The 133,117-nt window shown below is 34.1% G+C and overlaps 7 protein-coding genes across 11 annotated transcripts in view; 4 read left to right on the forward strand and 3 right to left on the reverse strand.

Moving 5' to 3' along the window:
• Nucleotides 1-18,417: 18,417 nt before the first annotated feature.
• On the reverse strand, nt 18,418-26,490 carry LOC128996604 (proteasome subunit alpha type-5-like). The gene is made up of 7 exons (XM_054422003.1): nt 26,401-26,490; nt 25,300-25,368; nt 24,469-24,622; nt 22,783-22,958; nt 21,126-21,287; nt 19,926-20,072; nt 18,418-18,567 (listed from the first exon to the last, which is right to left on the reverse strand). The coding sequence occupies exons 2-7, from the start codon at nt 25,366-25,368 to the stop codon at nt 18,490-18,492; spliced, it is 786 nt and encodes a 261-aa protein (XP_054277978.1). The 5' UTR covers nt 26,401-26,490; the 3' UTR covers nt 18,418-18,489.
• A 3,162-nt stretch (nt 26,491-29,652) lies between these two features.
• LOC128996482 (SHC-transforming protein 1-like) lies at nt 29,653-44,804 on the forward strand. The gene is made up of 11 exons (XM_054421844.1): nt 29,653-29,849; nt 30,985-31,109; nt 32,724-32,794; nt 33,479-33,539; nt 34,463-34,636; nt 36,231-36,394; nt 37,892-38,016; nt 38,934-39,059; nt 40,155-40,285; nt 41,161-41,271; nt 42,696-44,804. The coding sequence occupies exons 2-11, from the start codon at nt 30,990-30,992 to the stop codon at nt 42,825-42,827; spliced, it is 1,215 nt and encodes a 404-aa protein (XP_054277819.1). The 5' UTR covers nt 29,653-29,849; nt 30,985-30,989; the 3' UTR covers nt 42,828-44,804.
• A 1,993-nt stretch (nt 44,805-46,797) lies between these two features.
• Nucleotides 46,798-76,336, forward strand: LOC128996702 (putative phosphatidate phosphatase). Of its 2 annotated transcripts, XM_054422141.1 has the most exons (8): nt 46,798-47,000; nt 48,602-48,753; nt 56,412-56,509; nt 58,092-58,301; nt 59,082-59,139; nt 61,229-61,405; nt 69,617-69,715; nt 76,159-76,336. In XM_054422141.1, the coding sequence occupies exons 1-8, from the start codon at nt 46,937-46,939 to the stop codon at nt 76,201-76,203; spliced, it is 903 nt and encodes a 300-aa protein (XP_054278116.1). In that variant the 5' UTR covers nt 46,798-46,936; the 3' UTR covers nt 76,204-76,336. The 2 variants fall into 2 exon arrangements, with proteins under 2 accessions (XP_054278116.1, XP_054278118.1); XM_054422143.1 differs by lacking the exons at nt 69,617-69,715; nt 76,159-76,336 and adding an exon at nt 66,899-67,553.
• A 1,720-nt stretch (nt 76,337-78,056) lies between these two features.
• LOC128996989 (uncharacterized) lies at nt 78,057-80,776 on the forward strand. The gene is made up of 3 exons (XM_054422560.1): nt 78,057-78,121; nt 78,920-78,961; nt 79,984-80,776. The coding sequence occupies exons 2-3, from the start codon at nt 78,920-78,922 to the stop codon at nt 80,635-80,637; spliced, it is 696 nt and encodes a 231-aa protein (XP_054278535.1). The 5' UTR covers nt 78,057-78,121; the 3' UTR covers nt 80,638-80,776.
• A 6,449-nt stretch (nt 80,777-87,225) lies between these two features.
• Nucleotides 87,226-100,243, reverse strand: LOC128997167 (F-box/LRR-repeat protein 14-like). Of its 3 annotated transcripts, XM_054422756.1 has the most exons (7): nt 100,133-100,241; nt 99,766-99,844; nt 95,468-96,959; nt 93,903-94,012; nt 93,254-93,397; nt 90,938-91,072; nt 87,226-89,645 (listed from the first exon to the last, which is right to left on the reverse strand). In XM_054422756.1, the coding sequence occupies exons 2-7, from the start codon at nt 99,799-99,801 to the stop codon at nt 89,577-89,579; spliced, it is 1,986 nt and encodes a 661-aa protein (XP_054278731.1). In that variant the 5' UTR covers nt 99,802-99,844; nt 100,133-100,241; the 3' UTR covers nt 87,226-89,576. The 3 variants fall into 3 exon arrangements, with proteins under 3 accessions (XP_054278731.1, XP_054278730.1, XP_054278732.1); XM_054422755.1 differs by having other exon boundaries at nt 99,766-100,243; XM_054422757.1 differs by lacking the exon at nt 99,766-99,844 and having other exon boundaries at nt 100,133-100,233.
• A 2,149-nt stretch (nt 100,244-102,392) lies between these two features.
• LOC128996678 (arginine/serine-rich coiled-coil protein 2-like) lies at nt 102,393-120,677 on the forward strand. 2 transcript variants are annotated; one of them, XM_054422113.1, is made up of 6 exons: nt 102,393-102,678; nt 109,729-110,042; nt 115,719-115,884; nt 118,384-118,515; nt 119,361-119,553; nt 120,174-120,677. In XM_054422113.1, the coding sequence occupies exons 1-6, from the start codon at nt 102,615-102,617 to the stop codon at nt 120,412-120,414; spliced, it is 1,110 nt and encodes a 369-aa protein (XP_054278088.1). In that variant the 5' UTR covers nt 102,393-102,614; the 3' UTR covers nt 120,415-120,677. The 2 variants fall into 2 exon arrangements, with proteins under 2 accessions (XP_054278088.1, XP_054278087.1); XM_054422112.1 differs by lacking the exons at nt 109,729-110,042; nt 115,719-115,884; nt 118,384-118,515; nt 119,361-119,553; nt 120,174-120,677 and adding an exon at nt 107,074-109,549.
• Nucleotides 120,678-124,675: 3,998 nt separating this feature from the next.
• Nucleotides 124,676-133,117, reverse strand: part of LOC128996619 (protein Wnt-4-like) — a 24,746-nt gene continuing 16,304 nt past the window's right edge. The window contains exons 4-7 of the mRNA XM_054422024.1: nt 131,207-131,367; nt 130,447-130,554; nt 126,239-126,510; nt 124,676-125,407 (exon numbers count right to left, since the gene is read on the reverse strand). Of these exons, the coding sequence (XP_054277999.1) occupies nt 125,206-125,407; nt 126,239-126,510; nt 130,447-130,554; nt 131,207-131,367 (743 nt within the window). The 3' untranslated portion in view covers nt 124,676-125,205. The remainder of the gene's footprint in view (nt 125,408-126,238; nt 126,511-130,446; nt 130,555-131,206; nt 131,368-133,117) is intronic.

The raw sequence follows: 133,117 nt of genomic DNA on the forward strand, positions 1-133,117 counted from the left end.
ATGTTCAACCTGAGTACTACACTTGATTTGTTAATTCATTTAACTTTAAAAATTCTCAAACTACAAACATAATGTAAATATTTTCATTTGTAATAAATATAACCAGCTGTTCCCTAATAGTGCAGATTCAAAAGTATTCATGTGTTTCAAATGTAAACGAATCTTTTCTCCATGCGGGTAACATGGGAGATTTAAAAGCCACTGTTGGAATTTCTCAAAAACTCATCTTATTGCACACCTAGAGGTTGATTTATGCCAATTCTGAGTTTTTATGGCATGTAGTTTTTGGAGATATAGTGATCCGTGAGTGAGTGAGTGTTATTTGACTTTTATAAGTACAGAATAAATTTCACTCCCGTATGAATCAGCTGAAGAAAATTTTGATCGTTCGTGTAGAGGATGTGTTCTAAATAGTTGATTGCTATTTAATCAAATCTCTCTAATTATACACAATAGCTCGTCACTTTGGCATTATAACCAACAAGTTAAGCACAAATTTTCAACTTTATCCTTGATTCTATATAAACTGGTCCAGCGAAATGGTTGACATTATAGCGCTCGGTATGGTTATTTCCATCAAAATGCATAATTCATTTGCATCTCCTTCTAGTACAGATTTTAATAGTAGTTGTCATCTTCTTGAAAAGACCCGAAAATCCTAGTATATGTAATATACTAAATTTCATTAAAATTCATCAAACTTAGCCATCATTAAAAATTGTGTGTGTAGTAAAAACATTTTATTACATTAGATCTTTAGCATAATGTTTCCCAAAGAAGATGTTTCAAACTCCAAAAGGCCTTAGAAAAAAACATTACCGTATTTTATATTTTATACATCCATCAAAATCAAACTTAATTTGAATAAGGCATTCTAATCACATGAAATCCAAGGGTAAGATGAAGTAATACATAGATATTTTCATCAAATTGAATTCAAATATAAGTATAATTCCAAATAAATGGTATTACTTTCACAGCGTAAAGTTTGCCACTTTAATTTCTATGATAAAAACAGCAGTACAAATCATCAGCTTGATTAAGCAAAATATATGTCTCCAAACATTTCCTACAGCCCCACACATTTTAACCTTACGAGATTTCATTTGTCCAAGCGCTAATAATTCAACGTTGAAAGGTCATCTCGCTAATTCCTCCATGTTGGAGGGTTGCGGGGATAAATTTGCAAAGAATTTCAATAAAACGCTCAGTGTATACGCCGTATGTGAGGTTAAACCGGTCGTTTTCTACGTCAACTGGATTGCAGCCTGCGCTTCTTTAGAACGACTTGAAGTGTTTGTACAATTTGCATGTTTGTTGAACTATACATTACACTCGTATACAACATATATTAGTGAGGCTGGTTGTTTATGAAGGAGGTTGGTGTTTTACTTTCAGATTTTATTGTTTCAAAAACAAATGGCTTATAATATTTATTTGTTGGGCTGAGTCATGGGAAGATACGTGGAGGGGCTTCGTTCATGATTTCACTATGAGTCTTGCTCGTACTGATGTGAGAAACATGATCCAATGCTCTTGAACTGTAAAATATTTGGGTAGCTGAGTTAGAGTTGCCCCAGTAGTCGACAGCAGATTTAACCCTTAGGAAATTTGGAAGCACCAACACCGTTTGAAAGCGAGTCTACGCCTTCTGAATCATTGAGATTTGAAAAATTGATTCTTGCTAAATGAATGTCTCTGTCTTAGTCATCTCCAAAGAATAAAATTGTAACAATATCAATACTGATATATTAAACTGCATGTGCCTCTGATACCCTTTATCTAATTAACATGTATTCTGATAAAAAAATATTTTAGATTTTTGGATTCTCGAGATTTAAGGAAGACTTCTGATAAATGGGTAGCTGATTTTTGTTAAAGGTTTTCCTTGAAGCCTAAACATGCAATAGATAGAGAACTTTAAAAACTATAACAACTTTTTGAATTTTTGAATCCGTTACCTTCTGTCCATGATAATGGAGTTTTAAACGATAATAATCTCGACTAAGCTTAATTTATTCAGTAAATAATTCAAATTCTTTTCGGCTAAACTCATCCCATTTAATTTATGCAAGGATACACTATGCAACAATCTTAAACAAAGAGTTTTCGTAAATGTGGGGTTTTGTTGAAGACAACAAAATTACTGAACTTTAGCATATTTTTGGTACTCGGATACAATTTACTGTTACTGTACTGTTCAATGAAATGGCGACCATACAAAGTAGGCATTTTAAGCCAAGTATGAATGGAGATGAGTGTAGAATGAGTGGCGCGATCTTGTAGTCTTGGAATTGGTCTAATTATCAGTATAGTACTGCGGATAGTCGTAGTACTCACTCGTGCGGACGTTAATCCACACCAGGGAGTATCGCATCCACAGTGCATGACTATAAATATCCACAATTTGTGACCTCCTAGTAGCTGGATTACAGGACGACAACATTACAAACATCCGGAGCTACAAGGAGTAACTTTTCAAAATTATAAATATTCAAATGATGTACACAACTGAAAACCTTTGAACCAATAAAACACAATTCATAATCAAAATAAAGTAAAACCCGGTAAAATAATATAACGCTTGGTAAAAATAAAAGCATCGAAACAATTTCTCGCTATCGATTACAAACCTGCGCTTCCACACCATCTCTAGCCATTTGATACATCACTGCTGCTCCACATCACAGCCATTTAGGCCCATTCAATCACCCAGGGTGATTTCAGTTAATATCTCAAACACACAATTCATCCCGGGCTTCCTGTTACCACTTACCTTTGATGGATGACAGGTCCCAAATATCGATTACACTTAGGTCAGACAAGACGCTTGTTAATCCGTAATAAAGTCACTCTATAAAGCCCGCTCATAAAATATGTAAAGGCTTTATGCAAATCGGCGTGTAATTTTATTCGAAAACGCTAGGTTTCGAATCAATCACTCGATATGCACCGTCGCTGACGGCGACCCTATTGGCGGGAGGACTTTCAATTTGAGCGGGAAACCGGCTCCGACGTGATTACGAGGGAAGGTGGAATACACGCCATTACGTTCACACAGAGTACTAATTGGGCTGAGATCTGACCACAAAAACCAACCCTAATCAAGTGCGGGGTTTTGGTCTGATAAATAGATGTTTGATGCCTAATGACGTAGGCGATCGGTCACTAGATGATGTATGGGAGGGCGTTGGGGCTGCAGCTACCAGCTGATGTCTGTGTATTGATGGTCGGTAGCTCAGGGATATTTTTGTAGATCATGAAGTTATTTTTGAGTTTCAAAGCCTGTGAAAGCAGTAAGATGAAAATTTACGAACTATTTTAAGATTGACGTCTTAACCCTGAATTTATTAAATTGTTGAGAATGTTTTTGGCTATTTCAGCTAACTTATATGTAAATTCAATTAAGAATGTTTAAACACGTAGTGTGTGATACGCATGTATTATTCATGTATATCGGCTCCATAGAAATTCGGGTATTCTTACAGGTGTCATAGATTTGTTATCTCTTTTATCTGAATGTTACAGCTAATAGGTTATCCATTTTCCACTAACTAAAACTCTTATAAATTACATACATCACTAATTGATGGGGACTTTTCCATTACTACTAGTCTTTTGGTCTCCTGTCCATATACCACTGAAATTTTGGTCTCCTATCCATATACCAATGATATTTGGGTATTCTATCCATAATACCACTGATATTTGGGTCTTCTATACATATACCACTGATATTTGGGTATCCTATCCATAGACCACTTATATTTGGGTCTTCTATCCATATACCACTGATATTTGGGTATCCTATCCATATACCACTGATATTTGGTTCTCCTATCCGTATACCATTGATCTTTGGGCCTCCTATCCATAACCACTGATGTGTGGGTCCTCTACCCATTTATCACTGATCCAAATACACTATATATATATATATTCCTCTGTTCGATGAGTTAATCGAAACTCTAAGGCACCTAATGGCTGTATTTTAATAGGCTTAATCTTATCATTACATATATTAAATATGTTTTGCCTATTTAAAAAAATGTCACTCTTAAGATTAAATAGATGACAAATTCGTCAAAAGTAGTTCGTTTTAACGCATTGAAAGTTACAATAAACGGATTTTAACGGATTTTCTAATTGCTTATCATTAAGAAATCAGTAAAGACAGCTCATTTTACAAGCTAGCCACGGTTCAACTGAGTAATTATTTTCAATCTCACAAGTTTTTATCAGTTTAATCTGAACGAGGTGTTAGTTCCTAGATCGTTTTTCACTACGCTCTATTTATCAACAGCTTCGAATTGGAAAGGAGAAAGCTGATTTAGTTTATCAAAATAGAGACGATTATGTAACAAATTGTTACATGAACCTGTTAATACCTTGTCATAATTTGATGCTGCAATAGAACTGAATTGAATATGTTAAATATGATTCACAACGCCATTGTCGTTGATTTCATGATAGTGGCAGTCGTTTCGGTTGCGTCGCAGCAATCTACCTTCAGGAAAACTAAAATTCAGCTGAAGAAGTCGGTCAATATCTTCGCCAAAATTCTTAGTCGAGATTTTAGTTTGTTCAAAATATGGATTGTCACAGTCTTAAACGTCGTTCAGAGTTGTTAAATTAACGCTGTCTTCTCCCTTCCAAGATTCCAAGAATTCAAGAATTCAAGATTCCAACAATATAGATCTTGATTTGTCAGAATATTCTCCTAACCTCCCAACACCCCTCAACTCGTCACATCTCTTAACATCTAATCCGTCTCCCTGTTGGGTTGTTGACAGTCCAAGAAGCTGTTTACAAAGTGTGTCACTAGTCGCAACATAAGGTGTGTGAATGGGTCACAGCAGGGGATCGAACCCGGGACCTCCCCCGCTGCGTTTCCGACCGAAATTAGCGGTCTTGCCCGCAGCTGATTGCTCCGGCAGATGCTGCAGACGTCTTTGACATGCAAAACGGGTCGGGTTTCTATACATGTTTGGACATTTTATCCTAAGTGGCTGTTGAGTCTATAACTATAAGTTAAAGACGTGTTACTTATTTAACATAAAATGGTGGCCTCTTTTGAATCCTTTACCGGTTGTGCCACCGAATTACCTAAGCTTTGCAGTATTAATTTGTTTCTTTATAATCTATGCTTATAACTTAACCGGGCTATTAACTGAATTTATGAAGTACAATGTAAACATTTTCCTCACACATTGAACGAACTTTGAACTCTTTGCTGATTCAATGTGTGGCCGATCACCATTTTGAGAAAAAAAAACTTAATCGCGTAAAGTAATTTTTCAGAGTAAAGCTACAGAATACACAGATATAACCGTTGGATACCTGACTTACTAGCTATTATGTGATGAAAAGGAGAGAACTTATAAAATTGTGTGGCTAAAACATATTTATCGCTTCGCGTATATTTACTCTGAGTTCTGAGAGACTTTAACGCTGTTTTATGATCTTACTGAAGCTCATAATTTGCATAAAACACGATCCATTAACGATTTTGCATAAAAGTCGTTAATACTGGGAAACCTACAATATTAAAGCAATAATAATTTACACTTGAATCCATACTTATTTTATTATTTAATTGTCAATAATGAGGAGGCAGGATTTAAAGGACAAAGATACGGGTTTGTTTTTCAAACTCTTAACATTTACTGCTTATTCAATTAGGGACAAGATTATATTCTTTGATAATCATTTTGAGAAAAATCTTAAGAACTAAAATAAAACATAAACTTGATCATTTTTTACAAAAGTCCTACAAAGTAGTTATACTACTTTACTTATTTATAATACTTACTTTGTTATAATCATATTTTACTTATATGTTAAAACATGACTACCCTTCTTGGTGTACTATATCTAAAATATCAATTAATGTTGTCCGGTGTGTTTTCTTTATAGAAAGTCTAAGTCATACAGCAAATTTGTATCTAATAGTAGACGATTTAGCCATAGAGAGAGTTCTAATGCTTTAAAAATGTGAACTGCCTTATTTTATTTCCCTCCCAATTACCTTTGACAGTGTGATAAAATAAACTTGAAGTCTTCAAAAACTCGACCAAATTTGTACCTGAAAATCAATGTGTGTTGAGATAATGTAGTAAAAAAAGATATTTATTTTGTTTTTTCTCCTTTCATACAAGACACGAAAAATCTCCTAGTTAATTGATGGCGCCCATTAAACACTTTGAGCACGCAGAATCTGTAAGAGTAGCTCTTAAAGTGCTCCAGTTTATCTGGCTCATTAGAATGGAGTCCATTTGCACAGGTAAACAACAACATTAAGATAAGTATGTGCAAAGGCCGCCATGGTGGTCGCGGTGACTCCAATCTACATGTAAATACGACAATATATCGTACAGGTTACATGTAACTATGTCGGAGAACAGTAAGAAACTGCTCTACTGGACTAAAACTGTTTGTACAACTAACAGTGCAAACCTGGGTGGTTCTGGTGTAGCACTTGGTAAAATTGTGTTTTATGATTTCTGAAATAGTAGATTGAATTATGTCAAAAATGAAATCTATTTCCAGGAGATGTATTTTATGATGTACTGTAAAAGTCAACATATTGCTTGAAGAGTAGTTATAGAATTGAAAAGTATGTTACAATGTGCTTAACTCTTTAAAAATACAATTTTAGATGACAGGTCCAAATATAATGTCACCGATGTATCACAATAATAAAAGTCAATACAATACAAAAATGTTGATATCTGTACAACAATTTGACATGAGAAAACCAACAATTTGATAGTAAAAACTGCAAAATAAAGCTAAATAACATAAACAACTTTACAAAGATTATATAATTTCACAAAATAATTTTCCAATCATAATCAGCTTACGCAATGAAGAATCGTTTTAGTGAAAAAATAAGATTAATTTGAGAGTACACATAAATTTCGATTACTACGAAAAGTTGTAAGAATTTGAACAAATTTTCTCAGTTACTTGTTTATTTTTACTAATATTGCTCAAACATGGTATACTTATGTTTTACACCTTCTAAATTCTGTGCATTCTTTGAAGTGTTAGAGTTTCAACTTGATTTACCGAAGTGTTTAAGTAAAGCTGGAAATTGTCTACGTCTTCGCCTCTACGCAGCTCCACAGTTGCCCAGTCGTTAAGGTTAGTCCGAGAAGCAGACATGCCAATTATTCTGTCTTCGTTTCTACATTCCTTGTTAATTAGCGGATCTCCGCAATCAACTTGACATCTCAATATGCGGCGTTCCGCGGAAGACATTCACTCTGTGTCGATTTCTAAGACATTTGATCTCTTATAACTGTAGGATCGATGTTTCCTCCTGTGTCACTCAACAAGACATGAGACAAGTATTTTAGTATACGATAGTCAATGTTTTCAGTCAGCCAAGAATCATTTTGTATTCATTTTACCACAGACAATAGACCACCACAATTCCCTACGCTGTATCGTCACCATTTCGATGAAAAGTGTTCAAAGTATTTAAGTATTAAAGTATTCTATGTGATTTTACTCAACAACTAATGATTATATTCTACTAGCTGCTGTACCCTTTCTTTGCAACCACAAGAGGACTTGGAAGAGAATAATTTGTTCTTTACATATCCTTATATATAAGGCGATTTCTTCGAAACACTACTCCTCCGTTAATAATGGACGGACTTTTACAAACTATGTGTGAAAATTAAGTATTTTTTGTGTAGACACCCCCTTTCACCAATTCATGTAATAAAAGTCCTCGTGTTTTCCCCACATGCCATCAAAGCTCCAATGTATTTCTTAGGAAGAAAAGATTTTGTTTACTTAAACAGACGAATATTTTTTATTAATTACAGCTGTTACACAGTACAGCTGTTACATAGGAAACACGTGATACACACAAGAGCGTTCGTTTTCATAGTGAGTTCGTTTTCAGTTTCAAAGACTGTAGTAGAGTGATTGATTACACATTATGTTTGAGTTGACTCTTTTAAGTCATCGGAAATTATGATTGTTATTCGATTTTAAATAACGCCTGTAATACTCTGAAATTGCTCGAATTCGAGCTACAGGTGCACTAGTGTTATATAAAATAGTTACACACCCGATAACCGTTTTAAAAACTAAATTCAACCGTACCAGTTCATTTGCTAAAGGTTTGTCGCTTTTAATTCAGGTATGGAAATTGCCATTTAGGGTTTAATTTATTTTAAATATTTTATAGACTAATATGCGACAATCTTACCAAATATTCATACTTTTCAACCATTCACGGTTTCCAGGATTATATTTCAAAATCCTGAATAAATTAGTATTTTAATCAGATCAATAGTACAGTATTTCAAATAGTGAATACTCTTTGCCTATCTGGTGAACTCTATGAAATCCACAATCGTATTATTTAAGGAGGGTATCTTGTACATCTTGTACAATAGTATTTACTCGTTGCGTATCCGGTGAATAAAATAAAAACCAGTCGTATTTTTAAACTAGCTACTCATGAAATAGTGATTCATATACTCTTTGCCTATCTGGTTAAACACAAGGGTTTCCTGACAAATAATATTTACTCATAGTATATCCTGTGAACTTAATACTTTATAATCCGTCTAACACAGTGGCAAATAAGTTACGTACAAAGAGAGTCAAACGTCTGCCCGAACAAACATCTAAACCGAAACATCAATTACAACCCGTTAATTCATTAGACCCGGTTATATTTATGACCATTAACGGTCGTATCTTCCCAAGCTTAGCAATGTAAACTACGACCCACCATAGGCCAGTTTGGTTTATGACCGTTCACCACCGACTGTTGTCATTTGCATAAATGATCCTTCATAACTTAACCATGGAGAAAGTTTCCTTCGCACATCACTTAATGTGTTTATAACTGAGGCCTAAGGTAATACAATTGAAACTATATAGATAGAATTAAATTGCTTGTATCTTTTCTGTATACACCTGTTTACTTTTAATACATAGTATCTTTGACTATTAAATACAACTAGTGCACCTGTTGCTCAAATTCGAGCAATTGCAAAGTATTACGGGCGTTATTTCAAAACGAATAACAGTCATAATTTCCGTTGACTTAAATGAGTCAACTCAAAGATAATGTAATCAAAGACTCCACTCCAGTTATCGAAACTGAAAACGAACGCTCTTGTGAGTATCATGTGTTTACTCCAATAACAAATAGCTGTAAACAGCTGTAATTAATACAACAGCTGTAATTAATGCAACAGCTAATTAATAAAACAGCAGTAATTAATTAAACAGCTGTAATTAATACAAATTATTCGTACGGTTAAGTAAACTAAATCTTTTATCCATCAGAAATACATTGGGATTTTGATGGCCTGTGGGGCTATGCCCGAGGACTTTTATTACAGGAGTTGGTGAAAGGGGGCATCTAGACAAACAATACTTCATTTTGACACATCGTTTGTAAAAATCCGTCCATTATTAACAGAGGAGTAGTGTTTCGTAAAAATCGCCTTCACGTATTATATATAAGGATTAAATATAAAGTAGTATCCATATTATGCATTTCAATAGACTTGTTTTATTGTCACCGCTGCCTAGCACTACATCGTTGGCCTAGCAACGCGACTTTTCCTACAGTCACCTGACAAAGTGGCCTTCTTGATAACAGAATGTTACCAATTGCTGCATCTACTTACTTTTGCGATGCAGTTTTTTCCGCACACCAGCATTCCAACCAAACAACACAAAACAGCATGATTTTATTAGGTACGTAATCACGTAATACGTGTACGCTTGAAAATAAGTTGGCAAAACTTAAAGATATTAAACTACGATCAGCTGGTGCAGTGATTCCCATTTCGTTCAATGTTTGGATTTAACCTAAACCTAAGAAAACGTGGTTTACAGTGTTTAAAAGACTAATAATGTATATACTTTATATTAACTGAAGAAAAATATAATGTGTAGCACGAGGACAATCTGTCTTTGCTGCACTCGAGAAACTTTCCACACGAGCCGTTTTCTCAGGTGTGCAGCAAAGTGCCACTTCGTTTGACTCTAAATATTTATTTCTTCACATAACCTTAAAGATGTAGTTGTGTGCATTTATTGTTTAAATTTTCTCAATTTTGTATAGTGTGGTGAAAAATAGCGTTCGTATCACGGGCCAAAAAGGGTTTTCGGCCCTACGAAATATACTATTACTCCTTTCGGTAGAACTCAGCTAACTGGGACGGGTGGCGTCGTCCTGTTTAATCCAACTACTAGAATGCGAATTGTGGATATTTATAGGCATGCACTGTGGATGCGATACTCCCTGGCATGAATTAACATCCGCACGAGGGAGTACTACGACTATTCACAGTACTATCCTGAAAATTAGACCAATTCTTATATACCAAGGCAAAAATGTGGTTCTGATTCCACTATACACTGTAGGTCCCTTAGTTGCCATTAGGTATGGGCTATTAATTAACAGCTGGGTACTAAAGAATAAGTCGGCCTTAGTCACTAACAAGAAGATCGCGCCACTCATCCTACACTCATCTCCATTCATACTTGGCTTAAAATACCTACTTTGTCGCCATTTCATTGAAAAGTATTAAAGTACTAACCAAGGTCGACTTACCCTGGTAAACCTAAATAACCAATTCGCCAATAAGGACGCGGTGTAGTGATATCCAGATGACATAAACTGTACTGTCACCCCGCCCAAACAACCGCGGTCGTACAATTAATTACCAACAAGAAGCCAGCCCATTAACGCAGCCCGGCTCATATTTAAACACCGGTTCAGCTCAAAATCCCGAATCTTAAATGGGGTTGCCAAACAACTCTTGAAAATTGATATGCCCCCGAGTGTTTCTCCTTAAAACATCGGCGTTGAGCAGCCCGGGAGGTAAAGATTACATATAAGTAGTGCGGAAGCATGTAGTTAACGGTGATCAAATTAGTACTCGGTGCGTCCACTGCAGCGCTGTCCGTCATTATATTATTTTCCACCAAATCTTCATTAACCGAATTAGACTGGACCACCCGAGTTAGATGTGGGACTAGAAATTGATTGTGAAGAGGAAAATGTCGGGTATTATGTAAGTTATTTATGATTTGCTACGATAAAAATAACATAAAATCCCGTAGGGAGTCGCTAACTTATCTGCACCGGCCACTGGGCAAAATCAATTTTCGGTACTTAATTAAATAGTATTATCTCAATTATTGACCATTACTGTAATATCAATATAGTCAAAAGATGGAACTCATTTTTAAAATTAAAATGCGTACATTCCCATTGTTTTGCTTTCTCCACACATACATAGTATACGGAGAAAGTATTGTTTCCGTCAGATTTTTTTTAGTTTTGGGTTGATGTATCCGTTGTTTAAGTTGTTTTTCGAAGTGATTTCTGTGCGTGAGGTTGTGTATAGAACCACAAGCAACACAAAATGTGGTCCGATTGAGATGAAGTTTAGTATGTACAGTATGTACTAAATCTATAGCACCCCTAGGTTTCTTTAATGGTGTTTTACCATAAAACCCCATAAAATAGCGGGAAATCTAATTTTAAAAAGGCTCAATTTTGAATAAATTCTAGTATTTTACGTTTTTTAGTTATCGATTATCAATCATTGAGATGGTGACGCCACCTAGGTTCGTATTTTAACCCAAATTATGAGTGAAGTATCCGTGTAGAATGGTTTGAGATGATCTGTGTAGCCTTTTTACTGTCTATTAGTCAGGATCATTTATTTACAGCCCAAAGATCAGGATCAGCTGGGTCCAGTTTCGAACCATCAAAAAGCTACTGACTTTTCTCAGGTTCGAACCGGCGACCTTTTGATCAGTAGGCGAGCACTTTAACCACTGAGCTACCCAGCCAGTTACTTAACAAAATGTTAAAACCCCATTGATGTAAAAATTATGGTCCAAAAGCTATTGCAGCCTTGTAATTTTCTCCATAAAATGTTATAACTCCCCCTTCCCGCCTACCTTTGTTAAATAAGGTGGTTGTTGACAAGCTAATGAGAGGAAGAGTGGCAGATTGCTGATACAATTTATTATTTGTTCATTGGTTCACGCAGTACAAATTATATTGGCTACATACGAAAGAAGCCTTCTAATATTATTTAATTGTACAATTAAAGAACCATCTTTTTTTAAATACTCTACTCCTAATTATTTTGTGCAAGCGGCTTGGTCCCCCTCCCCAGGTTAAAACTCTATTGTCTAAGTCTAGACGAGACTTTAGGCCTTTAACTCACAACACTAAGATATTCTATTTCTTCCAACAACACTGCTTCCTATGGGTACAGTAAACTACATCCCACCTCCTGCAGTAGGCCTATGCTGACTGTAATTCCTCCACTCATCATCGAAGGAAAGGTTGTCATTTACATGAATAACAAACATAGTCTCTGAGCTATGTCTGGGTGAAATTCCTTCAGTCCTTTTACTTTCTTGGAGGTTTCTGAATATCCTTAAAGGTTGAATATGTTCTAAGTGTGTTGTTTTACTTTTCCAAGGTCCTCGTTCTCTTAAGGTTAATATTTCCCTCCAATTTCTCCAGTCTCTTTACTTTCTCGAGTTTCTGTTCTTTTTCTAATGCCATCTGACTTTCTTTTTATTTTATATTTCTATGGGGGTTCAGGCTCCGTCATTAATTTAAATGTCCTTAACTCTCAACATGGCCCTTTAACCTTAGAAGGTTCTTTTACTTTTCCACAAAGTTTTAACTTTCCAAATTCATTATTACTCTCTTTATGTAGCCTACCTTTTACATGTCTAAACTTTCTTGCCTTCTATTAGTAATTTTACTTTCCTGACGTGTTTCCCAGTTCTTATAATTTCTTTCCTTTTACTTAACTAAAATGATAAATTGTTCAATCAATGTATGTAACATATTGCAGGCATTGGTAAACTCAGATTGAGCATACTTCTACGTAAGTTTATTTTCTACGTGAATTTTCGTAAAATATAGCCTATAATAAATATCGTTTTTTTTATTGGGATTCAGGTTATGGTAAGTTTTATGCCAATTAAAACCCCCAGGTGTAATTAGTTTACTTGGAATGCCTCAGTACTTGTTCGGGGATTAAGTTTTGGTTAGATTCGGCTGAGTACAGCAGTAGTAAAAGCAGTAGTAGTGGTTCGACACTATTTTCCCCTATATCGAATCATCTTTAGTGTAATATATTTACTCAATAGTTACAACTGATATTTTTCTTCCTTTGAACTGCATTTTGTAATTTTCCAGTGTACTATGAATGGCTTGTTATAAACACATGTGACAAATTATTTTGTGTCCTTTTCCTTGTTATTTTGATCAGTTACTTGGCAAAAAAGGCCATGTTAAATCTTTAAATTTTCAAATTATTTGTGTAGAGAAATACGAATCCGCTGGATTTCGAGATATGTATTACAGACAGACAAACAGAAACAGACATACCGGTAGCTCGTATTAGAATATAGGATAAAATAATTTTAAAAAAATATGATACAAAAGGTGAAATACGAATCCGCTGGATTTCGAGATATGTATTACAGACAGACAAACAGAAACAGACATAGCTCGTATTAGAATATAGGATAGAATAATGTGATATGGCATATTATGTAAAAAATATGATACAAAAGGTGAACAAATTCCGCTTCTGAAGTGAAAGGGAGAGATGGGCCCATCTCTAACTTGATGAGCTTGGCTACACCAAGTCCAACATTCTCCGTGAGACAGAGACTGTTGGTAGTTTAGAGGGGTACTAAACTGACTTACCGGTAGGCCGGTAACATCAGGCCGATAGTATTGATACTACCGACTAGTAACACTTAGAAGCATCGGTCCACCCATATATATTACATAATTATCCACCCTTTATATGCTTTGTGGATTCAACATGTTTCTAGCGAGTATCAAGTTTTTTTTACCTGATCTATGAGATGACAACTATGTTAATTTTTAATAATCTTTAATCATAGTACTTTTTACACATGTTGTAGTTATAAACTGTAAACTTTTATTATTTAGTCACCAATTTTGTACCGTTTTTCTGGGAAAACCTACTTTGTAATCTACATTACCGACGTGAGTTAGTTCTACAAGGATCCGATAGGTAGCAGAGAAAGGAAGCTATACAAAAGCAGTACGTTGTGTGCGGAATCGGAATTCGAAATACTAGCTCTCGTTTGTGCAATATTATTTATCTATCATACCTCAGAGTAATAAAACAAAACTCTGAGATCATACTAATATTATAAATGTGAAAGTTTGCGTGTTTGTATGTTTGTTTGTTTGAAGTTCAATCACGTTTGGTTTTGGTATGACCATGACCTACTGGATGGATGACGGATACCGTAAATTTAGGAACCAAATTTTACCAAACCGTGTCGTTCTTCCCCATTGCAAACGCAAAGCATGGCTTGGCTTGAGTAACTGCAATAAGCGTTTTATACTTAATAATATAGTTATAATATAATATAATATAGTTTTTGTATTCATTGCTGCTACCACTGCTAGTTATTAATATTATAATATTTATTTATATCCATTATCACTGACTATAGTAGTCCTACCCAATATAGTCAGTACTTTTACTACTGTGGGTGTGGTTAATGGCACATAAACACAATCTCGCGAATTAAAATAACCTAATGTAATGTGTTGAATTACAGAAGACCTGTGTGTTGTTTTAAATCATAATTTAACTCATTTTACAACAAGCTACAAATCGTGATATTTCAGGTATACTTTTTATTTGACATTCCTGAAGTAGGTGTCGTTTAATAGGAAACTTCAAATCCTAAATAAAAGTGGTCTTAACATTTTTTTATACAATCAGCACTTTTAGTAGGTAATTTAACTCAAACTCATAAAATTAAATGCAATAGATAACATGACAGAGTTTCGTAAAATATATATATCTCCATTAATTGTTTGAATCTTAATTATTTTTGGCTACATAATAGTAAACGGGGGAAAAACTTTCTGGAATTAACAAATTAAAATTGTATTCATTGGTTGAATTTTAATCTTTTCTCCAATGAGATGTACACCAACACCAGTTCAAGGTCAAACAAGTAGAATACCTAGTCTTTATTAACATCCTTCGGAAAATAAATCAGAATCAATCAGATTCCGAATTCAAATGATTAAGCAATAAGTTTGATGAACAGTAGCTATTAGTTAAAGGAAGTTATAAACCAAAACCCACTACACTCTATCTACCAAATAAAATTACTGTTGGTAAATATGCATGAATTAGAAATTATCTGATTTGAATATTGATATTCCTTGTGTTTATAGCTATTACTATTCAGTCTAGTAAGTTGTGTGTCAACTGTCAATGTTAAATTATCATTAACTAACTATACAAACAGAAAATATTATTATGAACAGATATTAAGCTAATTGAAAATTGTATGATATTTTCCTGGAGTCTTCCATCTTTATACCCCCATCAGCATTAGTTAAAAAGGTTACCAAATACACATTACTGAACCTTTTTGTCTTTTGAGCATTGGTAGAAATAATTGTATCATTCTGTAAATTAAGATTTTTCAGTTTTTTTTTTTACTTCTCTCTCTGCCAATTTGCATAGTAAATGCACATAACTCTAAACCATACAGCCACATATAATTCCAGTGGCGAAACCTAGGGGGGGCCTAGAGGTTTGACCCCCTTACAAGATTTTTCTACAATTAATTTCATGCCTACAATTAAGAAATCTCTTTTATATATCTCTAAATAGCTAAAAACGCAAATTTACAGGTCTAATTTTTACCCCAAGACCCGAGGTAAGCCCCCCCCCCCCCTCCCACTTAGGGTCATCCTAGTTACGCCTATGCATTATACAACTAGTTTTTAAAGGCAGATTAACAGCAATAGTTCTTACTTGGTGAACACTATTAACGCTATTTATGAAATTGTTGAGACATGGATGTTTTGTTTATTGGTTAAGTTGGTGTGGATTAGTGTCTGCACTAGTGGGTACTACGACAATCTGCAGTACTATCCTGATAATTAGACCAATTCGTAAATTACAAGGCAAAAATGTGGTTCGGATTCCACTATAAACTGTAGTTTGAATTATGCTTGATTGTCTAGAGAATTGGAGCTAGATGCTAATATTGAACTGATTTAAGGGGAAGACGTTTAAAAAATAATATTTTTAGGAAATCATCTTGAACTAGAGTACCTGCAAGAGTAAATATTTCCTTAAGAAACTGAACCAATTTAGTTAGTCAATCAGTTTGTTGAATTGTCTGCTCTCTTGATTCTTTGAATTCAGAGATCATGTGATTACAAAGGTCTTCATAAGGTGTTTGACTAAGTGGTTTCTCTAAGAAAATAAGTCAGAAAGTAATTCGGCAACATCGGTAAAGGTTTCCATGAATGTGATTGTTTAATTTGTTCTTGAGTGATATTTTAAACAAAGAACTGTGTGTCAACTTGTCTTAACTTCAAAAGAAGATTTTAATTGCTCGATATATTGTGATCAGTGACATTTTCTTCAGTGTCTGACATTTTGTAGGGTTTTGTTTATCTAACTAACCTGGGTTTTGTTTTGACTGACATTGTTGAGGTTTGATGAAAGATGTTGACTTGTCTTGAAGAATTCGCTTCAATGTTACTTCAAGAATCTCGTTGGTAACCAGTGTGGTTATTGGTGTCATACAGTGATTAAAAAGAACAGTATATAATGTACATTTTAGAAGGTTTATTGCAGGGATAAAAATTACAACATCAGAAGAAAGAAAAGTTAAGAACAAAAGTAAATAACAACAAAACATATGTTTTAAAATAAAACACAAATAATTACAGGTGGTTAGTTACAACCACAAGTAGTAGGCTATGGTAAAAGTTTGTGCCTTGAGAATGGCTTTTGGAACCTTCCATCTTTGCGTTTTCAACCTTAAAAAATACAATCAAGCTTGTGTGTTGTCTTAATCAAAAATCCAAGCGGTAAAAGTACTCACACTTTAAAATAGAACCATAGGTTGATGGTTTGATCCTGAGCTGAATAAATTCTGGTTAAATATGGGATTTTTTTTATCAAATAATTATATTATATGGTAACAATACCAAGGACTTCCCTTATCGTTTACAAAAAATTAAAAAAATACAAATTTCAAATATAAGCAACAAAAAAGTTTTGCTCTAGGTGCAAAATATACCATCACAAGTATTCCCTTACTACCTACTGATGCTGAAAATAAAATAAACACCAAAACATTAATAAAATTAATTTTAATTTGAAAACACATTACAGAAAATTGTTCATCTCTTAAAAATGTACAGACAAAAACTGACAAACAGTTACAGTTGTCTTTTAGTTGTTATTGAGCGGAGCGAGCGAAGCGAGCGTAGCTCTTTGGGATCCACTTCAATGCAACAAATAAAGCAACATCACTCAATAACGGCAGAACACATTTCAGCTAAACTTAACAAGATTATTTAGACTAATAGTGAGATGGTTAATAAACAAACAAATTTCAATTAGATAATGCTAATGCAATTTAAAACGAACTCAAAATTTCCAAATTTTAACATTAGGCTTATGGGACTAAAGTAGCCATATGACAGTTTTTTGTTTACAAGAAAAATGTAAACAAGAGAACCATAAGGTATTTCTGAACTTTATAGACTTTTCTTTTAGACGTTTTTAAACCATTCCTATGATTTCAATAAACAAGAAAATGCCGTTAAAACATTTTTTTAAGGCACGGAATTCACTGAAAATCGAGAAAATATACGGAACTACTTTCTCAATGCAAGGAGCGGAGGGATACGGACCAGTGACTACTTTCTTGGGAACCTATTTGTGCTGCCAGCTGATTAGAAACAGCCAATGTTAGAAATCAGGATTTAATAAGCGATATTTTGAACCGAATCGAAATCGATATTTAATCCGATAATACATCACAGGTTATATTATGTTGAATTACATCGACGGTGCAGTAAGTTATTACACTTATCTAATTTAGGCATGTGGGGAAGGTAGGTCGGGGTTTATGAGTATTCGTGACTTCATAAATGTTTTGAAATAAGGTAAGATTAGGGAGGTAAAGTGTAGGTTATAGGTAGGTGATCGAGTTGTTTATTTGTGTTGCACCAAATAAACTGATAATATTTTCCTGGCCAAAACTACCATAATGCACTTTTGGAAGAGGTATCTGAATAACAAGATGTAGTAAAAACAAATCTGAATTATTATAATTTTAATCAATAAAACCAGCATCTATTGATTTTTTTTACATTTAGTTACTTTACAAATATCAAATCACGTTTGTTCCGCTCAACTGGCTTTCACCTCTCTGAAAGCAACCCTAGTATATAGTTTGCTTCATGATGTCTTCATTGAGAATAATAAAGCAAAACTCGGAGCACAAGGCAAGGCCATCTTAACGTCAATAAAAACTTGAGAAATTACAAGGTTATTAAAAGCACGTAGCTGTACGAATATTCATTTAATTTTTTAAGCCTTATAAATAGAAAAGATAGTAAACAAATCTTAAAACAGCACTTTAAAGTTTAGCCTGTGAAGTCACAACACCACTAGCGCCAGGTTCATCTTTGATGAGAGGTGCGACAGATTCTAGAGCCTGCAAACAAAATCAAATAACTTAAGAGGATATTTAAGCAATTATTTCTGTACATATAAAATTGAAAAAGACTAGCCCTATATGTCATGCAGTTACTAATTTTACTAAAGGGAAGTAAAAGGCTTGAAATTTAATCGGTGACTTATAAGACGGTGCAGTTAACAACGGAAACTCTAGAGTCCGTCCGAGAGATGATCGGCCTCCTCACACTTAACATCTTAGATGGTGTTGTATGAAGTACATATAGACTATCAAATATAATATATTTTTTATTTTGATTCTTTTGCAACGTTGAATAATCTTCAACGTGGTTTATCCACTAGTGGATTGTCAGAAATCTATTATAGTTATATGTTAAAATGTAAGCAAAGATAAATCTTGAGAACGCTCAAGTCACAAAGACTAGGGCTTTTAAGGGCTTTACTAGGCTTTTACTAGGCATCTGTAAGCTGTGAGAAAAACATTCTGATATTGGCTTAATTATTAGAATTGGTCTTATATTAGGGATTCTACTGTATTACGGAACTGGTTTATAATGTAGGCTAGTCCAGAACGGAGTTCTACTGTACAGTAGTACGGAACGGGGTTCAACTTAGGGATGGACAAGACTGAATTTTAAGTTCGAGACAAGATTCTATTTTCTCATCATAAGTCGAGACGAGATTATAGATCACATTACTATCGAGTATTATTTGTTTGCACAGTTTTAAAATGGTTAATAAACAACAATAATGTACTGTTAAAGCAACAGCTTAAGTGCAATAACTAATTAGGTCGATACAAAATGAGTGAACAAAATAACAAAGTGTTACAGGTACTTAAATAGTTATGAAAATATTAAATAAGAAAAAAATAAAATGGAAATAAGACATCTTTAATGTAAAAGAAAAAGTAGGTACCCTACAACACAACTAACTTTCTCAACTAAAACAGTCTATTTAAGAGATAAAAGAATTGTAGTACAGCATTAAAACCTCTTTTATCTGGTATTCATTTATCCGCAATTCTGGTTTATCCACATAGTTTGTGCTTCAACCTAAATAAAAACTATACTTTAAGCAAATATTTACATGCCCAAAGAATAAATTACATAAGAACGCCTTCGCAAAGGAAACCCAACAACGCTGTATTGCAGGTTAGAATAGACTTTCTGTAGCGTTTTTTTTTTTTTTTAATCTCGTTTCAAAAATCTTGGAGCAAAGTTAATCCCACTCAAACAAACGAGAGTTTTTTAACCTCGCAAGTTTCTCAAAAATTCTATACTTATCTCAAAAATTCTAGACCCGTCTATCCCTAGTTCTACTGTAGGGCTAAAGAAACAACCAGCAAGTAGTTTACAAGTTTACTACGATTCTGACCTGTTCAACTTCCTCCTTCGTAAACATGTGGAACAATTTGTCGGGCGTAACGGTCACAACTTCTACATTGGTTGAGTTGAGTTTCTCCTCCATCACTTGTTTGAGAATAGTCAGCACCGAGTTGATCGCCTCCTTCAGAGTCATGGACTGCAAAATGATAAACAAAACTTGTAATTTAAATTTAGACTATGCCTAAAAAAAGTATTTCCACAAGCAAAAACCAAGACTGGGACATACAAGATAAATCCCAATTGAAAATTATTCTTCATTTACCAAAAAAAGGATAGATAACACAAATTTCCACACAAAGGATCACATTTCTAGTTGTACCAATTTATAATGGTGATAGTTTGAAATTGTGTATGCCTATCTTAATATCAGTTATTTCAGTAAGAACCCTTAATAGTGTGTTCATTTTACTACTAATCTAACAATACTTGAATTATAAATATTGGTTCATAAACAGCTTTCAATTTTTATAAGATTGTGAATCCCCCAGTCTACCATACCTAGGTTATTTGGGTTAACACCTAGGTGACGTCCCCATCTCAATTATTGATATTTGATAGGCCTACCTCACCGCACAGCAATGAGAACAAATTAAAACATCCTTATTGACAGATTTCCCATAAACTATTGGACCATCAGGGATTTATGGAATAAAAATTGAGTTTTCCAACGAGTTTACTCTTAAGAGATTACGAGATTACCCTTAAAATCATAAAGTTTCACAGATCCAAACCATTTTATAGAGCTTTAAAAAAAAACCTTAAGATCAAGTTCATTGAAGCGATGTCATGCAATTCATGGTTAAAGAGAAAATTCCAAAAAACTGTAACTTTAAAATCCTTATAGCCTATTACTCTTATGCAAAATAAGCTACTAAACTGATGTTGTTTGCTTGTTTTTTGAACATATTTTGATCAATATTTAAAGTTCATTTCTTTCATTTAGACATTTCAAATTTCTGTTAAAAAACAATCTATTATCTTTATTACCTTGCAGTAGCAAACCTAAGAACTCGTTAATCTAATGTTTATCAATCAGGTAGTAAATCTGACATAAGGAGATATTTTAATAAAAATATAATCAGGCAAATGGAAATTCGCTTAGTCTGCAAGTTTGCTGCGTGGGGTATTTTCATTGACTTGAGGAACAAATAAACAAATGTTTCCGGGGATAATGACATTTTCGTGTTACCTTGTGGTAGACCTCTTGTAGACTCTGTTGGGCGCCCTCACTGCCTGAGCCGATGGCTTTGGCGTCAAACTGAACAAACGTACCGGAGGGATCCATGTGAAACAGCTGAGGTCCTTTCTCGTCTATACCAGCAAACAGCATAGCCACACCAAACGGCCGACTCTGAAATGACAGGTTTGATAATAGTGTACATAACACAGCAATAAGTTTGAAAGTCTTTCAATCCAAAAAAATCAAGAATTCATTAATATACAGGGTGGCTGGTCATCAGTGTTACAAAATTTTTTTGGCGTAAGTACAAAGTAAATGCAGTGTAATGATGCATATAAAAGGTTCCAAGACCAAAAATTAGCTTCCCAAAGAATTATTTTATGTTTTTCAAAAATAACTTTGTTTTCAAACTTAATACAGCTATTTCTCAATTACCGGTAAATGGATTTGAGTAGACAATGTCATTTTCGTGTTCTACATTAAATTTTGAATAAGAATAATATAAAATGACGGAGGATCAGTTGTAAAAACCCCATTGTAAATAGATTCAAAGATAAAAATTAAGATGTTTCATAAAATTTTAAAAAACATTGGTCTATTGTATTTGTTCACACCCTGTATACAAGAAAGTGGCCGATTATGTTAAAAACTGCGCCATTTTATAAGCTTTCTAACCATATGCTACACTATTGAGGTTTAGATATTCTGTTGTTTGTTTTAGTGGTTTGAATACCAGAAAACAGGAAACTTTTTTACTGTTTTTACTGTTCAAGCTCAAACAAAAATACAACTTTTGCTTAATACATGCCGGCTTTCTATGTTTTAAATGTTAAAGACACCCTGTTTTCTGGTATTCAAACCACTAAAACAAACAACAGAATATCTTAACCTCAATAGTGTAGCATATGGTTAGAAAGCTTATAAAATGGCGCAGTTTTTAACATAATCGGCCACTTTCTTGTATACAGGGTGTGAACAAATACAATAGACCAATGTTGTTTAAATTTTTATGAAACATCTTAATTTTTATCTTTGAATCTATTTACAATGGGGTTTTTACAACTGATCCTCCGTCATTTTATATTATTCTTATTCAAAATTTAATGTAGAACACGAAAATGACATTGTCTACTCAAATCCATTTACCGGTAATTGAGAAACAGCTGTATTAAGTTTGAAAACATAGTTATTTTTGAAAAACATAAAATAATTCTTTGGGAAGCTAATTTTTGGACTTGGGACCTTTTATATGCATCATTACACTGCATTTACCTTGTACTTACGCCAAAAAAATTTTGTAACACTGATGACCAGCCACCCTGTATATGTTTTCAACCCATTGATAACGACTCACAAGTGTAGCCTATCACCGCATTTCGCAACAAAACAGTCGCACTACTAACCCACGCTTTTGTTTTAGTTAAAAATAAACATACAAAAAATACATAGGCTATATGATAAGTCAAAAAAGGACATAACTTTAAAAATATATATATGGCACATAGTAGATATTAGAGATGACATAGTACGTCTAACAATACATAAATTTGACAGTATTGGTCTACTGTCCTTATCACCGATTTGAGACCTAGATATTACCATGAAGAATACAATAAGAGTTACTTTACCTACTTAGAAAAATTAGTTAAAAGAGACCATTGCTCACCATGGCAGCACCGTCTTCGTCTGAATCACCAAACTGTATGGCCAGGTTGGAAACGGCCTGTGCCACCGACTCCACACCCATCCTCTCATCGTAGACGAACCAGTGGTTCTGGCACTCGACTCTGGCTCTGTCCACAAGTGTCCTGGAGTCAGCGATAAGGCCACTAACTGCACAAGCTGGACACAAACATTTAGATAAGGGCAGGACACATAGATAGCATCAAGGTGCTACTAACTGGATAGTTAAGTCAGCAAATGATACCAATGAGCCCAGATTGTTGGTTTTCGAAATTGTCGGGACATTTGTTCCTTGGGCTCAGACAAACATAAAATGCCATAAGTATCTAGGTCTAAAATGCCTAGATTTCTATCTGTCGGTCTGTTTGTGATTACAAAAAAAATTTTAAAACTTGTTCATTTTTCAAGATAGAAATTTAAAAATTGGTACTAAAGGTGTAGTTTAGAAGTTAAATAGAGCCTACAAAATTTTGTTCCAATATCATATGGCGGCCATTAAAATCTTTTATGCCAAATTTTATGAAAACCGATTGAATATTCAATTGTTTTTATCATCAAAAAGACAAATATAAAGGTAGGCTAAATCCAAATCAAATGAGACCTTGTTTGTTTAAATCGGATGACAAATAAACAACGTCACATTTGATTTGGGTTTTAATTCTCTCTTTTTGATGATCAAAAAAGATTTCTTAATATTTACAGTTTTCATGAAATTTGGCATTAAAGATTTGAAATGGCCGCCAAATTGAAATGGCTTTAGATAGGCTATTGGAGCGAAACTAAAATCGCAAACAGACCGACAGACAGAAATCTAGACATTTTAGACCCATGCTAATAGCATATTATGTTTCTCTTAGTCCAAGGAACACTCACATTCACTCGCTCCCAAGGCGGGATTTGGCCGCACCAACAACTGCTCTCCATCTCTCTCTATCTTCTGCCTCTTCCTCTGCTACCCCCACTTCTCTGGTGTCCTTGGAGACACTATCCCACCATACATTCCTAATGGTGGTTTCCCTTCTGGCTTTCCTATGTTTGCTTCTTTTAATAAACTGTCCAAGGAACAGGTCCACAAAATGTGTCTAGGCAATTTGGAAACACCCTAGGTATATAAAAACAGGGTTTGACTATTTTTTCAGACGGTTTGGTAATACATTGAAAATCCAGATTCTTTTACAATCAACTACATTTTTAAGGAAGTTGGATGCTACAAATACTACAAATCTAGAGCATGTAAAAGTTAAAAGTAGAAAAGCTATTTTTTAAGAGAGTGAATCAAAGAATTATATGTGGCCGAGTAGGCTATGCAATCCAACCCTGGGGTAGTGTTAAGTCCTCTGATGTTTTTACTATACACTGTAGGTACACATGTTGCTAAATTAATTACAAAACAGTGCTTGAACCAAAAAAAGAACCAACATTTTGATTCTTTTTTCTCTTTTATACCTGTACCGGTATACAATTTGTCAATTTTAGTAAGTTTGTTTACTCAAATAGAGTGTGCTGGCCCTTTTTTAAGGTAATTTCAATAATCCAGACTATTTTATAAACCGGATGGGGTTAGGTCGCAATCAATCCGGATTATAGACGTTCTACTGTAGGCCTACTTATGGATTTCTATAGGCTAAAGGGATTCTCGCAAAATTACTAAAGAGAGATACGATCTTACCAATATGCTTGTCGACTTCAACAATTTTTTCTATCGTAGTTAGTTCTAAGAGTGGCGATGTTATTCTCTTCTCCACGGCTAGAACAACTCCTTCTGAAGTACAAATGCCAAGAGCTGTTGACCCCAATTTTATAGCTTCAATAGCATATTCAACCTAGGGATTAGAAAATTGGCTTTTAGAAGGATCTGCTGTGATTGAAGTTTTACCAGATTATTCATGCACAAAAAACATTACTTAAAACTTGCATTTGAATACATGTTTGATGTGATTATTTGCAGAGTTTTTTCATTAAGTTTTTTATTGAAATAAGTAGGCCTATCTGTTAAAGACAGTGTCTTCTGCAATGGAAATGGAAGGAACTGCCTGAATATAGGTCTAGGGCCTCGTGAGATTGAACTAAAAGGTTTAAGGTAACGTAAGGGAAAAGGGGCCATAGTCCAGCATAACAATAACAGTAGCATAAACTTAGATAGCTGAATGATTATAGTAGGTACTCGCCTAACAATCAAAAGGTAGCCGGATCGATCCTGAGAAAAAAAACCCCTGCCGGAGCAAACCTGCTGACTAATCAAATTTCCATTTGCCAGATTTGATTTTCAGTTAAATTTATTTGAATGATATTATTAGGTTTAAGGAGTACCTAGGTTTGCTGCTACAGGGAATGTCAAAAATGTGCTTTTAGCAAAATTAGTATAAAATATTGGCCTATGCAATAAAGGTCTGATAATTAAGAGGGGACTCAAAACAAACAGGTTCTTTTAAAAAGTTACATCCACCATCAAGGGGCCAACTTAAAAATATACCATTCATCATTACCGGTACTGCCTTACCTGAAATAACCTTCCTTCAGGCGAAAAAGTGTTGACTCCACGGTCGTACTCTGAGCGTGTCAGAAACATCTGAAAACAAAACACATGATTGAAGATTATAATTTTACACAGTAACTACCGGTACTAGAGCTTGATAGCATATTTCATTGGAAATGTAAATGAACCAGCCTGAGGTCTCTGGTTCAACTTCAAATTGATCCTGGATTCAGATGTTCATTACTGGGCGTCACTACAATGACACATAAAAAAAAATAAATAATAATAAGACAATTCCCAAGTCTCTACAACTAAGGTGAAGAGAACCAAAGTGAAAGGACTATCAAGGTAACTTAATACTATCCCTTCCAAAAAAATTATTAAAATGTCGTGAATAGGCCTAAATTTATTAGATAGCCTATAAAATAAAATTATAAAACCTAGGCCTGGCATTAGGCGTACCTTGACGTTTTACTTTCATGGGTGATTTTGATCAAATATGACTAAGTAGGCCTAGTTTATTCCATAGACCTACCTAAGGACCATATTCCATAACTGATGTTGATAAGGCCTACTTATTTACACCCGACCACATTTTTAAAGGGCATTAACTTAAGTAAGCTTAAGCCTAAGACAGTAGCATAAGCCATCTTAACCATTCTTTAAAGGCCAAGTGAAATCACGTCTGATTTTCTGAATCAGTTTTCATGGACCAACACAACGGTGTTAGCCTAGTTGTTCATTTTAATATTTTAAGTGCAATTTCAATTTTGAAAGCTAATTAGGCCTATGTTCATACCTTCTCTGCTTAAGATAGGCCCAAGTTTAAGTTAAACTTAAACCTTAATTTTCAATTGTGTAGATGGTCATGTTTATTTTGGTAAAATAAAAACAATAATAGTACCTCTAACTTGGATGGATAGAACAATAACAGTATAATATTTGGACAGAAAGAGGCTGGAATTATAAAATTCTTTACACTAAGGAAACTTCTAAACCTAACCTAAGTTATTGGTTTTGGCTAAATACTGCTATTAATCATTTAAAATAAAAGATGACAATACATAAACTTCAATAAATAATTTTAAAATGTTAGATACAATAAATATTTTACAAGATATTTACCTTTAGTTAATAAATAAAGTTGATTTACACAAAAATACTGAAAGTCATGCACACAGACCGCTATGCTTAAGATATCCAGAGACCTACAAACACAAAAACTATAATCAAAAAGGCTGATTCAGGCAACGGCTACCAAAATATAATCCAAGGGAGTATGTTTAATCCTAGGAGGTTTGACCTCTGTGTCGATCAGATGGGAATAATACAGTTTCGATCAAATTTCAATGGTATCCACCCATTTAATCCATGCTAAAAAATTATGCAGGAGAGGAGCCCCTCAAGCAGCAAGCATTACATTTTTAATCAACAGTTAGTTATCAATTCATGATCATGACACAAGAAATGTGCTGTGTAAAGTGAAAAGAGACCTCTTGTCGGAGATGCAAAATTTTCAGTACGGCCGATAATAAGTAATTAAGGTAGAAAATATAGAATTTCGGGGTTTTATCGATTGTTATACCTCATTAAACATAGAACATGACAGTATCGGATGGTATCGGTTAAAATATCGAATTGAAAATGCAAAGGCTAAATTTTGTTAGCCTCTGCACGGTCTGAGAAAAGGTCGCTCAATGTTATTTCACCATAACTTAAATGTGCAGCAGGACACGGCCACCTTTAACTACAGGCCGCGGCCTGGAGTTAGAGGTGGCCATGAGTCATGCAGACGTTTAAACTTTTTTCTTATCTGAAATATTTAATTGATATTGAGTGCAAATTTGCCTCCTTTTTGGACCCAAAAAGCACGTTATAGATAAAGCTGTCTTAAGCTCAGGGTTAACACCTGGGGCCACTCCCCCCAGACTCAGAAGATTCTGTTGCTACAGAAGAAGGCAGTCAGGGTAATCTGTAGGACTGAGTATCAAGCTCATTGTAAACCTTTGTTTTGTGAGTTGCAGATCATGACTGTTATCACCCAGACAGCACACTTTATCCCAGGGACATCCCATAGTAGTCCCATATGTCCTGAGAATGTCTCGGGATATGTGCGCTATCCTCAGGATATCCCGCAAAATCCCGGGACGAGTACGAAATCCACAGGATATCCTACAATATACCGTAATGTCCCGGGATTTGTAAGTTAACCTCAGGATATCCTGTAAAGCCCCGGGATATGTACGAATGCCATAGGACATCCCAGAATGTCCCATGACATCCTGGGACATGTAAAAAATCCACTGGATATCCTGTAATGTCCCGTAATGTCCCGGTAACAAACTGAAGAAAAAAATACTACCACTGATGAAATTTACAGTATATCTAAATTTAAATGTTCAAAAAGGCCAATATATAATAATTTGTTTTTTTCACTAGTGCTTTCAGAAACTTGGTTTCCATCTTCAGGCTGTGTTTACACTAGTACAGAAAGTAAATATTTACTTAATAAATTAATTTTAAACAAAGTTAAAACAGATGATTTAAAGGATATTGGAAAAATGAAAAATAATATTAGAAAAATTAATCTTTTGAATTTTGGATATGTTACAGTGTTGTTCTTGATGTAATTATTTTCAGTAATTCCGAATTTATAATTGGGCCGTCTTCATTATTTAACAAATAATTTTGGTCTGTTTTTTTTTTCTAAAAATAAGATTCCCACGCATTAAGGTGTTGAGGTTTTATAATTTATTTTAAAAGTTTAAGGTTTCCCAGATTGAAAATATGTCTTGTTAATACTATGGCTAGCAAGGGTTGACTTTACTTTACTGACATATTACTACCACTGAGTTCAGGAAAACTAGAGTTCTATCATAGTTGTGTGAAATGTGAATTTAATTCTAAATTTAAATTAATAAAACAACAAAAAACTAATTTTAATCATATAACAATCAATTATTACAGTGCTAATCTAATGGTGATTAAATAATCTATATTCAAATACCAGTATCCTCTCCAACTACCAGAAAAACAATTCAACTACTTGAGGCCTAAACAGATTAACAGAATCATATATAGCCTATACTGTAGTATCAAAAATATTTTAAGTATTGCGACCATTGCAGCTGTCGGCTACTCTTTAACCACTTGAAAACACCTATAGTCAACAAGCGCAGATAGCTCAGGAGGTAAGGTAAGAGGCTCACAAGGCGAAGGTACCAGGTTCGAAACCCGTCTGGGCCAAAAACTTTTTTCTCGTTTTTTTTCTTCAAAATTTGTGTTTATTAACTATTTATTCAATTTACTAAACTTATAATTAAGCTTTTCATACTAAATCTATATTATTTTGTGTTTTTTATGTTCAGGCCCAGACCACACTTTATCCCAGGGACATCCCATAGTAGTCCCATATGTCCTGAGAATGTCCTGAGGACTACCCTGGGATGACCTCGGATGTCCCACGGATATGCGTGTGAGCTTATCCGTAGGACATCCCCGGGCGGGGACATTACGCATTCCTGTGGATATCCTGTGATATCCCAAGTTGACCATAGGACCACTATGGGATATCTTGCATATCCTGTCGCAATATCCGTGGGATGTCCTGAGGAGAAAGTGTGCTGTCTGGGCAACGTTTATATTTTTCAGTGTCTCATGGCCATTAAAGAATCAGTAAACAAAACACACTTGCTCGAAATTCAGATGTACACCGGTATAACACTAGATCCTGTAACAATATCCACATAAGTTATAATAGACTAAGTAAAATGTTTTATCTATGGTAAAACCCAACAATGCTTCCCTGTTACAGGTATCAATCTCTTCAACTCTCTACCAGATCAAGTGAAATCACTTCCAAATTCCAAATTTAAAATTATTCTGAAGAAGTGGCTATTGGCAAACCCTTTGTATAAAATAGAAGAATTTTTTGTTGCAATGAAGTATGGCCCATTTATTGTACTTTAGAATAGGAATCTGAAAGGTGTAGGGTATACTATATTTATTTATTTTGTTTGCTTGTGCACCTGCATGGTTTTTGCTGGTTTTGTAGTCTTTAGTTTATTGCAGCTTTCTGTATTGTTTATTTTGGCTGTTTTTCGACAATGCCTATTGTATTATTGTATATACTGAATGGCTAAATAAATCATTTATCATTAACATTTTAAACTATTTTAGCACACTATTTTAGGGCTAGCAAACTCATTTATTCGATTTTTTATAATCAACAAAAAAGCATATAATGTAACATTGTATGTGTACCCACAGAAAAAGGTGTATAACTTTATGTGGCAGCATGGCACATAAAAATATCAAAATAGGGCTAGCTAGCAAGAGTGGTAGCAAGCCCAAGCAACTCTAAGCAGGTGACTGACTTTGAGGAAGTGCTATTGAATACATATAAGTGAAGTGTCAAATTTTGCTGTCAAAATTACATTGTTTTGTTATGATTCATACCTTATGGCATGTGGCTCAACCATCTTTTCCCTTGACTTAAAATTATTGAATTTATTATAGAAAAATAAGTTAGCAATTTTCTATAGAATTTTGTTGTGGCTTTCATTTCTAATCAAGTAAGTTATAAGTTAGCTTTTGTGTTAGGCCTAGGCTCTAGGAAACCCCTCAAATTGTTCTGGGCAAGTATTTATTTAACAAGTTATGTTTTGGATTACTAAATATATTTTTATTTATTTTTAAAAGTCAGTGGATGATGAAAAACGTAGATCAAAGCTACTAACTCCACTTCTTTCATTTATGTTACTAAACTTAAGTTAATCCTGGATGTTAATAGCTTGAAGTCCAAATAAGCCTAGGTAAAGTCTCTCCAACTACCAAAAAAGCCTATCCTAGGTCTATTTATAAATAATATGAATTTAGGCGTCATATAACTTAGGCCTATATAACCTACTTATCAACGCCTAATTATAAAACTTTACGTGTATATCAATTGTATATTGCAGTAACTTATAGGCCAAGGCCTACTAGGCTATTGAATTGTGTGTAGGCCTAGCTACTGTCTACAGAGCGTGCAGCTCAATTAAACTAACTTAGGCCTATAACTTTTTACTAATATATTCCCTAGCCTAAATCTAGTATTAAGTAAGTTTCTTATGAAGTGATTAATAAGTGTTAAGCTAGGCCTGGCTGAAAGTTTAAATAGGCCTAAATCAACTAATTTATACTCCGTTCACAAAATCATAGACAAATAAAATATAGACTGTCAAAGGAAGGTTCCGCGATGTGCCGCTAGGAGTGCTGTTTAGTTACGGCAGCCTTATGCTACCAGTAGATGCTGCAGCGGTGTGCACCTTAAGTACAAGGCACTCCTAGCGTTGGACACCGGAACATATGCTGACCGCAGCACTGCTGTCGATCTACCTATATTTATTCTATCTATGACAAAATAAAGCGATTGCATCCCATCCTCCTCACTTTAACTCTGAAACAACCGCTAAGTAATCAGCTAATATAAGCTAGGTATGGATTTGAAAAGCTAAAAAAGGTGTTAGAGGACCCCGTAAACCTTCCTCTAATCCACCTAAATTTTGTGAACGGACTATAATATTATTACCAATCACATGATTACTTAACTTAGTTTGCTTAACTGATCAAAGGCTAGATTTTGTCGAGAATAGCCGGAGTATTTGTTAATTATAAGTTATACTAACTTAAACTTATGCCTAGTTTTAATCTACATTTCATTTACAGGTAAAATGCCACGCCCATTGCCTGAAGCTTCGGGTAACATTGGAAATTTTATGAGCAAACCTGCTAGGGGATGGTTACATCTGGATCATACAATTACAAAGAAAGGCGTAACTTATGCTGTCCGGGTAAGTGTTTTTGTAAGTTTGATCTGTGCATGGTTTATTTTACATGACTATTCAATTCACTTAGCTATGGCTTAGCTGATTTTGGTAGGCTACATTGTCTGTATTAAATGGCTATGCCTAAATAAATTATTTGATTTGTGGGTTCAAATTTCATAAACTGAGATTGTACCAACTTTTATGTTGATTCTGTCTAAGAAAAGATTGATCTCGGTCTGAGATGGGAACAAAACCAGAGTTTCCTTACAACCCTTGTGATCCAGGGTTCCCTATACCATTCCTTTATCCTATAAACATAAAAATGCAAAAGGTGTAAAGGTACATGCACATAAAAACTTTAAAAACAACTTGATGTCAACAAATCAATTGACCAAAGGATTTTAATTTTTCCCTTGAAGAAGCCATTGATTTCTGTAGTCGAGGCATGATAAATCCTTGAGGTTTTAGAGCTATAGTACTCTATTTAATCTTAACATTTTAAAAGCTAAAAATAATGTTCCCTGATGGTATTCATTACCAAAAGCATCTTAAACACTGCTATTATTATGTGCTAATGAGACTTATTTTATAACTTACTGTATTTAAAATTAAAATCGTAAAATCACTAACTAAATCAACTATCCACTGAAGCATGTTTACAAATTTAATCTATATTCCTATAACTTCTTTTACGTCTCATTTGTACATGATGTTCTTGAAGTTTTTTTCATCCTTGTGTTTTTATTTATGAAAGATGTTGATATGAAAAGTTATGGGTAATTATGTCGACCTCTAGTCAACGCTCTAAAAAATAATTTTTTTTTATCTGTTCGTTTTATTAGCGCAGATTCCAAAAATGATAGTAATTTTTGTGGAAAAGCACCGTTTTTCCAGGAAAAGCGGAAAAACAAAAAACCCCTTTTTTTGCCCAAAAGTCATGTTGTGAGTATTCAAATTGTGCAGAATTTCATTATAAATTCAATGGACCATCACAAAATGTTCAACCTAACCACAAAATGTTAGGTTAGGTAAGGTTTGGTTAGGTTAGATTTGTTTGCGTTAACTTATTTTGGTTAACTAAAACCTAACCTAAACTAACCTAACCTAACATTTTGCCGGCTTGTGAGGTTATTGATTGTTGGATCGTAATGGAAAATACACCGTTGAATTCATCATGGAATTCTGCACAATTTTGGTACCTATAGCATGACTTTTTTTGCAAAAAGTGTTTTTCCGCTTTTCGGGGTTTGTAATCAACGCTAAATCCGAGCAGTTAAAAAAATTTTAGAGCGTTGACTGAAGGTCGACATAATTACCAAGTTATGAGGTATAAAAGGATAATGGATGTTCTTAAATACTGTTAGTCGCAGCGGAGTAAGGTGCTGAAGAAACATTCAATGGTACACTTAAATGTTGTGTATAGCACTAGTCGCTAGTGTCTATAACAAAGCCGTACACCGCCCCCCTCGCCCTCATGATCTACAACGCTCACGGTGGCACGTCCCGTGTATATTTCTGGCACAGCATACTTGAGCTGAAAGCGCATGGTTGTCCCATAAACAAGTTTCCCCTGTACCTTACTTCTCTGTGTGTACAGTACGACAGTAAATTAACAATAACACGGATCTTTTTTTTCAGTACATTGGCTGCCTTGAAGTTAAGACTTCAATGAAAAGTCTTGATTTCGACACACGGTTTCAAGTAGCCAAGTAAGTTTCCATTATGTAATTCAATTCAGTGTTGCAATGCAGTGTTATTTATCGTTATTGTTTTTTTTTTTTGTTGGCTTAACAATTTAAGATCAAACCTATTTGACTGTAAAAAGGAACACCTCTTTTCCTTAGGACCAATCAGTGGCGGTACCAGGATTTCATTTCGGGGGGGGGGGGGGGAACCACCGGGGGTCTTGGAATATCCCAAAAAAGGGTGGTCCAGGGGTCCCCCCTGGAAAAAATTTGTAATTTAAAGCCTGAAAACGTATTCTTATACGTATTTGAGCTCCAAAATATGCTCAAGCCAATAGTATTTATGTTAGCTAATAAAATATAAAATATTTTGGGGTATATTCCTCTTATCCCCCTCCCCCTGGGACCACCACTGGAACCAATTTCTCTGGTGACTTATTTTTATCAATCTACCATGCATTACTCAATCAAAATCAAAGCAGTTCAGTAAACATTATATTGTATTTCTATTGCAAGTTCTACAAGCAAAGTGCATGGTTCAGGGTTCAGGAGAACGCTCCTAAGAAAAAAAATCATACCGGTACGCTCAAATCTGGTGACCTTGGAGCCAAGGAGTTTCATGACAGATCAATCGCAGAAATTACCCATCTTATTCAGTGTATAAGAGTTATATGAAACGTTTTGTAACAAATTCAACGATTTTTTTAGGGAATGTATAAACAGAGTGTGTGAAGCAGCCGGACTGAAAACCGTTGATAAGAAGCGAAAGGTAGGAATTTCAACAGTGGTCATCTATTCTTAGGCTATTACAATTTGTACACTAGTACACTTTACTTTTAAGATTTATCTACCTATTGTTTTTGTTTCAGTGAATTTGCTAAACGTTCTCGTATTAGCAAGAACAAATTCCATAGCCAAGAATTTAATAATGTTATAATGTTGTCAAATTTGTTTAACACAATCCGTGTTCAGTTCTAATGGTAAATTTTGGGATACGTTGGGTAATCAATTTCGATTATAAAGTAGACAAATTTTGTTTTTAAGTCATAAATGGATACTTCTTGTTATACAAAGTACTTTATTATTAACCTCATTGTGGTGGTAATGGTATTGTTTCATTGGTTTACGAAGGGAATTTTACTATCATCTCTATAGGCTGATTTCACTTTTCTCACCATTAAAATATACATTCTGCATCATCTAATCTAACTTGTGTAAAGTCAGTTTGGTGATAAGTGTTGTTACGCTATGTAATTATTTTTAATTACTGAAATACCATTTTGCTAATAGCCTATTTCTATTCACTCTTTTATTTTGGTTTTGTACTTTGTATAGGTTTTATCAAGATGAGTTTGAGTTGGTTACCTATCCTAACCTGGCCCAACCTAACAATAATTGTTTATCATGAAACCACTTGTTCTAAATCCTGGCTGACATACTTCACTCTAAGACACTACCATTATCTACTTTTATAGTCGTTTACCCTAAGTTGTCTAAGTTTGGCTTGATTAAAAATTAGCGATAGAATTAGAAACTGAAACCAATAATTATCATTGGTGCACTTGATGGTAGGCCTACAAGTTAACTTCAATTTATTGTAAAACAGGTTAACAACTTATGCATGGGAGGTGTTATATCCAAATCCAAAGTCAAGAATATATATACCCTGTCTAAAATACCATGTTTGCTCAGGTGGACAAGCGCGTCGTCCGCAGTATAGGAGAACAGCCGCACATGGAGCATGCTGGAACCAACGTCAACCTCACCATATCCAGCACTAGTCTGTCCCTGCGTACACTTGACGGAGGACAGGTGGTGGCGTCCCACGAGATGCCCAGGATATCCTTCGCGTCCGGGGGTGACGTGGTTAGTACTGTGGACAATTCAATTCAATTATAGGCCTATACTTTTACCTAAGACCGTTTTTTTAAGTAGCCGTTTCAGTTAAGTTCTTAGAGTTTAAAAGTTTCAAATAATAGCATAGTTTTACTTAACAACACACGTACCTAATAGACCAATGAGGTTCAAGGATTGAGAGAGAAGTAAAATTGTAATGATTCAAACTTCAACTAATCAGCTGTTCAGGCCAATTTAACTGTTGAGTGGGTGCAATTAGTGTTTGGTACAATGTTTTGTTGCATCACTGTCAGTGGAAATGAGAGGTTATAAACAAAAACATAACCTCTCTTAGAAGCTATGAGTAGTGATAGTAATTAAAACACTGTTGTAGGTAAAGTAGTGTACGCAACTCGTGTAAATAGTGTTAAAGACACTCGTAGAAGTTCACTTTGCCAGTAATCATTAGATAAACACAGTCCTCACAGTTACTACAGTCAAAACAAACAAACAATATAATATTTATATTTCCTCAGACAAGTTGACTAATATTTAGCTAAAGTTACTGGACAGAGTTAGGCACTACACTTGTTAGATTTGAATGACTTGACATTTAAAATTCTCTTTAACATTGTAAAAATCATCCACAATCACTATTAATACAAATATAACTATTAATACAAAAGTGACTAGCCTAATCATTATTTGGAAAAAAAGTAGAGAGCCAAGAGCAGAAGCCTTTTGGTACCTCTGTTTTTACCTCTAAACACCCGGGATGGACACCTCCTGAATCAACAAATTGAGAGCGACCTTTTAAAATATGACTTTAAAACTGGAGAGGCCCTCTCTGACCCTCTCTTGAGGTCTAGATCGGTTAAAACTGCTAACCATGTAAACATGTAAAATACCGTAGGCATAAATACATAATACTGAATTAGCGGCATATAGCAAAATATTATTTGTAGCACTGTTTTTAAAATCTTTTCATGTATGAATTGGTATTTTATATCAGTTTCAATTTCTATTTATTTATTTCCTACGGTTTCCCCATTTCTTACTGGTACAAAAATGATTAATCAATTTTAGATATGATAGATGAATTTGTACATTGTATCTTGTAAATACCTATAATAAAAAAATAATAATAAAATAAACATTTAAGTTGCAATGGTTTCATTAAATTACTTTAGAGGCTGAAACATGAGAAACAGTTTCCTTCCACTGCATGAAAATGATCACATTGTCACATCTGTAAATAGTGCGCAAAATAGCTCATTTCCACTCAAGAGCGGGAATGACCATCCCACCCGCTAAATCACTAAATCAGCTGATTTCACTGTTGGCGTTTCAATAAAACACTATCATCCTAAGCAAATAACATTTTAACCTAAATCACATTTTTTATATAACTATGCACTATACAGTTAATCTGTCTGTTATGATCAGTGGCGTATCCAAAGGAGGGGGGGCAATCGATGTTTATATGTTATTTTTTTTTAATTTGTAAGGAAACAGTCCGAATTCTGTTACCTTTTGTCCTACATTTCTTGATGATAGCCCAACAACAATTCTTGTTTAGGGTCGCATTTAACAAACACCATAACCACTCAACCTGTTTTTACAGGATACGCTGGATTTTGTCGCTTACGTAGCCAAAGACCCTCGTGAGTGGAGAGCGTGTTACGTGCTAGAGTGCGGTGGAGGACTGGCACAAGACGTCATCACTACTATCGGACAGGCTTTTGAGCTTAGGTTCAAACAGTTCCTCACCCTGCCCAACCTACCACAGTAAGTCAAAACATAGTCAGAGAGCACAAAAATAATGGTTAAACATACCAGTACCTTGTCGATCAATCCTTAACATGAATTGTAGTGTTGTTTAAAACTTGCTACTATGTTTCGTCGGTTGTTTAAACCTCCGCCATCATCAGGCTAACAAATAACAAAAGGATCTTCTTGAGGTGTCGTTAGAATAAGCTACTCACATTTTACGAAAAACACAAAAACGATTAAAGATAGGCCTATCAATTACACGTGTGTACATTGCTGTAGGCAGGACTGGAAGCAGACTGATAGATACAGTGATAGTTAGCCACTACCTATCACTACGGCCTCCAATCCTTGAAAACAATCCTAATAGATGGCTTCAAAATCCTCAGAGCAATCCCTAAACTCTAAAGGCTTCTTAGAAAAACCTCAGACAACGACATCTACCAACCACCCAATTTAAAGCAAAATTAAAGTTCACCCTAAACTACCAAATCCTGACAAGGACCAAGAAAAACCTGTAGGAAGGTTCATTTCCATGTGACAGCAACATAAATAGGCCTAGCACAACATTCACCAGCACATCAACAGGAGAAACTTTCAAAATAAGAGGAAACAATACCTGCTCCTCGAAAAATGTTGTCTATCAGTGCAACCATTGCCGATCTCAATATACTAGAGGTCGTCCAGTGGTCGAAAATTCAACCAAAAATAAATATGTAAGGTACTGACGATTTTCACCCCACGCTCTAAATAAAACATGTGATTAGAATTCTTTCCATTTGTTTTGATTTTCTTTTTATGTTTTGTTGTTATTTCGTCACCAGCATGGCAACCCATAGAGTCTGTGTTAATAAAAAAAAATTAAATTAATTTGTTGTGCTTATTTTTGAGCCTATGACAATTTATAAAGGAATTCTGCACATCTACAAGCAAATATCTTTCTAACAGTATGCATGGATTTCCCCTGCGATGCAAACGAGCTGAGACAAAAGGTTTTAAAGAAACATGCTTGCCTATTAATATATAGATTGGACTTACCACCATCAGAACGAGAATTAATCATAGGACAGACATAAAGAACAACGACTCAGACATACCAGTGTCTATTCATGCTGCCTGTCACAATATACAAGACTTAAACAGAGGTTTCTATTATTCAAATAATAAGATCTTTCCCTCTAACCTGTAACCCATCATAATTAATTAAGGAGATGGGAACATTCGTATCATTGGTAGGCTATACCAAATCCAGGGAGCCCCAAAACCATCTCAGATAGCAAATTCCCTTACCCTCTGCATACCTAAAGTAGACTCTGCTGTAAGTAATGATCAATGACAGTATACATTTTAAAATATGCATTTGCAAACTCATAATGTGTTGGCAACACTACTTCCTTTACCAGCGTGTGTTTTCTTTTGTGTTAAACTTCAGTGAAGTGGTATGCCTACAATTTTTAAAGTAAGCCTGCTTATCCTGTCATTTGTCTCCTTAAAACTAATCAACTTTTGTTGTAGGTCTACAGTAAGAACAGACGACAGAGAGTACTACAACGATCTGCCTGGCAAGGTACCACCTGATGTAGGCCCTCCGCCTGTGCCACCTCTACCTAACGCTACCTCCATGGCCCCTCAACCTAGAGGTTTGTTACTAAATGTCGAATATTTGGACCAATGCACAAAAAAGCGTATTAAAGATTAGTGGACTGTTCAAGGAGGTTTAATGAGCCTTTCTCATCATATAGAGACACTGCTTTGGTTGGCCTTGACGTTCAATAAAAATTAAATAGTTTAGTATATTTTCCACCCAGCCTACAGCCTTCTTTTTACTTTTAAACTTTTAAATTTTTACCTGTTATTGTCTGTGATATTAGCTTATTAATCTAGTCTGACTGGGTTACTGCGTAACCCTATTTTACCATAATATGTGACTATGTCTATTGCAAGATTGTTTTGCTTAAGGACAATAAAGGATTTCTGATTTCTGAGTTCTTGCTTATTTTATTGTAAAACTATCTGATTTAAAATGCATATCGTATAGGCCTGTAATCAGATGAAAGAAATAGATGGCTACGTGGTATTAGTTTACAAGATGATTTTCCCTATTAAAACTGCCACAATATTTCTTTATGTGTGTAAAATAGCTGTTCTGGATTACTTTAAGATATAATCAACTACTTTATTCTTGTACGTAGAACGGGCCAACAGCTAGTAGTATTTAAGACTAATTTATTTTTACTATAGCCTAATTCAAATACTACTGTAGACTAGGAAAACAAATTTTAATTTTATGTATTTTTTAAAATAAAGTAATAGTCCAACAGTTTTAATAGATTCGCAAATACTGAACCTTTCATGGTTTTTTTATATGTATGAAACCGTAATTCCAAGAAAGATAATAATTCAGTTCCATTCTCTATTAGTTACTGCACTGCATTCGTCCGAAATGCAAGGTCGACCTTATTGACCTTTTATCTTGGTGATTAGATATTGTTGGCCGTCTTAGTTGTCTTGGATATTGTTGGATGATTTGTCACTCAATCTGTTGTGTTGTTTGTAGAGCGGCTCGTATCGACCAACCTCATAGATCTGAACTGTGATATCATTGGTCCTCCCACTCGCACTCACGACTACGTTAACGATATCGTGATCAACAATAGATCGCCCAGAGACGTATTTGATATGCGTAAGTCTATCTTTGATTGATGCTTTTTATCTCATCCTATTGAGTGTATGTGAATTCAACTCAAAATAGAGCAGTATGAATCCCAATTTTGCAAGCCAAAAATGTGTTTGTTTGTAGTGTAAGAAACATTTTAAATCTTATACATGATAAAAAGTTTAAAAACTGCATAGGCTCTACTTATTATTTTAGGTTTACTTTTTCTCTTTTCAGAAACAGGTCTTGGTTAAAATAACTAGTAAATTTCAGTGACAGTTTGTAGAAAGAATTGTTCTCTGATGTATGGAAGAAACTGTCTAATTTTGTGCCAAATTGAGTTTTGGTATGTAAATTTTTGTTTATCTTTTAACTAAAATACGCCAGGTTTAAATAGCCTAATTTGATGTTAAGAAATGAGTGAATAAAGGAAATATATGGTTTAACCAATTGTTGCTCTAGTTTCACTGGAATAAAGCTATGGTTCCACAGACTGTGGAAATTTTGGCATGCAGTGCAAAATTTTCCTCTGCGTAATTACCTCAATTATTGTGACCTTGCAGTTCAGTTAGTTAAACACAAAACAAATATGGGCAATATAAATTTCAATATGGGCAAATAGATGGTTTAAAGGAACTGCCAACCTTTTAGACACATTTTATGTAAAGGACAAACATTGTACTTGTAGCTAATCCATTGATGTTGTAGGATGGAGATTTCCTAGTGAGAGAGTCACAGGGTTCAGCTGGTCAGTATGTGTTGACCTTGCAGTTAGTTAAACACAACTGAATTTCAGCAACGTTATTCACCCAGTTTCAGGATCCACCCCTTCGGATTTTTCGCGGCGTAATTTCTGCAACGGAAAATTTTCTCACCGCACGCCAAAAATTGTGCATTCTGTGGAACCATAGCTTAAGAAGCATTAATCAGCATCTTTGGTGCCACCCAAAGACACAGAAATAGACAGACTGATACAGTGAGAAAAGATTAATATCCGCTTTCTTAAGCTTTAAAACGTACAAATAACCAAACACCTTAAAAATATACATAATAAACAGTAAATTTTTATTCTAAATTGGTGAATTCAGTCAATAACAAAACACACTCTTGTGATTGCTTCAGAACCGTTTGTGAGCAACGCAGCAGCAGCGCCGACAGAGTCTGCAGAACAAACGGAACGCAACAGACTGCAAAGTGAAGCATGGTTCCACGGGTCTATCAGCAGACAACAGGCAGAACAATTGCTCAGACAGGTAATACAAGTTAAGTCGGTTGAGAGGAAATGCTTACACAAAACTTGTTTAGGATTGATCTTCTTCTTACAAGTACAATAAATAAGTAGGGGTGTAAAAATTGTACCTATTTTTTTTCAAGTATAGTTTTGACTATTTAACTTAAACCAGTTTTGGCAAGTTAAGGTTAGTGGAATGATTGTATAGCATTGACATAGATAAAACATACTCCCTTAGTAGATTAGTCATCCTAATGGAACAGCTGAAGCCAATTTGATTGTTAGTTCTGTACGTCCAGCTATAGAGGTTATGTTTTGTTTACAATTTGTTTCTTGTTATTGCAGACATTTAAAACCTCGTTTAACCTAATAAAACGATATCATCATAAACAATAACTGGTCTCCTAGTTATATAACCAAATAGTAAAGCACAAATCATGAAAATAACCCTGAAATAATATAAACAAAATGTTGTCTACACTAGCGATCAGTGTGGACGTACATGAACTAGACGCAAAAAACAAGCTTCAAAAATTACAATGGGATGAGGAGTCTACTTGTGTTGCTTTAGTCTATGGCATTGAGCATATAAACACATCGTAAACATTAACTTCACAGCAAAACTGCAGACTTTGCAATTAGCGTACAGCAACGCTTCAACATTGTTAATTAATTAAGCTCCACAAAATGGTGTAAAAAGAAATTGCATGGTTTGTGTTTTGAGGGTCAAAAATAAGAAAACCCAATTTTTACCTCAAACTCCCCCCCCCCCTCTATGAAACCTAGTTCCAATACCTAGCTGGGCAAATAGATGGTTTAAAGGAACTGCCAACCTTTTAGACACATTTTGTGTTACGGACAAACATTGAACTTGTAGCTAATCCATTGATGTTGTAGGATGGAGATTTCCTAGTGAGAGAGTCACAGGGTTCGGCTGGTCAGTATGTGTTGACAGGCCTACAGGGTGGAGTCAAGAAACACCTTCTACTGATAGACCCTGAGGGAGTGGTGAGTGTTAATAATAAACTACATCAAATGAATATATGACTCAGCCGTTATTAAAAAAGAAATACTGGGTCGATTAATCTGGACTTTTCTCAAACTTAGCATAATGATGCCAGGACTTTCCATAAAACTCGAAACAAAAAACTCCAGTACTGACCAGGATTGCCACCTTTGTTTAGGTAAAAATTGGGACAGCCTTCCCCCCAGGATTAACACAGATAAAACAGACTGAAATTGGAACTGTCTCGACAGAATTGTGACGGGTGGCAACTCTGGTTGTGACTTATGTCAAATCTAACCCCAGCGTCGTATTCTTTAGTTCTCGCTTTACTATTCTTGCTGGTCAACTTCCATATGCAACGACTAGTCCTGCTTTAGATAACAATGTGAGGAAAAAATTGAGTAGGCCTATAAACAAAATAAAATATGAATAGCGTTTTATGTAATCTTAGGTGTCAATCCCTATCAAAGTCTACAGTCTTCCACTTGTTGACGGAAATGGACACAGAACAAATGTGTAATGGTGGTTGAAGGTTTTTAGATTTCTAAACATTGATTATTATGTTTTCATAATGTTTGCTGCTTTTAGATGTATTTTCCTGCAGTACCATAGTCATTGTCAATTTTTAAAGGTCATTATCTCATAGTTTATTGGTTACGACTTTTCTTTAATGAAGCCACACAGGCCCGCCGAGAGGGGGGGGGGGGGGCAGCAGGGGCATTGCCCAGGCCTGGCCTGGTCTAAAATGTCCTGAGGTAAAAAAGGGAAATTTCAGGCTTTGGCGAGGGAAAAACTGTTGAAGTAAAGTGGAAGCACTGGTTTAGTGTCAGTTCATTTCTTCGATTGTGTAGTGAGGTTACTGTTTTGTTCTACTGTTTACCATGTGTGTAGTGGCGTTGCCGGCGTTGGTATGTAGCTATTGTTTTGTTGTGAAATGACGATCGTTCGGTGTGTAGTTTATTAATTGAAGAACTGTGCATTTCTGAGAGTTTTGTAACTATAACTATGGGCCCATATAAACATAATAAACATAAAAATAAAACCTAAAGCTTGGCATTGGCTTGGACTACCGGGCACCCGGTAACCCGCAGTGAATGTGTTAATATCAGTAAAAAATATGAAAATATAGATATCTTTAACTAGCTTTTTATTACAAAAGCGAGAGATCTTTAAATATCAGATCTCTTTTGAAAAACAAAACAAAACAAAAGTCCTTCATGGCCTTAAAAGTGTATTTAAAATCTGAGATGGTGTGATAAGTGCTATTAATAAGTTTAAGACCATCAACCACCGCGCTGGCGTCGTTGCGTTGGGGAGGGAGTGGAGTGGTCCCGCGGCAACGATTGCCCAGGGGCCAGAGATTTCTCTCTGTGGGCCTGACGCCACATAGTCAATTCCACCACACTCTACTGTATTTCTTGTTTAGGTTCGCACCAAGGACCGAATGTTTGAAAGTGTCAGTCATCTGATCAACTACCACTGCCAGAACAAACTTCCGATCATCTCTGCGGAAAGTGCACTAGTGCTGCGGAACCCTGTGCCTAGAACTGCGCTGTAAGCTACACTAGAGAAAGTTGAGGGAAAACTTTTAAAACTACCTTTTTGAGTACTGAGCATTGTAGTTTGATTTTAAAATATGTTCCGAATTAAAAGCTATTAAAATTACAAATGCCCTGTTGCTAGCCTAGTGGCAAGAATCAGGTTCGATCCTAGTATATCAATAATTTGATGGGTTTAGACCACTTTCCCGTAAACACGTTTAAACTTTCATACAAAATGTGCTTTAGTTTCGATAAAAAAGTTAAAAACATCTGGATATACTTTCACATTAACGATTTCATGTTTATTAAACTAACCTATAATCAACTAGTGATATTTTTCACTTGACTGAGTCATAACACCTTTTGTCCGTCTTTTGTTGTGTATGAATTGGCTCAGAAGTCTAGTTCAGAACTGTTTTTATTTTTATTTTTTAAATAACAGTTAAAAACTTTATCTAATGTTAAATCTGTGTCATTTGTCAAACATTAGACCCTTCATTTAACAATATTCCAAAAACAAATATTACACCACCATATCACTGCTTTACAGAACAGTCAAAATCTGATGTTCAAAGTATTACAATTTTACTTCTTTTCTCAATTCTTGAACCTCATTGTTCAAAACTTGGACTGTAAAGTAACAAAGCAATACTGTAAAGTAAGTAAACAATACTGTAAAGTAAATCCTTTCAACTCTAAAAAGAACTGAATTGAAAAAACTAGTTTAAAAAAACGGCCGTAGGTAAATATTGTTTATATCCTTTAAGTATTTGCATGATGCAGCGTTGTTAATGAATTTTTACATGGATGTGCTTATTTTTTCACAAGCAAAACCGACGAAATATATTTTTAAAATCCAAAAGATATTTTTGAAGGGATATTTTATATGTTAAAGCGTCTTGAACCAACCTTTTCATTAGTTACCACTTATAATCAATTAAAACTTAAGTTTAGTTTATCAATATACAATTATTTATATACTTTTCATTTTGCATATAAGTTGTCCAATTCTTTGTGGAGTTTAACAATAATTTTGCAATTGATCTGGGTTGACCAGTAAGTTTTTTTTAGAAAATGTTTCTCAGTTCTTAAAACTAATTGAAATATTTGTAATCGATATTTACTACTTGAAAATTGTAAATACAACAGATCCTTAAATATAGCCTACATTCTTATTTTACATTTATATCTAGAGATATTTTTTTCTGCCATAGGAAAATTATTTGTATTCATACCCTAATGCATAACAAAATATTATTATTGCATTATAGCATTTACTATTGAATTGCTTCTGATTATTGAAAGTTAATGATGTCTTGAAAGCTGAAAGCAATATAACACAAACAATAGCTTAGCCATTAGTTTTACACACAGTTATGTACTTATAAACGTGATATTTATATACCCTTGTATTTTAGTTGTATTTGTGTTGAATTAAATAAACTTCTATGTCAATTCATGTTTTAGAAGGTACTGTGTATGAAGATATGTATTACTTACTTCTCCTTTACATATATAGAGAAAATATGATTTTTGCCTATATTGTTGAGTTTTAAAAGGAAATATCTGTATGGTTTCCCTGAACACACTAAAGTGGTTACTGGTTTTCAAAAGTATAAGTCAGTTTGTTGATACCGTTTATAGTTTTAAAACTTTTTTTATACTGTGCCAAACATAAAATGTTCTTGTTACAACGATTATATGTTACAGCAAGTATTCAAACTGAGATTTTATTGCATCCAATATGTTTTAGATGATTGTATAAAGTTTAACTCAATTTTTATCAACGATTGGATGAATGGTTTTTTTAAAGTTAATTTTGTATAGATAGACTTATTTTTACGTACATTTTGTTGATCTAATTTTGAATTGCTTCTTGATATTTTTTAATGCGTTTACATTAGTTTAACCATACAATGTATTAGCCATTGAATTTGATATCATGTTCATAAAACAGTGTAATTTGCATTTTATTAGTTCGTAAGTGCTAAACGTTTATGATATTATTTAGTTTATTGTGTATTGTTAGCTTATAGAATAGCTTATTCCTATAATTCAATGATTTTGCTTATCTAGCAAAAAGTTATGCTCAATACATTTAAAATGTTCCAAAAATATTTTACATCCTTATATTATTCAAACAAAAAATGTATAACGGTTATAGGATGTATTAATTTGGTCTCATTCACCCCTTTTTTCTTAAAATGTAGAAATTTTTCTCATAAGATCTGGACTATATTTGATTTATTATTGATATAAAACCTTGTATTTGGAAATTATTTACTATAAAAAAATGTTAATCTGTATTTAATATCTGTCCGCAAAACGTACTACTTGTATTTATATTCATCAGTATTATAACTGTAAACAAAATTTTGAAATTGGCACTTTTTAGTACGGTACATTATGCTCGACACATGAATGATTTATGTACCTTAATGTTATGAATTATATTTTATATTTTGCCTGTAGCAGTATAGATTGTTACCTTTTTTTAATTGTGTTAATATTACGCCTTCAATTTATTTAGTGTGTACAATATATTTTATTTTTTCCTTGTCCACTGTTATATCACTTACACGAACATTTGTTTGTAAATATATATATATATATACATTTGAAAGTTGTTTTCCTGATGTTATTCCTCCTTTATTCTTATAGCAACCTCTGCTACACCAGACTTCCCATAAGCTAACATGTCAGAAACGTGACACCTTCTTGTTTAATCTGTTATTCATATTGTTGAACAGCACTACTGACAGAGTTGCCACTTAGAACGCCCGGCCTGGAGTTAAAGGTGACCATGGTCTAGCACTAGTACTGGTGCCCAGAAGAGCAAAATCCTGCACCGACGCCCTTGCTGTCATGTACTACCCATTGCAGCAAACTTTATTATTTTTTTTTTAACAATGTTATTTTAGAATAAATCTGACAAGGAAATGGGTTTGTAAGGCAAATGAAAATTCGCTTAGTCTGCAACGGGGGTATTTTATATCTCTGCATACTAAGGAATGTCCCCATAGCTACACACACATAAAATCGCTAAAAGACTAGATCAATTTTAATTTATATAGCTCCAAAAAGCAACATTAATTGATTGATGTTGACCCCTCTTCTTTCTCCAGAGCAGCAGCCAAGGCCACCTTTAACTCCAGGCCACGTCTTGGTAGAATAGTAGAATTGGCAATCGAAAGAAGGGTTGTTTAGTGTCAGACGTCCCACAAAGATGATAGGTGACATCAGCTCATCAATTAGCACATTATTGATTAAAATTAAAATTTATGAACATAAATTTGTTAAAATATTGAAAATAAAACATACAAAATTGAACACCAAAACAATATAAATCTATATCTGTACATTTAAAGCGGAGTCATTTCCATAGTCCAGTATCCAGGCTTTCGTAAATACAATTTATTAGCTGCTTCAAAACAAAACAGCTGTTACAATCCTACTTGCGACGTTGCCACTTCGAAGGCCACGGCCCGTAGTTAAAGGTGGCCGTGGCAGCAGTTTAGTAGAGGTGCCGTTGGTGGAGAAGGGGTGTTAATGAATTCGGAGCTTTAAAATTATATAGCTCCGAAAGATTCTTTTGAAATGTCTCAGAACTCTGGGAGAATTGTGTAACTTTTCCAATAGGTCCAAAATGGTCTGGAGCTTTTGCAGCTTGAAATTATTCGGAACTATTCCAACCAAGTGTTATTTGAAGTTAATAGGAACTATGAGACCTATCATTGACTCATACTACCATTGATTAGCGGAAATCTATAATCAATGATACTATTAACAACACAGCTGTTTCTAAAGGAGATTTTTCATGTTGTCACCCTGAGTGATAAAGTCAGTCAGCTGACTTGGTAGGGGTAAACGCCATCCAATCCAATCCATGTATGCGCCGGACTGTGTGAAAAAAACGAAAAAAACACTGTATTCATTCCTTCATTCGTCGGGAGAAAGTGTCAAATCAAATGTCAAATGCCTTCAACCAAACCAACGTTCAACGGAGTAGGTGTGTTTGGCATTTAGGTGTACTCAATAACTAAATTGAATTGAATACCGACCTAAAAATCACATATCGGGATTTCTTGTTTTGCAATTTGATTTTTCATCTCTCTATTGAATCAACATGGAAGTGGAATCAAGATCAACCACGAGAAAAGTTATAATTGATGTTATATGCTTAGCCTGTGGTAAGAACTAATTCATTATCTATTAACATTTAGGCCTACCTTTTTTTACTCAAAGGACCATAGATTTAAATGTTTTTAAATTTTTGTTTAGGCTTTAGTCAACTGAACATGTTCTTAGTTAACAGTAGGCCTAATTTGGTGTCAATGCAGTTGGCATACCATAACTTACCTTTCAAATTTCTGTTTATTTTCAACCTTGATGTTAACTAATGTATCCTATTTGTGAGGGTTTATTTTACCTGTATATTAGGGCACTTTAATTATACACTTCATAAGCCAGTTTCAGGTTGAAAATTATTCGAACATAACTTATTGTACAAGTTATTGATACAACTGGATAACAACAAGCCCTTCTGTAGCGTAGGATATCGTCTTTATATTGTTTTAAGATTCAATAATTTTGTTTTTATTAGGACCTCCAAGAGAGTGTAAGTAGTGTACTATATCGGTAAATACATTGACCAACACCATTAAGGACGATTTTTGTTAATCAGTCCTGTCAAAGTTCCGTCACAGGGACAGTTCAGTCTCAGCTGCATCCACAATTCCTCAGTCAACTGTCTGTCAGTTGGTTTCAGTCAGTCTACCGTCACTTTATTTAGGACCTAGGCCGACAGTGTTGTTAAGTTACAGTAAAGCATTTTTTTTTAACTAGGCTAGGCCTAACTTAGCTACAAAAAAACACAATAAACACATAAAACACCATAACTTAACTTGGGTACCTATACTAAGCAACTTTTCATCATGCATCTTGATGATTTTATAAACCAAGTTGGCTATAAATACAGACTTTAATAAAATAATAAAACACTAAGTAAATTGTTTGAATGTCAAATACTTAAAATATCACACGTCAGTCAGGCGTTCGATCAAATTACCAAAATATCAGTTGAAAGATAGCTGGAATTGAGAGATGGACCACCGGCAGAGCGACTGATGGACCTGTGTAAGAACTGTGCCAGAAAATTGTAGATAGGCCTAGCGCAAAGAATAATATTTTTGACAGCGATGTGTTAAATATGACTGAACTGTCCTTTGAAATACAATAGGTTAAACTTTACGTTTTATACTGTAGCGAAAACTTAGACCTTTTTAAAAATCTTATACAAATGACGTTAGGCCTAAGTTAAATGCAAGTCACCAAACAGTTGTTAGTTGCAAGTATACCTACTGCAACATTCATTGTAAATGTACCAGTACCGGTACCATATTTTAGCCTATGTATTATGAGCACTATACTTAACCCATAGTAAGCCCTCAATGTAAAATCTTATGGACTCTTTAATTACACATTTGAAATACCGGTACTACTAACAATTTTTCTAGCATCAATGTTTTACTATATCTGCTTTGTACCGTACCTCTCAAAGGTGAGTTCAAATGTATTGAGCTATTGTTTGAGAAGCACTAAGTGCTACTTCTGTTGAACACGTGCCAGAATGTAAACAGATGGTTGTTATCCAAGCTCCATTAAGTTTTATAGGCTAGTTGTCTTGCAAGTAGTTTTGCTCGTGTTATTGTTAGATTTCTAGTTGCCAACTATCTTTTATTGATCTGGAAAATTATTTGGAAAGTTTAATATAATTGATTTTTTGTTCCAGTTGGATTCCCATTGCTGTTTTTCTACTTGTTTGGTTCACCTTATCAAAGAGGTCTATTTTGTAATGATGAGTCAATACGATATCCATTTAAAGACTCAACAGTGACAAGTTTTATGCTCTATTTTATTGGCCTTGTTCTACCGATTTGTTTGGTAAGTAATTTTGTTAGTTATTCCTAGCTTTTAGATTCATAGATTTTCTTATATAGTTGTCTGTTGTCTTGTTAGTGTAATCAACTCTTTGATGATGGTGCTTAATATTTCACTAATAATTTATACCAAAAGACCTTATATATGTTTGTGATGTGTTGCTCCTATTCCTTTAATTTAATTTTGGTTGTATTTATGCCAGTGGTGTATTTTTTACTTTTTTGGTAAGGGAATGATCCAACCCAGGTCTTGTTGTCTTGTTGCTATCGCCAATGTTAACCTTTTTTTCTTTATGTCGACGACAGTGGAATTTTTACGAGAGAGGCAGTGTAGAGTTATTCAAATACAGTAGACCCCCTCTTAACCGACCCTAATGGGACCGGACCTAGGTCGGATAACTCGAAAGGTCGGTTAAAACGGGCAATCCCTAAAATCATAACATAATGAAGTGCTATTCAATGAAGATGTTCTCTTACACAATAATATATGTATTAAGTTTTGTATCAGTGAATAAGATTTAGAATTTATAACCTTGCAAAATAGTTTAGCATAGCAAAATTGTCATTCAGTCCAATTTTAAAATTGCAAACCTTTGCTATTCTCATGTCAGCCACTTAAACTTGAGCGACTGTTTGCTGAAAAAAAGAGAGTTTAACTCTTAACTTAAACTTATTTACAAAGATTATATTTTTGACAAAACATAATTAACTTACACAAACATTTTTGGAATATAGTTCAAAATAATAAATTCCCTAAAAATAAAAATCATTTAGGCCTAGGTTTATAAAAAAAAACTATAAATTTAGTATCATCGTAAAAGGTACGTAATACCAAAAATCAATATTTTTAAACACTTCCGACGTAAAACTGCTAGTAACAGTTTGCAGAAAGAGTCTTTCTCTAAACAGCTAATCCTTCAAAGTAGGTATAAAGAAATAGGGAAAAAGTGATTTCAGACAGTAGGCCTATTGTACGATTCGATGAGTGGGTCAATCAACTATGATATTTTAAATAACAAAAAAACAGCTGTTAGGTAAACCAAATCACATTGATCGGGAATAACTCAAAATAATGGTCGGCTCATAGACTTTTAAAAATGTAAAATTAAGTTTCTGAAAAGTATTAATCCAAAGTTTAAATTTTGGCTTTGACATTCCCTTCCTCTCAAAATTATGTTTCCTCCAAAAGAATTGTGAAAATCCGTTAGGCTAAATGATTGATTCAGAATCTTTGGGCAAAAACACCCTTCACATATAAGATAATGATGAAATCATTGAATACCACTTACTAGATCCGTGTTCATAAATGATTTTAGTAAACAAAATCTTCTCCATTAGAAAACATCAGAATGAAAAAATTCCAATTTGTACTTTCCTTTTCTAGTAGTTCTTTTAAAAGTTTAAATTAAGAGAGAATTACAATTATTAAGGGTTATTATTTTAAATATGGTATTTGTAGCTAATAAATAGAATTTAAGGTTATAAACCAAGCAGTGATTGCAGCCTTGGTTGAGGTCAATTGAGTTCGACATTCAGACTATTGATTGTAGAGTCTTCATCAGGTCAAGTTACTTTCTCGTTTTATTTTTGTGTTCAAAGAAATTCTATAACCCACTAGTATAATGACTTTAAATCCACTATCCTATAAATTACCTACATTACTACTAAAATGTTATATTTGATATAATAATTACATAGCATAGTAGGGGCCTACTTGGTTCATATAAAAGGCCAAGCTTAATGATTAGAAACTGGCTAATATTCTTATGATAAAGTTTAAATAAATTAGTGAACAACACAAGTATATTTTAGTAACAACATTGACAAATTATTTGTGAAAGATAAAAAAATTATAAGAAATCGTTATAAGAATTTAAAATACATCTTCTAAAACAAACTATATTTATTTTGCCATTGCCAAAGTGTTATTATGCTACATTTAGCGTAACAGGTATGACCTGAAATACAAAAACAAAAACAAAGGATACCATTTTTCACCGTAACCTTTTGAGTACCTACTGTATAAAGGAAGGTCACCTAGTTTTTCTGATGATGTCATCAATGACTTCATATACTTTCACCTAGGCTCTGGAATATGCTGTATAGTATACTGTACTTACTTCCATTTGTGTTAGACAATTGGTTTTATTCTAGGTACCTAGTTATTATAACAAATGTTTTGTTGTAAATATTAGATTGCACAGTATGCAACACATTTTTAGATGTTTTTTAGTTAGTTTTTAAACTAAAATAGAATGCATTAAACATGCATTTTAAAAATACAATTCTCCTTATCAATTATCAAATCTTGATATGAGTTTCCATATTCTGTAAATATCGTTGAAACAGTAATTATTGGAAATTTTAAAATACTAAATTAGTTATTAGTCTACTTTGTAATAGTTGCAAAATAAAACCTAAGCTTAATATGTCCATTCGTGAAAGAAATATTTAAAACTGTTTGCGTTGCAATTATTTTTACTTGTTGTCTAGATTTATAATTGCACATAATTATAAGTTGTCCAAATTGGTTTGAAATGTATTGTGAATAGAAAAAGACTTGATAGCAGCCAATTTTTATGTTTTTTTTGTTGTTTTGTAGTGTATCATTGAGGAAGGAAATGTGTACTATATTGTGCTTACATAGTTTATTGGGCTTGAAACATATGCGTAGTCAAATAAATACCACATAATGTTGCATACCACACATATTCTCTAGAATGTTTGGTTGAAATCTTGTTATGAACAGGAAATGTTAGTTGTCAAGGTTGTTATTCAATCAGGATTCCGTGTCATCGGGATATAGCTGTGATATGTAACTTACATAGGTTGCAATACTTAGCTGTGATACGTACAGTTTGTAATGTTCATTAACAAATTCATTATTCATATCAGAAATTGATAAAATAATTAAGAGGGAACAACCCAAAATTTGTCCAGCCATTTGTATTTTGTAATACGTTATTTAATATCATTAGTTATCTTTTTCTAATATCAGTTTGGTTTCAGGTACCATTAAAATCCAAATTAAATTTTTGTTTATGATGGTACATTTTAATTAAAAACTTTTTTATGTAGCACATTTTAGTTTTGTATATGATGTAGTTTACTTTTTTAAGTTCTTTTTACTAGGGCTACTTTTTCAATAACTAAGTGAAATAAGAAATACCATAGTACGGTACTCTGATAATCATTTTATTTTACTAATACGTGTTTCAAAAATGTCATGATAACAGTATAAAATTATGTAAACAAAATAGATCAAGAAGCTGAATGGGTTGAAAATGAGATTTATATAAAAAAATCAAAGGAACTTATCAACTTAACTCAGGCTTTTACTATCTCAGAGAATAAAATATTGCATTTATCATAGTTTGATTATTTTTATCATATTGCAAAATTACAATAAATTGAAGCAGCAGGAATGTTGCTGTCTGCTGGTTTTTTTATAACAGTATTTACTGTTGGTATTTGTATCCATACAGTATTTACATTTTTTATTTGAAAATACTAACAATAATAAAATTTCTATTGTATAAAATAGACTAATCAGCATTTAGATTCAACAATTTTAGGTATAATTTTCCATTGGATCACTTGAATAAGAAAGTATAAAACCATAAGTCTTCTATTTTTGTACACATTTTATGAACTCCCTATGCCTTTTAGTGTTGCTTATTAAAAAATTTAGTGGACCATCGAGATTTAGGTCCACCTTACCAGAAAGGGAAGTGAAAATTCTCTCTAAAGTCAAACAAGCTATATCTTGAGATTAAATATCTCAAGAAAACTTTTGATCTGCTTTGATGAGATATTGCATTGAGACTGGGTAACAAATGTTTTACCCTACCGTATTGGAATCTTGTGTGCGTTTTCAAATAGTTTGCCAAGCTGTTTGCGATTCAATGTCATTGCAATGTTTTGTTTCTTTGTTTGCTTTGACATCAGTTTTCCATGTCAATAGATGGTTTGAACTTTGTCACCAGATAACACAAATATTCTTGTGTAGCATGGAATGTTTGATTTGTAGTTGATTTTATCTTTATGTATTAACAACTCCTTATAAAATATTTAAAAGTAAACTACTACAACTGATGTACAAATAAAGTGACTGAATTTAGGCTTTCACCGTCAAACAATTTCTGGATCAATTTGGCTGAAATTACAGAAAAAATATGTGTCACGAAGAATGTTCATGATCAGCACATTGTGGCCATAACAAATTAATACAGGCTCAGATAAATTCCTGTACTATTTTTATACTGCTAGGCTATTCACAATTTTTCTAGAATTTAATGTGTTGCATATTTTTTGCTTGGATTAGTTGAATTAATTGCAGCAATTAATAATGGCTATTCTTAGACAATCTATCTATATATATAATACGTGAAGCCGTATTTTGTTATTGCAACTCCTCCCTTATTTGTGGACCAATTTTAACGTTTAAGGTGTCAAAAGATTCGTCTCAATATGTAGTTTTGCAATAAGGTTTTAGAACTTTAAAATGTCTACTCTTAAGGGCGCGAGACCCTCTCAAAGGTCGGGTTTTCCCCATAAGAAATACATAGAACAAATTTAAAAACAAAAAACAGCTGTTTATAAAAAGAAACCTTTTAGCTTTTTGGGAGTAAATATTGATGTTTTAATATTCAGTAGGTTAAGACCAAATTAAACAGTTAATCAGTTTTGTTGGAAGAACGGAAAATGCCTCAAGTTCAAAGAAGAAATATTGAAAACGGGAGGAGACAATTATTAATAATAAGATATCTTATGCGTATGAGGAGAGAAGAAAAAGAGAGGTCTGATCTAACAGATACCCATCTAGATACACATTCACTTGGTGAGATGAATAATATTTGCCAGTTCTGCTATGCAACTTACTTTGGAAGTGAAAAAATATATTAAGCACATAGTGTTGTCACTGTGGTAAAGTATACTTGCCTAATGTCAGGTCAAATGAATGCATGCGAGAAATGTTTACTTCTGACACTGACAGATCTCAAAACATTTAGTACAAACAATAATAATGCCTTGACTATGATAAGTTCAAGTAGTAAGGTTATACAAAATCTTGGCGGACCTTAAGTTTTTATTGTTAACTTTTGTATTACTCGCTCTACTTTAATTTAGGAAAAAAAAACAAATGGATTGTTTGTTTACTTCTTGGTTATGTTGCCAGTTCCTCGGACAAACGTATACAAAGTTTTTTGACTGAATTTTAGTGGCAATATTAGACATAAGTGAAGGAAATAGTGTTTATGTATTTAACGATCGATTAGCTACAGTCAAGTTTATTTTTATGATTCAGGAGAGGCAAATAACATACGCTGTTCAAAAAGAGAAAATGAAAATTCCTATCCAAATCTTATAGCTACAAGAGTTATCCAACCTATTTCATGGTGTTGCTGCTTTAGCCTATTCAACGCAGATTATGGCTTTCCTGTTGATAACCCAGAGTTTGTGGGTAAAAAATGGAGCACATTAAATAGTTGATATCACTCCACTTTTAAGGATTCTCTACAAAGAAAATTCGTTTAATTAGGAGGATGTCTCGAATCAAAGAAATAAAATGACCCAACTTAAATAAACACAGGTTATAATTAAGGCAACAGTTTTCTTCAATTCTTAATGCTGGAAAAACTTTGTTGCAACATGTTAACTCGAATTGAAGCAGATCGTTTAGCATTCATTAGAAGTTATCAATTAAAACGGAGAGCAGAAATAATGTAGGTAGACCTTGACGACGCAAACAGAGATATTTAAAATTAGTTTCTAACAAGTGTTTAAACAACTCTAAGATGTAACTAGAATTACTTGAATTTAAGCATAACGTTTTCCTCGGCGTTATGTTTCATAATATGCGGCTCATTGAGCCGCACGGGTTCTCTAGTATACAATAAATCATGTTTATATAAATGAACATGGTACAATGAACAGTGTCAATAAAGTTCTAGCACTATTGAAAATGAAAATAATAAATTGGTGTGTAAAATAAAATAAAACAGACCATTAAAAGTATATAACCTAGGCATTTCTTATCAAAATACCTTGAAGACAAGAATATTGATATTAAAATGCTCATGACATAAGCTTATTTTACAAAAGCCCCAATCATTCAGTATTTCCAATCTACAAATTATCGTGCTGAGTTGTACAACCTACTTCAATTAACAAACAAGACCCATTCATTTACTGATAAGATAATTGTGGGTTAAATCACAAAAACCTCATCATTGCTTTTTATGTCTGTAAATGGTTGCCTAAACATAAAATAGCCACTGCAGCAAACCTGCTGACAAGTGAATTTCCATTTGTCTGTTTGAATTTTAATTTTTAACTAAAGAAATTTTCCTTTTATACATGTCAGATTTATTTATAGTTGATTGTATTTATACAATAAATAAATTTAATTAAAATATGTCCAAAGCAAGCCTAAATAAGCAAGCAACAACAGTTTATTTTCTCACCTCACTCCAAACTAAGAAAAAAATTAAATTAAAGTTTTATTTTATTTTTCTATAACCTTAAATTGTACAACAACGCTTCAATGTATAAAACTAATTGTATATTTTGACTCCACACAACGTCTGTAATGAAAATTGTTTTTTTTTATCTTAAGGCTAAAACCTGCAAAAAAACACTAAAAAATGTTAAACCGAATAACACCTTTTTAACATTACCCCAACAGTTTATGGCTTTGAGCGATCCTGCGAGTAAATCCCATTAGTTACACCTCACTGAATATGCTAGTTAAAATGCAGATGTATTTGTTTGTCAGTTAATTAGTTTTGAGAATTCTGACAATGTCTGTTTCAATCTATATTTCATCAATGACAATAATTGAGATTCTGGTTCTGATTCTGAATAATTTGATAATGTATTTAATTTGTTATTTGAGCTTGGTTTTAAAATGGTTTATCTAAATCCTCAATTCAACTCAACCTAATTTTAAAGTTTTTAACAATTTGTATCTTTTAAAAGTGAGTTGATGACTTTCTAGCTTTGTTTGATCAACATGTAATAATCTATATTCAAACAAAGATTGTGAAACTAAACAGAAGAATTTAAATTTATTTTAGCAAATTTGAATGTTTTTGAAAGACATGTTGATTTTCTATGAGTTAACAGTTTTATGTTTTTCTGCTTAAAACGACGCCAGAGGTGTCGAACCCAGTCGCCGTTAGACAACTCAGGCGTTACTTGAACCCCACACCTTTATTATAAACAAAAACATGCCCTATTTAACAAACTTAAAAAATACAAGTTTAGTTGGTGTCCGCTATAGTTTTTGGGTTGTAACGTGGTAACTTGGCCACTTGTAGATACTGGATTTGTTACATTACTCATAATATTTTATATTCACAATTTGGGTAATGTTTAAAAAAACATTGAGTAGAGTGGTAGGTAGGTCTAAGTAAAATCACAATTATACACCAAATTGATAATTATTCTACTTTTATCATGTAAAAAGGCTTAAAACTATAAACATTGTATAGGTGATGGTTGTAAACATTTTCTTGTGATCAATCCCATTTTTTCTTTGGTCTAAGCGAGTGCCTTAGACAAACATGTTTGCTAACCGTAGGCCTACTCAATGTCTATGTCAATCTCTATAGTTCTCAGTTGTAAGAAATAGAGTTGAGAAGTTTGTTTTGTTCACAGTTTCTGGTTGTTGAATGGATACACTATCGGAGTGGGGAGAGTCATGCCAACAGAAAAGTAACATTCAACGGCCGGAATGTACACCCGTGGGTCTGGAGGTAATGTTTTAATTTATAGACCTATGGGTGTTTTTCCTCATTCTTTGAAATTCATGATTCTGGTTAAGGAATCAACTGGTCACAGTACATAAGAACTCTTACTATCTGAATCGCTTACAGACAGAATAACCTAAAACTACAGTAATAAATATTCTTATTTAAAAAGGAAGAAAACGTGATCAAGGCAAAATCCTGAACATTTCCCATGGTTGTCTGGACCTCATCATTGCCTCATGCAACACGGAAACATCATCATCGTCTTCTGGGATCATGGAAAAATCTTGAATATCTTCCTCGGGTGTGCGGACATCACCATCGCCTTCTGTGTTCATGGAAACAACATCATTTTTCTATTAGCTGCAATATCTTGAACATCTTCTGTGGTCTTTTAGACATCATCGTTACCGCAATTGCAAAATTCATGAATTTTTCAACCACGCTTTTGAGACTTGTTCTGTGATCCCCATAGTAAAATCTCTGCTCAACTCAGTTTATTTTCTATTAAATACTCCAAACTTTAGTAAAAATACAACTATTTATTTTTTTTTTTCATTCGAATGTGGTCAGGTTATTGATTTAAATAATTGGAGGTCTGCTGTCCAAAGCTACAAAACTCACCCAACTCTCAGTTCTAACTATTCTCTTTTACTATCTCTTTATCTCCTAAACTCAATTATACTTGTTGAGTCAGATGAAATAAAACTAGATATCTCATTGTTAAATGTTTCTACCATAAATTAACCAAGAATTTACTAGTGCAGAAGTAGAAAGAGAAGATAACTAGGGCAGTTGTAAATCCATTGTTTAAGAAATGCTACAATATTATATAGAATGATTAAAGCATATGAAATAATCTGGTCGACAATCATAAGTGATAAATTGGCACTAGCATCCGTTTTCTATGATCACACAAAGCTTTTATCTCAAATTATATAATTTCATGATTATATAATTGCATTCGATAGGTCAATGTCAGTCTTCATTAGCAAATGTTTCAGATAAAATAAGACAAAATTTCAAGTTTCTTATCACCAAAAGGCTCTTAGCATAGATTTTGGCAATTTTCGGAATGGCAAAGAATTTTTACATGGATAGTTTTCCAATAAACATCTTCACATTTTCAACACTATGTCTATAGTTTTGCTCATGATTTTTTTATGCTAATTACCGTTAAAAGTGTTTTGAAAACAGAGAGTTTAATGCTGTTCCATCCATTTACATCTATGAAAAAGCATTAACAGGTTAAAATACATATTTAATATTTGTTACTTATTTAGTATTTAGAAAGATTTTCTTATCATCGTTGATATTTATGTTTTCATAAAGTTTTTATTTGATTCATTTCTCTATCAGAATTGCATAACTACAGTTGCAAGTATGTACTGGCTCTGTCTATACTTGTTTTAATAATTTCTGCAAAAAACTTGAGGAAGTCTCGTAATCCAAATTTAGCCTTATCTACCCTTTATATTCAAATGTCTGGATTGTTTAAAATTGTTGTCCCATGGTGTTTGAATAGAGTCCCTCTGTACAATTATTATTTTGCCAATAGTTCCTCCGTGTATCATATATCTGTTTGTAGATGTTACTGCGTAATCGGAGTATTCGGTTTCGGTGCAGCGTGCAGTCAGCTGCTCACGGACATCGCCAAGTACACCATCGGTCGGCTGCGACCGCACTTCTGGTCTGTCTGTCAGCCTTCCATTGACTGCTCACTGCCCCAGTACCAGAACACGTACATCATTGACTTCACCTGCAAAGGGGACAACGCTAGACTGATAAGAGAGGGCAGGTATGTGAGATATATTCAGCAATGTTAGACATGTCTTCCCTGATCGCGTAGAGAACGGTTTCTCCTTGCTAAGGACTGTGTCCTTTTTGTCTTGGTATTAATAATGAATTGGTCTAATTATCAAGACAGTACTGCGGATAGTCGTAGTATTCACTATTGCGGACGTTAATCGACACCAGGGAGTGTCGCATCCACAGTGCATGCCTATCCAAAGTCTTAGAAAGGCCGGTGTTGTATGTTGAATCCGCCACATTTTATGTTTTTTGATTTTTTAAATATTTGTACATGTTGTACTCGATTCATCACGCCTGTCTACGCAGAACTACTTGTAGCATTGGTTGAGGTAGTGAATTAGAACTGACGACAGGTGAAACCGCACTCAGCCTCTGCATCCCCCCACTGTCTCACCCCACATTCCACTCCCCACACCCTTTGACGCAAATCTTAACACTTTTCATTGAAGTTACATGATACAATGATGTATGTATCGTGCCTCTCATCCTACACTCATCTCCATTCATACTTGGCTTAAAATACCTACTTTGTATGGTCGCCATTTCATCGAAAAGTATCAAAGTATAAAGTATGAGAAAAATACATCATTACAGTAGAAAAAGCTGTGTTTATTTGGATACAAATCTCTATAATAGCTTTCAGATAAACCACAACACAGGGCTAATCGAAGTTACATTCCGAGTACCTTAACAGGGTAAAGCTACAAGTGAGTACAGATTATAGAAGAGAAAATTGCATTAACGAGATATTTATGTTTTTTTCCAGGTTATCATTCTTATCAGGACATTCCTCTTTCTCTGCCTACACCATGGTCTTTCTTGTTGTAAGTATAATTTTTAATTAATGGTTTAATGGTTTTAGTATGATTATAAAGACTGATTTGAATGGCTTTTGTAGCTAAATTGTTTAAGTTTTAGATGTTTTGTTTTTTTTGGGAATTAAAATGATAATATTTTGAGTTATTTAAGTGAATCAAGTTCAGAAAATAAAGATTACTGCTTAAAATCTTATTTTGATGTGCAGTGAAGTTTGATGTGCTTCGTTAACTATTTTTTAATACAGCAAAACCTCACTAACTCGACAGTCTGTGAAACTCGAAAGTCCATGTAACTCGACAGTATGTTACTCAATCGTTAATAGCTGACAGGGCGCATGCAAAAAAGCATTTTTTAGAACATTTATATTTGCTAAGACAATCTTTTTTATTCAATATGTAAATAACTCAGGATGGTAATAAACTTCTATGTTAAAACATTAGTCCGTTATTTATTATAACCTATTAAACATGCCAATGTTCTGGATAGCTCGACAATCCCTAAACTCAAAATCTGGGTCCACAAATTGTCGAGTTAGTGATGTTTTACTGTAGCTCTTTTAGTCAGCTTTGTAGACTGTGGTTCAAATACAAGTCGTCAAAGCAGTGGCGTAGCCAGGATTCTGCTTTGGGGGGGGCCCGATCCGGGGGGTGTGGGGGGCATGGAATACCCCCCAGGACCGAAGGGGGAAAAATTTTGGTATTTTATGGTGCTAAATTGCAGTTTACAACACCTCTGGAGGCTCTAAAGTAGAGAATAATATTGGTGTATTACTACTAAAAATTTGTTTTTTTACTGTTCTGAAATCTAAACAAGTTGCCTAAACTACTATTAATCTACGTGACGTAATTTTAATAAAATAAATCAAGCTAACAAAACTACACTCAACTTATAGAATAAAGCATACTACTGGTCGTCCAGTGATCGAAAACTCGACCCAAAAATATGTAAAATATGAAAACGTCATCGTCGTCTTGCGCGATAGTGGCAAAATCATGAACATCTCCCGCGGCCATGTAAACGTCATTGTCTACTCCCGCAGTCACAGAAACGTCATCGTCGACTTGCGCGATCACGGCTAAATCATGAACATCTCCCGCGGTCATGTAGACATTATCGTTGTCTTCCCCGTTCGTGGCAAAATATTGTATCATCTCCCGCGGCCGTGTTAACATCATTGTCTACTCCCGCGGTCACGGAAACGCCATCGTCGTCTTGTGTGATCGTGGCAAAATCATGAACATCTCCCGCGGCCATGTAAACGTCATTGTCTACTCCCGCAGTCACAGAAACGTCATCGTCGACCTGCCCGATCGCGGCAAAATCATAAACATCTCCCACGGTCACGGAAACGTCATCGTCGTCATGCGAGATCGCGTCAAAATCACGAACATCTCCCGCGGACGTGTACACGTTATCATCGTCTCCCGCGGTCACGCGTCATCGTCGTCATGCCCGATCGCGGCAATAGCGGTTTCCGATCGCGCGATCTTCGGAGACGTGTTTTAATTGCATTTTTATGTGTTTTTATTGATAACATTCCAGTAATCCGGCATTTTATATAATAACAACACGTATTGTGTAGTGTGTACGCACTCATTTGACTGTTTGTAGAACGCGCATTGCAACGCTCCCGTGTGCCGTGTGTACAGGGTAACTAAAAAAAAAATTTCGGGGGGGGGCCCGGCCCCCTTGGGCCCCCTCCCTGTGTCAAAGAGAAGACAAAAGATAAATACTTTAGATTGGTTTATTTGGATACATAAATTTAAACAATAATTTATGGTTTAGGTCAGCGGTTCCTAAACATTTTGGTCTGGTGACCCACCATCACCTTGGATTTATTTTTCGCGACCCTGAAACGCAAACATGTGAAAGGTAAAAATAATTTTACGCAAAGGAAAATTTCTCAAAACTGTATAGGCCTAACGCTTTGTTCACAAGAAGAAGAAATGTAATTTTTCCCTTCTGGCGTTCCTGTTTGCAACAATTGTGGAAGGTAAAAATTTATATATATATGCCAAGGAAAATTGGAAAATTCCACTGTACAACGCTCTATTCACAAGAAATGTTTTTAACATTCTGGGTCGCTTTCCGCAGCTCTACCTCCAATGCAGAGTGTACTGGAGAGGGTCTCACCTGATTCGACACTTTGCTCAGTTCATCTGTATCTCGATGGCGTGGTTCACAGCGTTGTCCCGAGTGTCGGACTACAAACACCATTGGAGTGATGTGCTCGCTGGCTCCCTACTCGGCACCACCGTGGCGATAGTTGTGGTGAGTACGAGTGTAGTTTATGTACTACTAGGTGCGGTGTCTTCCAGGGAAATCTTGAAATCGTTGACTTTTAGTACTGAAGTATACATATCCAAACCAATTGTAACCACATTTTAGTGAATTTCTCCTATATGGAATAAGTTATTACCTTAGGTGGCATAAGATATTGGCCCTAGATCGATTTACTTTTTCATTTTGATGTCCCCACGGACCAAAAACACAGTTGGTTTGGATTTGTATATTTTATGTTTTTGTTTTATTTATGTATTCTTCTTGAAGGTTTGTATTGTTGTTAAGCAAATACAGTTAGTATGTTACTGCAATTAATTTTATTCAAAATGTATGTATATTTATTCCCTTTGAGGTTGATTTTTTTTCGTCGAATATAGGTCGCCATTCGAGCGTTCGGATAAATGGCTCGTGGCGACCGATACTCGCCATTTGACCCCAAATATTTAGTTTTTTGTGAGTATAGGTCGCAGATTGTTATCCACCTTGTGTTGTAAAGAAAATTATAAAAAAGCAAATTAATATCAGCTGAATTTAATTTTAGTTTTAGTTGTTTTGATTTTGATTTTATTTTACAGAGTCTGTTTGTTTATAACTTTTGAAATACAACAAATTAAATTTTTTATTAATATAAATGTATTAGTTTATTTTTGTGTTCAGTAAAAGTGGGCTGAACATTAGGCTACAATAATTTATTTATGGAAAAATTATTTCTCTAGAACTGGTTAATTTCAGCTCCTCGGTATGTGTTTTCTTGTTTTAGAATGATCAAAGTCTGGTTTTCTCAGTCTAACCCAAAATCAAACTAAGTATTTGTTCTGAATAACAAAGCATCACAACATTATTTCGGTGTTTGAGCATTGTATACATCTAAATGTCTTGTTTTTGTGTGGTGCATAGTAAGAAAAACACATATTATGTTGGTCACTTTATTTCCTGCATGGGGCTCCTTTTTATTCATATGTAAGCTAACCAAATCAGCCCTTGGGCTTTGTCATTAAATCTTCATAGTCTGACTAATGTGTAGTGCCATTTCGAAATGTTATTGGAAAAAATTTGGTTTTTTCAAATATAAATTTTAAGGGCATTTTAAGTTCAGCCACATAGAAGTAAAGTTCAGAGGAAACACTCAATGGAACACTTAAATGGTGTCTAGCACTAGTTGCTGGTGTCTAAGGGAACGGATCATGGCGTCATGTACTACAACGCTCACGGTGAAGGAAGAGCCCTGTGCGATAGGAATTTCCACACGGTGGTAGCCGCTCAGGCTCTTCCTTCCTCCTTACAAGTATATTTCCGGCACGACATACTAGAGCTGAAAGTGCACGGTCGTACCACAAGCTTTCTTTGTCTGTACCTTACTTCTCTGTGGTTCAGCTAACGTAGACTGAAGTATGCTTAAACCATTATTGCACCATACTGTATGGTTTAAGCATACTTATTACTTGTAGAACTCTTCATATCAGTCGGGGAACATAAATTGGTTTTGATAATCAGAGTGGCAAACAAATTGCTCAAAGATTCAAGAATAAGAGTAAGAAAAGCAATGAATGTTAATAGGATGTGGTTAACACAGTATTTACTTTTAAAAACTCCCCCAAGATAAATGGAGGTATGATTTTTGGATAGAAACACAAAAGCCCAAATTACTTGTGTTGAGATTGAATATGTTAGTGGGGAGAATAGAACAATAATTAAAAGATAGGAGCTTTTGGATATTTCTAAAAGTCAGTAATCTTAAGGTAAAATATGGGGAGTTATTCTGTATTGCAATACAAATAAAAATAATTTAAATCAGTTCAAATAAATATTATTTAGATAAGTTAGAGAAGAGAAGCTATATTTAGTAGACTATACAGAGTGCCCTGTAAGTAAACAGCCAAACTCCGGAAAATGGTTCTATGGGTATTAATTAAATCAAGCATGGATTTTTTCCCAAAAACACACCGTTAAGCCAGATATCCACCCTTTTTTTATCATTGAATTTTTCCAACTGATCTGCAGCTAAGCAATATACAAGTGGAAAGGGTTAACAAAGTGTTTTTTGGGAAAAATGTCATTCTTAATTTCCTCTTAATTTTGACCCTTAGAAACATTTCCTGGAGTTTGGCTGTTTACTTATGGGACACCCTGTATATGTGCATTTTAATAAGACCATGTATGTAGTTTGATGGTTCACAGTAATATTTTTAAGAAACATTTCTTAAAATCAGACTAGAATCTTGTTTTAACTGGAATGTTTTGTCCATAGATCTCAATATTGATTGAAATGTGGGAAATATAGCTTTGTGTTGCATGCTCTGTTTAAAGGGAATGCCAGAAAAAATTGCTTATTGTGCTTACTGTGTCATTGATTATAGATATTACACAAGCTGTAAATAAAGATCTGACAATGGGTGGTAGCCAAATTTGGCTGTAAAAGCATTAAAACAATGTTAATGCTTTAGACAGTGTTTCCATTTTAGTTTTTCTCACAATCATAGTTTTAGTAAATTATTTTTGTTTAAAAAGTTTCTCAAGCCGCTTGAGGATCAATTAGCTATTTTTTAGCTCTGACTAGATTTTGGGTTCCATTTTTTTTAATTGTTTTTGTGTGTTTTTTACTTGACTAGACAATTTAAATTACTATTTTCTTAGTGTATTTAAATAATCAATAGTGGTACACAGCTGATCTGTAATTACAGTGCAGGACTTCTATCCTTGAGTCATGGGTCCAATCCCGTCAATGACCATTATTTTTGTTAAGTGAATGCTCCGATTTGTCAGAATCGATAATGAAGTTTCAGGAAGTAAGAAACAAGTCTTTCAGGCAATAAGTGTCTAAGTCTTCAATAGATGTCCTTCCACAAAAACCAAACAATGTTTTGCATATAAAGTGTTTAATCATTTGTAAAAGGTTTTAAGCTTTAATTAATGTAAAATGTTAGTTGCTAATGATACTGTTTAAGCTTGTCTTTTTACAAACTAGTTTACAAATAAGGTTTAAAATGTTACATACTTTTTAATTTATTTTATGTTTTAACACCTTAACTATTAGATAGTTTAACATTATGATGTGATCATTGATAGTCGAGGAAATGTCACGGTAGAATGGTTGAGATTCTGCCTGAAGCTAATACACATTTTTATGTCTGCAAGGTTAGTTTTGAATTGTCTAAACTAGAACAAAACAGCACAGTTCATCAAAATGCTACTTGTGTTATGCATGTTGTAAAATTTACACTGGTAAAAGTGTAGTTCACCTAAGTTGTGTACACCTGTTTCACAATAGTAAAAAGGACGGACTATACCAACTCATGTTTTTATTTTGCTTAACACTGACAATACATGGTGTTCCCAAATTGTGCCTTTAGTCTAAAAAGTGTGGTAGGATCAAATTTAACAAAAAAACCTATTCATGTTTTAAAGTAAAATATGCTGCTGGTGTCACATATGTGGATTGTGAGAACAATTTTTTTACCCTTGAGCTTCACAAAACATTGGAGATTACTTTGAAGGCATAACCCAACATTTATACAGAAAAAACATAAAATAATTATGAAACCCAAAGGTAAACTGTTACTAAATTATCTAATTGAAACCTTAATTTGGAAAATTACTTTAAACCCCAATTTAGGGTTAAACATCACGGTACCGGAACTCAACGCCTCAGGATTTGGACTCCAAAACCCCAAGGAGAATATGTCTTTTAAACATTCTAACATTCTATTTCTAGGGAGATAAATTCTGGATCCAGATGCCGTTTGTTATTAGGCAATAAATAACATAAGATTTTATCAAACAAAAAGTAGTCATTACTTAGACCAGGCTTTGAACTTCTCCCCTAAAAAAAATAAAATAAAATACCAATTGTGTGAATATCACAGATTAACAACTAATTTCATAAACTGACCCCAAATCAATTACTCTAGCCTATTTGAAGACTCTGTCTTCTGTAGGTTTGTTGTGTAGCGTGCCCAACATTACCAAACACTTCTTATTTATAATTTAACCCCCCTATTGTACATTTCCCGATTTAAATATGGAAAGAGATATGACTAAATTTTACAATCTGATTAATTGGGTACAGTTTTACTCAACGATATAAACAACTCATGGATCGCTGGCTCAGTGTTGGCCGTGCGGCCGAGCTTCCCCCACCATCTACTGGCAGAAGCCGACACAGCCCATACATTCACCATTATAAAACACACTTTTTATTTGCTGCTCTGTTAAAAATTTATAGGGATAAAATATTGCTAACGCTTGTCAAACTCTTTTTACTAGTTAAACCTTTTATGTCTGTTTTGTTTCTTGCAGAAAATAGCCCATCTGAATTCTTTAAAACTACAAATTCACTAAACCTGTTTTGTAGATGTTTTTAGACACTGATATTGCTAGTTCCAAATTGTACATGGTAAAATAATAATTAATAAGTGATTACAAAGGAGAAATAAAAAGTACAATAATTGTAATTGAAATTCTATTTTATTAATCGAAAAAATAGTACATAAACATTTGGAATAATTTTGCTAAGTTTTTATTTTTTTTCTTTCAATGTTTAATGACAATGTATCTTACAAAATAGGTCATACAAAAAGTATGCCTATCACGTTAATGTCAAGCATAGATTTGCGTTAAAAACTGGACAAATGTAGTGTAGGGTTTTTAAGAGTTCAAATGTGTTATTTTCTGCAAGAAAAGAAGAAGACATAAAGTTTAGAATAGCAAAAAGTGTTTGGCATGCATTAGCAACATTTTATATCTATATATTTAAACAGAACAGCAACTTAAAAAGGTGCGTTTTACAATGGTGAGTGTATGGGCTGTGTCGGCTACTGCCAGTAGATGGTGGGGGGAGCTAGACCGAAAACAGCGCCCCCAGTGCTACCGAGAGCGCAATCCAGTAGTTTTACATCGTTGGTTTTACTATATGAATGCATGCGGGAATAGTGTGCTGATAAAGAACATTGATCTTATGATTGGTACCATTTGCTTCCATGGTGTGCATCCAGCATAACGGGATTTTTGAACGGCTTGAAAATCAACCAATCTTTTATTTATGTATTGCCTAATTTAAAAAAAATATTAAATAGTTTGATGTTTTCAATGTGTTTTCACAATTTCTTGTGTTTCAATTTTAATTACACAAAAATTCACAAACATGAAAAAAACTTGAAATTATTCATGCATAGCTTGAATCTGGTGTTATATATTCCATGATAACGTTAAGTGATATAGGCCCTCTATAAATGATAATAAAATATCCCCCCACAATGCTGTTTTGTATTTCAAACAGTTAATGTTTTCCAAGTTTTTACTCTGGCAAACTTAATTCAAGCTTTTGTCATACACATTGTCAGTGTAGCATTAAAACTTAATTTGAATAAAAATTTTCTTTACAAATTCAATCATTACTTGCCTACTAGTATCAGAAACAAATCACTTTAAATATTCCTGAATCAATAGATTTTCCTCGACTACAAATGATGTTGTCTTCCACAGACGGTGTTCATTGCTCGGAACTACGCGCAATCGCCTACCGAATCGTTGACAAGACTTCTCGATCCATCATTGTCAACGGAACATCGAATCAAGTATATATAGACTGATTGAGTGAAGACCGTGAAAGCTGTGATAGTCAAATTGTGTTTATTTAAGTAGTAGTGTATATATTGTAGGGCTTTAGTATTTGCTTTTAAAATTAATACATCTAGACATTCCATCCCTATGTTAAAGTTGTCACCAGGATTAAATTGAAATGGTCGTAGTTGATGTGAGCCACAGACAGATTTATGTGCTATTTACTGTTTTTATAAGTAAATTGAATGGCCTATTGGCTATGTATGTGCAAAATAGGAAAAGAAAAACCCCTCACACTGTCCATTATTTGTTAATATCTTATAAAATAAATGTTCATTGTATTTTTAAGTCTACCTGAAGCTATTTGAAATATATTATTTTTTTAGGTTATGACTTATGGTTTGATTATTTCCTTTAGGATCAAAACATTTAGTTTCAAAAAGTTGTTTTAGATTTACTCCTGTTATGTATGTTAATTTTTTGCACTCTCTAATGTCGTTTACTATTTAAGTATCTGTTATAGTTCTTCAGAGATTTTTTTCTCTTTTGTTAATTATAACTTTCAGATTTTAGATATCACTGTTGTTTTTACTGTTGCCAATGCTTTTCACATTGTTTGTTTTAAAAAACGTGAACACTTTTTTTATTATTATTTTTTTGTCTCTATTAGGCGCTTTGTTGGTCTTTTGAATGGTTTTATTCTTCTCTTTTTGTTGCCCTTTATAGTATTTCTTTTAAATTGTTGATCATACATGTTTTTTCAGTGTTAAATCCTGTAATTAACTGTCAATAATCATGTTGTAGTTTTATATTATACCTGTTTGTACCTTGCAATTTTATTGTCATCTTATTAATTCCAAAAATGTATTTACTAAATTATGTAACCATTTTGTAAACTGGTTTATACCGTGAATAAAATAATTGAATTCAATCAAACTTTTTGATTTTTCTTTGGACTTTTTGTGACTATTTCTTGTACATTCATTATTCAACGTTTAGTTTTTGGAAGGAGTGTAACATGTGGTTGACTTGTATAAATAAAATGTAAATTCTGAATTCTAACCAAAAGTAATTTGTTAATAATTGGTTTGTTAGGTTGTTTCCATAAAAATTATAAGTCAGCCCAAATGTAAGAGCATAATAATCTGTGATAAGATTTATTTTTGTTTGTTAATAATCAGTAGTCAACCAAGCAAATAAGATATTAAGTATGGTGGATGTTTTAAATCAAAATTTGAGTAGGGAATATTGTAAATGCTCTTATGCGATGTTTAAGCACAAACAGTTATCAGCCAACTGAAATCTGGCATCATTACAAAGATCTCATTTGATTGTTTTAATACTGTCTACTCATAGCACAGTTGTTTAATCTGAAAGTTGAATAGGTTCTGAAAAGAGAGTTAAAATATAGATATAAAATATTAGTTAATATATAATTATAATAATAAATAATAAAATAAAATAGAGATATTAACACAGATGATAAGAATAAGAGGTCTAACATTAGATCCTTGAGGGACACCGTGTGCTACTCAAACTTTGTAAATAACGTTTGTGAGTAGTACATACTTGAATTCCAGCTAGATCAAACCAGAGACCAAAGGTGTATCCTTTTCTTCATCCACTACCATTCTAGCTAATTCTCTTTAGCACAATTAAGTCTCATCGTAATGAAACGTGCAAGAAAATAGAAGCTCCACCCAAGATAAATGTGTTCTCTGATTTGATCGCTTCATTCTTAGTCATCAACCGCCATTGAAGTACATTGATGGTTTACGGAATGAAGTATAAATTGATGCTACCTCCAAGTATAAATTGTGTTCTCTGATTTAATCGCTTCATTCTTGGTCGTCAACCGCGCTATTGAAGAACATCGTCAGTTTAGGGAATAAAGTAAAGTAATTGGACACAGAAAATGTGCCCAATTGGTCGAAGGAGTTCGATGTTGATCTTAACCCTTAGCACGATGTTTTTCATCGTATAGGTAGACTGCAGTTGTTCATCAGTCCCATTTGATTCAGGGACCAAAGTTAGTGAAACTTTGCATGCCAATTGTGGTGTGACTCGAGAGGGATTATCAAGCTTATAGGTGGCGTTTCTGCGACTATCAAGAACTGCGGTCAGTCCTGAAAGTCAGAAACATGCCGATAAACAATCAAAGTTCCCCTCAATTCAATCATCCCTATCTCAATATAAACTGATAAACGTCCACTGCCAGTCGCATTGTGCAAATGAACTGCAAACTCACTAAGCCGTTTTTCTTCGTCGAACACTTTTCTGCATACACGCTCGTCAACTGGCAACCGTAATCAACAGGAACTGTTCCCATCCTACAAAACATTGATACTTGTCGGGAGCGTAAATTTTCTTACACAACATTGTGGAATATTATGACGAGACTTATCGTCTCACAGAGGTTGGGATCGGATAGAATAATAGTGGATTAATTAAGTATAAGCATGTTGTTGGTCTCAGATTTTAACTAGCTTGATTGGCTATGAGGGGAGTTTGGAGACCTTTATTTACAGAAAACCAATATCATATGATTTTTTCAAATGCCCGTTTTCCTGATAACTTGGCATTTCCCAAACTCAGTCACCTTCCACATTTCATATTTTAAAAATTGTACTGTTTTTCCAGGTAAAGTTTGTCTCGAACCTTCGTCTAGATGACGTCAAAATCTACAAGCCAGCGGCTACATCGTCGGACGACGCACAGAACCACGGCGTCAACCTTACTGTAACGGCCAAACCGTAATCCTTATCTTAAACGAGCTTTCTTAAATCTTTAACTCCAATTCCAGCCCCTCAATACTATTTACAAACCTATTTGAATATAGTATTTCTGATAATAATGTGTAGGTTAAATTGCGTGGAGACGTTATATATTCTTAAACTCAAATAATTAGAGCTCATGAACTTATATTTTTTTTTTTTAAAGGTTGTTAACAGTTTTTTTTTTTACATTCTGACTTAATTTTAAGAAGGAAGCGTACAAGTGTAAATTTTTAAGAGAGTTGATTCTTGATAATCCGACATTCCTTGAATCGACCAATATCTGTACGATACTCAAATTTAAAAGTGTCTTGGAATCTTGATTAAGTTTTTGTTTTTGAATCGCAGCTTAATGGCTCTAATAGTCATTAATGAAAAGAAGTTTTTGTTATATGTAAAAGTAGACAGCATTTTTTTTTATATGTAAAAGTAGACAGATTTTTTTATATGTGAAAGTAGACCGCATTTTTTTACACTGGATATAATTTACATTAAAGTTTTACTTTTGTTATTGTCTATGAACAAAAATGGAAAGTTGCAGCAAGCACTGAACAACTTTATAATAAAGAAAAAAATCACTCACTGTTTTATTGTTCACTTCATGCATAATTTAATTATGATTGGATAGGTTAATTTTATTGATTTTGTAGATTTTCCAGTGAATTAAAGTGATAATGGGTGGAATTTTTACATTCATGTGCTTTGTTAGGTTATTTGTAAATTTAACACTTTTTCGGCATCCAAACTCATACAGGTAGACCTAATTGAATTTAAAATGTAGTTCTACCTTTGTTATTCAGGCTTACATGATATAGCTGTGTGCTAGAATCGATATAATGGTTGATTTAAATGCTTAGTCGTCAAGGAGTGCATAATCAGTCTTCTTAAGTCCACCTTTCATAGTTTATAGGTTATTTAGTAGTATTATTTTCACATACTCAATGTTTTCAGGGATCTCCCATTTTAATTTTAAGGTTAACTAGTTTAATTTTGATATTAAAATGATTTTTTATATATAAAATATTTTAGTTTGGAAGTGTAGGATTATCAAGAGTCTGCCGTACATTTGTTTTCAACGTTTTGCCTCAGAAATACTAAACGACCATTATTATCTGGCCTTGTAATCATTCGTTCTGGGCTGTGATCTTCACACTAACTAATACATCACTTATGCCATTTGAGAGAGTGTTTTGGGGTGTGTTTATTAATAGTGTGAATCTATCAGATATTTACATTTTTATGACAATCAAAAATGTTAAGAGTTTAACTTAGACCAGTGGCTCAAAAGGTGTCAAACACTTAAGCTTAGTATCATATTTGTTTGCTAATGAGATGATATTCATTGCGCTCTTGAACGGATCAGTAAAAATACCACTTATTAGAATTAAAGAAACAAGCTGGAATAATCTTTAAGAAGTTAACTAATAGTTGTGTTCAGATATCTTGCTATTTATAGTGATAACACTTTGAAATAGTAATTTACTAAATAGGTAATAACGTATGTGGTGCTTACTTTTTTACTAGACTAGTTAGCACTGCTTAGATTAGCCTATGTAAACCATCGTAACAATATGAATAAATTCTTTGAGATCAAATTGATTAGAAAATAAAGGAGTATCAAATATTGAAAACATAATTCATTAGATGAACATAATAAAAGCGCTCTAGCTTTTAAATTCAATTAATTACTTAAAACAGTAAACAAATAAATGTGTATTTGTTTGAGTACTGATTTTATAAATAATGTAAATGAGAACAAATGTTCTAACAGTAATTGTAGACTGTTTATGTAGGTGTTTCTCCTATACAGGGTGTTCAAAAAGTCCTGGTAAATTTTCATCTCTTTGTCAGAGTAAAGCCAAACTCAGATAGTTTGTTCATGGTAATATTGAACTATGCAATATCAACCATGCATAAACCCCCAAAAATGGCGGGATTGGTTCTGAATTTTCAAATTGTACCCTCATTAAGTGGCTCTCATTTTGTAACAAAAAGGATAACAGTAAAGAAAACAAGGTGTATGAAAGTTTTGAATCACTGTAATTTTCTATTGGTTTATAGTAGTTTACACAACGATCGCGTAAAGACTAAATTTACGTGAGTTGCGTACACTACTTTACCTAGGACAGTGTTTTAATTACTAAAAATCACTACTCATAACTTCTCGTTCATAACCTCTCATTGCCACTGACAGTCATGCAATGAATCATTGTACCAAACACTAATTGCACCACTCAACAATTAAAGTGGTCTAAACAGCTGATTAGTTGGAAGTTCAAAGCATTACATTTTTACTTATTTTCTCTCAATCCTAGAACCTCTATGGTTGGTTACCCGTGTTGTTAAGTAAAACTATGCTGTTATGAAAGTAAACAATGCTGTTATGAGAATCTTTTCAATTCTAAGAACTGAACTGAAACGGCTAGTTTATAAAACGGCAGTAGGTAAAGATATCAACTTCATATTCTTCCTATTGTGAGGATAACCATAAAAAGGAGAGTCACTTATTGACAGTTTGAATATAAAATTTTAGAGCCAATCTTAAACTATCCCATTTTTTTTTGCCAAGTTACTACTATGCTCAAAATGTGTTATTTTTCATAAAAAAGAGTACTGAGTTTTGTAGCTCTGTCATAAACCGAAATAGACATTTAATGGTACTGGGACTTATGAAAATCCTAAACAAATCTTTTCTGAATTTCAAACAAAAATTAATTAGAACCTATTATTTTCAAATGCTTTATGGAATGGTTTGTTACCATGTGTATAATGTAGGTTATAATTAATAAAAATATTGTAAACATGTTCAATTTATTTTTAAGACAGAGTAGTTTCCCTTAGTAGTGGTATTTTTAAAGTTTGTTTCTTATTTATTATAATTCTTGTTTTATTTTTATTACTCAGAATATTGAATATTTTTAGAGGTATGTTGTTTTATTTATTGATATTTAATGTTTTTTTGTTATGTTATCAGTATAGATTTTGTACTTGATTTAGTATTAATATTATCCAACATCATCTACTAATAACGAAACTACATTTAGAGAGCTATAAAATCTGCACATATTTTTAGGTATAATATTAATAAGTAGACCAATAATAGTTTTAACTAAGGATAATAAAGGATATTGAATTAAACCTACCTAAACAACTATTAAAATTAAGGTGTTTCCTATTTCCTTACGGGTCAATAACTTTGTAATTTAACAAAATAATGTCAGCTTTTCTTTCTATTCGAACAAAGCAATTCAAATTGCAACAAATAGAAGCTCAAATAATTTTTATTTTAAATATGGATATTGCCATTTTATTGTTTTGCTGAGAAGTTTCTATTCAATCCTGTACTTATCAAGAGTATTGTACTTGGGCATTGTTAACTTATGCTCAAGAAAAATCAAATCGAGGAACACCTTTTTTACTATTTAAAATGATAAATTTTTCAGAAGTTCTTATCACTTAGGCTATTATTGTAGTTAACCAACAGGGTTTCTCCAAATGTACTTGATAGCGTAAGTTAATATTCTGTGCTTTGTCTAAATTTTAGTTAACAAGTTAGCCTGTAGATTAGAAGGTGTTTCTTGTGTTTGTCATCACCTCTACTAACTTTTGTTTATTTTGTCCTTGTTTGGTTGTGGTTTATTTTTCAGTTATAATCTGTAAATTTCTTGCCCACTTACTAGATTTATTAAATTTTATATTATCTTTTTTACTCGACACCGTGGTTTATCATTGTTTCCTTAACCCATATTTTGATAATCAAATATAATTACTAAAAGAAAAACAAACTTAAGGATATAATTAGTGTAAAAGTAGTATATTTGGACTTGGGTGTCTTCAACTAAAGGCTGTTGTCGCTACAGTTTCATAAAGTTATCGGTTGCTAAAGTTGTTCGTATCTTTATTCTTGTTACACGGTTAAAAACCAGACGATTTGTAAAAAAAAAACCTCACTAACTCGATAATTTGTAGACCCAGAGGTTGTCGAGTTTGGGGTTGTCAAGCTATCCAGAACATGGAAATGTTTTCCTTACCTCCTTGGCCATTGAAACCTTAGAAGGTTTTTGGCCTCGCCAACATTGTCTCTCTACTCTTCTCTATTCTCGGCTGCCTCAGGTGTAGTGCACAAGACAGCAGACAGCCATATCACCTGACTCCACCGCGGTCTCGGCCTGCCGAGTGGTCTCGTGCCTCTGGGTTATTCTGATCCACAGCTTTTATCATCGATGAATTTTCCCTTGATATAAACTGCATGAATTTTTAACGGTTTTATCTGAATTTAAATTTCATCCAATCCTATTTTATCTTGAATAGGTATATCTAAGTTACGATCTTTATGAAAGGAGTTTGACAACGGTGGCTATATATAAAAAGAAGGCAAATTTTGTATGCTGACATAATGCTGAAACCCTCAGTTCTGTCAGTATTGTTTTTTTCTGTGAAATGTTTGCTTTAGCCTCTCCCTAGCCCCTATAATCTTCAGCTTTATGACTTGCTGAGTGATGTTTTGTGGTGACCAACCGTTTGTCCATGTAAGTAATCACATTAGCCCTATATAAGCTTGCTTAGCTTAACTTAGATTAACAATAAATCTCCCTTAAAACGGAGAGATAAATCATGTTGGTTTGCTTCAGTTCCGTTGTAGTTCCTTTACAGATAATTATGTTCTCAATGTCTTTTGTTATAATGGTATTTTTTATACCTGGTGTTTCACAAAGAGGTCTATAGTTGTTAAATAATATACCAGACTAATTACACACACTAGAAACTTATCAAAACTCAGGAATGATATCTTTAATAGTTTTTAAGATAATAATTTGAAGTACAAAAAAGGCTGGTATTTCACTAATGGGATGTTAAAAGTTTTTTATTCTTAATTTTTGTTTTTTCCTCTCACCCATAAAATCTATTCCTAAAGTTTTTGTATCTACTTACAAGACACCTTGTATGTTTAACTACCAAAACTTTTATCGACAGCAAACTAATAGAATATTTTAATGTTCCCAGTACTTGCTTCATGAACATTATTCCTATTGAAAATTTTAGAGTATAAAGTATACATTTTTGTTTGTAATTTTCAAGTTATATTCGTGCTAACTCACAATAGTTACAAAACAAACATAATGTGTTGTGTGCACCATAGAACACAATAATTATGGTTAGATCAAACGTCTGCATAAGGGACGAAAACACGAACAAGTGTTGTATGTAAGCGTCACCACAGACAGGGGAATAATGAAATTAAACTATGCTTATGGTCATTGTTCCTTATGGTCCATTCTGGTATCCCTTATCTGTTGCGCCAATCTCAAGAAATGGATACCCTTGCAAAGAGCAAACTTATGTATTAGCTGTATGCACTTGGTAGTTTCTATGCAATTCATTAATGAGCAATCGGCTAAAATCAGTAAAAATCATAGGCTATAGCACTTTTACTACTCAAACGTTGAGAACTAAAATCCACATTGATTGATAATTAGATGAATCACACTACTGCATACAACCGGTGACTCATTTTTAAAGACACTATTCTCTCTTTCAGACCTGTCAGCTGTTACACTATGTCATTATTACCTCATCTCCACAACATACAGAATCTAGGCAAGGTCATACTAGAAAAACAGGCCATACTGCAGGATCTATGACATCACAGTTGTGGATAGATTCACTGTCATTTCCCATATGTTGTAGGTAAATAAGCTCGTTTGTCAGATTTTAACGGTAACATTTTATTACAACTATCCACCACTGTGACATGGTGTTGCGCTGCTCCCCCTGCAGCATGGCCTGTTTTTTTAGTGGGGCCTTGACCTAGCTTGGATACCGTACTGAAGAAGACATCCCATCTATCCAGCTATTGCCAATTTTTATTAAAAAAGAACATTGTTTGTGTGAGCCAGTCACAGAATGTGCTAGTGTCTAAAATTATATTTTCTACCTTATTTATTGTTGCTGACGAACAGTTTGATTTGGTAAAAAAGTTTTTGTATTTGAAAGATATCAGTACCTAATTTAGATCAGCACAACCATTGGGTAGGTCAAATCAACTACGACGATTTTTGATTTTAAAACTGGGGACAACTATAACATAGGGATGGAATGTCTAGTTTTATTAACAGTCAAAGGTTGTACCAACTGACAGGCTAAATACGATTTGGGCCATAACAAAACTAGATTTGCGGAAACAATTTGATTTATTACTTTGATAAAAATAGGACCAGAATCTCTAAATTTGTAGGAAAAGTCATTAAAAACAAATCAGTTTAAATTTAAGCTTGATAGTCCTATCTCTATTTTTGTTAGGGCAGAGGCGATTGATCAAGAGTTAGTAAGAAATTCTAATGTAGCATTAATTTGGATGCACGATTGTACATATAATTGTTAGATTTAAATATTTATTTTATATTACAGGTATCAGGTCAGAGGTGGCATGCTATTTCCCAGCAAGCTGAATAAGAAGAACAAAGAGTTAAATTAACATATATAATCGAACACTCTTCATTAAATGATATTCACTGCAAGTATGAACACGTATGGTGTTGTGCTGGTGTCTTTGTAGAACTATTAAACAATACACTTTTTACTTTATTGTATCTAAGTTTCTTAAACGCCCATACCTCATTTTTGTTAACTAATTATGATTCCAACAATGTACTCATCATCAGCATTAAAAGTTACGCAAGCATAAATTGAACAACACAAACACATTACAAAAAAGCTGATTTAAAAGGTTTTTGGTTGAGGCAGCACCTGTATGACTACATTTACCTAGCTGTTACCCACGGGCTTCACCCCGTTTGACTTCATAAGTATTAATAAAACTATTGATTGGTTAAGCTGAAATATACAAAACAGAATACAGTAATACAAACAAATAATCACACCTGATTTTAATAAGGTATTGTAATAAATTGAAAGAATATGACATATACAAATAAGTACAGCTGAGGTATTTTTTACATTAGGTATAAAAATAGAAAGTTGCCTTTTAGAAAGGAACTACGACAAGGGCAATTTATCTTCTTAGCTTTAGGTTCAAAACTATTTTGGGATTATAATAAAAATTGTAAAAATAAAACTTGCCTTGAATTGCCAATATTCAATCATAAATAATGCTATCGCAACACAAAATTCAAAACCATTACTGTTACACATAATTAAAGAAAGTAAATGTTATTTATTTGAATTTATGATTCTGATTTTTGGACAATACTGAAACAAAATAGTATATATTTCATCACAGGGGCATTAAGTGACACTTTTTTACTATCTTGACAAGCACAACAATTTGAAAGTTGGACTAAAGCATTTTTGGTGGAGAAATCATATTACTCCCTGGCAGATTTCTTAAAGCCGGGTTTTCCTAGGCGCGTAGTCAGTGAGCGGAGAGCGGACTCCACTTGTCTTAGGCAACTTAATGTTACTGTTTTCCTAGAAGCGGAGCGGAATGGCATGTTAATTTCAATTCCGCTCTCCGCGTTCCTCTCTCCGCTCGCCGACTCCGCGCCTAGGAAAACCCAGCTTTAATGACTATAATTGATGATTAGTTTATATGAAATATGACTCAAATTGTTTTTAATTGTTTTGTCCCGGACATTGCTGCAAGATCTTCATTTACATTTTGTTCTAACTTTTTTGGAATTGGTAACTTTCTCTCAATTGTACTGTTCTTGTTATTATTTTGTTGTAATTTTTTTAGTTTCATTTTTTATAACTCATTGATTGACCGTGCATCTATTCACTATTGCCTTTGTAATATAGATCTCGGAAAATGAGGGAGGGTTGAAAAGACACTTTTTGCTCATGAGATGAACTATATCTTTTTTCCCATTGCAACACTATTTAACAAACTAAGTTAGAACTGTACGGTACTTAATTTTCCTTTTGTGAATCGGCTATCCGTATTGTGCAGTCAGGCAAAAGATACAGTTCATCATTAGCCAAGAATAGTTTATCCTCACCTTAACTTACGCTTGTGTAAAAGAGATACTTTATTTTATCATTCAGGAAATTATAATTATAAAAAAAAACAAGTTGTCTTACAGTAACTATTTTTGTTAGATGCATGGTAATAATTTATTGCATGGTTGCATTTACAAATTAGCAGCTGCTTAATTAATTAATACTGATAATAAATCATTTCAATGTGTAATGGATTTTGCAAGAGTACAATACACGAAAGAAAGATTGATTTATTACGGAACATAAAACAACTGTTAAGTGTCCAGTAATCAAATTTCTATTTAATATGACAACTTTTTTTAACAATATTTAATTAACTTAGATAAAAATTTAATGATGGTACAGGTGTATTTAAATAGGATTTCATGAATTGTAATCTAACATTCAAGGAGGAAGTGCTCTAGTAATAAAGGTGAGTGTAATTTTAATTTTAAACTCGACCAAAAATAACTAATGTATTTTAATTTTAAATTAATTTTTTGTGCTTATTTTTGAGCCTATTTTAATTTATAAATGGATTCTGCAGACCTACAGGTATATCTTTCTAACAGTATGCGTAGATTATTCCTACGTGCACACAAGTTGAGAAAAAAGGTTTTAAAGAAACATACCTGCCTATTAATTATATAGATGCTGTAAAAATACATTTTTATACCACACAATTATTTATTCATTCGGAAATAATTTTGCAAAGTTTTAAATTTTCACAGTTTATTAATTGAGATGTGTACCATATACCTTTTTGAACCCATATCAAGACTTACTTTTAAAACTCTTTAACAAAATATAAGACACTCAAAATTAAATTAAATCAAAATAATAATTCTTTTTGTCTACTTTCAATTCTTTACTCTCAAAAAACATTTCACTGTTTTCAAGTCAAAAATAATCAATTACGCAAATTTTCAAGCTATTTTTGGTGATACAAATATTTTTGTTATTACATATAGTTTCGTTATTCACAGACCAAAGTTTATTATTTTTTTAATGTAATTTGTAGAGTATTCAGTTAGTGAAGACTATTTTTCCAGAGACAAAAAATGAAGAATTGTAAAACTTAAGTGGCAAATGCCACATTCAGTTTATGATAAATAGCATATTTTTAGAGCATTCTGATTCGAAAAGTAATAAAATATTCTTAAAAAAATTTAGGTTTTAAAACCAAGGTTCATTTATAGTTTTTAATTTATTTACCTATGTTATGTTACAGATGAATATGCTACTAATTGCTGTGGTTTTGAGTGTTGCGGCGGTAAGAGGCTCTTGTTGTTTAATTAAATAACAGTTTATGTTGGATTCTCAAAATGTTTATGATTACTAAATTAAATTGCATGATTGGTTCCACTATTATGGAGATGATAAAATAAGTGATCTAAAACTATTTTAATGATACCTAATGATATACATATAAATATACCTAATGTATATTTATTCATACTATGTAAACTACTGGAGATAACTAGGAGTGTTACAAAACTTATTTGATCATGTTTTTAACAATATAATTTTGTAAATTTTGACTGTGGCAAAAACAGCTGTTTTTAATAAGTTACATGCTATCTGTGTCTAAAGTAGTTATTTTTCTCCCTAGGAAGTATAAAGCTTATTTAGTCCCTAGGAATAAAAGTCAGCTGTTGTTAACTAAGTTTTAAACTTTGATTGTGAGTAATTGTGTGTATAAAAAAATGTGTCAGTTTTTAAAATCACTTGTAGCTTATTGTTGCATTCATGTCAATACAATGGTTTAGTAATAACGTCCACTACCACAATCACACAGAATGATGAAATATTGCAAAAATCACACATGCAAAAAGTGAAATTTTAACCGCCACTCAGTTTTCGCCCTAGGCTTCACCTCGGTCGTGGTCGTCAATCTTGAATTCGGGACGAAAAGAGTTACTTTATGCCCTAGTGATGAAATATAGTATTGAGTATTGTGACAACAGTAATAAACATTTTATTTTCCTTAAATAACAACTTGATATATTTTTATTGTAGAGGTAATCCTGAGAGATCAATAGGTTTCGTACCCATTACAAACACATTCAAGTTGACAACCAACAATTATTATTTTTATATCTAAATGCCACTTTAGACCCCTTAATCAGACCCTGAATTGTTTCTTGATGCGATTCCTCTGAAATATTTCAAAGCAAAACCTGGATGTTTCCAAGCTCATAGCCGAGGTATATTAGTTAGTGAATTTATATTAGGTATTGCATCAACAGCAAAGGTTCTTAGAAGTAAGTTGTTGATTTTTTGTCTTTGTTTTAGCTAACAAACTGCCAATCACCACATTCATTCTTCTTTGGTGTTATTTCACCTCAAGTCTCACCGCCAGCTGGAGTTCCTTCTGCATCCAAATGGAACCGTAAAAATATAAGGAAACCTATACCAAACCCACCACCTTTTGCGCCAAGGTTTGCTCCGCCACCGACTACACCCCCAATTGAGCCAAGAGATTTTGGGTTTTCTCCGCCAATACATCCACCATATTTTGTTCCACAAGATTATGCGCCAAGGTTTTCTCCGCCACCGACTCCACCCCCTATTGAGCCAAGAGATTTCGGGTTTTCTCCGCCACCAGAGCCAAGAGATTTTCCTCAACCTACAAGATCAAGAAGAGATTTAGACCTGTTACCAGAAAAACTTAGAACTTTACCAGAAAACAGTGCGGTTCTTCTTTTCAATCTTTCGCCTGAAAAAAGCATTGACAGTAGACATGGAGGAGCTGCAAGATCGTTTGACCCAGATTACAGCACTAGAGCGTTTGATACAGACCCAACAGGACTGTTTCGATCGTTTGACCCAGACTACAGCACTAGAGCGTTTGATACAGACCCAACAGGAATGTATCGATCGTTTGACCCAGACTTTGAGACTAGAGATTTTGATGTAGCTGACTGGTCTTTTGACCCAGACTACTAGAGAGTTTGATGTAGCTGGAAGATGTAGAAGATGCTGAAGATGAAGTAGAAGATACAAGTAGATTTATTTGGTTGGACACAAGGACTATTACGGTAGAACTAAATATTGAAAGAATTATATCAATCCTGATCAAAGTTCAGTTGCTTTTCTTTATTGCCCATAAAATTCTCTCTTACCTTTGATAAATTTTTAGGACTTTTGTGAAGTCAGCAGACTTACCTGAATAGAAAAAAGTCCAATCTGGCACAAGAAACACCAACTTTACACAAAACTTTTGAATATTTAATGTTCACTGACAGCATTTTCAACTAAGGAAGTTATAAGTTGGAGATAAAGTTGTCTTTAGGCCTAAGGGTGGCCAGGAAGTTGTTGCATCTGTGTTAACAATATGTAAAAGTTTCTGTTTATCTTATAAAGATTATAGGTAGCCTAGGTGTTTCACCCTCTTCTGGGCTATCACCGGACATTCCAGCTATATGTGCTCAGTGGATTTTGTTCCGTAGAGGCAGGATCTGCACTTGTCCGTCTGTCTAACCCCTATCTTGAGGTACTTCCTCACATAGCCCCGTAAGTAGCCCCTATCAAGAGGCTTATTTCCCCTTTTTGGAGGTCGAAGATGTTTCTCATTCCTTACTAAGAGGATTGATGAGCATCTTCGATTGTCTTAGGCCTGGGGTATTTTCCCAATCCTTTACTAGAATAGAATAGTCAATAGAATAGTCATTTATTCAGTCTTTAAACAATACATTATTGTAATTGACATCGTCATTATTATTGTAAAAGATATAAGATGCAATACTTATAATTATTAAAATTTGACATGAAAATTCCAAAATATAGGCTGCCCTTATTGAACATTTAACAGGTTTAAAATAATTTTTTTTTAAATAGGCAAACTTAACAAACTTAAATTATGAATAATAGTGGGTCTTTCTTAAAAAGGCTAATGGTTATCACAGGTGTACAATGAACATAGAGGGACAAAATTACTAACATTATCATAGATGGAATATGGTAAAAAAACATATCAAAATAGTGAACATGAAATATATGAAAATTAATTACAGTAATAAAAATCCTAGCCTAACTTAAAACAAAATTTCTAACATTATCACAGATGGAATATGGTAAAAAACATATCAAAATAGTGAACATGAAAAATATGAAAATTAATTACAGTAATAAAAATCCTAGCCTAACTTAAAAGCATTTAACATTAGCAAAAAATGAGATCACCTTCAAAAAATTCCTCAATTTTGTAAAATGGGTGAGATGAAAGCCACATAGTTAATTTTCTTTTAAAGACACTTAACGGCAAGGACTTGACTTGGGGATGAAGCTTATTAAATAATTTAATACCTAAAACAAAATGACTGTTTGCAGTTTTCTGTAGCCTACAGTGAGGTACATCAACTAGACCCCTATTCCTTGTGTTATAACCATGAATGTCTTGGCGCAAATCATACTCTTTTTCCTTTTTCTTAACATTAATCAGACAATGCAGGATAAAAACATTAATGACAGTTAATATGCCAGTGCCCACAAATAACGGTTTACAATGTGCTCTTCGGCGAGATCTAGTTATGATTCTCACAGCCTTCTTTTGAATTAACAATACATTATTTACATGGGTACTATTACCCCATAACAAAATACCATAACTTAAAATTGAGTGAAAAAAAGCATAATACACAGACTTTAAATAATTCTGAGGCAGACTAGAGCTAAGACATTTAAGAAGATAAATACACCTAGACAACTTACCTAGTGATGGGAGAATCGAATACTTTAAAGAATCGAATACAGTGAATTCGTAGCCTCCCCTGTATTCGAATACTTTTACGAATACTTGTATTCGAACACCTTTGACTATGCAAAGCATGGAAAATGAGTGTGTAATTATTTTTTCATAATGCAACCGTTCTTTAGGCCACTATTATTTCGTTTTACAGTAATTAATTCATTAATATAATTTATTCAATGTAATTTTTTAATTATATGATTTTTAAAACGTACATTTATTTTGACTTATAATTATTTCATGGTCAGTTACAGTCTTATTAATGTATTATTTCATATTATATTAACTAATTAATATCTTTAATTCATTTGTATGGATAATTTACATCAGATATGCATGTTATTTTGCCATGTAACTATATTAATCGGTTGTAGTTATAATAAATTCTATTCAATTGCCAGACCAGTAGTAACCTAATATTTTAGATATCCATTATATTCTAAATGTTAACGATTAATAATAATCTTATGTAAATTATAGGGCTAATGGTAAAATTATAACGAATAGATGAAAACAAATGCTGCAGTCAAAAGCATTAAATACTCTTACGAATGCTACGGATTCATAAGATATTCAAAAGGGAATTCAGTATAGTTGATAAAGTGTTGAATACATTTTTGAATCCCCCGAATTCGCTTTCTAGATTCAAGAAATCCTGCAAAATCTGAGGTCAAGAGTATTCACAAAAAAGTATTCGTACGATTCTGAAGTATTCGAATCTACGAATACTCGGGCTGTATTCGAATACCGTACTATTCGATTCTGTATTCGATTCTCCCATCACTAAACTTACCACTACGGTAATGAAATCAATGTGTTGAGACCAGGTCAAACAGTTGTCAATCACTAAACCTAAAATTTTTATGTCATTTGGTTCATTGTAATCATCGACTCTAATTCTAGTCTGACAGAGTAAGTGTTGAGTTTTATTCTCATTAATAATCAAACCATTAGCACTAAACCATTGCTTGGCTTCTAAAATAGTATTTTTGGCAATATTAGACAAGACATTTGTATCATTGCTTATACTAAGAAAGGTTGTGTCGTCTGCAAACATTGTAGTTGAAGAAAGGGACACATTGGCAGGTAGGTCATTAATTGATAAAAGGAATAATAAAGGCCCCAAGATAGAACCCTGTGGTACTCCCATTATTACATCCAGACATCTTGAACGATCACCCTTCAACTCTACAAACTGAGATCTTCCATGCAAGTATGATTCAAAAAACTTCAAACACGAACCCCTAATGCCGTAAAAACTTAATTTATCTAATAACACAGAGTGATCTACAAGATCGAATGCCTTGCTCAGATCACAAGCAGTAATCTGAGCAAAGCTCCCGTCTTCAAAAGCTTTAATAATTTTGAACAACATCGACTCAATTGCATCTATTGTGGATAACTTTTTACGAAAACCAAATTGAGTCTCGCTAAGAATATTATTACTTGCTAGGAAGAAACACATTTGGTTATAGATAATACGCTCCATAATTTTACCAAACAAAGGAACTAATGATACAGGCCTATAATTACTAACCTCAGATTTCTTGCCTTTTTTGAACACTGGAACTACCCGTGAAATCTTTTGGGATTCAGGAAAAACTCCATCGTTTAGGCAAACATTTACACAGTGAGTGAGTGGTACTACGATTGCACTTATCACAGACTTTAACACCGCGTTTGACACACCATAAGCATCTTTGCTTTTTGACATTTTCAGCTTTGACACCACACTTAACACTTCATCCTGAGAGACAGGCAACCACTGGTTCAACGAGGCTTGCTGATGGTACTCCAAGTTATGAAGTAGGTCGCTAGAAGAGACAGGAGGTGGGATGATGGATGCCTTCGCTGACTGCACTGACTCCAAGAAGAAGTTGTTATGCTGCTCTGCCGAGATCATAGAGTGCACCCTTTCCGCAGTCGAGGTTGTAGACTTACGAATCAGAGACCAGGCAGCCTGACACTTATTACTGGATGATTCAATAAAGTTCATGTTAGCAGACATCTTTGCTTCATTCACTGCATTTTTATAAAGGTTTCGTAGAGCTTTGTAGGCTTTAAAAGATAGTTCCGATTTAGTTGTTCTATGTACTGTAAGATAGGCCATAACTCTTTCTCTCATTATCTTTAATTCAGGAGTATACCACTTAAGAACTACTTTTCTCTGATTTTTTGAGTTAAAGGATTTTTTGCGAAGTGTCTTTAAAGGGCAACTTACATTATAAATTTCCATAAAACTATCAAAAAACAATTTAAATGTCCGTTCAGCAGACCCATTACCTTTTGAGAGCACTGGACACCAATTAATATCACATAAATGTGAATTTAAACTGTTCAAACTTGCTGCCGATGTATCTCTGAAGGTAACTGACTCAGTAGGCTTCCTCCGGTTTGAATCGACAAAGTCTTCCACTCTAACCAACACTTCGAGTCCTTCATGGTCAGCTATGTGCGGGTGAACAACGCAACAGTCAAAGTCCATGCAGTTAGTGAACGCATTATCAAGACATGCCTTACCCCGTGTAGGCTGATTGTTTGTGTAACAACAATTAAATTGCTTAAGCAGGTTCTTTAGTTCTTTGACGGATGGAAGGTTTGCATTTACATCAAATTTGGCGTTTACATCGCCACCAAGAATAATTGAACACTTGTGACTAGATAAATAAATTAATAAATTTTCAAGTCTTTCCAAAAATATATTTATATCACCAGTAGGAGAGCGATAAAGACTGCCTACTATGATATTTGGGCGACTTAGCTTGATCACACAGCACTCAAAATGTATATCGGAGCACAGCCATTGAATGTCAATATTCTTATACACAATGTCTTTAGTGACAAATATGCAAACTCCACCTCTCAAACTACTTTTTCTACAGTAAGATGAGGCTAAAATATAACCTTGCATAATCATAAAATTTACTTGAATATCCTTTAGCCAGGTTTCGTTAAGACAAAGAACATCGTAATTATTTATGTTACAATGTATGTTGAGCATATTTAATTTACCATCCAAACCTTGAACGTTTAAAAAAAGCAGTTTAATAGCCTTGAATATACTAGAAGCAGAGACAGTCATAGGCACTGTTAGGTTACGAGGTTTTCCGCAGAGCTTTGGGAGTTTAAATCCACATTAGGCTTAGGCTTACGCTTGTTATTGAACATAGATACAAATATGTTTTTAGGCCAGAAGTTGGAGTTAAAGACATCATCCAACACATTAGATGGGATGCCCACTTTGAATGAAGAATATTCCTCTGGATATTTAGAGTTCAACTTGACAACATCAGGTTCACTTTGTATTTTACTACGAATGTAACTTTCCATATCTTCAACCTTAGTAGCGGAATTCAGCCTTGATACAAATAAATAAACTTTCCTTTCTACTGAAGATAATGTACCAGTCTCGGACGACTGACCTGTGATGAACTTGTTTGTTTGAGCTTTAACAGATTTTCGCCCAGATCGATCAGGAATTGACACCATAGGCCTAGTCTTAGGATTGATCTTATCGAATTTTCCACTGTTAGGCCTATCAATGTTTTTATTTCTACGTTTGCTCACTAACTTGAAATCATCTTCGTTAGACTGGGTGCAATTTACTTGAAGTGAAGCGAGCGGTAGGTTTTCATCAGCTAGGCCTATATAGTTATTTACAGGGCTAGGCCTAGAAGTGACTTGGGGAATTTGAGGATTTAATTGTCCATTAGTGTTCAAGTTGGAAATGTAGTTTGGAATCATAGGATTTTTTAACTTACTTGCATAGGTTTGCTTAGCGTCACCAACCAATAAATCACTAATTGCCTCAGCCTGATTGCTCAGAGCAGTTTTGAGGTTAAAATTATCTTCATTGAGAGACTTAATTTCTTGATTCATTTGTTCATGATTTCTTGAAAGTTCGAGAATTTGATCACTTAATTTCTTGACATGTTCAGATAGAGAAGAATTAATATCAGCAGTAGATTCACGAGTGTTCATTGTGTTGAGAAGAGGTCGACAGCCGTCACATAGCCACACAGCTTTACCATTGAGATCACAGAAGTGTTGAAACTCTTCATCATTAATATCCACACAATTAACGTGAAACCACGAATGGCAAATTCCACTGCAGCCGATCGATTTAGAATTTTTAGAAACAATTTTATTACAAGACCCACATTTAGCCTGTTTGCCAGTCGGCGCCATCTTGGAAAAAAAAAAAAAAAAAAAAAAAAAAAAAAAAAAAAAACTTGTTGTCTTGTTGCCCAGGCTAGGATTTTTGATCGGCCTTTGCTCACTGGGACTCCGCAGCATGGTTCAGGCCTGACAAGTTTGCACTTTGCTCCCTCACCTGCCAGAACGTCAGCCCTTATGTTGCCTTCGTGCCCAGCGTGACCTGGGATCTATGCAAGTTAGACTATGTTGTGTTCGCCCAAGGCCTTGAGGGCGTTCTTGCAGCTCTGCACAGCTTTAGATTTCCAAAAAGTTTATATTGAAGTTAACCATAGTAAAACCAAACCAGCCATAATGAAGAAAAGCAAGTCTTACACATTTTTTGCTTGGACGTGTGAGTCAATGAGTTTATTGGTAACAGTCCTGAAAATATTACAAAATAACCATAGTGCAAACACCTGTGAATGACCTTTTAAGCTTTAGGATTCTTTAAATTACTTTCAGAAAGACCACTGCAGTGATGTATTCGTTAAAAAAATGATTATATTGACTATATTTTTAAATCACACTAAAATTACTTTTTTTCATTAATAAAACACAAAGGAATTGAATAAGCACACTGTTCTTAATGCTTGAACATTTATTCAACATACTCTCACAGAACAGTTATATCACAATGGCCTCCACCATATTTGTACATTCATTGTCTAACAAAATATATTTATCACCCAAAATAAATAAGGCTTCAGTTGGTAACAAGTGATTAAAAGCTATAACTTAAATTTAAAATAAACTACGAAATACTGGTGTAAATAAACATATGTTTTATGAAAGTATTTAAGCATAACAGTAGATATATATTTATAAAACAATAACAAATCAATTATGTACTTTATTATGTTTATATACATACAATGTAATAATAGTCTAACAAAATATATTTATCACCCAAAATAAATAAAGCGTTAGTTAGTACAGTAGACCCCCTCTTAACCGACCTCGTATTAACCGATAATCGGATTATCCGCCTTCGATCGTAAAATAATACAGTTTGTTTTAACCGACCTTAATTTGAGAGCAGCTCGGTTTAACCGCCGCTTTATAGGAATCTCGGCATTTCCGCTCCCACGCTGGGCGATGAGAACTGAACCATACGCTTATCTCCACAGGATATGACTAACAATAAGCTATTTTGTGTTGAGCACAAAAAATATAGCATAGCCAATTGTCAGTTTGTCATCATCATTCGTAGCTCGAGCACATCTGATCTGATTTGTTATCTGTGCGGCTAATTTATAACATCATAAAGTGCGTTACGATTTTGAGAACTGATTATCTTATCGCCGGAGTAAACAAACAACGCAACTTGTAAGGAAGGCAGGGAAAGGGGGTTAACAACTCCAAGGTCAAGATAGTTTTTGTGCCTCGAGCCTCCAGTGAGAGGCTATAAATAAACATCCTGTCTTGTAACAAAATGAAAATGGTCGCTTGTATCTTTAATGTCGACAAAAGGTTCTGTACTGTATTAAGATGTATTTGGAAAGCATCAATTAATACATTACAGTACTAAAGTTATTAAAATAGGAATTTTATTGACTCTTGCCTAGTATTATAATAATATATTCCACTGAAAGTAGGCCTGACTTAACTGTGTTTTGTGTTTATTTGTGACTTTTCTATCAATATGAAAAAGGAGATAAGAGTAGGGGCCTAGTTTATTTTATAAATAATGCAAGTATGACTTCAAAATAATGATTATATAATTCCAAATGAATAGCACTTCATTATGTTATGATTTTAGGGATTGCCCGTTTTATCCGACCTTTTGAGTTATCCGACCTAGGTCCGGTCCCATTAGGGTCGGTTAAGAGGGGGTCTACTGTAACAAATGATTGAAACAGGTATAAATAAGGGTATGTTTTATGAATGTATTTAAACTTATCATTAGATATATTTATAACAAATAAATGTGTGCTTTATGTTGATATACATACAATATAATAAGAGTCTAACAAAATATAGTTATCACCCAAAATAAATAAGTTGGTAACAAGTGATTGAAACTGTTTTAAATATAAGGGTATGTTAAATAAATAACAAATCAATTATGTACTTTATGATTATATACATACTTATACTATATAATAATATAATGTTTACAAGGAAAACCTAAAAGCCAATCAAAACGTACTGAAGTAAGTTTAGCACTTTTAGTCATATTCGCAATATGAATACTGTACCTACTTTGTATGGTCACCATTTAAATGAAGAGTATAAAAAGTATTAAGATCTTACACAAAATTAATACAAATATTATTTTACTGGTCTCCATCTTTTTGATAGAGTCTTGTACATTAATTTGTTTGCTTGTTAGTAAAATATAAATTTTTTATACAAATGTTCAATTGACATTTACATGATGTTATGTAGACTATGGTTGAAATGCAATTAATCTCTTAAAATATAAAACATTGTGCCAAATTTCAGAATAGTGATGGAATCCAAATCAAGTAACCCGAGATTTTTTTCTTCTTGATATAACCATTAACTTTTGGACAATAAGGTAGACATCATCTATATGGAGAAACTATAGTCATGTTGTTCTTAAAAGTAGAAAATAGTTAAATAAGCCACTCTCAGAATGTGCCAAAGTCAAAATACAATTTTTCTCTAACCTTTTATACAAGCCTACGGTAGTTGTGTCATTACAGAAGCTTGGCGTATAGTTTACGATAAGTTTTCCCTCCAAGTTGACCTGTTTAAAAAGTGTCTGTATATTTTTTACTCAATTTGTCTGCGTTCAATTCCATTCTGTCCACAACTTTAACTTTGTCCAGTTCCAACCGTAAAATCCCAAAGAATATTAAAGCCTGTGAACATTTTTGTCTTGGTACGACAGACTGTCGGCATGATACAAGATTATCTTGATGGTTACGATGACTAGATAGATGGACAAGTAGACGGGTATCCGAGAATTCCAGTGTCAGAAGCGAGGGAGGGGGGGAGCCGAGGGTGCGGATGCCCCGCTCATGTCCCTCCCACTGTACAGGGTCTGAAGAAACAAGATAAGTTAAGAACACAGAGAAGTAAGGTTTAGAGGAAACATATAATGGTAATTGTAAGACTTATTACTTATGTCAAGAGACAACCGATGCAGGCCTTCAAGGACAGACTGTTGCAGGAGCGGTCCCTGACCTGTGGCGTGACTGCATGCTCATTCCAGGTGTGTTTAATAACATACAAATTTTGTTTAAATGTCTACGTGTTCGTGTCGTGTACGTAAATCAACTATGACGGAGCCATTAGGTGGAAAACTTTTCACCTCTTCATTAGTGCTCGGCTGAAGATGACACAGAAGTGTCAAATCTACTGAGATTGACCATTAAATATTTTAAGCCAATAACATAGGTAGTAGGTCTTACAATTATTATCTCCAGTTCAGGGGCATAACGATGAATTTAAAATATAATGGTGCATTTAAGTGGTATCTAGGACAAAGTCGAACATCGCCCCCCTCGTCCTGATCTACTACAACACTCACGGTGAAGGAGGCTCTGTGCGATAGAAATTTCCTCACAGTGCTTGCCATTCAGGCTCTTTCTTACTCGTCCCAAATATCCAGCACAACATACCAGAGCTGAAAGCTCACGGTCTAAGTTTCCTCTGTACCTTACTTCTCTGTGGTTAAGAATCAAGGACTCAGTGCATCAAAGAACAATCAAAAACCAAGATAAACAGAGTCAGCAAACTGGCACATACTTTCTCCCATTAGCTTGACATTGAAATTGAACATACTACTACTATTATGAGCAAAAAATTTTAAAATAATTATACCGGATCAGAGGGGGACTTGGGGGAAGTCCCGAAAATTGCAGTAACTTTTGAACTGTAATTTTGTACAGCGTTGAGAGTTGGTTAAAAGAACCATAAACATAGGTATTAAATTTCATAATATAAATAAACGGCCGTAATATACGGAAACTTCAGAGCTGTGACGAGGTATTTATATCATATTATATTCATCAATTCAGCTCAGGGGCTAAATCATGTCTATTGACTAAATTTCAATCTAAATTTTTCAAGCTGTTTTTAAAATCAAATTGTTAATTTATGGGTTTTTTATGTGAAAACCATCACTAAAAATCAAAATTTCTAATTATAAAATTCTTTTGCACACACACATCCTAACACACACACACCCGCTAATAACTGCAAAAATCCCTTTTTTGTGGTTCAGAGAAACCCAAATCGGATATTTCCACCTGAAACTCAAACTGGAAAATTTTGACAAAAACAATAACTTCTCCACAATAGGGGGGGGGGGGGAGTAAAAACATAGCCTACCTGCAGATGAAGTTTATTGAGCATCTCCACCCCTTTCTCAGACATCTTTGTACACTGTGATATGTCCAAGTAGCGCAGTTGACCACAGTGGTTGACAATGGCAGAAACTGAGGCATCAGTCAGTTGATTGCAACCCTGATAAGAACGTAGAAATGTAGAGAAATAAAGTTCAAAAAAGCACAAACATGTCAAAACTAAGTATAATATAACAGTGGTAGCAAAAAAATAACAAATTAGAATTTTTAGTAGCTTAAAATATTTTATATTCGACCTTAATAAGGACAGTAGTGCAAAAACAATAGTTAGTGCGTATGTTTTAATTGATCGTTGACTAAAAGCCATCAAATGACAATCAAGAAAGTGTTTGTAAAATTTAAATTTTGTTGCTTATGTTTTGTCCCCATTGCTATTTAATTTAGCTTTAGAGGAAGCACTACAAGAAGTAAGACAAACAGAAGCTGGAATTACAATAGGGACCAAAATAAATGTCCTTGCTTTTGCAGATGATGTTGCAATTATAGCGGAGAGTAAAGAAGAGTTGAAAGCGCTGGTCACAAAACTCCTAAACCATACAAAGAAAGTTGGTTTAAGAATAAAAGAAGGGAAAACAAAAATAATGGAGTGTGGGAGAGCAACCCAAATAAACAATGACAACAATATAGAAATAAAAGGGTACAACTTTAAAAAAGTAAACAACTTCACTTATTTGGGAGTAATGCTGACGAATAATAATGAAGAACATATGGAAATACAACAAAGAATAAATGCAGCACACAGAAGTTTATCAGCATCCCACAAACTATTAAGCTCTCGAATACTATCACACAAAACAAAACTCCGTATATATAAAACCATTATAAGACCAGTTCTGTTATACGGCTCAGAAAATTGGGTGTTAAGTAAAATACCCCCGCCGCAGCAAACCTGCAGACTAAGCGAATTTCCATTTGCCTCATTGGATTTAGACTAAAATGTCTCCTTAAAAATATCACATTTATTCCCTATTTAAATAGAATCAGTTTAACACATACTTAGGTTTGCTGCAAAAGGGAGGGTAAAAGTGTTTTTTATGTAAAATGTTAATAGTTAGTAAGAAATAAAAACATTTTCCAAATTTGGACAAAAATTGTTAATAAACAAGCAAACTACAAAAGTATACTTATTCTCCATAAGAATAACATGGGAATTTTAAATTTACAACTTTTTGAAATTTTCTCCGTAACCATTAGGTGCATTATAACGCTTCAATATACTAAATTATTTGTTTTTTTAAGCTCTACAAAATAGTTTGGAAAGAAATTGCAAAATTTTATGTTTTTTGAGTTAAAAGTGGGAAAATCCCATTTTTACCCCATAAAACCCCCCATAAACCCCTGTTCCCATGGTCCGATCATGCTGGTTCGCGAACTCGTTCGAATAAACGTAGGTTTACACGTTTGTACCAAATTTCATCAAAATCGGATCGTTTTTGCTCGAGTTATCGCGCTAACGGACACACATATAAATATATATATATATATATATATATATATATATGAATTTGAACGGATGGTGTTTTTGGCCTCTAGGGACCTCAAAATGAAAAAAAAATCGGTCCCGGGTCCAGGTCTTACCATGAGTACTACGGTAATAGCTTATTCCCTATATGGGAAATTCGCTAAAAACAGAAAAACGTTTGATAGTGACAACAAAATATTGAGAAAAATAAAATATGGTCCAACCATTGAAGATGGGGAGTGGAGGATAAAACACAATGCGGAGTTGAGGCAATTATATATGGACCCAGACATAGTGGCCGAGGTGAGAGGTAGGAGAATGAGATGGGCTGACCATTTACTAAGGAAAGAGGACGACTCCTTAGTCAAGAACGTCCTTTTGAACAATCCGGAGGGCAGAAGACCACCAGGAAGGCCCTATGGCGAGACCCAGGTTAGAAAAGACCTAAGAAGACTGGGAAGAAGGGAAGAGGAGGCAATGAATAGAAAAATCTGGAGGTAGTGTGTTGGCGAGGCAAAGTACCACCTTGGGTACCAAGAGCCACGGCAGTAAGTAAGTAAGTATGTTTTGTTAAAAAGGTGACTTTAGAAATGTTGATAGTATCGTATAAATAATACTACCGTATGGATTTGATTTTACTAGATTTTTTTATTTGCACAGCTTGATTTCAAAGTTTGTTAGGTAAAGGTTTCAAAAATATATTAAAGCTAAAAAAACTTAATAAAAAACAAAAAGTGATAAAATTTTAGAAGAACCTACATTAGTTAGAGTATAAGATAGAGTTTCGCTATAGATAGGTTTGACAAGTGACTCACTCACTTTGATATCGAGGTACTTCAAACGTCGCAATCCCCTCGTGATAGCGACCACTCCTCCATCAGCAATGTTGTAGCAATGACTGAGGTTGAGAGTGTCAATGCTCGGGTTGTTTTCCCCAACTGAAGCTAGTCCAACATCTGTGATCTAAAAGTAGTTTAAATTAATAAATTTTCAAGATTTTTGTTGAACTTGTTTAATCTCTAAAACATTTTTGGCTGGGTTGGTAACTCCCAAAAGTGAACTTACAACTTTGAAACATCACAACTTTAATTTTAGGAAAATATTTTCAGTACAAAATAAGACTTACGTCCAAAAATATGACTGTGTCAAAATGATACGCATAAATTCAAAAGATAATTTTGGAAACAGAAACAATTATTCTTGATAATAATACAAGTTGGTGAAAGTTTTTTTTCCTGAAAATGTTTTGACCTATATCATGACAACAAATACATTATCCAGTAAGTTACTTACAAGTTGCAGCCTTTTTATATTAGACAAGCTCCCATGAGTAGCCTAAAATTGGGACACCATGCATATTACACAAGGTGAATTTTGGCTGTCATTTTTATCTCAATACCACTTTTAGTGCAAATGTCGCCAAAAAAATGTATAAATATTTAAAAAAAATTATTAGCTGATAAATTACCTGCTGGCATTGACTAAGATTTAAATGTTGCAGCTCTAAAAAGCGGAACGAGTATTTGAGGCTGACATCTGTGATTTTATTACAGCATCGCAAGTCAAGATCCTGAAGACCTGAAATATATAAATTGTAGAACTTATATAAATATACTAACTTTAGTCTAACTTACATATTCACCTTGCCTGCCTAATTTGCTTATACTATATAGTTGATACAATTTTAAAGTGTTGTGAGTTTGACTTGATCTGTTTACATTCAGCTTTTGGTTCTATCTTCTTCGCAATTAAATTGTGTTACTGTATGTTTAACTGTTCCTCATTTATATACCAGGGAAATTTAGTGATTGGCCTCACAGATACTTAAACCTTCCATATCTCTTAAAGAATAATATAACATTTTATACTGAGTATGATGAAATCAGCAATTATCCATTAATCCTGAAGGAAGCGATAGGAAGCCCTGATAGGGAATTGTGGATACAAGTTATGAATGAGGAACTTTCATCGCAAATAGAAAATAATAGAAGAAAGCTTTGAATTCTAATACACCAAGAGAGCTGCGTATGGAACCTCATTTGCCCCAAAGCAAGTCCCGTATAAGGTTGTGTTCAACACAAAGGCATAGATTATGATGAAGTTGCTCCTGTTATGGGTTACAGCTCTGTACGCTATTTAATAGAATTAGCCGCTGAAAACGACTTTGAAATAGACCAAATGGATTCTGTCACTGCATTTACTCAAGGAGATCTCCACCAAAGGAGTATACATGAATCAACCTGAAGAATCTCATCATGAACCAAACAAAGTTTGTCGATTAGGCTGGGCCTAAAAGTAAATATGGTCTAAAACAAGCAAGTAATGAGTGGAATCCGAAACTTCACTCATGTTTGGCAAAAATAGGACTAGCTGAGTCAATCTTTGATTCATGTGTTTATCACATGATGAAAAATGAGATGAATATTAATCGTAACAGTCTTCATGGAGGATTTGCTAGCTTTTCACAACTTTCATAAACATCCAAAAGAAACCCCAAAATCAAGATTAATGAAAGCATTCAAAATGAAAGATATAAGGACAGCTAAATTTATTTTGGGATTTAGAAGGTGTTGTAAGATTTCATAAATCAGTTTAATAAAAGAAAAGGCATGTGGTGAAAACAGACCGGGCTTTATACAGATTCGTGACTGCATTAAGGCCTAGGTTAAAGGTCATGTCATGTTAAAGGTCTGCATTAAGTCCGGTAATTTAAATCAGCACACTCTCTCAGAAGGAAAAAGAAATCCTTAGTAATGGTCATCCACGTCAATTTTTCCTAACCTACAAAATAGTTCTAAAATCAAGGTTAATACTACCCTTTAACCCATTACCTTGAAGGTTTTTATACTTCAAGGTTGAAATCCATCCAGATATATAAGTAGGTACTGTAAGTGAACAATTGTATGGTAGTTGTATGATTATTGCTATAAGAATATTAGTTGTAAACATCATTACAAAACAACAGACTTCATCATGAATGAGCTGTTTGAAAGAACTGCCATAAAAATTTTCATAAAATAATGTACCACTGACCTTTTAACCGAACTAAGGAATGTCCAATATTCGAGCTATGGATGAGTTGAGCTTCACACATCTTTTGGACTGCTTTCTTCCTATTGGCGTCTTTGATTATCTCTTCCTCGGCTTTGCTGCGTAGGGATATGTACGGCCTGGGCTGAGATATCACTACGTTACTCATGGTTTCTTGTACGGCAGCAACATCAGCTTCGTCTGCAGAAGCACTGACACCCATCCCCGTCAACCCAGCATCAGTCACAGAGTCACAACTAGCCAACCTCAACGACCGAAGCTTCAACTGATGCTGGAAAATAGCTTGTACAGAGTCGTCGGTGACTGCGTTGAAGCAGTAGCTCAAATTCAAATGAGTCAGTTCTGGTAAGTTCTTAGCCATCAGGATTATAACAGGGCTTGTTACAGTATTCAACCCCTCCATGTATAGTTTCCTGACCTTCAAGTTGATTTCAGAACACAACCCTTCTTTGATACCTTCGTTTGTTACTTGCTCGCACTGGGAAATGTCAAGTTCTTCGAGATGTTTTAGTTTTTTCAACTGAGTGATACCGATGTCTGTGATCGCTCGACAGTTTCTTACAGCGAGCTTTTTCAGTTTTGCCATATCATTGCAGATGTACAACAGCGATTGGTCTGTGATTCTTGAACAGTAACTGACGTCCAACACTGTAATGTGTTTTTGATGTTGGGATACTGCATGAATTGCTGCGTTTGTCAGCTGTTCACACGACGTAACGTACAGTTCATCCAGCTCAAGTTGGTCAAGCTCTGATAGTAACGATATTGCGTTACTATCAATTAACGTTCTGCTTAAATTTACCTTTTTAATTACATTAACTCTTTTACTAATAAAGTTGAAGAAGTTCCAAAATGTTAGCACTGTTTCTGAAGCGTATTCGCTATTATCAACAGTCAATCTGTCCGGATAATATTTCTTATATAGCCCTGCGTGGTATGACATCTGACATCCTTCAAGAGAGATTGATTCCAATTTGGGTATGACTGCCATAAGTCGGTTGAGTAGTGCATCGGATAAATAACGGTTAGCGTTAAGATTTAATTCTTTCAACTGACAGAGAACTGTACAAACAGCCCTTACATCTGCAGCGCTTTCTAGCAGTCGCCCAGCCATGAATAGTTCACGGCAATTATCCAATACTAATGATTCCAAATTCACACAGCCTAGTAAGATTTCAATGAATGTCTTGTCGTACATATCACAGTTTACAAAACAAAGAGATTTCAAACTCGGTAACATTTTTTCCCAAAAACCTTTCAATTTATGGTTTATTTCAAGTTCTATCAAAATAAGGTGAAAATATGACTTTGATGAGTTTTTGAAGATTGAAAATGCTTCTGGTGATTTTTTGATAACCACCTTTTCTTGATTGATAAATTTTGGATGGAGAGAGGCCTCGTACCAAATCTTGCAAACTTGACTGGCTACAACTCGGTCTGGGTATTGAAGAAATCCCATTATGTGAATTATAACCTGAAAAAACCACAAATGAAAAAATAAGGCAAAAGCATTTTGTTGAAACATTCTACATAGGCTATTATGCCAAGTAGGTAGCCCGCATTACGAGATTCCAAAGTTTCACAAACTTTCACTAGCTGAGAACTGCTTCCAGTTAAAAAACCTGAAAAACTAATTGATACGCCAACAATATCAGTTAAACAACGAGGCAGTTTCAATATTGAAATTGTTTCCTCGTTGTCTAATGAGCTATTACAAAAGATAAAAAGCAATATGGGTGTAACATAAACGACACGGTTAACCTAACTATTACCTACACTTTACCTTCTTAAGCCCTAACCTGCTTTTCCACTTGCCTAAATAAGATCCATTGTTCAATCTGTGCTTTATACAATTGTTGGATTATTCCATAATATTTTTCTGCAGAGAACCTGCGATATATTATAGGATATATATATTAAATAAATTTAGATTTGGTTTGATAAATCATCGATTTGAAACTATTATTATTCCAATATAAACATAGAGTTAAGTTATGATCTGTTTACATTTTTATTGATTTTTAATAAACTAAAGAAAACATCGATTTGCATTTATTATCTTTTACGTTTTCATTGATATTTAGATTAAACTACAATAGGCTATTTTACCAAAAGTAAAATATATTATGAACATTAAAAAACAAACAATAAGTTAACTAAAACTGCAATCATTTATAAACAAATGATAAACAAACAAAAAACCTTCAATCTAGGGAAGAATTTAAATTGCCTTTAAAAAAATTGAGAAACGGATCAAGAATCAAAGGTTTATTTCTTGTATGCTATTATGCAGTTTATAACGACTGTCAAAAATATAAAGATATTTGAGTTTGAGTTTAACTTTTAACCGGACATTGGTTTAATCGGACTACACTCGGCGGGAATGACATTTCTTTAACCGGACTACATCGGCAGGAAGTGGGCGGTACTATTCTCGTGGGAAATATGTATACAGTACCGGTATGTATTTAAATGGTCCTTTTAGGCTAACGAATTTTGGGAATGTCGGTTTAACCGGAAAAACCGTTATCCGGACGGGCCTCTGTCCCGAGGAGTCTGGAGAAGAGTGAGTCTACTGTACATGATAAAATAAACAAACTACCTACTTTAGCTGGAGTTAACTTATGGCAGAGGTGGGAAAAATGTATTATTGATGCCATAGAATAGTTTATAGGCTAAACTAATTTTAGAACGATTTAGCTGAGGTTTCGGTCATAAATAAGTATAGTACGGTACCAAAAATTTAACTAGGTACCTTAGCTTTTTTAATGGTTCAAATTGGATCCAGCCATCTAGCCTATGATTAATGCAATGGGTAGATTGATATAACTTCCAGCAGCGACCTTCTGGTTACAAGTCAGCACTTAACTCATAGACCACTCAGTAACCTTAACCAAACTGCAGTGCAGTAATGTGAGTAAATGTAGGACGTAAAATAAAATCCAGCCATTTAGAGTAGACTTCTGTATCTGTTGGCACAAACAACCGAATGAAAATATCGATCGATATATCGTTTGGTTAGGTAGGTAAGGTTAACCAAACAATATAGGTATCGAATGAAACATCGGACAATCTTTATATTTTCATTTGGTTGTTTGTGCCAACAGATACGGAAGTCTACCCATATAATTAAATAAGGTATAATATAATTAAATAAAGGCAAACATATAAACGTGTTGGAAAGCAGACTTTCCAGAACTGTTTTCCTTTTAACACGTTCGCTACTGAGCGTCGCATATGCGACACCGCGGTCATTGTCACAGACCGAGGTATACATTTGAATTTTACACATAGACCGGCTGTCACTTGGTTTACAGTACACAGAGACCACAGGCGAAAACCTTATAAAACAATGATCATTTACATCGTAATACGCTACAATCGTGTTTGTAAATAATTTATTCTTGTTTTTTTGTATTTTTTATAATTTTGTGCTATTGCAGTGTAGCGTGTTAAGGAAATTAAAAAACTTGGTCACAGACACCTACCTAAAGCTGGCCTATTATGGCCTCTTCCACAGCCCGTTGAGCTATCATTGTCTGGGGACATGCTTCAGAGACCAACAAAACATTCTGATAGTTCAAAAGGCTGCCATAAGAGCCATAACCTCCAGCGAAAGAGACAAACACTCTAGGCCACTTTTCCGTGCCTTAGGAGTAATGACTATTAACAGCCAATTCATCTACAACTGTCTGGTGCAGGTCAAGGAAAATATAGATAACCTCAACTGCAGACACCACCTACATAACTTAGTTAACTTATAAGTTAATTTGAGAAAAGGAGAAAATCAAAACGTTCCTTTCTGCAGGCTGAGTAAACAAAAATAGTGGTTATCCGGTCCTTGGCGTCAAACTCTATAACCACCGGCACCAGGACATAAAGTCGCTCCCTCTTAAGGACTTTAACTTAGAGGAGCTACTCAAGGCCCTGTAGGCCGAAGGAATATTTCACAGAGGAAAATGGTGAATGGACCTCGTAACTACAGCCATGTTAACCGCTTAAATATCTAAAGTATTAAAATTTTTTTTTTTTTTCTTTTGACGAAATCAATCCAGTTACTAGGTAGCCTACTGGTCAACGATGGATAACATGGTATAAAGGCATAAAGTATATAGGGCCTAAATAAATTACAGTTGGGCCTAGTATTTAAATTAATGGTGTGATCAAGTCTAACTTAACTTAGGCTAATAATTTTAAAAATTGTACGGGTGATTTAACTTATTCAAATTAAGTTAGGTACCGGTACTTAAGTTAATAGGCTTAGTTGGAATAAGACCTACCTCTAAAGGAAGAAAATTGACATTATTTTCAGTCATTGGATGATCTTCCTCTGGATTAACACTTTCAATTTGAATTAACCTGTTCATTATTAATAAGCAAAGGTTAGCGATGTAAGTTATATAACCTAGGCTAGGCAAAAAGCACAATCTTTTAAGCTAACATAGCCTAACGTAATTTCTAGCTAAAAACTTCCTTTTAACATTCACACTTTGATTTAATAGGCCTAGGCCTAGTAGGTTTTAAAAATAACACTATTTAAATTATTACTAGGCCTTACTGAATAAAGATAAGTTAAATGTAGGACTATGTATTTCACTAAAGGCAACTGAACTTGTAAGGTGAATCACATAATTATTTCTCACTTACTGTAACACATAAATAATAAAAATTAAATAATAATACAGATATCAAGGTTTGAATAATAGTTTTGCATTATATTGTGTTGAAATTGTAAAATGTTGTTTGTGTTGTGTATCATCATCCTGTCATGTGTCTTAGAAAAGTGATCATATGACCGTACCATTCCATAAATCCGTAAAACAGATGACAAGATAGTAACAGTAAATCAGGTTTTAAACTGTTGATGTTGATTTGAGCATTGATGTTTTTATTTTAGGTCAAGGAAGTCATGTAGTGGGGATATAGGGTGTTTAATATTATTTGCATCTATGTAAGTTTCGGATTAAAGGAGGGGGGTGAAAGTGATACGCTAGCTGAGCTCCAATGGCTTGCGATAAGAACCCATCCATCGCAAGTTTGTTCACCGGCCCCCTCTCTAATCATCTGTAAAAACCAAACCATTATCACAGGCATTTCCACATAAGCTTGCACTTGGGCTTTGCACCTTCCGAGGCACCGAGGTGTCATCATCGTCTTCCATGATCAAAAATCCTGAATATCTGCATAGGTCACGGAAATTGTATCACCGTGTATTCCGTGACCGCTTAGCTTAAACCCCTAAAGAAACGTGAATATATACTTCCAACAGTCACGAAAGCATTATCATCATCCATCACCGTGAATAAGGACATCTCCTGTGGCCGTGTAGGCAATATCATAGTCTCGACCGCGATCGCGGTCAAATCTCCTATTATATATCCTGTGGTTACGGAAACATAATCTTTTTCCGCAATCTTGGCAAACAAAATCCTTATCTCCAGTGGCATCATCATTCATCATCTTCTGTGATAGCGACAAAATCTTGAATATCATCGCTCGATCTTGAAACATTAGTCTTCCAGTATCGCAGCAAAATCCTAAACAGATCCAGCGGTCGTACCGTATGGACCATAATCATCTTCCGCAATCGTGGCAAAATATTTGACAACTTCCGCGGCCTTAAACCCGCGGTGGAATGTTCTCGACCTCGTCGACATCATGATCGTGGCAAGGCAAAAACTGGCAAACGCGTTAATCGTCAAACTTTCAATCACGTTGGTGTGATCCTCATATACGCGTTCTAGGCGATCATGGTGTTTTCGCAGTCGTAAAAGCTCGGATTGAGCTTGATTTTTTTAGATAGATCAAGATCCCTCAAGTTTTTAAGCTAGGCTCGGCTTGGCTAGAAAATCATTCTATTAAAACTCAACACTTTCCAAAAACTGATTTTGAACCGACCTAGGGTTTCAACGTTTCAACCTGAGACCTGAAGGTAATATTTTTGACCTGTGACTCAAAGTCAAAATCATTATTAAACCAGATCAGAGATCAATATTGGCAATGGTCAAGTCTAAACTAAAATAAAATTTATTTTCAATGTAAAAATAAGCGCAATACAATCATTGACATGTTTTATGTGAAAATACCTCAGTACTGTATTTTAAATTTTAACCCAAACACGTCCAGCCGGCACGCTTCCCAGCTTGCAAGGTCCGAACACAGGCACGGCCGCCTTTAACTCCAGGCCGCGGCCTTCGAAGTGGCAACGTCGCAAGTGGTGTTGTAACAGCTGTTTTGTTTGGAAGCAGCTAATGGTATTTTTGTATTTACGAAAGATTGGTTACTGGACTATGACGATATTGACTCCACAAATGTACAGATATAGATTTTTAATTCATATTCTTTCGGGTTTCAATTCTGTATGTTTTATTTTTTAATATTTTAATAAATTTATGTTCATGAATTTAAGTTTAAATCAATAAAGTGAGAATTAATGAGCTGATGTCACCTGTGTTATCTTATGGGATGTCTTGTCACTAAACAACACCACTTGCGACGTTGCCAATTCTACCAGGCCGCGGCCTGTAGTTAAAGGTGGCCGTGACACAGGTCGTCAACCCAGCTTTCCTAGCCTACCCTCCCCATTACATATGGATAACCTCAACTTGGATAGAAAAGGATGACTTGACATCTTGTAAAAATTAATTTATTGAACTGAAAATTAGTTCAATTTGTAAATTGTTTGCAAAATTATTAATATCTATTATGTCTTATTGCAGGTCTGCAGCAACAGGGGCTATGCTCTATGGTTCACTTTGAAAGTTCATCATCACATTGCTTTAGTCTTTCGCACAGCTAGACACCTTCCGATTGGCTGGTATACATGTTTTGTCTTGTACTTGTACTTTATCCGTCCCCGTCCGTTCCGTATTCCATAATCCATTCCGTAGTAAAAAAAACTGAAAAGTGAAAAATGAGGATTGAGGTTGAGGATTGTAGTTTTCTGTATTCTGTTCTGCATTGTATTCAATGATTCACAAACTTTTATGCTGTTTTACCTAAATTGTGTTTTACAATTTTTTAATGATTTAGGTTTGAAATCTAAAATCACATACTAAACAAGTCTTTGGCTGCTTGCATGAAAATTGTATTCAATTTATAGTTTTACAAATAACTTAGTGGGGTAGTTATGATAACTTCTGTTTGCTTGCCTCTTCAACGTCTTCTGCAGGATGTACTGTCTTCGAAACTCGGTAAGTTAAATTTGAATAATTTTTAATTTTCAATATTTAAAGACGAAATAAGTTAGCCCGAGTTCAAACAAATGAATTCATTTTGAAGTCAGGACAGGCCGTTTAAATACTTTTAAGTAGGCTAGGCCTAGGTAGGCTTAGGCCTAGTCCTAACCTTTAGGTGGAAACTTGAAGCAATCAAAACTTGGCTTGGCCTATGCTTGCCAATTTGTAAAGCAATACTCGTAAACTCAGTTAACTTACACGAAGATGAAAACAGGTTAGTTGCCAGTTTGGGTGCAGTTTCTTAACTGAGCTATGCTAACATCGATTGAAACTATCGATTCGATTAGTAAACCTTCATGCGATTTTTTCACCATCAGCAACTTTGGTTGGCTAGGTTAGGTTATGATAGTTTAATTTTATAATAGATATATTTAAAAATATTGATTATTAATCAATATTTTCAATTTGATAGTTTCAATTGATATTAGCCATAGCCCAGTTAAGTAACTGTACCTGCCAGTTTGTTCGAGATACAGTGATCATAAGGCCTATGGTACAGAATCGTTCATGCTCCCTTACTCCATTCAAATTTTGTTATGGTGTAGGCTCTAACTTAGTTAGGCCTAGTAATGATAACCCACATTTGGATTAATTGGTTTTGCAATTAATTTTTACCTCCTTAACCCTCCGAATGGTTACAGGTAAGTTTCCATACCTAGGCCTAGCCTATTTAACTTATAACTTAGTGGCCAAGCCAAATTGCCATTTTGCAGACATACCTATTCTTTTTTAAACATAAACTCTAATTAAGTTATGGTTGGAACATATCAATATGCGGTACCCTAGGCTACTCGTTTCATTCAGAAAATTCTGGGAGATATGAATAGGCCTAACCTAAGTTACAGTAAGTTAGGCCTACGTGAAAAGAAATTGGATTGTTCCCATCAAATTGTTCTAACTACCGGTAACTTAAGTTACGGTAGGCCTAACATACTAAACTTAAAATGTAAATTAAGTACTATATCAATTAATTTGATAGGTAGGCCAACTTATCAAGTTATGGTTCGTTATAAAAAAAAGCCAATTCAGGGCCGGTCCTAGACCCCTAAGTTAGGTTCCACCTGAGGTGCGGGCTCTGGGTTCGGTAGTAGACCTTACCTAGAGAATAAGTAACTGACCCCCCAAATCAGCAGTTTGAAATAAGTTAACTTACAGTAACTTCACTAAGTAACCGATTATTCGTTACATCTCTAGTGGAAACATTATTGTCATTTGCGATCGTGGCAAATAATGATCATTTTCTGTGATTGTGGTGAAATCGTTCTTAAAACATCAGATCCTGAGGTCATTATAATCAAAATCCATAAGCGTCTTCTGTGGTCTCGGTGTAATAGTGAACATCTCGGTAACTTACGTTCCTGTTAAAGGGAACATTCATTATTATCGATGATTTTTTTCTCAACATGTAGGCCTACTGTACAGTATTGGTATTTTATTTTTTGATCCGATTATATCGATATTAAGTTAACATATTGATTTGTAACCTGCGAATTGTCATAAACAACTCTGCCAAATGGCCAAAATCGCCAGGGCATCGAGCAATTTGGCTTTAAAAATCAGGTCAGGGCAGTACTAGGGTTAGGCCCTAATCCATTTATATATTATATTAGCCTAAACAGATCAGTTGTCATTTTGTAACTTAAAAGTGTTGAAAATATTAAAACATAGAATAGGCCTATGGATCATTATAAAGAAAAAAATATTAATATATAGGCCTAAAAAAAACATTGATAATAAGTATTGAATGTCCCCTTTGGCAAGAAAGTACTGCAACTTTCTCCTATGATGTTTCTCCTATGATTGCGTTGAAATCGTAGAAATCTAAGATTTTTGTCAGTCCTCAGACAATTGTGAGTATTAGCCTACCACAGTGACAAATACCCTATATGACTAGGGTACACCACTTGAACCTATTATCCACAATAGAAAACATTAGCAGTGGCATTATTTTGTAAATTGTAATATTGTGGTGCATGCCCCTAGGCGCGCGCCTATTTGGCCTAGACTATGGTTAAAGCCGGCCCTGTTTCCATGCCTGGATTGCAAATGTCATGACCAACTTCTGCGATTGTGGGACACTTTTAAGTGATCACTTCACAAAATCACGGGAACTTCAAGATGTTCAACCATCACTATTACACATGAAAATGAGCCTAAAGAAAAACTTAGAAATGTACTCTCGACCATATATACAGGGTGTCCGGTCATAAGTGTTAAATAAAATTTTGCATCAAACTACATGGTAATGGCGACATAATGACGCACATTTGAGGTTCCCAACCTCAACCGTTAGGGAATAACAAATTAATTAAGGTTTTCCAAAAATTATTGTAGTTGTTGTGAAAAAGGTTATATCACTCTGTTAAAAATGCACTAATTCTTAATTTAAATGTCATTTTCAGAATCCTCACAAAATTTTAAATAGATATAACACATAATCGTTGGGGTACGGAAAAATATTCTATTTACATTTCTTCGTTAAACAATTATTTTTTATATTGACGTAAATTTAAATAACATTCAGCAAATTATTTCTCGGTTACCGAGTTCCGCTGAGCTAAACAAATATTACTAAAAACTTCCTTATTTAAAGGGCTTTACAATGATGTATAACTACATTTATCTAATGTCAAATCTATGGTGAATTTTACGCACTATTGTGAAAAAACACGGTTAAACTAAAACAGATATTGTAAAAAATAATGAATTTTACTTAGGCTACTATTTTATGAGCTGACCATTGATGATGAGGGTTTGTGTAATTTATAATTGACCAGACTACACTTCCATCAAACTAAAGAGTGTTTGTTTAGACTTTAGAAAATAAAAAAAACACAATACATTAGTTAAAATACACAATAAAAATCAAATCAATGACATACTTTGTCCGAAGCACAACTTTTATTAAGGTGGAATCACAGTTTGGGTGTTAAGTGCCCTCCGTTTTCCCGCAAGCAGGCTCTAGCTCGCTTGTGTATTGCGCCAACTGTGACCTCATACGTCAATTTTTTCCTTACTTTCCCAGCAGCCTCAAAGATACTCTCCCGTAACTCAATTTCAGAGTTTACAACAGTTGAGTAAACTAGACCTTTCATGTAACCCCAAACAAAAAAATCTATCGTGCTCAAATCTGGAGATCGAGGAGGCCATGTCACACTTCCTCCACGTCGACCACGCCCAATCCATTTCGGGTAGTTTTGGTATAGCCACAACCGAACTTCCGCGAGGTAATTGAAATCTTATCTGAAATATGAAAAATATACGATAACCGTACCTTTATCACAAACACATTTTACAACGATATGTTTCTTTACTTAGCTTAATAGTTATAAAAAAAACGTTGCATGCGAGGAAAAAATACAAATTATTCGTTGCCTGCACTTAAATGTATTATTCTTCACAATAGCTTTTCTTTGCCCTACCATGTTTTTTTACAACAATGATTGAATTACATTGGGAAATTTGAAACTTGGTAAAAACTATATTACACCATTGTAAAGCCCTTTAAATAAGGAAGTTTTTAGTAATATTTGTTAAACTCAGTGGAACTCGGTAACCGAGAAATAAATTGCTGAATGTTATTTAAATTTTCGTCGATATTAAAAATAATTGTTTAACGAAGAAATTTAAGTAGAATATTTTTCCGTACCCCAACGATTATGTGTTATATCTATTTAAAATTTTGTGAGGATTCTGAAAATGACATTTAAATTAACAATTAGTGCATTTTTAACAGAGTAATATAACCTTTTTCATAACAACTACAATAATTTTTGGAAAACCTTAATTCATTTGTTATTCCCTAACGGTTGAGGTTGGGAACCTCAAATGTGCGTCATTATGTCTCCATTACCATGTAGTTTGATGCAAAATTTTATTTAACACTTATGGCCGGACACCCTGTATATCTCAATTGGTAAATGTTAACAAAAATTGGTCTAAAAAAATTAATTTCCTAGTCATCAAAATTCTAATGCACCTCCCAAGTGAGCTGGGCGATGCCTGAGTACCTGTTAGAAAAAACTCTGGTACTTACATGTCCGACCCATACTATCCTGTAGGCCCCTGTTATGAGTTTGCATCTTCGTTTCTGTTTACCAATTTAACAATTAACTAATGAATTATGTAAGGTGTAATTTTCAATTCATATGTGTTCAAGTTGTGTGCTCTAAGAAAACCAATGACAGAATATGTTTATGGTTAAAGCCCAGTTCTTATTTCCATTCAAGAGCCATTACATACTTAAGATCTGTATTAGTTAAAGTTTTAACCTTTGTTACAGAGATGAAAAACATATTAGATCAGCAAACGATGTATTTTGTATATCTGGTGTCTTCTTGAATGTTTCAGGTGGTAATTGAGAAGACTGCATTGTCATTTTAAGGTCTTAGGCAAGTTAAAATGAGTGACAAATCCAACAGGAAAGTGCGAAGAAGCTCTTCCTTTTCTTCATACTCATCAACCAGCAGTGAAGGAGGCAAAGATGTCAAAATTAAAAGCCATGAGAAGTACAAAGGAGAAGGCAGTTCTAAACTACCGAACCCACCAACTGTTGTAAATAAAATAGCGTTAGATATAGGTTATAAAATTCAACAGGAAGAGTTGTCCGACAGTGATGAGTCTTTGGGACATCCAGCGTTACCCAGAGCGTCTGGTAAAGGAAGCGACTTCATCAGGTATTCCGATGACCAAAAGAGAGATCGCTCCAGAAGTTCTGAAAGGAAGCGATACCGTTCAAGAAGCAATGAGCGAAGGACAAATAGATCTCCAAGTAAGACCTCTGTAAAAGATCGCTCTCAAAGTAAGGACAGAAAATACGATTTACAAACAAGTTCAAAGTATGATATAAAAAGTTTGGATAAAAGAGATCGTTCCAAGAGCAAAGAGAAAAGACGCGAGAGATCTCATAGTAGGGATAGAAGAAAAAGGGGCATGAAAGATAGAAGATCAAGATCACTGAGTAGAGAAAGAACTAAAGCAAGGTCACGTAGCAGAGAAAAGAGACGAGGTCGGTCTAAAAGCGTAGAAAGGAAAGATAAACGGCGAGAAAGATCCAGAAGTAGAGATAAATACAAGGATAAATCTAGACGAGATTCCCGAAGTCCAAATTATTACAAAGATAGAAATCACTCTAAAAAGAGGTCAAAAGATAGATCCCGAGATAGAAGCAGTAAAAGAAGTCGCTCTCGGAGTCGTCCCAGAAAAAGATCTAAGAGTCGTTCTAAAAGTTTTGACAGGTCAAAACGACTGCATGACAAGAAGATGCAAAAGTTGAACATCCTGGAGAAGCTAGGTATAGAACTGAAGATGCCAGATGGTCAAGGTCTTGGCGAAGGTAACGCTGGGTTTTCCATCCCGAGTTATTATAACCCAGCTGGAGTCAACCCTCTTAAGTACGCTCAGCAGATGCAAAAGCGCAAACTGATATGGGGAAGCAAAAAACAAGAGGGCGAAAGTTCGGCTGCCGAAAAGAAAGAAGAGGAGAAAGCCCCCGAAGCTGGACCTGAGAGTGTTTGGAAAGGAACTACTTTTTCTCAGGATCAAGATGGAAAACTAACTGCCAAGTTTAAACGGTTAATGGGAATCAAGGACGGGGAAGAAGGATCTTCCTCTAGTAAAAACAGTGAATTGTTACAGAAACAAGAAGAAATGTTTAACTCTATGGAGAAACAATATGAGGTAGCCAGAGTGTCTACACACACTCATCGGGGGCTTGGTCTTGGGTTTGGAGTTCATCTTCCTCGTTGATAGTTTGCTTGAACTGTACCATATGTACTTATTTAAGAATGTTGCACCGTATGTATTGAGATTTGTGTTGTTTCCCTCTGTGACTTCAATATTTCTGTACTTTCTGTGGGTAATTTTACTTTGTAGAATTAAATAAAATTTGTTTACTACAATTTTTTCAAAAAATCGATAACATCTAATGGAAGAGAAAAGTTTTAACTATTTATTTCCAAATTTATAAAGATTTGCTTTTTGATGTGTCTTATCATGACAGTATAATATGTTAATTTGTCTATCAATCAACATTATTAAAAATGCAAGTTTTTGTTGAGAAATGAATTAATATAGTAAATTACAATAAATACTTTGTTTTATATAGAAAGCTGATTTATATAATGCTTGCCATTGTGAATTAACCAATTACTATCTTTAAATTATTTATCTGGTAATTCAAACTGTGTTCTAGGAAAGTGTCAAAACTGGAACTCAAATGTCAAAACCACAAAAAGCCAACTTATTTTCATTCTTTTTATTAACAGAAATTGCGTGCATGTTTATTTTTTTTTAACTGCAGGTTAACAGGTTTTATGTCATTGCTTGTCTATTTACACTAGTGATGTCTTATAATCAATGAGATATCATTTACTTTATTTCTCGTTCTCTCTTCCAAATAATTGTTTAATAAGCTGTCAATATAGACTTTCGCATAACAAATAAAGTTTGCTTAAATATTTTATTACTATTAAATCATATAGATAAATGTCATTCGTATGATTAATTTTAAAGAAATTTGAAACGTTTTTCTACAATTTTGTGAGGTGTTAAAATAATGGAATCACCTGAGTAGCCCTGTAACTGCAATGTTTAATATTTCATATTCATACAAAAAATAAGGTAGGCTATCACGGTTTGAGTTTAGAGATAATTTTTTATTAAATTTGGCTATCAGTAGGCCTACTGTGTTTAAGTAAATTGTGCATTTGCTATCTGTTTCATTGAATTACCATCACATTTAACTGTTTCTACAATTTCAAAGTTTTAAGGTTTTATTGAAAAAGTAATTTCTCATTCGATTATTCCTTTATATTTTTTGTATTTGTAATACTTACAATTGTATTGATACAAACTGTTTTGTTGTTAGTTTGCAGATATATTTTAATAAACTTTGGAAACTGCGCAATCTGCTATTTTCTTCCTGTTGTAGCTGACTCGAGGGTAAAGAAGATCCGAGGATCATATTGATTCTTCAGATTCTTTAACTTTACATTGTATTTACAGGTATTTGTGCCAGAGAAATAGAATTGTTAGAAGTATCGTCAGGCAAGCCTGCGTTGGAAAAGCTTAAAGTAGCGATCAATGATCGTTTTAAACTGAAGATTCCGATAGCAGACCAGTATGTGATTTGGCAAATCATCTTCAACGGAGCGTTCCCAAAATGCCCCCCGGACTTTGATCTTGGTGATTTTGACTTCTACTCGATTAATCTCGAGATGCTAGAAGATGCTCTTCCCTCTTTAAAAAACTGGGAATACACAGACCGAGCCTTAGCTAAAGTTTTAACTGAACTCCATTCAGCGTATTTAAAATATCAAGTAAGTTAATTTCAATAACTTGTAACTTGAAGTGTTCTCGATCTTTGAAATTAACTTCAATGGTTTCCAACCAATAAGAATGGATCTTGAATTTTAAGATTTGTTTTTTTATGTTTACGTCCATCTTTTTTCAAAAACTTTTGAACCATTTTTTTATCCGAATATTATTTATGGAAGATTCTTTTTTAAAGTTTAACAAATCCATCTCTTTTACATAAAAGAAACAATTGAGAGCAGGGAACTTAAATGTTTGATCCAACCTAAATGTGAAATTAAAAAAAGGTCTTTAAAGGTTATATAAACCTTTAAAAATCAACTTACAACCCAAGATTTTGTAAATTCTCAATTTTTTTATGTTTTAATGTACTATTCATGAAATTCTACCACAGTTTATTTTCTTGTGGTAACTTCTCTATTAGAATACTTGGATACACAAACACAGTTTATATCTGCCAAGTGCTGTTTAAAACTATTGAACGCTCCTTCTATAACTACATACAGCAGCCCTATATGATCTTATTTTCAACACTTTGAAATTCAAAATAGTTTGTAGGCCTATGATAAAAAAAGAGTAGGCCTACTATGTATTTTTAATAATATTAAATCTCAGTTAAATAACCAATTTCAGCTTGAAAAGTAGTGTTGGACCAAGGCTACACTAAAAAAAAACAGGCCGTATAATGCTCTTCAAGCATGACGTCACGATAGAAGACGAGAATGACGTAATGTTTGCTGTTTGTGATCAGTTGCTTGTTTTAATCTTTCCTTGGAAAATAAATAAATAAATACCTACATCATTGCCGTCTTCTATCGTGACCTCATGCTTGACGAGCATTACAGCCTGTTTTTTTTAGTGTGGCATTGGTTGGACACAATAGAAATTATACTAAAGAACTGATCAGTTTGAAAATACATTTTGAATGTATGCGCATGATGAAATTACTGGAGTACCGGTAGTGCCAAAAGCACAATCCCGCATTTGGACATAACTTATTGTTAGTATCCGAGGTGGAGCAAAAAATATTAAGTATAGGGAATAGTCAGGTGTTGGTATGCCTAGAAGTTTTACTTGTTCCAAAATCCCTTAATAACACTTTTTATGGCGTTGTTTAGAAAATTACCTTCACACCAAAATAAGACATCTCGACAGAATTTTCTCATGGTGCCAAATTCATCGTTGGGTAAGTACCAAATAGATAGCAATCAATGGGATTCCTGATGAAGAGGATGGAGTTTGGCCATATGCATCAAGTAGGCTGTATGATGAAAAGGTCACGCTGTATTTTGTTATAATGATCTTAAAGAATGGTTGGTGTAAGAGTAGTTTCGATGATTCGGTGGACCAACCGATAGTGCAATTGGCTACAAATACAAGATGGTGCTGTTGTGGGTTCGAATCCTGTTGCTGCCACTACAATTTTTGGTACAGTTCAATCTTATACTGCAATGGCTCACCCCTTGCTTTACGTGGTACGTAGCATACATATGCCTGATGTCTATGTAGACAAAATTCGAGGTTTATAAAAATGTATCAACCAAATAAGAAGAAAGAAAAATTAATGGACTAGGTATATAAACATGCATTGATCTTAGGCAGCTATCCAACTTTTCCAATACATCATCGAAACATTTTCATACGTTTACATAATATTTAGACATCCATACATTAAAATGTGTTGAAACTAGCCTTTCGTTGGCGTGTGGCTGCACTGCATCGTCCGGTATATTCCGATGTATCAACAGCATTAAAAGTATAAACATAACATAAACATTGTATGTGGAAGCTCCATTCTGAATTAGTGCAACAGCTGTTTCGGTAGGCCTGGGCTGCAGCGTTACCACTGTATCGTCGAGACCTTTTACTAGAAGAAGCCAAGGTTAGGGCCAAATATTTCTTGGTATTAGTAACGTATTTATTGACTTTTGGATACTATACTCCGTTCGCAAAATTTAGGCGGTTCGAGGGGAAGTGATTCCATCTCGTCCACCTCACTATAACCTTCAAATAACATCAGACAGTTGATCAGCTGATGTATACATTAAGCTAAAAAAGTGGAACCCAGGAAACCTTCCCTGTAAACCACCCAAATTTTGCTAGTGGAATATAAGGTAGAAATCCCAGCTATAACCATTGAGAACAGGTGGTTGATTAAGCTGGCCTATTTAAGAACATTACCTTCACCCGCCAGTTCTATTTGCGTTAAGTATAGTTCTGTTAAACCAGCTGTAGCCAAGTTTTCATACAAACTGTACTTAGTTGAATGAGCCAATTACAGACTGTACCATTGTTGAAATTCAATTTCGCCCTTAGGAACTTTTTTTTAACTTGGATAATTGGAAAGTTGATTGTAATATGCAGGATTTTGGTTTGCTTTGCATGTGACACGCTATGGACATTGACTATTGGATACTGAAGTAGACATCCCATCTATATGGAGCTGTTGCCAATTTTTTTTTTATCAAAAAAGAACATGGGTAGTTGTGTGAGCCAGTCACAGAATGTGCTAGGGTCTAAAATTCATTTTTCTACCTTATTGTTGCTGACCAAGTTGATGGGTCATCAGTTGCTATAGCTCACCATAAGCATAGACTAACCAACACAAGTAGACTTCTCATCCCATTGTAAATTTTGAAGCACGTTTTTCGTGTCTAGTTCATGTACGTGACACAAAGGCGCTAGTGTCGACGAAACTTTGTTTCCATTATTTTAGGGTTAATTTCATGATTTGTGCTTTACTGTTTGGTTATATAACTAGGGGACAAGTTATTGTTTATGGTTAGATCGTATTATTTGGTTAAACGAGGTTTTAAATGGCTGTAATAACGGGAAACAAATTGTAAACAAAACACGACCTCTACATAAACCGTACAGAACTAACAATAAAATTGTCTTCAGCTGTTCCATAAGGATGAGAAATCTACTAAGGGAGTATGTTTTATCTATGCCATAAGTCATTCCATTAGTTTGACTTTGTTAAAAAGTATGTACAGTATATTCAAAAGAAATTAGTGATTTAGATCAGCACAATCTGTCGGTGGCTCACATCAACTATGGTACGATGATTTTTATTAAAAAACTGGCGATAACTTTAACTTTTGAATGGAATGTGTAGGTTTATTAATGCTATGGAACTACGAGATAATTACATCCCCTCCCCCCTTCTTCCTTGAGGAAAATCTTTCTTTTCCTTGCGTAAAACTTAAAATTTTCTCTTCTCCCCAACAAACGTAAAACCTCTTGTGCTCCCGGTAACATGTTGTTTTGGTTGGGCTTGGTTAAACAGCTGATGCACACGAAAAAAAATATGTAATTGATGTAGTGGGCCTACAATCTGTCGTTGGCTCAACTAAACTACGTTCATTTCCGGTCTAAAAATTGCTGCTACTTTAAACATGGGTATGGGCCCTACTACTACTATCCATAGCCAAAAGTATTTTATACATAGTGAATTGAAGTTTTCTGAACCTGTGGTAGGCACAGCACTATTGGTGGCCTTTGTGGTGGTGAAGTAAGTATTAAACTTAAGGATTTTACCGGTTGGTGTTTCAGCATTAGTTGACAACTCATCAGCGACTGTGTAGTCAACAAATCGTTAAGACGAGGATAAGATTATTTAACAGTTACCTTGTTAAATAACCGTTTGTAAAACTCAGTGACTTGACTTTAATTAACAGCAATAGAGAAATAAGTCTTACTATATGAATTATGAGGTTTTCAGTATGCCTCAGATACTAGAAGTATATTTTTTTCATCTACAAAAATATAACCTCAATTCATAATCATGTTTGGAAAATTGTTTGATGACCTGTAGGCTACAATACAAAGTGCTACATCAAATAGTTTAGCAAATTTCCCATATAAGGGAATATGCTATTGCTATTACCTTAGGCAGACCTGGACCTGGGAACGGTTTACTTTTTCGTTTTGATTTCCACAGTGTCCAAAAACGCCATCAATTCAAATTCATTCATATACAGGGTTAGGCAAAAGTCTGGAACCCCCAGGTAACTTTTTAATGTGTTGCAGTAGGAAAACCAAAGTCACATATTTAAAACATTAGAAATTGCACTTTTTCATCAAAGTAACAACTTTGCCCCAGCCCCCGAAATGGGGTATTTTGGGGGCAGTAAACACCTATCATGTGACCCCTCATTTTAAAGGGTATATCAAGAGAAAATGAATGGTGCAAACCAGAGGTTAATATCGCACCCCTAATCAAAATGGCAGCAATTTTAATTTAAGATGAGCAAGCAAGATAACGTCTGGACACCCCCAGTTAACTTTATAACGTGTGGCAGTGTGAAAACCAAACTCGGCACATGTTTACAACATATAAAAATGCACTTTTTCATTAAAGTTAGAACTTGGCCACCAAAATGGGGTATTTTGGGGGCAGCCTCAAATTTACAAATGTAAACACCTATCATGCGACCCCTAATTTTAAAGGGTTTCTCAAAACAAATTAAATGGCGCAAACTAGAGGTCAATATCGCACCCCTAATCAAAATGGCAGTCATTTTGAAATATCCCCTATTAACTTTTTAACAGGTTATAACAGGAAAACTAAACTCAGCATACCTTTATAAAAAAGAGAATTTACCTTTTGGTCTGTATTAAAATACTAAATACTTTAAAGTTAACTGGGGATGTCCAGACTTTATCTTGCTTGCTTATCTCAAATAATTAAAATGGCTGCCATTTTGATTAGGTGTGTAATATGGACCTCTGGTTTGCGCCATTCAATTTCTCTTGATAAACCCTTTAAAGTGAGGGGTCACATGATAGGTGTTTACATTTGAAAATTTGAGACTGCCCCCAAAATACCCCATTTTGGGGGCTGGGGCAAGGTTGTAACTTTGATGAAAAAGTACAAATTCTTTTGTTGTTAATATGTGCAGAGTTTGGTTTTCCTACTGCAACGCGTTAAAAAGTTATCTGGGAGGTTCCAGACTTTTGCCTAACCCTGTATGTGTCCGTTAACACCATTTTGGGTAGCAATGGTCTGATTCTGAAGAAATTTGTTACAAACGTGTAAACCTACGTTTATTTGAACGAGTTCACGAACTAGCATGATCGGACTAAAGGAACTGGGTTTTATGGGGTTACCCTCAAAACCCAGGAATTCTCAAATTTCCCAAATTTCTCTTTCTAAACCATTATGAAAACAAAGTAATTTAGTATCTTGAAGTATGTTTGTAAATTTTAAATCCCCATGTTATTTTGATGGAGAAGTAAACTATTGTTGTTTGCTTGATTATGGATATATTTGGATTCTTACGAAGCTATTAACATTTTACTAAAAACACAATTGTTATCCTGTAGTGGAAAACCTTAATAATCACTCATTAAATCTGATGTCATTTAAATAGGGGATAAATCTGACATGGAAATATTTAGGTGAAAATCCAATCATACAAATGGAAATTCGCTCAGTCTGCAGGTTTGCTGGGGTAGAGGTATTTATGTTTCATAAAGTGGTATGCTGAGGTAAAAGGGTAAATGGGTGCGCAATAAGCTGTTCCAGCTGTGATGCTATCCCATGGTCACTTGTAAGCCTGGCCCTCTGTATAAAAGGGTAAATGAGAAACACTAGTTTTGTTGGACTACCTCGGGGCACAGCAGAAGAACGATGGTTGCTGGAGGTTGGTAGATGTACTCAACAAGTGACATTCCAGGTGGATAAGTTGGAGACGGTGGATAACCGGTGTGCCTACGAGTACTCGTCCCTCATTGGCGAGGGTAAGGTGATGCCGGACCAGGTGGAGGTGTTTGCAGACGGCGATGCGGTGCATTTCCTCATCAAACTGGACGTTGACCTTACGATCATCCTGCCAAACCAAGGTCTAGTTCTCATAGATAGGTTACATACTGTAGATTATCATTATCGATTTAGGTGTGGTCGCCACCTGGGTGTGTATTTTAACACAATAAGTGAAGTGTTAAATCATTGACTATTGGATACTGAAGTGGACATCCCATCTATATGAACCAGCTAACACCAATTTTTTTATTTAATAACGACATAGTTGTGTGAGCAAGTCACAGAATGTGCTAGTTCTTATAATTCTATTATCTACCTTATTTTTTTGCTGACCAAGTTGATAGGTCAGTCGCTGTAGCTTACAATAAGTCATTCCATTTGTTTGACTTGGTAAAAAAGTCTGTGTATTTGACTGAAATTAGTAATTTAGATCAGAACAATCTGTCCGTGACAGGGTGGCTAACGTCAACCACCGACGTTTTGTATTTTAACGTGGGGATGGAATGTCTAGTTGTATCAATAGTCTTAGGTAGAATAGAGTCAGATGATCTGTGTAGTTTTGTCACTAAGATCAGCTGTTCCATTAGCCGGGATCATTAATTTATTCAAAGCCCAAGATCAGGTACAGCTGGGTACAGTTTTCGAACCATCAAAAAGCTACTGACTGATCAATTTGTTGTCTCAATAAAGTTCCTTGCAGGCCCCACTTTGTTTATGGGTGGACAGAACCCATAGCCCTGAAAGTAATATTTTTAAGAACGCTGAATTTCCTGAAAAAATGTATTGCAATAGTCTTTCGGTTAGCTTGTTGTTAACAATGGTGATATATATACAGAGTGGTCCAAAAATTAACTGACACATTTAACATACATTTTTATTTACAAAATTGTATCTACATAGTAACATTAACATATGTACAGATAGAAAAAAACTCAATAACTTTTTGATGATATTCAATAAATCTCAATATGGCCATTGTTTAAGGCTCTACCGTCAAATCGAAATTCAAACTCCCGCCAAACATTTCTCTGAATTTCTGGATTAACATTAAAAACACTGCCTGTTTTCTTAAACTTCTTTACCCATTGCTTAATTGAGTTACACGAAGGAGAGTAATTAACACCATACTCCAATCTAAAACGTCGTTGAACTGAAACTATTGATCTGAATTCTCTAAACCACAAGACACACTGAGCTTTTTGCTGAGGAGCAGCCATAGCTCTGATGAATTGTTATGAATCAATTTAAACAACAATAGCCTAAAGTACCAAGAAACAACTGTTTTTACCACTATTTCTGATTGAAAATTTTAATTTAAGAGTTGAACATAATAGCTGGCTATAAAAATTACTCATGCAATGTTAATTTCATCCTCGAGAAATGCAGCAAAGGTGTGCGATGTGCTAAATTTGTATTTAACTCCGGCAAAGCCTTAAATGGTGGCCATATTGAGATATGTTGAATATCACCAACAACTTTTTGAGTTTTTCTGACTGTACATGTAAATGTTACCATGTAGTAAAAATTTTGTAAATAAAAATTTTGGTAAAATGTGTCAGTTCTTTTTGGACCACACTGTATTTCAAACATGCTGAGGAATGGTCAACTACAACAAATTCTCACCTCAATAACATGAAAATAATTGACACTTTGTAAGTAGGGGAGGGTGGGCCGCAATGGAACAAACATTACAAAACATTTTTCATTTTTTACCTGTTTGGTTAACAGCTTCAGAAGATAAATAAATGTACTTAGAGAACAATCTTTCCGGCATACATTACATATATTTTAAAATTTATAATTCAATGGAAACTGATTTTTATAGACTGTTTTACAAAAAGGTGTTCCACTGTGGCCCAATATAGGGGGGGGGGGGGGGGGGCCACTGTTACCACCCGATTTGTCATCAACCCACCACATTACTGTGATTAAAAGAAGGAACTTCAATAATACTAATGCAAAACTTAAATCCACCCAAGCTGTGCAACGGAACCAGACTGACGATTAAAATATAACACCAAACTTGATCGAAGCAACAATCATCAGTGGTAAGTTAAAAGGAGGAATAGTCTTAATCCTAAGAATACCGATGATTTAATCCAAATTACACTTTGAATTCAATCGTCTACAATTTCCTTTGCGTCATGCTTTTGTATCACATGGACAGCTGTATGTTGCATACTCACGGTAGGTGTAAGCCTAAAAATTGACATTTCTACACCTAATAAAAAAAACATTGTTTTACACTGGAAATTAAGTAAAGTAAATATTCTATTTTTGTTTTTGGTATACATTTTTATTATTTATTGTAAAGAACATATTACCATTTAAAATAAAAAATAATAGTTGTAAGTGCAGCAACGCACGCTGGGTAACTGCTAGTTAAAAAAATGAGATGTGAATGTTTGCCATCTTTTAGTAAACACCCAACGTCAGGAGGGGAATGTGGCCTAAAAAGGGAACAAATTTGCAAAATGGGAAAAAATATATTTAGTTTCATGCAATCTACTTACATTCCAACTCTAAATAACCATAATGACTTCTTAGTGTGTCAATAATTTTGTACGTTTGCGACGCAGATCCAGAGGAGTATGTTCTGCTGGCTGTGAGGTTCGGAGCGCACAGTTCTGTGAGATCGGCAAACATCATTGTGTCACCCACCGTCCAGAGATTGATTGGAACAGTACTCGACTTGCCTCACAACATCACAGGCTAGTGTCTAAATACTTAATACAATAAGGGTTTTTTTCTGTTACATCCCTTTTCCAGCTGGGCTACTTAATTGATGTACAGTATACGATTCAGTTATTTTAAAGCTTATGACCTAGCGGAGATGCGTATTGTAACTAAAAAGATAATAATCTATAGCAAGCTCACTCACTTCACCCCTTCCCAGACAATCATGATTTAAATGAAATGATTCCTGGCTAGAGCCTACCATCCTGGAATATAAAGCTTTGTTATTGACTTATGATCAGCTCTTTCTTTGGTGGGAACCTTTTTTGTCCAATGATCTAGCAAGGCTGAGCACTTTACAAAAGCTTCAAAAAGTTTCTGGCTTTTATCGGGATTGAACTGGTGATAGTTTGACTGTAGTGTGAGCACTATAACCACTCGCCTGCATACAATTGGATCTGAATGATGGACACTTATGGAACTAGGAGTCTGTCAGATTATTGAAATTGTTCAATTATAGAAAATAATGCTGAAATAAATCTGCCAGGTAAGGAAAGAAAAGGCTGACACAAATTTTCCGGCTTTGTTAAAAACTGGAGAAGAATGATTATTCACTTTTAAATCATGTTGGTCAAATATGTTATTTATAAAATTTGAATGCCTTTCACAATTTAGATTGAATTTCCTGTAAACTAACAAAAACAATTTCTTCCCTAGATTCCTATGTGTATCTAGATAATTTTCTTGTTTTAGAATTGTTTTGCAATAACAATCAATCAAAAGCTTGTCAATAGTTTTCACATATTTTAAAATAATAAATATTTCACTACGATTCCTCACTATTTTATTCTTCTTAACCAAAATGTTTTTTTTTTTTCAGGAGATGAAATCCTCTTTGAGTACGTGGACGAAGTAGCCAGGTCTGTGGAGAACCAGCTTTTGACAGTATCTTTGCAGAGGAAAGACAAACGGAAACGTTACATTTTTGAGCTTCTATCTCGTTTGGGACAGTCAGTTGTCGGTTATGATGCCCTTGAATACCAAAGTGCAGCCTTCCTGCTGGAAAAAAATGGGTAAGTTTGTTCGATAAAGGTTTTTCATAATTGTGATAGTTTTTTTCAATAAAAATCATACAGAACCGGTGTGTTTCTTTGATATTTATGTTGGGCAATATTTGTGAAAACTTGAATTTATTATATTGGGCTCCAGGGTTATGGTGCTATGATATGGTAACTACATTATGAGTTCTTGTTAACGTGTTTCAATCAAAACAGACAGGTAGGTATCAAATCGTACCTACCTTAACCCATTAACGTCATGTTTAGCCCGTCACCGGACTTTGCCTAGGAATAGTAGTCATGTTCTTAAGTACTACGTTAAGATAACCAACAAGTGCTAGTGTTGTGTGCTTATACTGGTACTCGACCCTTTCGGCCTACAATGGCATAATATCTCACTTGGCTTAGGTGTTGCACTGACGAGTGTAGCATTGAGGTATTTCTACTTCCGGGCAAGTTCTAATACCATACGTTTGCAATCTATATTGAACTTTTTTGGAGGACACAGATTTTGCTTTTTACATCAAAGGACTTCATTGTAATTTTTTTTACTTTGGCTGTAGGCTCGTATGAAAGTGCCACCACTAGTCATGTTTTTTTCTAAACGGCAAATGTTGATCTGAGTTTGATCACAGGTATGTTTGCGTCATGGAGGTGACTCTACCGTCGATGTTTCCCAGAGTGTGTCCATCGTATCGTCTCCTCTCCGCCTACACTAGCAGTTCAGAAATCCTCCCATTGTCCCAAACTATCAGTCTACCCTATAACGACAAGTGGGACGTCGCTGACATGGTGGATAATGCTCTCACTACCATAAAAAACAAAAAAATCTCAGACTTTCAGAAATTTACTGTACCACTCTTCAAGCTCAAGTGATCACTGAAATTCCTATTTTTCTATGCTTTGTTTAACCGAATCATCAAGGGTTTACCTGAAGCGATATGTTTGTCATTAGTGTGTTGTCAACTTCAATTGCGGTAAATAGTTGAATTCAAACTATTCAAAATTAAACTATATTTCTAAAGTTTGTAGTTGAAGTGTACACAAAGTTTATAGCAGGTTTTCAAAGTGGATTAAATATGTTGATTTAATAAAAAATGGGTAATTCCATCATAATTTATTTACCTTCAAAGTTTTGATGTAAGTACTGTATTTACTTTTTTACAATAAATATATATATGAAATAGTTATCAGACTTTTCTGTATGAACCCTAATACTTCATAGTTTTTCTGTTAGTATATTTAAATGCTCCATAAACTTATTTACTGCTTGTAAAATATGGTGAACATCATAAGCACCAGTTATCAGTTTGGTTACACTGCATAATGCTTGCTAATGTCAAAGCCAAACACAGAGACACAAATTACGTAAGAGGCAAAAGAGGAGGACAGGAATAGTTATAGTTTAAGCAAGTGCTGGAAAATCTTTTTTGATACATGTCATGTACAAACAAACTCCACGACTGAAAAATACTCACATACAACTGTTGTATTTTTATTAATAAACGGCTGAAATATTACGATTTTTAGTTGTAAAATGGGGTAGAATAAGGGGCTAGTCAGGTTTGCCCCATTTTACAACTAAAAATCTTAATATTTCAGCTATTTCTTATTTGATCTTTTTGAACTTGGTATTGTTAGATAGATAATTAAAAATGGTAAATTAAATTGTTCTTGCCATTTTTTCATAAAACCAGCCAGTTTTGAGTAATTTAAGTTTAAAATTTTAAATGGCCGCCATTTTGAAATTTTTGGTTGAATCGAGATGAACTGTTTTCTAACACGGGTCTCTTCTACCTTAACATACATACCAAGTTTCATACAGATCGTTTAAAAATGTTCAAAGATAAAAATGTTTATGTAAAAAATACAAAATGGCAGATATCCGGTTAATAAAGCGATGATTTTGGAAAAAATGTTATTCTTGTTCTTGATTTTCTATTTATTTTGACCCAAGGAATCACTAGGCAACATATGTCCCCACCTTTTTTGAACACCCTGTATAAGATTAACATTGTTTAAACATAAAAATAAAAGCAAAAAGGTTATAGCAAACCTACATAAGCACATACAAATTTGAAGTCCAAGTTCACGGTTATGTTCATTGAGCAGTAAACACACACTAGAAGCTAAAACATAAGAAACTATGTACAGACTACAGAGAAGTAGCATACAGAGGATACAAGCTTACAGGACAACCGTGCGCTTTTAGCTCTGGTATGTTGTGGCGGAAGTGTACTTGTACTGAGCAAGGAAGAACCCAAACGACAATGGTCCCATAGCATTGTTGTACAGCAGTTGTAGCTACAGGGCATACAGCGTGAGCGCTGTAGTACGATGGCGAGGAGGAAAGGAGAGCGGGATCGGACGACAAAAAGAATTTACTCTAGACACCAGCGACTGGTGCTAGACACCTGTAGAAAATAATGTCAGACTATTATAAATATAAAGGACTGAATTTGCAATGGAATTCAGAAAGGACAAAAGTAAACAAAATAACAATAATTGAAATTAATAACAAAAACATATGGCAATAAAAAAATACTAAAGAACGTAAAACATTGTGTCATTTACTGCATCGACTGGTTCTGCCCCACTATGGTGTAATCTACACTTATAAACATTGAGTAGCTACTCACAATGCTTAATTCCTGAACTAGGTTATCTGAATGTAATTGAAATTCAGGTTAATGAAACATCATAAATATTACAACATATATTTCACATAATATGTACAAGTTTACATATATTTAAAAATAAGTACGTTACTTTACAGCCATGACAAAATATACAAAAAGTGCTTATAAATTAGGTAAAGTAGTGAATTTTTCACATCACTGATGTAAAAAGAATAAATAAATGAGACTATACAGAAGGTTATTTACAAAGGTCACGTAGAACTTCTTATAAATTAGGTTATGTTTTTGATCATTTTAGTAACTAAAATATTAGTTAGCTTGTTATGGTATTTAAGTGAAATGGCAAATATAAATGAGTAAATTTCATTTCCTATTATTCTTTTAAGATCTTGTATTATTGTTTTATAGAGCTCGTCTTGAAGTTAAATATAGTTACATTTTAATCAGTTACCATAGCTAATTTATAAGAAGTCTTAAAAGAGAGGGGAATATTCATAACGATATAAAATTAACTTGTTATATAGACTAAAATTCTAATTTAAAAAAAGAATAAAAATATATTAAAACCTATCAGTCTTAAAAGAATTATAAACAATATGAGAAAAAATCTTTAAAACAAAACTAAGTAATACAGTATCCTTATTTTTAACAAAACTAAAGGAATCGACTTGTATAAAAAGAGTATAGATAGAGTAATAACTTAATTACATTATAGTATCATTACAAGAATTAGAAAATCTTATACTACCAAACAGTTATCTTTCATACAAAATACATATCTTTGGTAATAAAGCTAATTATTATAAGTACATACATACTCAGAAGAGTAACAGGAGGGGTTAGTTGAGAAACCAGCAAGGACTTGAAAGTAGAACAATGCCTTTTACGACAATGTATAACAAAAAGAATTTAAATTGAATATACTTTGAGAATATTGTTGTTTTTATGAATAATTTTATTCAATAGCTTATTCATTTGTTCGCGTTAACTGTCTGAAAAGTTGGACACTTTAATAATAATTTTAAAAAGTAATTGAGTTGCCTACACTAAAATACAAAATAAGGTATTTTTGTAAAAAAAATGTTTGTTTAGTTTTGAATCCAGCAATAATTACTAAAATATCAGCCACAGAAGCACGTTCCTCTTAAAACCCTACTAACGTTTACTAGAAACTGACATTTCTTAAGTATGTCTTGTCAAGTAATTTGAAAGCCAGATTGCTGGTAAATACTTAATAAAGTTACTGATGTAGTAGTTAAAATAAATTAAAAGTTTGTTTGTGTGGAAATGTGAACTAAAAAATAAAAAATTGAAAAGTGTTCATTTTTGCTGATTGAAACTTACAATTTTAATTTATAGTTTAACACAGTGTTGTACACGATAGAACTGCTGGTATGCGTACTTTTAAAAGATGTATTTTTAATGTAAAAAAACTTGGACTTTGAGTCACAAGTAAAAATATAAAGTTAGTAATCAGTTCATTTTATTGAGTTTTAGCCTCTTGATCACATTTAAATATAATTTTTGTAAATACCTCAATTTATTCTTTCTAGATCGTTACAGTGGGCTACTAGTTTCAAAGCTCTTTGGAGTACTAGACAGATAAATGCAAAGTATTTGCAACAATTTAAAGTTAATAATAAAGTGTTTCTACTTAGTCCAGTATGAACGAAGACTACATAACAGAATTCAAATTAGACAAGAATTTGTTTATCAGCTATAGTAATGATGTTTTATGGTAACTTCTTAACTGAAGTTTCATGTCAATTTGTAAAACCGAGTACTATTGCGTAACTTATAACGAGCGGAAATTCTTAGAAAAAAGATTTCAGCTCTAAGATGAATTTTAAATACTGTTAAGTAATATTGATTGACAAAATGAAGATTGTAAAGTTTGCAGTTGAGTTTTTCCAAAATTGTATTAAACAAATTAGAAACGGTTATTTTTTTAAAGTTATAGGTTTTGTTGAGATTGTCCAATATATGTTACTTGTCAAAAATAGCAGTGGTGCCAGTCGCAAGATTGACATGTTGAGATACGGTATTTGAAGTTAGCAAATTTAGTAGTTACAATGGGTGATACAACTACACTACGAGGGTTTATTTTAAACCTAAAGCTGCGTGTACTTGAGGCCAGTAGAGCAGGCAGGTTACTTGCCTCTAATGTATTTCAAGTTACCTGAATTCAAATTTGGCAAGCAGCGCAGGCCACCTCCTCAGGTAACTTGAAATACATTAGAGACAGGTAACCTGCCTGCTCTACTGGCCTTATGTAAACTCTGCTTAATGAGTGAAGGATGGAATGATGCCTTGTATAGCTTTGCTCACTAAGACTGGTAAACTGTAGCCAGCACCATTTCTGGAAATCTAAATACTCTCAAAAGGGCCAAATGTCTTGAAGTTTTCTGTTAAAAACACATTTTTTTGTCCTTAACAATGTTATTTTTAATCTTTACAATCCACCTCTAGTGTATTAGCAGATTGAAGCTTGAGAACAATTCAGAGAGAAGAACATTGAAACACTATGGCAATCATCTGCAGCCGTTCGAGTAGAGAACGCATGTGTCATGGCAATCATGTTTTGTTACAAGTGTTCTGGAATGGAGCATGGAAAGTGTGACGTAGCAGTGGCAGACATACATAGTTTAAGGTAAAATGGACTTTTCCTACGCTAAGTGTGACTAACATTACGTTTCAAGTGTACTCTGTTTTTCAAGTGACCTAAATATCTACATTTACCTAACGATCTACTTTAGATATTGGATAGGGTGGTTAGGTAAATGTAGATATTTAGGTTACTTGAAAAAAGGTAAGAGTTCCCTTACCTCCCAAAATGTAATGTAGTCAAAAGGAGTGTGTGAAAAGACCATTTGACCTAAAATTAAAACACAGATATTTCAGTAGCAAAAGTGTTCTCGATGAAGGACAAAATGTGGCAACATTCAGTTGTACATGTGTTCTGGCGTAGAACACCGGAAAATACAACACAATGACAGATCGCAAAAGTGTTCTGAACATCGGAGGACGTTCAGTTGCAGATGTGTTCTTCTCTCTTGTACCGACACAAGTCACACTTGACGTCGCAACACCAGACGAAGCGACAGTGACACTTCTCTTCCACCTCTTTCACCCTCGTCTGGTACCCTCGGCCGCAACACAGCAGACGACATCCGTCCAGTCCCGGACTGCCTCGGTTACAAAGCCGACCCCTCGTACCCAGCACTCCCAGCCTGTAAACAGCATCATGATTTGTGAAACTTTTAATACGACTCAACATTTGTTTGCATTCTTTCATAAAAAGTTCCAAACTAAAATAAAAAATTATACTGGGTCGCAATTGCTCTAATTTACCCATAATCCTTAATTTATCTATACCTGTCAAGTAAGATGTTATAATTTCTGAAAATAAATCTGTAAAAGAATACAAAATATTTGTAAAGTGGACTTGTTATGAGTCGGATACCTAACTGATCTTATAGTCTAGTAAATTTGGCGGGTTTCAGAGGGAGAAATCTGGTACGAGGTAGAATTTTCCCATCGACTTCTAGCATGCAAAACACATTCTTCCTACTCTTCTTCTAGTCTTCAAAACCCACCTTATCCTCCTTGCTTGTTCCTATAGCCACATAGGGGCTGGATATCATCTCAGTAATTATTGTGTTGTGAATTTTTTTGTTAACTTCCTGCAACTCCTTTCTACGATTAAGTTGTATATGGAATCTTTCGTCCTAAATTAATTCCTAGGCCTTTATGACCTTTCCTTTAAAAACCATGTCTACTTAATTAATCTAGAGTTATCTTCACTACCAGAAAACAACACTTGATACATCTGTGTGGGAGTCAGCCATCAGATATTGCAGAAGGTACTCTAAATTGAGGCGGTGTACAGAGGTATTTCATCGCTTTTGACACGGTCATCACCCAAACACCACAAATCTACAGTGTGTGATAGTGGAAGAGACTATTCATGAAGATAACACTGAACATAGTTTTTTCCCAAGCTGTATAATTGCTGATAAAAAATTTGTTAAATGCGATGTTGTAAAGTACATTATACTCACGTCTCGTTACGCTCGCAATAATCCGGTGATTCCTCAAGGTATACGAGCTCTGTCCTGTTAGGTTGTTTAAGTTCTCTGATGGCAGCTCGTAATTTTTTCACTCTTTTCCGGCGTTTCTCCACCATTTTTACGTACGAGGCTCCTTCAAACCTGGCCGTGAGAATGTCCCCGACTTGACGGAATGAGGGCAGCTTTCGCCAACAAACACGCACACTGCATGAGCCAGACATTCCGTGGCATTTGCAAACTCGCTGCATCTGTGATCGGATTATCTGCGAATAAAAATAGTGTTTTTGAAAACGATATTTTAAGGAGTAGAAAATCCACAGCTCTTGTTATTGGTTACAAAACAGGGTGATATCTAAAACTCCCAAATAACTACTAAGCCCTGGAAAAGCACCTGATATTTCATTTGGTCATAATCAAAACTTTTCTAATCATATACATTTATCCATCCCTAAAGATATTGTATTGCAATGATAATTTCTGAACATAAAGCTGTACTGTATATTAAATTCAAAAACTGTTGAAGAAAACTCACATGGTGTTATGATGTGTTATGTATCCATCGGCTACAATAATGTGTTTCATTATATTTAGTTCTATGTGTAATTTTATGGACTTAGTGGAACATTGTGGAGTCTGTATGCCATTTTTTGAAATATTGATGTTTTGATTTGATGTTGTGGGTTTACGGCATCGATTACAACTCTTTTGTATGGTTTTTGTATCAATTATTGTGTGTTTTTCAAGTGTCCAGAAAAATTATTTTGTCTACTTCCTTTAATGAATTATATTAAATTTTTTTGTTCAGTTGTTTAGAAGTTAATGCTGAAATTCAAAAACTATTCGTTATCAGCATGTAATGCCTATTAATCTATCTATACTTATTTAATACGCAAGCAGGATTTTTGTGACAATTACTCCTCCGAAACTACTGAACCGATTGACACGTTTTTGGTGTCATTGGAAAGAGCGTAACGTGAAGTTGTGCAGGAAACTTTCTTTTTAGATAAATAATTAGAGAGTGAGGCCCTGGGGCCCTTTAAAGTTTTGTATTTCTCCATAAGATTAACATGGGAAACAAACATTGTTTTGAAACTCCAGCTGTTGTCAGAAATTAAATATTAATAATTGGTCTCCATGGAAGCATGAGAAAATTCACAATATTTACATTTGCTTTGACATTTAAATGTAAACAACCAGAACTGTCAAATGCCTATTTCACAATTTCAGACAGCTGATAAAAAAAAATAAAACAACTATGTGGTAGGTTTATTTAATCTTAAACTTGATGATAGATTATTTATTATGAATCCATTTCAATGATTATGAAACCGATCTTTCCCGTTGCGAAGCAACAATTAAAAGTGAGAAAAAGAACATATGTTAATTGTAAACAGTAATGTGTAAATAATTATCTATGTTGTATTAAAAATGTGTATAGTTTTGGATGTTGGTTTGTGTTTAATGATATAAGCATAGATAAAACATACTCCCTTAGTGTTGGTTAGTCTATGATATAAGTTATTAATTATTGAATTTTTATTTTAAGAATTTGGCATATGAGTATGCCTATGATAAATAACACAATTTTAGAGCTCTGCCGGTTTTTGCCTAACTCTGTTCTGTAGAGTTTAAAGTAGCCTACACCTTATTGTCTACAAATTGGCTAAATAACTTAGATACGGTACATTATAAAAGCTGACAGCTTTTTTACGTTGACTTAAATTGTAAGCTTACCTTTTCCCGTCCATGAGCAGTTTGATAAATAAAAAATAACCCTTTAAACTGGAATAAGACTGGTATGTAAATTGTGAGTATTGCCATCAGTTAATTATCTTTTAGTCGACTCTTTCAAAATCATCGGAAATTATGACTGTTATTAGTTTTTAAACAAGTCATTTGTTTATAAATAACTCCTGTACTTCTTTGCTATTGCTCGATTTCGAGCAACATGTACACTAGTACTTATTTAATACGCAAGCAGATTTTTTGTGACAATTACTCCTCCGAAACTACTGAACCAATTGACATGTTTTTGGTGTCATTGGAAAGAGCGTAACGTGAAGTTGTGCAGGAAACTTTCTTTTTAAGGAAATAATTAGAGAGTGAGGGCCTGGGGCCCTTTAAAGTTTTGTATTTATCCATAAGATTAACATGGGAAACAAAATTTGTTACGCCTCTTTCACAAGACGCGGCGCGCGCCGTGCGGCGCCCGCCGGATCCGGCGTAGGGCTATGGGAGTATATGAGTCCTTTCACACTATGTCCGGCGCGCGCCGCGCGGCGAATTCGCCGCACGGCGCGCGAGTTACCGCCGGATGCACCTTGAGCCGGACGACAGCGCCGCGCGGCGTCCACGCCGGACAACTCGGTGAAGGTGCATTGGTTCTTATGGGAGCTTTCACACGGTGCGGCGCGCGCCGCACGGCCCAACCCCTACACTGCCTCATTTTAGGCAAACTACCTGACCAAGAGGGTGCAACAGTTAATTAAGAAATTATATATCGTTGTATCGGAAAATAATATATTTAAAGTTATTACAAAACATACATTTTTATGTTAATCCCATGCAAATCGACCAACTTAAAGTATTAAAACAAAAATTTTCCTTTAATAACTAGAGGAGAATATTTAGTATTAAATTAATAATTTAGTAATTTATACGTAATGAAACATTTTTTTTAACTTCTAGAATACAATATTTTCAGATATGACGAATACTTATATATAATACGTGAAGGTGATTTCTACGAAATACTACTCCTCCGTTAATAATGAACCGATTTTTACAAACGATGTGTCAAAATTAAGTATTTGTTGTGTACACGCCCCCTTTCACCAATTCATTAGTAAAAGTCCTCGGGCTTTGCCCCTCAGGCCATCAAAATCCCAATGTATATCTTATGAAGACAAGATTTTGTTTAGTTAAACGGACGAATAATTTGTATTAATTACAGCTGTTCATAGTACACACAAGATGCACACAAGAGTTTTCGTTTTCAGTTTCGATAGATGGAGTGGAGTGAGCATTCGTTTTCAGAGTGAGTTCGTTTCCAGTTTCGATAACTGGAGTGGAGTGATTGGTTACATTATCTTTGAGTTGACTCTCACACGTCAACGGAAATAGTGACAGTTTTTGTAAAAAAACTCCTTTAATATTTTGCAATTGCTCAAATTCGAGCAACAGGTGCACTAGTTTATTATATTTAAAATTATCCTTTTCATTTAATTTGAACTTTTAAGTGGAGTATTCATTTAAAAGCCACAACTGAACAGAAAATAATAAATATTTAGGAGTGCCGTACGGCGCGCACCGCACGAAACCGTACTAGTGTGAAGACACACGCTTGTCCGGCGCAGCGCCGCGCGGCGGACGCCGTACGGCGCGCGCCGCTTCGTGTGAAAGAGGCGTTATGGAACTCCAGCTGTTGTCAGAAATAAAGAGTGAAATATTTATTGATGGTATCCATGGTAACAAAGAACAAACCCACAAAATTTAAAAATGTAAACAAGCAGAACTAACTGTCAAACTAATTTTGATTTCACAATTCCACACAGCTGGTTCAAACATATTAAATACTGCATGATTATTAGAACAGGAACAGTAAGGATCATAAACATTAATAAAATATGTCACTCGCCCGAATCATTTTTGTCTATGCCCGAATGTAAACATTTAACATTGATTAAATTGAACTGTCGAACTATGTTAATGTCATTAGTATGGAATTCTTTCAGTTACATCATTTGTTGATCGAGTTTGTTTCAATATTTTTGAACTGCTGTAATAATATTTTACAGGAAATAATTGTTAGATAAATTCATGGATATAAGTAATAATTCAGATTCTTCAATCTTTGCTGTTATTAAAATTGTGTATCCGCAGGAAACCTTCAGACCAAGGGAATTTCCATTTACCTGGATTAATTAATACAAAGATATTCCCTGAAAATGGTAATTTTTTCCCATTTAAATAACATTAAGTTAATTTTAATATGAGTACTTATAGGTTTGCTGCTACAGGGAAGGTAGGTGTGTTTTTGTTGAAATGTTGATAGCTAAGTATGATTGTTATTGGTTTGCAAATCCTGTAATACTTTACGATTGCTCGAATTCGAGCAACATGTACACTAGTTTAAACATTAATATGCATTACGTTGTGCCTAATTAATAATTATGTTAAATGTTAAAAAAATTACATACCCTCCTTCCCGCCTCATTGTTGTGAAGGTTCATTAAGCCTTCGGCAGTTTCATGGTTTTCTCGGGCGTCCACAAATTCACGACTGAACTTCTCTCCAAAATGGATATCCTGTAAACCACTACATCTGTCATTATCACAGGCCTACAGAACATAATGATGAATTGAAATATACATACCGAGAATATAATTTGTATGGCTTTTATAATGAGCCGCACAGTAAATTTTATAAACTCAATATAAAATGCTGCAATACAAATTGCTGTAAAATCAATGCTCCAAGAAAAGAAGTGTAAGGCTGGGGTGACTGTGCTCTCCACGGTTATAGAAAAATCTGTTCCACTTCAAAACAATTGACACAAAAGATAAAAAATGGTAATTTGTTTTGAAGAAACACTTGTATATTTTCCACAGCTGTATAATTTTCAAGTTCACTGCATGGAAATGATCACATGCCGCAACTGTAAAAAGTACCAAAAATAGCCCATTTCCGCTTTATTCATTCTCACTCGCTAAATCAGCTGATTTCACTTTAGGCATTTATAAAACACTAAAAACCAGTAAGGAAATTACCATAACTAAAAAAACGAACATAACCTAAATAAAATTATATATACAGTACAGCTAAAAAGTTATTCTGTGTGTTATTAAAATTAAATTAGGGTGATGATGAGCACAAACAGTCATAACTGCTCTCAAAATGTATGGCCAAATTCAGCTTAATTAAATAGTCAACTTGATAATAACATGTAAAAGTACTTACTTCAGAACAGCTTCCCCACTGCCAGTTCTTACGAGGTTTTCTCAGTCGTACACGATTGTCGCAACTACATTCTGTTAATTCACCTCTGGAGCAAGCACGGGTCACCGCGTACGCAACACCAGCTGACGAGATCGCGTACACGAACGCTGTTTCTCGACTTTCTGCAAAAATGTTAATTTTGAGCTAGTATACAATATTTACCAAAAGAAAGAGTTAACAACACAAAGAAGAATTTTCTGTATAAAGAAAAGTTTGCATCCAACTCAAATTCTTGTATACAGGGTGTCTGGTCATCAGTGTTACAAATTAGTTGTTTTAAAACTTAAGTGGCTCACAGCCAAAAATGTTATATAAGAAAATAATTGATAACATTACTTTATGCATATTAATCCAATTGTCCACTTACCTCAATTATTAAAAAGTCCAAAGGTTTTAGAATAACGTTCAAATAAGGAAGACTTAATTGTAAATCCTAACATTATTGTAAATACAGATTAAAATAGAGAGTCATAGGTAGTTTTAGATGACATGGATCTCAGTTTTTGTAAAATTTACCGTTAATTTAATGGACTATTGGCTATTCAAGCTCAAAACATAAAAATTACAGTTTTTCGGTGTTTTCTAGGGAAAAAATGAAGAAAATTATCCTCATGTTAACGTAATATTTTTAAAAGTCCAGGGGACAGAGCCCTAGGTCAATATCGACAACAAAATAAGATAGAAACCTCAAAAGGACTGATAATTTCCAAAAGTTTAAAAAAGTCAAAATCTGAAGTTTCATTGTCGTACATGAACAAAGATTACTAGGAAAAAATATTCTAGAAAGAACATAACTTTCCAATTTAAAGATATTCTGAAGAGAGTTCGGTTAGAGAGCAATGACTTTAGTTTACAATATAATTCAGTCGAGGGTTCTGGAGTGTTATAGGAGCATTTTATTATCCCTTCAGAGTCTTTATTGTCTCTTTAGCTCCTTCCCTACTTTACTACTACCATCTGCTAAGTCATCACTTTGGTATTATGAGACTGGTTTATCGCTTTTGTCATCCATCAGAGGTTTTAACACTGTTACCTTGAGTTTAATTAACAAAATGTGTTCATGTTATGAGCTAAAATGTATAAAATACAACAAATTGTTATTTAGGGTTTTTTATTCAGTTGGTTAATAAGTTGATTGTTGATGCAAGCTATGTCAGGGTGCACTTGGCCTGTGCAACTAAAACTTTTGTTTTTCAGCTATTTATCAATAATTTTGAACTTGTTGTTCTTTCTTCTTTGATAGGTAATTTAAAATTCTAAATAAAGGTGTTTCATAAAATTGGTCAGGTTTCAGTCATTTTAGTAAAAAAATAATTAAAATAACAGTAAACTTGAGTAAAATACCTATAGGTTGGCAATATTTTTGTTGTTTTAATTAGTTTGTAAATACTTTAAACACTAACTTAAATAATTTTTAATTTTTTCTCTCGATATATCGATATTTTTTTTGTTTTCCGATCCATTACAAATTGAAAACAACTGACTGATCTTAGGCTAAAATAGTCTATTATATGGATTAAAAAATGAAACTGTTCTAAGCTAACCTAACATAACCAACCAAACTTGCTGTACCATTTAAAAGTTCCGTTTGGGTTTGATAATATAAAAGGCAAGTTAAACACGGCATTTTTAAATGTTACAGCAAGTTTGGTTAGTTATGTTAGGTTTTTTTTTTAGAACAGCTTCATTTCATTATTGTTTGTTGATACTGAACAATATTTATCGTAGTTGTCAGCTGATTTGTTTCAATTTGTTAATATCGATATATCGAGAGAAAAATCATCGATAATAATGAATGTTCCCTTTAACAGGAAAGTACCCAAGTTTCACTACTTACTTTAAAGTTCGTTCTTCAATAGTTTATTAGATAAT

This window comes from Macrosteles quadrilineatus, unplaced genomic scaffold (genome assembly GCF_028750875.1).
Source record: "Macrosteles quadrilineatus isolate MER2022 unplaced genomic scaffold, UCM_ALF_1.0 Scaffold_6__1_contigs__length_79288215, whole genome shotgun sequence".
Classification (NCBI taxonomy): Eukaryota; Metazoa; Arthropoda; class Insecta; order Hemiptera; family Cicadellidae; genus Macrosteles; species Macrosteles quadrilineatus.

Bases quoted from the DNA above. Each gene is read 5' to 3' on its own strand.
- LOC128996482 (XM_054421844.1), top strand. From the start codon at position 30,990: ATGCCACGCCCATTGCCTGAAGCTTCGGGTAACATTGGAAATTTTATG. The intron at 36,395-37,891 runs GTAAGTCAAAAC...CTTTTGTTGTAG, and splicing joins ACCCTGCCCAACCTACCACA to GTCTACAGTAAGAACAGACG. The intron at 41,272-42,695 runs GTGAGTGTTAAT...TTTCTTGTTTAG, and splicing joins TGATAGACCCTGAGGGAGTG to GTTCGCACCAAGGACCGAAT.
- LOC128996702 (XM_054422141.1), top strand. From the start codon at position 46,937: ATGGAAGTGGAATCAAGATCAACCACGAGAAAAGTTATAATTGATGTT. The intron at 56,510-58,091 runs GTAATGTTTTAA...ATCTGTTTGTAG, and splicing joins GTACACCCGTGGGTCTGGAG to ATGTTACTGCGTAATCGGAG. The intron at 59,140-61,228 runs GTAAGTATAATT...CGCTTTCCGCAG, and splicing joins ACACCATGGTCTTTCTTGTT to CTCTACCTCCAATGCAGAGT.
- LOC128996989 (XM_054422560.1), top strand. From the start codon at position 78,920: ATGAATATGCTACTAATTGCTGTGGTTTTGAGTGTTGCGGCG. The intron at 78,962-79,983 runs GTAAGAGGCTCT...TCTTTGTTTTAG, and splicing joins TGGTTTTGAGTGTTGCGGCG to CTAACAAACTGCCAATCACC.
- LOC128996604 (XM_054422003.1), bottom strand. From the start codon at position 25,368: ATGTTTCTGACACGCTCAGAGTACGACCGTGGAGTCAACACTTTTTCG. The intron at 24,623-25,299 runs GTAAGGCAGTAC...TCTAATCCCTAG, and splicing joins CTGAAGGAAGGTTATTTCAG to GTTGAATATGCTATTGAAGC. The intron at 18,568-19,925 runs GTCAGAATCGTA...TTTTGTTTGCAG, and splicing joins CGAAGGAGGAAGTTGAACAG to GCTCTAGAATCTGTCGCACC.
- LOC128996678 (XM_054422112.1), top strand. From the start codon at position 107,125: ATGAGTGACAAATCCAACAGGAAAGTGCGAAGAAGCTCTTCCTTTTCT.
- LOC128997167 (XM_054422755.1), bottom strand. From the start codon at position 99,852: ATGAACAGGTTAATTCAAATTGAAAGTGTTAATCCAGAGGAAGATCAT. The intron at 94,013-95,467 runs GTCAGTGGTACA...TATATATTTCAG, and splicing joins TTCCTTAGTTCGGTTAAAAG to GTCTTCAGGATCTTGACTTG. The intron at 89,646-90,937 runs GTAGGCTATGTT...TTGTTTCTTCAG, and splicing joins TCAATAAACTTCATCTGCAG to ACCCTGTACAGTGGGAGGGA.